Source organism: Rhamphochromis longiceps, linkage group LG3 (genome assembly GCF_057381845.1).
Source record: "Rhamphochromis longiceps isolate RC_006_pf linkage group LG3, R_longiceps_female_GT1.1, whole genome shotgun sequence".
In the NCBI taxonomy this organism is placed as follows: Eukaryota; Metazoa; Chordata; class Actinopteri; order Cichliformes; family Cichlidae; genus Rhamphochromis; species Rhamphochromis longiceps.
In genome coordinates, this window is record NC_140559.1 from 27667648 (window position 1) to 27811826 (window position 144179).

At 40.5% G+C, this 144179-nt stretch overlaps 6 protein-coding genes, 1 long non-coding RNA gene and 1 other non-coding gene across 10 annotated transcripts; 2 read left to right on the forward strand and 6 right to left on the reverse strand.

Annotated features, from left to right (window-relative positions):
• Positions 1-9783: 9783 nt before the first annotated feature.
• On the reverse strand, positions 9784-12712 carry LOC146673768 (high affinity immunoglobulin gamma Fc receptor I-like). Its single transcript, XM_085401016.1, has 4 exons — positions 12682-12712; positions 10933-11199; positions 10405-10643; positions 9784-9843 (listed from the first exon to the last, which is right to left on the reverse strand). The coding sequence occupies exons 1-4, from the start codon at positions 12710-12712 to the stop codon at positions 9784-9786; spliced, it is 597 nt and encodes a 198-aa protein (XP_085257142.1).
• Positions 12713-19968: 7256 nt separating this feature from the next.
• trnap-ugg (transfer RNA proline (anticodon UGG)) lies at positions 19969-20050 on the reverse strand. The gene has a single exon. It is a non-coding gene; the product is annotated as a tRNA-Pro (tRNA).
• A 6774-nt stretch (positions 20051-26824) lies between these two features.
• LOC146673770 (ladderlectin-like) lies at positions 26825-29310 on the forward strand. Its single transcript, XM_085402332.1, has 5 exons — positions 26825-26879; positions 28288-28397; positions 28500-28634; positions 28994-29105; positions 29243-29310. The coding sequence occupies exons 1-5, from the start codon at positions 26825-26827 to the stop codon at positions 29308-29310; spliced, it is 480 nt and encodes a 159-aa protein (XP_085258458.1).
• A 3923-nt stretch (positions 29311-33233) lies between these two features.
• Positions 33234-77941, forward strand: LOC146673771 (uncharacterized). 2 transcript variants are annotated; one of them, XR_014908789.1, is made up of 6 exons: positions 33234-33511; positions 45193-45293; positions 60647-60865; positions 61738-67097; positions 70208-70308; positions 76161-77941. It is a non-coding gene; the product is annotated as an uncharacterized LOC146673771 (long non-coding RNA). The 2 variants fall into 2 exon arrangements; XR_014908786.1 differs by having other exon boundaries at positions 60647-67097.
• LOC146673772 (ladderlectin-like) lies at positions 44767-51723 on the reverse strand. 2 transcript variants are annotated; one of them, XM_085391450.1, is made up of 4 exons: positions 51143-51723; positions 46745-48683; positions 45821-45955; positions 44767-45548 (listed from the first exon to the last, which is right to left on the reverse strand). In XM_085391450.1, the coding sequence occupies exons 2-4, from the start codon at positions 46964-46966 to the stop codon at positions 45423-45425; spliced, it is 483 nt and encodes a 160-aa protein (XP_085247576.1). In that variant the 5' UTR covers positions 46967-48683; positions 51143-51723; the 3' UTR covers positions 44767-45422. The 2 variants fall into 2 exon arrangements, with proteins under 2 accessions (XP_085247576.1, XP_085247570.1); XM_085391444.1 differs by lacking the exon at positions 51143-51723 and having other exon boundaries at positions 46745-48723.
• LOC146673773 (ladderlectin-like) lies at positions 68910-72207 on the reverse strand. Its single transcript, XM_085391463.1, has 5 exons — positions 72147-72207; positions 71761-71873; positions 70833-70967; positions 70452-70560; positions 68910-70306 (listed from the first exon to the last, which is right to left on the reverse strand). The coding sequence occupies exons 1-5, from the start codon at positions 72205-72207 to the stop codon at positions 70239-70241; spliced, it is 486 nt and encodes a 161-aa protein (XP_085247589.1). The 3' UTR covers positions 68910-70238.
• A 10934-nt stretch (positions 77942-88875) lies between the features above and the next one.
• LOC146673774 (type-2 ice-structuring protein-like) lies at positions 88876-93115 on the reverse strand. The gene is made up of 5 exons (XM_085391489.1): positions 92778-93115; positions 92398-92504; positions 91546-91680; positions 89556-89664; positions 88876-89412 (listed from the first exon to the last, which is right to left on the reverse strand). Exons 1-5 carry the CDS (start codon positions 92920-92922, stop codon positions 89330-89332), a joined length of 579 nt encoding a protein of 192 aa, XP_085247615.1. The 5' UTR covers positions 92923-93115; the 3' UTR covers positions 88876-89329.
• Positions 93116-111242: 18127 nt separating this feature from the next.
• LOC146673775 (ladderlectin-like) lies at positions 111243-114253 on the reverse strand. The gene is made up of 5 exons (XM_085401017.1): positions 114232-114253; positions 113849-113958; positions 112918-113052; positions 112535-112643; positions 111243-112391 (listed from the first exon to the last, which is right to left on the reverse strand). Exons 1-5 carry the CDS (start codon positions 114251-114253, stop codon positions 112324-112326), a joined length of 444 nt encoding a protein of 147 aa, XP_085257143.1. The 3' UTR covers positions 111243-112323.
• Positions 114254-144179: the final 29926 nt, after the last annotated feature.

Here is a 144179-nt window from a genome sequence, read left to right on the forward strand (position 1 = left end):
GCAGACTGACAGAAGCGAGGCTGCCCTCTGGCCAACACCAGTAGACAGTAGGTGAAGTGTGTTGCCCAAGGACACAATGACCAAGACAGACAGAGCTGGGGATCTAATCGGTAACCTTCTGGTTACAAGATGAGCTTCGTAACCCCATGAACCCCGGTCGCCCATAAAGACTGAGACACGACCGACTGGAAAGACACTGGGAATATGGAGGTAAGCGTGAATAGATGAGGAACACGAGAAAGGCAAAAAAACAGAAACCAAAATCCTAGAACTAAAAATATAACACAAGCAGGACACCTATCATTCTACAGCAATGAAATTGGAATGTTATTTACAGTGGAGAAGTGTAGTTAGACTGTAACAAAGAGAGGGAAAGTATTCAGAACTGAGGGGACTGCACAACAAGAAGGTAACATTGCAGCCATTGAGGACAGTTACAAGTACCTGGTAATCCCAAAGGTAAATGGGAAGCATGAAGAAGTCGATACGAAATATGCAACCAGTCCTGAAGAGTCTGCTGAATGGGAAGAACAAAATCCAGGCAATTAACACCTACTGGTCATCAGATACCCTGCCGCGATAATATATAGTACTAGTCGTAACCACAGTTACCTCAAGGTACTTTGGAGGTGGATCCAACAATGATCTATATAGGAAGAGAAACAGAGCAGAGATAGTCTTGAAGGAAGACTAAGTGTTATGGAGGTGAAGAGAGTGGGGTAATATTGATTCCTGTCACTACATATACGCTGCAGGCTGGATGTCAGTTAAAAGAGAAAGAGGAATTCTTTTATACAATAGATGATGTTAGTCTTGTCAAAACATTATAATTATATAATGTTATATTTAAAAAGTGCAATGATCCATGTCTGAGTAAACTGTCAACAACAATGTTAATAATAAGCATTAGACATAAACATAAAAATAAAGAAAATAAATTCTTCTCTGTTGTTTGCTTTCTTATTTTGTATTTTGAGATTGTATCTTCATATTGAAATCTAGAACTATGATTCCAGTTACTATTTTTTTGGAAGCCAGCTGTTTATTGATTTTTCTTTTTTAGTTTGGATATAGAAGGCAAGCCAAGTTTATTTATATAGCACAATTCAACAACAAGGTGATTCAAAGTGCTTTACAGAGACATTAAAAACAAAAACAAATAAAAAAGCATGATTTAAAATTGATTAAAAAAAACAGTAGATACAGTAGTTAAAATGTAAGTTTTGAAATTTAAGCTTAAAAGAGTGGATTTGGTGTTTTATTCAAATGCAGCTGAGAACAGGTGAGTCTTCAACCTGGATTTAAATAAACTGAGTGTTTCAGCTGATCTGAGGCTTTCTGGGAGTTTGTTCCAGATATATGGAGCATAAAAGCTGAATGCAGCTTCTCCGTGTCTGGTTCTCATCGTGGACTACAGGAGGAATGCTGACCCACATCCACCCATCCACATTAAGGGGACGGCTGTGAGCAGCTTCAAGTTCCTGGGAGTCCACATCTCCGAGGATCTCACCTGGACGACCAACTGCTCCAAGCTGGTCAAGAAGGCTCACCAGCGCCTCTTCTTCTTGAGGACTCTGAGGAAGAACCACCTGTCCTCAGACATCCTGGTGAACTTCTATCGTTGCACCATCGAGAGCATCCTGACCAACTGTATAACAGTCTGGTACGGGAACTGCTCTGCCTCGGACCGGAAGGCGTTGCAGAGGGTCGTGAAAACTGCCCAGCGCATCGCTGGAGCACCACTTCCTGCCATAAAAGACATCTACAGGAAGCGGTGTCTGAAAAGGGCTGGGAAAATCATCAAAGACCCCAGTCACCCATCACATGGACTCTTCACCCTCCTGCCCTCTGGGAGGCGCTACAGGAGCCTCCGGACTAAGACCACCAGGTACCGGAACAGCTTCTTCCCCACAGCTGTCAGACTCCTGAACTCTGCCTCCTGACATCTGACCCACGTTAACACATGGACTGAACATACACACACCCACAATGGACAACTGTACCCTCAAACACACAATAATAACATAGACTGAACCACCACTCACAACCACCAGCACTTTATATAGCCTCTGTAGAAACTATCTACACCCTCACTTATCTTAACTGCACTACTGTATAGCTCTGTGTAAATAATCATTCTGTACATTCGATAATCTTTAATCCTACAACTTGCATAGTTCCCATTTCTGTATAGCTGTATATCTCAGATTCTGTAAAGTTTTTCATATTTATATCCTGTTCATAGCCTGTACATAGCTTGTACTCACTACAGCCTGTACATACTTAAAGTTATAGAATATTCACAACATACTTCATACCGTGTACATTATAACATACCATAATAGACCCATTTCTGTAATATACTCACATATCTATACTATTGCTAATATATATTGTAATATACATATATCACTAAAGCACTTCTGGATGGATGCAAACTGCATTTCGTTGCCCTGTACCTGTGCATGTGCAATGACAATAAAGTTTAATTCTATTCTATTCTATTCTGACTCTGGGAACTGATAAAAAACTGGATCCAGATGACCTGAGGGATCTGGAAGGTTCATACTGGGTCAGGAGGTCACTGATGTATTTTGGTCCTAAACCATTCAGAGCTTTATAGACCAGCATCAGGACTTTAAAGTCTATCCTCTGACGGACAGGCTGTCATGGCCCTGGGTCGTCGACCCAGTGTTTTGAGTTTATTGTTATTATTTTCCAGTGTCTGCTGTTTTGTATTTGTTCTTATGGTTTGAGTCGTGTGTTTAGTGTTTCTATCATCCCTACCTGTGTCCTTCCTCTGTGTTCTGTTCGTGTCTCCGAGTTGGTATTGTGAAACAGTCTGTGAGTTTCCTATTTTACTTTGTAGGTTTGTGTCTCGTTATGCCCATTAGTTCCAGCTGTGCCATTTCCTAATTACCTGGTGTGTGTATTTATACTGCGAGTCTGCCTGTGCTCCTCGTCGCGTCGTCTGCATTTCTCGGTATCATTTTGGTATAGCGCCGTGTCTCTCTGTTCCTCGCTTTGTGGCCTCTGTTTGTGTTAGTTTTCCCAGTTTAGGTTTATGTTTAAATCTCCACCTGCATCTCCACTGCCATCTGCATCTTGGGTCCTCTTTCATTCCACCACACGACTGCTGCCCAGCCGTGACACAGGCAGCCAGTGTAAAGACCTCAGAGCTGGACTGATGTGGTCCACATTTTTGGTCTTATTGAGGACTCGAGCAGCAGAGTTCTGAATGAGCTGTAGTTGTCTGACTGATTTTTTAGGTAGACCTGTAAAGATGCTGTTACAGTAATCAAGCCTACTAAAGATGAATGCATGGACTAGTTTTTCCAGGTCCTGTTGAGACATTAGATCTTTTATCCTTGAAATATTCTTGAGGTGATAGTAAGCTGACTTTGTTATTGTCTTTGTTGTGATATTTTGATACCATGGTAGCATTTGCTGAGTATTGTTTTTGATGATATTATACAAAGGACCCTGTCTCTGCAATGCCCTTTGTTTGAACCTCATCTCCTCTTGCTGTGTCAACTGAAGATTTTATGGTGTGAAAGTAGATACTAAGGTTTGAGGGAACACACCAACAAATCACTCTTTTACTTATCATTCCCTTGCAGAAGATGTTTATGTGAAGACCATCTGGGTTGTGTCAGAACTCACGGATGTAGGAGACCTCTGTATAAGATTTATAGGCCTTGTGAATGCATCTTTATTGCCCTTGCTGAACAAAGGATTCCAACTGTCGAAGGACACCACCCCACCCAGTGGGCAGGGTTTGAACTGAAACTTGTTGTCTGCCTATAAAAACTGCTGCACAAAGAATAAACTTTGAGTTAGTTTGGGATGACAATTTAGAACAGTCTCCGCGTCTTTTTGTTCTTCCAAACTGCTCCCGGTACTCCGGCCGGTGCTGTAATTAACCGTTGATCATACTTGAGAATAGTTTAATTGTTATACAGTGGGGCAAAAAAGTATTTAGTCAGCCACCGATTGTGCAAGTTCCCCCACTTAAAATGATGACAGAGGTCAGTAATTTGCACCAGAGGTACACTTCAACTGTGAGAGACAGAATGTGAAAGAAAAATCCATGAATCCACATGGTAGGATTTGTAAAGAATTTATTCGTAAATCAGGGTGGAAAATAAGTATTTGGTCAATAACAAAAATACAACTCAATACTTTGTAACATAACCTTTGTTGGCAATAACAGCGGTCAAACGTTTACTATAGGTCTTTACCAGGTTTGCACACACAGTAGCTGGTATTTTGGCCCATTCCTCCATGCAGATCTTCTCGAGAGCAGTGATGTTTTGGGGCTGTCGCCGAGCAACACGGACTTTCAACTCCCACCACAGATTTTCTATGGGGTTGAGGTCTGGAGACTGGCTAGGCCACTCCAGGACGTTCAAATGCTTCTTATGGAGCCACTCCTTTGTTGCCCGGGCGGTGTGTTTTGGATCATTGTCATGTTGGAAGACCCAGCCTCGTTTCATCTTCAAAGTTCTCACTGATGGAAGGAGGTTTTGGCTCAAAATCTCACGATACATGGCCCCATTCATTCTGTCCTTAACACGGATCAGTCGTCCTGTCCCCTTGGCAGAAAAACAGCCCCATAGCATGATGTTTCCACCCCCATGCTTCACAGTAGGTATGGTGTTCTTGGGATGCAACTCGGTATTCTTCTTCCTCCAAACACGATGAGTTGAGTTTATACCAAAAAGTTCTACTTTGGTTTCATCTGACCACATCACATTCTCCCAATCCTCTGCTGTATCATCCATGTGCTCTCTGGCAAACTTCAGACGGGCCTGGACATGCACTGGCTTCAGCAGCGGAACACATCTGGCACTGCGGGATTTGATTCCCTGCCGTTGTAGTGTGTTACTGATGGTGACCTTTGTTACTTTGGTCCCAGCTCTCTGCAGGTCATTCACCAGGTCCCCCCGTGTGGTTCTGGGATCTTTGCTCACCGTTCTCATGATCATTTTGACCCCACGGGATGAGATCTTGCGTGGAGCCCCAGATCGAAGGAGATTATCAGTGGTCTTGTATGTCTTCCATTTTCTGATGATTGCTCCCACAGTTGATTTTTTCACACCAAGCTGCTTGCCTATTGTAGATTCACTCTTCCCAGTCTGGTGCAGGTCTACAATACTTTTCCTGGTGTCCTTCGAAAGCTCTTTGGTCTTGGCCATGGCGGAGTTTGGAGTCTGACTGTTTGAGGCTGTGGACAGGTGTCTTTTATACAGATGATGAGTTCAAACAGGTGCCATTCATACAGGTAACGAGTGGGGGACAGAAAAGCTTCTTACAGAAGACGTTACAGGTCTGTGAGAGCCAGAGATTTTCCTTGTTTGAGGTGACCAAATACTTATTTTCCACCCTAATTTACGAATAAATTCTTTACAAATCCTACCATGTGGATTCATGGATTTTTTTTTCACATTCTGTCTCTCACAGTTGAAGTGTACCTCTGGTGCAAATTACTGACCTCTGTCATCATTTTAAGTGGGGGAACTTGCACAATCGGTGGCTGACTAAATACTTTTTTGCCCCACTGTAGGTTAAAGGATGAACTCTGATGATGAAAGCCCACGCCTCAGAGAAACCCGGAATGGAGTTTCTTACAGTCTTACTCTGTTTTTCTAAGTTTAGGTCTGCATCCATCACTATACCCAAATTTCTTGCCTGGTTTGTGGTTTTTAGGTGTATAGATTGAAGTTCTCTGTTGACCTGTAATCATTTTTCTTTGGCTCCAAAGACTATTACTTCAGTTTTATTTTTGTTTAGCTGGAGAAAATTGTAGTAAAATAACACAACGTCTTATTCCATTCAACTTCTTTCTTAATATCAAGCTTTTACTACTACACTAGTAAGTACTAAATAGAAAGTTACTAATTAATGATGATGGACTTTAGAGCCAGTATATAGCTTTAATTCTTACATGTTTTTAAATAATGTAATTTAATGCAATCAGACATTACAAACACACCACCAACTGAATAAATACACAAAATGTGATAAGTATGATTTAACCCTTGGATGCACAACCTACCAGTACCTACACTCTGCCACGAGTGGGGTCAAAAATGACCCCAAATAGAAACAATGCATTTTTCTATAAACTCTGTTGTTATTCTTCAAAATCTTTAAAACAAAGAGTTGTTATATTTTCATATTTGAGGTATTCCTCATAAAACATGTTTGTGACATGAGGCCCTTTGCATTTTTATTTATTTTTTCATTAATTTTAAGAAATTGCAGTTTTTGTATCACTTGTATCACGTTTGTATGCTTGCTCGGTATATACTGCAGAAGCTGGGCCTTCCTTCTGAAAGGCACAAGTTGTTCATCCACTGTAACATAATCACTGAGGATGAATTTCTGCCTGCAGTTGACCAGCAACAGGCCCCATATGTAGCTGAAAGCTGCCATGTGGTTTGTTTTCAGTCCATAGGCTCTGGTCCTCTTGTCATCAAAGTGCAAGAAACTGTGAATATCTTTAAATCTTTGAATTGACATAGTGGCCTTGTACCATGGGTTATGCAGAGGACTCCCAAAAAACATAAATGCACATAAATGGTCCACAGGTGCGCATTTGCTGTCAAAATAAAAGACGCGCACCAGATAAGAAGTTGGGACGCTCGTATGCGTACATTAGATGTTCTGGAGGAGGACAGACATTTGTTCAGAACTCTTAAAGATGTTGAAGAAGCAAGCTCCGTAAGCAATTACTTTGGTGTTCCTCCACCGCAAAAGAAGCGCCTATTCTCTGAATTTCCGGGAATACTTTTATTTTGACAGCGAATGCACACTTGCGAACCAATTATGTGCAGCCCTGACTATAAATCATGTATGTTACTGTGTAAAAATTAATTCTAAATCCATCATAAGTGTAAGTGGGACAGTCAGAGTTGCTAAGAATGAAAGTTCCAAAAAAAAAATTCCATAGGAACTGCTTGGGTTCATTTTTGACCCCACTTGTGGAAGAGTGGGGTAGTGATACAAAAACTGCATTTTTTTTAATTAATGAAAAAATTAACAAAAATGCAAATGGCCTCATGTTACAAACATATTTTATGAGGAATACCTGGAATATGAATATATTACAACTTTGCATTTTAAAGATTTTGAAGAAAAACAACCCCTGGGGTCATTTTTGACCCCACGTGTGCATCTAAGGGTTAATTGTGATTCTAACGTATTGTGTTTATTTATTTCATTTAATGTGTTCTATCTGCAAAACAAGTGATCCAGGAACAAAATAAAAGGAAATTGACTCTTTATAACCTACTTTGACACCATCATTTCAAAGTATATAAATGTTTAAAATGAGGTGACTGTATGAAACAGGTAAGCTGAAACAACACTTTTTATTTTATTATAAAATTAATGATATGAAAATGAATATTTACACTAACTACTCTGCATCACCTCTCCAAACGTTTTAATCTGGTAGTTAGTTGTACACCTGAGTGAGGCGAGTGAATGATGGCCGACAGTCAACATATTACACAGCTTGAATACTTATGTTATATTATGATGTAACTGAAGAACAAGAAAAAGCAGGTCACAGAAATACTGAAAGCTTTACTTGAAGTTGGTCAAGATGATAATTAAAAAGAAAAAAAAGTCACAATAGACACAAAACAAAAAGTGCATATTGTACAAAATCTTAACTGATTTCATTTTACCTACTACAGAGAGTAGATTACAAGACATTTTAAGTGTGACATTTCTGAAAGCCATATTTCTTAATTTAAGAGCACATTGTGTAGAATAAAATGTATCCAGTTGATTTTATTTTTAATTAGTTATTTTCTCATTGGAACAACAACTGTGTATTAATGTAATATTTTAAAATGATATTTTAATATTGTGTTATAGGATACCATAACACGTTACTGTCTAATTGTTCTAGTTCCATTGATTTGTAGAGCTTTGTTTGCCATTCCTTCTATGTCCACTAGTTTACTTAATTTGCCAACTACTAACTAACTAACTTTTACTAACTATTATTATGCTGTAATAATATGCTATAATTTTTAGAGGAAAATGTTACTGATTCTGTTGTTATTAGGCTGTGTGGCAGGCCGGACAAAATATGCAGATCAAAAATAAGGAAACTAAACTGCAAATTTTCTACCACAAAACTGGGAGGAGCACAGCTATAAGGGAGAACACAACAATTTTCATAGCGGAATGCAGATGTCATACAAGTATTTTCCTCATTTGTGTCTGTAGACTGTAGAATCAAAGCAATCCACTTCCTCTTCTCCTATAAATGGGCTGGTCGCTCCGGAGAACACACTGACCAGCTGGCTGCTCTTGATTCTATTATGGAGACAATTTAAATTTAAATTCTAAATTAAGTATGCTGCAGCAGTATATTAAAATTGCAAATAGAAGGTCACCTTTTTCTTATAATCAAGCACAAACATTGTTCATTTGTTGATTATATGTATGTTTTCGTTTAACCTAATTACAACTGAAAATCTCTAAAAAAAAAAAAATTAACGAACTCATGCAGCTTTGTGAAGTAAACCAAAGCAGGTCGAGTGACTCATTGAAATATGGAAGCCTATATAGAAACTGTATGTAAGGGGGGGAAAGTACAATTCTAATAAGTTTGAAATCCACTTTTTCAAATTCAAAGAGATTTCAAAGCTGTTCCTGGCTGATGATCCAACACTACTTTATCAGTGGTCACAGTGATGTGGTCATAGAGGCCAGCTCGTTGTGACAGTTGTTTTTTAGTTGTTGTTGTTTTGTGTATTTGTTTAAATTTATATTGTCTTTTCAAATCCAGCTTGTGTTTACTGCAATGACAGTGTGTTTGTGTGTTTGAGACCACTGTCATGCTGAAAAAAGAAAGAAAAGAAAAAATAATAATTATTTTCCAATCAAATTCACACACAGAAAACACTTTTTGTTTGTTTGTTTGTTTTATTCTTTACTGGCCAAGCTAATTTTTGACAGATTATGATATAAATGAATACATGTCTCAAAATTATTTTTTTAAACACTGATTGTCTGTCTGCATTTTACACTACACTTTCATTACACTTCATCATTAATGTAATTCACTTGATACTTGAGACAATACTTAATTTTTATTTAGCATATATTTGAAGAAAATAATAATTTAAAAACTGTTCTGCTCTAACATATTTTGGTGCATCTAGAAGAACAAGTTGTGGGAAAAAATAAGCTGCTAGATTTAAAATAGATTTAAAATTATAGTATGTACAAAATAGTAACCAATGTGGCTGGCCCACCTTGGTTACTTTTAAAATTCACTACTCATATGTCAACACTTCTCTTATTACAAATAAATCAAGTGTGCACATTTAGTCTTTTTATATTTATTTGTGACCTGCAAACCACCTTTAGAAACGTCACTGCGGCGACTCACATATTTGTTTCTGTCTGTGGGTTTCTCATGTGGTTTTTATCTAAGATGTCGAGAAAGCTCAATGTGTGATCAGCATCACACCAATGCACTGTTTAAAGAGTAACTTTCAAGGTTCCATAAATATCAAAATGCAAAAGTCAGTGGTTTCTTTTTTTTTCTAACCTAGTTAACTCTTTGAGTAGTCCTTAACTGAACTCCTAACCTTAGCCCTCTTCAATAATAATAGAAGATGTTTAGCTCAGGTTTATTATTCTTCAAAGTTTTGGCACTAGCAAGTTGTCAAAGCTTTTTCTTACTATAGCTTTTTAAGCAGTTAAGGGTGTTAGATCTTTTGTGTTTGTCAATGATGGGTAAATTACCTTTCATCATTCTTGGTTTTGTGATGACAGCATATGTCGCCTGGGTTGACTCCACCTCACTGGCCTCTGCAGACATTAAAACATAGAGCCGAAAAACATAGACAGAAAATTGTTATGGAAAATGTGCTTGTCACAATATTAATTATTTTGATGAGTTTTTATAAGGCTAACTATTGCATTTACTGGTCATTACAGGACAAGGTCAGATTTCAAATATTACAAAATACAAAAACAAACAGATGAGAACAGTTCATACCTACATATACTTAGTATTTGTCCTTACCTGTGTGTGGGGACGAGGAAGACTGGAGGTTAACAGTTTTATATATATATATATATATATATATATATATATATATATATATATATATATATATATATATATATATATATATATATATACCAGACTAACTGGTTATTACTGGTATGAATATTTAGTCAAAACTACTTAAGCTTACTTTGCGTCAGTGGCATTTCTTCAGTGTGACCTAGGATTTTTTGTTGATATTTCAGCCAATAAAGGAGGCCTGCCAGTAGCAGCAGTAGAACCATCATAGAAACACCGACACCAAGGTATAGGTGAAAATAACTGTCTTCAGTTTGAGCACGAGTTTCCAGGCTTCTAACAATTAGCCAGCTCTCTGCTGATTCTCCAGTAACAGAGATGCTACATTTGTAGACTCCTTCATCAGATTTGGAAACAGTGGGGTTCATCATGCTTCCTGTTGGACTATGACCAATGGAGATGCCACTTTTATAGAAATCAGCAGTGAAGTTAGATTTTTTGTCCTTTTTTCTACAGTGTAAGGCCATGTTATCTCCCTCCGTTACAGGATTCACAGGGCTGTCCAGGATCACAGGACCACCTAAATGGCACATGATTTGTTAACATATAAAAGTTTCACCTACTACAGACAGTAGATTATTTATCATTTTGATTAAATTGTTGTGTAAAACATATCACATGTACCCGAATCAGAGTGCACAGAAATTTGTGTCGTTATGCTGTGTTTATAATGAGGACGTTTTTGTTTGTTTTTTCTATCAGGAAAAAATATCATATTACGTGCTTGGCTAAATGTGCAATTTCAAAACATATTGACTTACAAAGTCTGCGAAGTTTAAATGAGAAGGTGTAATTCCCTCTTTACATACCAGTTACAGTGATGTTGACTGTGTTGGTTGTTTGTATTCCTGCTATTTCACACCAGTATTCTCCACTGTCACTTGATGGATATGCATTACTAATATTGCAAGGTCCAGTAGATGTTTCCCAGGTAGACGCACATGGTCTAACATGTCCCTTTGTCTTTTTCATCACTCTCCATCCAGTCAGTCCATTCAGTCCTTCACAGCTAATTGAAATTGACTCTAGTTCAAAGAATTGCTGTCTATTTGGAACAACCTGAGGAAAAGCTGAATCTAAGACAGAAATCAAAGGATAAATTGAAGATGATGAAAAAAATTACCATGACAAACATTTTTGAATTTGAGAAAATATAGCTGGAGGAAAATTTGGGAAAAGTTTGTTAGGTTAACTGGCAAAAGGTCAGTGACATGTTTGGGTATTTAGAAAAGAAAATTTTGGAGAGACAACGTTTCTCAGAAGTACAGATGGGTAGGCGTTCACCAATCTATGAAAAAAAATGTTCCTACACAAATTGTGGAACAAATTAATAATGTTACTCAGTGTAAAATTATGAAGACTTTGAATATGTTACCATCTACTGTACATAATATAATCAAAAGAGTCAAAGAATGTGGAGAAATTTCTGTGTCCAAAGTACAAGGTGAAAAATGAATACTGGATCCCTGTCATCTTTAAGCATGACCTGTTCCTAAAATCACCGTTCAAAGAATAAGACATATGTGAACATGATTGACAAACATATCCATCTTTTTTCAACAAAGGCTGATTTAAAATCACCTCAGAGTATAAAACCAGTCTGTGGTCTGACAAATTTAAATTAGAAATCATTTTTTTAAAACCTGGATGGCACATCCTTTAAGCTAAAGAAAAGAGGAACCAGCCAGCTTGCTATCAGCATTCAGTTTAAAATCCTGCACCTTTGATGGTATGGGGCTGCATTAGTGCCTACAAACTGCCACCTTGCACATCTGAAAAGGCACCATCAGTGCTGAAATGTATATACTGCTTTTACATGACTATATGCTCCCATCCAAAAAATGTCTTTTACAGGGAAGGTGTTGCATATTTGGGTAAGATAATAATAAAACTGCATCCTGCATCTTTTGCAACAGCATGGCTTCAAAATAGAAGATTTTAGGTTGTGAATAGACCTGCCTTCAATTAAGATCTTTCATCATCTGAAAACATTTGGTACATCATGAAATGGAAAATATACAGATACATATCAGATAAGAATAAGAAATATTCTTCTGTCAAAAGTCCAGTAACGGATCTCCTCAGTTCCCAGACATTAAGACATTATTAGACTATTGTTAATAAGAAAGGGGATGCTACACAGTCGGGAACATCTATTTTGAAATGGATTGTTGATGTCAAATTTACAATGAGTTAATGTTTTCCTTTGGTTTAATCATTTGAAAGGCTATGCGTATAATATGTTAGTATGAGAATTTATTATTTTTTCCTTAGAAATAAGGCTGTACTATATTTTTGCTGTGAATACATCTCCGCAAGCATTTAACTACGTACCATGTCTTTGAAAATCTCCAAAGTCAACTGTTGTCACCAGCAGCAACAGCATATTCATCACTGCAAAAATGAAGAAACATAATGATTTGCATAGATGTTATATTTTTAATATTTTCTTTTAATTTGTTTTAAATATATACATATTTTTCTCATTACTCCCATGCACATGTTTTCGGAATGACTGACTAAATAACTTATTGTAGACAGAGAAACTCAGTACTCACACAGTCTGATGCCTTGAGTTCTGACCTCCATGTTGTTTTGTTGCTGACTGTGTGAGTGTCAGAGTGAAAGAAAGTCTTTTGTTCATAGGAACTTCCTCTTCCTGTGTTTCTTGTGGTGATTGAGAGAGCAACAGGTCTTCCTTTCCGAGAAACCCTTCTAACAGATATATATTCCTAATTATATAATATAAGTAAAAAAATAAGGTTTGTGTGTGTGTGTGTGTGTGTGTGTGTGTGTGTGTGTGTGTGTGTGTGTGTGTGTGTGTGTGTGTGTGTGTGTGTGTGTGTGTGTGTGTAAGATATAGGCATACAGAAGACAGCAGATCTTTTGTATATACACACACACACACACCACACACACATACAGGGAGTGCAGAATTATTAGGCAAATGAGTATTTTGTCCACATCATCCTCTTCATGCATGTTGTCTTACTCCAAGCTGTATAGGCTCGAAAGCCTACTACCAGTTAAACATATTAGGTGATGTGCATCTCTGTAATGAGAAAGGGTGTGGTCTAATGACATCAACACCCTATATCAGGTGTGCATAATTATTAGGCAACGTCCTTTCCTTTGGCAAAATGGGTCAAAAGAAGGACTTGACAGGCTCAGAAAAGTCAAAAATAGTGAGATATCTTGCAGAGGGATGCAGCAGTCTCAAAATTGCAAAGCTTCTGAAGCGTGATCATCGAATAATCAAGCGTTTCATTCAAAATAGTCAACAGGGTCGCAAGAAGCGTGTGGAAAAACCAAGGCGCCAAATAACTGGCCATGAACTGAGAAAAGTCAAGCGTGCAGCTGCCAAGATGCCACTTGCCACCAGTTTGGCCATATTTCAGAGCTGCAACATCACTGGAGTGCCCAAAAGCACAAGGTGTGCAATACTCAGAGACATGGCCAAAGTAAGAAAGGCTGAAAGACGACCACCACTGAACAAGACACAAAAGCTGAAACGTCAAGACTGGGCCAAGAAATATCTCAAGACTGGTTTTTCTAAGGTTTTATGGACTGATGAAATAAGAGTGAGTCTTGATGGGCCAGATGGATGGACCCGTGGCTGGATTGGTAAAGGGCAGAGAGCTCCAGTCCGACTCAGACGCCAGCAAGGTGGAGGTGGAGTACTGGTTTGGGCTGGTATCATCAAAGATGAGCTTGTGGGGCCTTTTCAGGTTGAGGATGGAGTCAAGCTCAACTCCCAGTCCTACTGCCAGTTTCTGGAAGACACCTTCTTCAAGCAGTGGTACAGGAAGAAGTCTGCATCCTTCAAGAAAAACATGATTTTCATGCAGGACAATGCTCCATCACACGCGTCCAAGTACTCCACAGCGTGGCTGGCAAGAAAGAGTATAAAAGAAGAAAAACTAATGACATGGCCTCCTTGTTCACCTGATCTGAGCCCCATTGAGAACCTGTGGTCCATCATCAAATGTGAGATTTACAAGGAGGGAAAACAGTACACCTCTCTGAACAGTGTCTGGGAGGCTGTGGTTGCTGCTGCACGCAATGTTGATGGTGAACAGATCAAAACACTGACAGAATCCATGGATGGCAGGCTTTTGAGTGTCCTTGCAAAGAAAGGTGGCTATATTGGTCGCTGATTTGTTTTTGTTTTGTTTTTGAATGTCAGAAATGTATATTTGTGAATGTGGAGATGTTATATTGGTTTCACTGGTAGAAATAAATAATTGAAATGGGTATATATTTGTTTTTTGTTAAGTTGCCTAATAATTATGCACAGTAATAGTCACCTGCACACACAGATATCCCCCTAAAATAGCTAAAACTAAAAACAAACTAAAAACTACTTCCAAAAACATTCAGCTTTGATATTAATGAGTTTTTTGGGTTCATTGAGAACATGGTTGTTGTTCAATAATAAAATTATTCCTCAAAAATACAACTTGCCTAATAATTCTGCACTCCCTGTATATATATTTATATATATATATATATATAAAGAAGATTTATGAATGTCAGCAGGTAATCCATTCCTAAAAAGAACAGGCAGAAGAGGAAGGGCAAGAAAAGGTGAACTTGTAAGAATAATATCTGAATGTTAAGAGAGAAATCTCATCTTACTAGTGGTGTTGTGTCTTCCTAAAGTTAATAGGATGTCACCAGACTAATTGCCAACTGCTACACTTTGTTGATGTGCCAAAGAGGAGCAGGACTGCTTGGAATTTAGCTTGATGGTATACAAACACATCATTTAGTGCTACATCATTTAGTGCTACTACTAAAATTAGATTATATTTTTAAACACACTCCAAATGTACCCCATGAATATTTCAATCCAAAGAAGAAATATTTAGTATTTAACAAAACAATACACACTGTATAGTGAGAGTATAAAACATGACCTATAAGAAAAAAAAATTTATAAATATTAATTATTATTTTTAATAAGCAAAAGTGAATGATTTTATGTAAAATAAGGAACAGTAATAATCAACTTTTCAGCAGAGGTGTTCTGCGTTGCTCTTTCTCTTGAGTTTTTAGACTTATCAAGTGCCTGTCACCATGATCAAGTTTAAATATGAAACATGAAAAAGGAACACATGTTTACAAAGATTTACTTTGAGGTTTATTATCAAGTTTATTAATATTACACAATGAATATGCATGCAAAAATTGATGCACCACAACCTACAACGTTAAAAATTGATTTAATTATCAAGTTTCACACCCAAAGCAAATCTAGTCAACATGTTATTTGTAGAATGTATTTATTACAACAAATATGTAGAGCTGCCTTTTACTGAGGACTGGCTTCCATATGGTCAGTCACACACCATTTACACACGTTGGTTGAGTGCTGCAGAAATGGTTGTTCTTCTGGATTGTGCTCAACAGATCAATGTTGGATGTCTGTCATAGTCACCTTTGGGTTCTTAGTCTACAGCAATTGCTCTAATTTGCTGGGTGACAAGCTCTGGGAAGAGTGTCATGGTCCCCATGTATTTCTGGCTGTCTCACACTGGCTACCATTTTTGTTTTTGTTTTTCTCTTCCTCTATGCCTCTCCTTCACTCCTCTCTGTCTGGGCGGAGCTCATTACAGGTTCTCGCTCTTGGCCCACACACCTGTGTGAGTGTCACCACCTGCTGCTGATCTTTCCCCAGCTGTTATTCAAGGCAGTGGCACAGAGCAGTTCACCACTGGAACGTTGAATCTCCTGAGTTCGAGCTCTGAGCTTCATCTGAGATCTCCCTCTGTATATTCGCCTAACTATTGTATTCTGTGTGTAGATATCCCCCTCATGGACCGGATTACGGACCCTTAATGTGTGCGGCAGCGTGAGTAGAGTTATGTACCAAATGCGGCTGAAGTGTGTGGATTACCCCTCTCCCTGGAGCCCTGGACCCACCTCCCAAATCAGGATTTGTAAAGAATTTATTCGTAAATCAGGGTGGAAAATAAGTATTTGGTCAATAACAAAAATACAACTCAATACTTTGTAACATAACCTTTGTTGGCAATAACAGAGGTCAAACGTTTACTATAGGTCTTTACCAGGTTTGCACACACAGTAGCTGGTATTTTGGCCCATTCCTTCATGCAGATCTTCTCGAGAGCAGTGATGTTTTGGGGCTGTCGCCGAGCAACACGGACTTTCAACTCCCGCCACAGATTTTCTATGGGGTTGAGGTCTGGAGACTGGCTAGGCCACTCCAGGACTTTCAAATGCTTCTTACGGAGCCACTCCTTTGTTGCCCGGGCGGTGTGTTTTGGATCATTGTCATGTTGGAAGACCCAGCCTCGTTTCATCTTCAAAGTTCTCACTGATGGAAGGAGGTTTTGGCTCAAAATCTCACGATACATGGCCCCATTCATTCTGTCCTTAACACGGATCAGTCGTCCTGTCCCCTTGGCAGAAAAACAGCCCCATAGCATGATGTTTCCACCCCCATGCTTTACAGTAGGTATGGTGTTCTTGGGATGCAACTCAGTATTCTTCTTCCTCCAAACACGACAAGTTGAGTTTATACCAAAAAGTTCTACTTTGGTTTCATCTGACCACATGACATTCTCCCAATCCTCTGCTGTATCATCCATGTGCTCTCTGGCAAACTTCAGACGGGCCTGGAAATGCACTGGCTTCAGCAGCGGAACACGTCTGGCACTGCGGGATTTGATTCCCTGCCGTTGTAGTGTGTTACTGATGGTGACCTTTGTTACTTTGGTCCCAGCTCTCTGCAGGTCATTCACCAGGTCCCCCCGTGTGGTTCTGGGATCTTTGCTCACCGTTCTCATGATCATTTTGACCCCACGGGATGAGATCTTGCGTGGAGCCCCAGATCGAGGGAGATTATCAGTGGTCTTGTATGTCTTCCATTTTCTGATGATTGCTCCCACAGTTGATTTTTTCACACCAAGCTGCTTGCCTATTGTTGATTCACTCTTCCCAGTCTGGTGCAGGTCTACAATACTTTTCCTGGTGTCCTTCGAAAGCTCTTTGGTCGTGGCCATGGCGGAGTTTGGAGTCTGACTGTTTGAGGCTGTGGACAGGTGTCTTTTATACAGATGATGAGTTCAAACAGGTGCCATTCATACAGGTAACGAGTGGGGGACAGAAAAGCTTCTTACAGAAGATGTTACAGGTCTGTGAGAGCCAGAGATTTTCCTTGTTTGAGGTGACCAAATACTTATTTTCCACCCTGATTTACGAATAAATTCTTTACAAATCCTACCATGTGGATTCATGGATTTTTTTTTCACATTCTGTCTCTCACAGTTGAAGTGTACCTCTGGTGCAAATTACTGACCTCTGTCATCATTTTAAGTGGGGGAACTTGCACAATCGGTGGCTGACTAAATACTTTTTTGCCCCACTGTATATAGCATTGAGCTCTTCCCCGTTGTTAATAAGCTGTGTTCTTTTATTGTCAAAGAACTCTGTCTGTGCATGAGTCTGTCTGGTAGCCATGACAAGAGTCCAGGTGGTTCAAAATGTTTTCCACTTATGAATGATGGAGACCACTGTGCACTGTGAAACTTTAAATGCGCTGAAATTTTCTGTACCCGTCCCCAGACCTGTGCCTTGATACACTCCGGTCTACAGTTATGTCCTTGGACTTGATGTGTCCTCTGCACTGCCAATGATGGGATCTTGTATAGACAAGTGTGTATGCCTTTCCAAATAATCTCCAATCAACTGAATTTACCAAACATGTTGTAGAAACCTTTGACAGACAATCAGTGGAGAACAATGCATTTGAGCTCAATTGAGCTCAATTGTTAATACTCTCTATAAATTGTTACCTTTTGTGTAATCTTAAGTTGTTCATAAAAACTGCAGCCGACATAGTCCTTTGTATTCCATTTTGCATAATGGAATACAAATACAATACTTTATGTAAAAAATGGTTTGATCAAAATGGACAAAAATGACAAAATGACAAATGACAAAATGACAAACTTCTAAAGATCTGGATGAGTATTACAAATAAACATGCTTGAAAAGCTAATTGTGTCATTTTTCATTTGTGAATTTCTGTGAAAATTGCAGTGGGGGAAGTTTAGCAGGATATGTCATACACATTTTGTGAATATCCATGTCATTTACATCAAATCTAATATATTTTCAGCTTGAACATCATCTATTTGTGCTTTTTTTTCTGAGAACTTATTTAACACATTTCCAAAAGTTGATTCTGTTCATCTGGACGTAGCGTTTTGTAAACGTTTTGTCACTCATCCAAGTGACTTCTTCAGTCTCAACTAACTGCAGGTTTCCCCAATCTTATAAACAGTACATTTGCATAATGACTGAAACCAGCCCACTGAAGGAACAATGGGCAGGGAGGTGAGTTCCTTAATCATAATTAAACAAATTCTCATGACCATTGATCAACAACCACTGACCAAAACCCACTGATCAAAGAGCACTGATCAATGGCCTTGAGTACAATTCACAGAGAGTTGGGGAATGGCTGCAATCACAGCATTGTAAGATGATGACAGATGTACCCTTAGGCCGAGGATGCCAACGTTCACATTTTGGACAGAGATGACAGATGGTTTTAAAGAGGAGTGAAAGAAGCCATCTATGTCCACTGTGAGAGACCATCTTTGAACAGAGGCGGTGGTTTACGACACCAACTCTCTGCCATCTATAATCCAGTTTTGAGATCCCTTCCCAGACGCCTTAACGCCCACTCACATCCTGGGCCTTCTGACCTCAGGAATTCGCATGATAAGGTGGGGCCAGGTTTCACAATGAGCTCACCCAAAACCATGGCTGATTGGGACCCACACCCGCTTTCACACCTTGGCTCATGTGATTAGGTAGAGGATCATCAGGGGGTCCTTCGTCCCTCTTTGGGGGGAAACTCCCACTGGGTTTATATCTGGGACTCCCCACCATTTGACCCTTAGAACTGAAGAAGCTTCCCGGATGAGAGGTGAAACGTCTTCAAGCAACTTAAAGAAGTCCAGACGCTTTTCTTTCCAAGCTCCTTACGATGACCTGGATGACTGAGAACCTTCACAGACCTTAGGCCGCCTCCTCGATTCAGAGATGGTCTTTCCCTTTAAATGACCTCCTTGACTCCACGCTCAAACCAGCGCCACTGGCCTGTAGGTGTAAATAGACTGCAGAGTCCTGGCCTGACGAGGTAGCTCTTCTGTGTTGTGCCATCCGCTTCGCCAGAGGTTGTTTGGTTTCCCCGATGTATATATCCTGGCAATCCTCCTGGCACGGAGGAGGTGGGGTTTATGACCTATACTGCAGCCAGACATCAGGGGGCGACAGAGACGTTTTGGCTTCATCTTTGGGGAGCTGTCGCACCATCCAGGTTTTCTACAGTCATTGTATAAAACCAATGACAACCCTACCCTAATGTTGTATTTTTGAAAAGGGCAGAAAGGATCCCTTAAAAAAACAACTTTCTTTCTTTAGGACAGTCTCAGAGGTTTAAGATAATATAACAATGCATAATACAATTCTTCTTTTACTCAAATTCTATTCTTAGTCATTAGTTGAAAAAAAAAGAAATCTACCTAGAAGTCTTGTGGAAATTTGTGCAACTTCTCATTTATTTCACAGTGCAAATGCATTTCCTCATTCAGTATGTTTGTGTGCACAATTCTTTCAATAGTTTTTGTGCTTCCTCCATGTCTATGAGACAGGGAGCTAAAATAGGCTGAGAAATGTAATTCAGAATTAACATTTCGATATAACATAGAGATTAGATTAAAAAAAATCAGATAAAGCTTCATGAATCCCTCAAGTGGGTTCCTTTGGGAAACTCACTAATACTTAATCTGTTCAGAGAAAGCCACTACTGCTGTGAGCAGGATTTGAACCTGCACAGGGAATCCCCTTTGGATTCCAAGTACAATGCCGTAACTACTCAGCCATCACAGCTTTAAGGTGTTATAAGGAGTGCATCTCAAAAATTGTTAAGACAAATTAAATTTTACTCAATTTAATTTTTAATTTTTAATTTTTTTTATATTTTTGCCACTGTATAACGCAACACTGAATTTAGATAAAACCATTAGGATGTTGTCAAGGTTGATGTTTGTAAGACTGTCATTTGTGCTAATATATATATATATATAATCATTGCTATAAAGTCCTAAAACGGTTGTCAATGTGTGCTAATAAAATGTTTTTTCACCAATTAAAATGCAGCCTTGTGCAGATATGAGCTACATTGCACATTTAGAAAACACAAGGTTCTGCTCTTCTAAGGTGCACGACTTCACACCTTTAAAGGTTCACTTGAGATATGACTTTTTTCAAGTTCCTGGTTTTATAGTTTAGCGATACGCTCACTTCTGCTTTTCAGCATACCTCATATACATGTTAAGTTCATTGAAAAGTTGCACCCTGTTTGTTGCAACTGGAAAGGTTGATAAGGAAGTATGTCTATGTATGGTATGGCTGAAAACACACACACAGAATACAGACGCTGATTTTGATCAGATATGCCTGCCTAAGACTGTCACGTGTATTTGTAATTGTATATTCATGTATGATTGTTTGTTGTCAATAAAAGAGGCAGTGATGAGGAAGTCAGTCGAGGTTGGCTGGGTTCAAGTGAGGGGAGCAGTTCTTGGCCTTGGCCAGCTTCCCTCATGAGTCAAAGGACAAAGAGCTCTGTCTTGTGTTTTGTCTGTCTTGTGTCTTGCCGTGCAGTTGGTTGTCTTTGTTCCAGTGGGCTTTGTGCCTTAAAAAACCCAAAAGATGTAACTGAAGTTATTTTTTTCTTTAATATGAAAAAATGGAAGATAGGAAAGGAACTCGTCTGTGACTTGAAGATAAACTATCTTGATTTCATCAGTTAGCCAGCAGCTTTGGTAACATTTTGAAGAAGTTTGAGCTTTTAAAACCACCCTTCAAAACTGAAGTTGCGACATGTTACAAGAGTTTTGGTTTTATCTTTACCACATCATTTTGAACTGTGCTGACAATGGGTACATAAATGTTTGTGAATTTTGTTTTAATATGTTTTAAAATCCCTGATAATTTAATATGAAGCACTTGTGATCATACTGCATCTAACGCATACTGAATATCACTGGGGAAATAGTTGCATTTATTATCTCTGTTGATTAACGTCAGTTTCAAAATGTTTACATACTGCATAAACAGCCATGATGATCTTTGGCTTTCTTAAAAACACTAGGTGCTTCACCTAAAGCAATTATGTTATATAACTGTAGTTTTGTTTTGGTTTTGTTTGGGGTTTTTTTGTTTGTTTTTTTTATTCAGAAACCCCTAAGTTATAATGACTATTTTTAACATTTTTACATCTGGTATAAAACCACATGGCAGCTCTAAAAAGCTCTTTAATCATTCTTTTAGAGGAAGTGGAAATGAAGACTGTTTGTATTGTAATGTATGTAGCATTACAGAAAAAAAACTAACTCATTAAAGCAGACAAATCAATCTGAACACTCTTAATGCTTAGTTTATATTTTAAAATGTCTTTTAAAGGTTGTGGTTTTCCCATTCAAATCAAATCAAATCACTTTTATTGTCACATCACATGTGCAGGTACATTGGTACAGCACATGTGAGTGAAATTCTTGTGTGCGAGCTTCACAAGCAACAGAGTTGTGCAAAATACAATAATGTAAACAAGCAAAATACAAGAATGGCTACATCTGAAACTAATAAATATATGTACAATATATAATAGTATATGCATTTCTGGATGTGTATACTAAATATTTTTCTACGTGTGTGTGTGTGTGTGTACACATATTTTACAAATTAAATAGAGTAAACAATAAATAAAATATATAAAATAAAATATACAGAGTGAGACGTGCAAAACAGTGGCGTTACTGTACAGTATGGAGTGCATAATGTTAAAGTTCTAGTAGTGAAGCTGAGGTGTCTATGAAGTGTTCAGCAGTCTGATGGCCTGATGGAAAAAGCTGTCTCTCAGTCTGCTGGTACGGGACCGGATGCTGCAGAACCTCCTTCCTGATGGAAGTAGTCTGAACAGTTTATGGCTGGGGTGACTGGAGTCCTTGATGATCCTCCCCGCTTTCCTCAGGCACCGCTTCCTGTAGATGTCTTGGAGGGAGGGAAGCTCACCTCCAATTATCCGTTCAGAGCACCGCACTACTCGCTGGAGAGCTTTGCAGTTGTAGGCGGTGCTGTTGCCATACCAGGTGGTGATGCATCCAGTGAGGATGCTCTCAATGGCACAGTGATAGAAGGTCCTGAGGATGCGGGGGCTCATGCCGAATCTTTTCAGTCTCCTGAGAAAGAAGAGGCGCTGCTGCGCCTTCTTCACTGTTTTGTTTGTGTGTACTGACCACGTAAGATCCTCAGCCAGATGTACTCCAAGGAACCGGAAGCTGCTCACTCTCTCCACAGCAGCGCCGCTGATGGTGATGGGGGTGTGTACTTCTCTGCACCTCCGGAAGTCCACTATCAACTCCTTTGTCTTTGCAACGTTGAGGGTGAGATGGTTGTCTTGACACCAGTGGGTCAGGGCGCTGACCTCCTCCCTGTAAGCTGTCTCATCACTGTTGGTGATAAGACCCACCACTGTAGTGTCGTCCGCAAACTTCACAATGATGTTGGAGTTGTTAGTGGCCGTGCAGTCGTAGGTGTAGAGTGAGTACAGGAGAGGGCTCAGTACACACCCCTGTGGAGCACCAGTGTTCAGTGTGACGGGGGATGAGGTGATGCTGCCCAGTCTGACCACTTGGCGTCTGTCAGACAGGAAGCTAAGGATCCAGCTGCAGAGGGAGCTGCTCAGTCCTAGATCCTGCAGTTTCCTGTCCAGCTTCGAGGGAACGATGGTATTGAATGCTGAGCTGTAATCTACAAACAGCATTCTCACATACAGTGGGGCAAAAAAGTATTTAGTCAGTCACCGATTGTGCAAGTTCCCCCACTTAAAATGATGACAGAGGTCAGTAATTTGCACCAGAGGTACACTTCAACTGTGAGAGACAGAATGTGAAAAAAAAAATCCATGAATCCACATGGTAGGATTTGTAAAGAATTTATTCGTAAATCAGGGTGGAAAATAAGTATTTGGTCACCTCAAACAAGGAAAATCTCTGGCTCTCACAGACCTGTAACGTCTTCTGTAAGAAGCTTTTCCGTCCCCCACTCGTTACCTGTATGAATGGCACCTGTTTGAACTCATCATCTGTATAAAAGACACCTGTCCACAGCCTCAAACAGTCAGACTCCAAACGCCGCCATGGTCAAGACCAAAGAGCTTTCGAAGGACACCAGGAACAGTATTGTAGACCTGCACCAGACTGGGAAGAGTGAATCTACAATAGGCAAGCAGCTTGGTGTGAAAAACTCAACTGTGGGAGCAATCATCAGAAAATGGAAGACATACAAGACCACTGATAATCTCCCTCGATCTGGGGCTCCACGCAAGATCTCATCCCGTGGGGTCAAAATGATCATGAGAACGGTGAGCAAAGATCCCAGAACCACACGGGGGGACCTGGTGAATGACCTGCAGAGAGCTGGGACCAAAGTAACAAAGGTCACCATCAGTAACACACTACAACGGCAGGGAATCAAATCCCGCAGTGCCAGACGTGTTCCGCTGCTGAAGCCAGTGCATGTCCAGGCCCGTCTGAAGTTTGCCAGAGAGCACATGGATGATACAGCAGAGGATTGGGAGAATGTCATGTGGTCAGATGAAACCAAAGTAGAACTTTTTGGTATAAACTCAACTCGTCGTGTTTGGAGGAAGAAGAATACTGAGTTGCATCCCAAGAACACCATACCTACTGTGAAGCATGGGGGTGGAAACATCATGCTATGGGGCTGTTTTTCTGCCAAGGGGACAGGACGACTGATCCGTGTTAAGGACAGAATGAATGGGGCCATGTATCGTGAGATTTTGAGCCAAAACCTCCTTCCATCAGTGAGAACTTTGAAGATGAAACGAGGCTGGGTCTTCCAACATGACAATGATCCAAAACACACCGCCCGGGCAACAAAGGAGTGGCTCCATAAGAAGCATTTGAAAGTCCTGGAGTGGCCTAGCCAGTCTCCAGACCTCAACCCCATAGAAAATCTGTGGCGGGAGTTGAAAGTCCGTGTTGCTCGGCGACAGCCCCAAAACATCACTGCTCTCGAGAAGATCTGCATGGAGGAATGGGCCAAAATACCAGCTACTGTGTGTGCAAACCTGGTAAAGACCTATAGTAAACGTTTGACCTCTGTTATTGCCAACAAAGGTTATGTTACAAAGTATTGAGTTGTATTTTTGTTATGACTAAATACTTATTTTCCACCCTGATTTACGAATAAATTCTTTACAAATCCTACCATGTGAATTCATGGATTTTTTTTTCACATTCTGTCTCTCACAGTTGAAGTGTACCTCTGGTGCAAATTACTGACCTCTGTCATCATTTTAAGTGGGGGAACTTGCACAATCGGTGGCTGACTAAATACTTTTTTGCCCCACTGTACGTGTCTCTCTTCTCCAGGTGTGACAGGGCAGTGTGTAGTGTCAGGGCTATGGCATCATATGGCATCATTCCCATAAAATATTATATGGACACAGGAAAAAAAAGACGTATCTGTATACAGAGCTGTACAAGTCACAAAACATTAACAAAATGCAAAATATGTTAAACTTAAAACACAATGTCCACTCACAGTGTAGACTTTAACATTAGCTTTCTTTTATTCACACTTTCAAACAGGCTCCAAGGAAGCAGACTGTATGAGGACACTGCAGATAGACCCACATCCCAGCACCAGCATGAAGTATACACTGTAAAATCGAATTAGTTCCCAGAATTAAAAAAAAAAAATCTAAGTAAACCTTACTTAAGATACCTAAGCACAGAAGGACCTTTACGGTGCCCATTGTGCATGTGCAGGAGGCCCACAGCATGCTCACACTCTATGTGAGGGCTTCACACAAGCAGGAATTCAGCTAAAAGACATCTTAACTGTTAAAATACTAATGTTAATTTTAAATATTTGGTGGCATACTATTACAGTACCTTGCTCAAATTCAGTGGGCTCTTTAAAATGATTCATTCGCTTACTTAAAAATATTTGTAAAGGCGGACTACACGGCTAGGTGCTTCTTTTTAACCCTACGGTTGTTTTCACCCCCAGAGCACTAACGTAAGGGGTTACTTTAGTGCTCTTAAATTAACATAAGAAACATTTTTCATTACCGAATTCAGTTCAGTGGGTGGGTCAATGGGTCGTTCAGTGGTCATTGAGTGGGACATTCAGTGGGTCAGAGGCCAAAGAGGGGCTGGGGGGTTCTATTCATTATCTATGGCAGTCACTTTTGACGGCGGGAACACCACAGATGTAACAAAGTTGATTGAAACACTCAAAATTCGACGAAAGAGGTGTTCATCACTTTTATATGTTCATCTGCATAGTGTCGAGGATGTCATAAGGCCTCGAGGCAATCGGATGTAGATAATTATTTGAATGCAGTACAAAAGCGTCACGCTGTCCACATATATTACCATTGTGGACTGAGTTTCCTTTTCCTTTAATTGGTTTTGCATTCCAGGGCTGTCTCATCAGCCTTAATAAAGTTGTTGTTTTTATTTTTATTTTGGGTCCCTTTTGGTTGCAATTTTAGGACATTGTCTTTTAGATCTTCACCTACATCAGCATGCTCGGCTATTAAGCGTTCTTATATTGACCAAATATTATGATCCCATCATGTTTCCTAGCAAACAACTATCAATGGCCTAAAGCACCCATTGTTTAGCACTGTATCTTTGTTATTTCAGAACAACAATATCCAATTTATACCCACATCAATTAATATAATAGTATCTACTATAAATATCAAGTGCATAAGTTTGCCAATAACATGAAAAGACCAAAGAGTACTCTGTTATTACATCATGATTATTTTTTTTCTTTTATATTACTAGAGGCCATCCTTCCATTCGCTTATCCGTTTCAGGGGCGCAGGGGGCGCAGGAGCCTATCCCAGCTGTCATAGAGCGAGAGGCAGGGTACAGCCTGGACAGGTCGCCAGTCTGTCACAGGGCTAACACACAGGGACAGACAACCATTCGCACTCACATTCACTCCTACGGGCAATTTGGATAATCCAAAATAACTAATCAACCTATCCCCATAAACAGCATGTCTTTGGACAGCGGCGGGAAGCCGGAGTACCCGGAGAGAACCCACACAAACACAGGGAGAACAGAAAGCCCCCGGCTTGATGGGGGAATTGAACTCAGGATCTGCTTGCTGTGTGGCAACAGTGCTAACCACCATGCCACCGTGCTGCCTTACTAGAGGCCATTTCCACCATAAATGCATTCATAAAAAGGGTAAAGTGATACATAAAAATTCACCACAATGCAGGGGAATGCCACAAGTCCCATAAAAACAAACAAACAACAAAAAAAAGAAAAAAAAATTGGTGTTGATTAATAACTAGCTCGATCAAACATTCAAAGCTACAATCTTGCTTCATTTAAAATGCTTTTTCTTTGTGTGTTTGGCTGTGTCACTTCCTCATTTTATGATAGATGATGAGATAAAAACCTGTATATAATATATGTGATTTCCCTTCAAAGTTTGTAGCTACAGGCTGATACTAAGAAAGAAGAAGCGGTCATTCTGCATCCCCTCTGCCACACTCTTTCTGAAGTTTTATAACTTTGCTGTATCATCTGTATAACCGTGAAGATGTTTCCTGTGTGTGTGTTTGTTTGTGCTGTGATGATTCTGACCCATGCTGCTGGTGAGTATTGTGAGTACAGTTTTATTTGTAAATGGTGGCAAAAAGTTCATTAAGTGTCCTTTTTTCAGTTCTCCCCAAAGGAGGGAGTGGAACCAATCAAACAGGTCAGTAAGCATACTGCAACATTTTTCCAAAAATGTGCCCCTTAAGTTTTTGTCTAATTATATTATCATCTGCAGTTGCATAACATGATTTGAAATTAATTTCCTGTTTGTTTTCTATTTACATGTGGCCAAATGGCTTAATGATTTAACATCAAAACATGTTATTTCTAAGTCACTTTATTGGGTTAATAAGAAAGAAAGTTATACATGAATAAATAAATAATATTTAGATTATAAGATGTAGATTAGTGTCATAAATTAATGAGAAAAACAAACATAAGAAGGGCAAATTCATGAGAAAAATGAAAAAACTGTGTAAACTAAATAGTGTAAATTACTGCAGTTCACCTTTCAAGCTGAAAAGAAGTTTGAACACTTGTGATCGCAGACTACAAGATAAATAATTTAGTGTAGTTGCCTTGGCTCTCTGGCTTAGCTTTGAGATCAATGTGAATGGCACTTACCATTCTGGAACATTTAAATTTACAATGATGGACTACAAATAAAATAAAGGCAACTAATGTCTGTCTTAAATTGGCACAAGGAAATCATTCCCCTGCTACACGCATTTTAGATCCTAGATTCTGATGACAATACATTTTTCACATATTTGTTTTTTCTTGTTAACTTTTCATTGTTTCATGTAACTTGGTATTTGTTTTCTCGAGAAAAAAAACAAAACAAAACATTAGCTTAATGTTATTTAATCAGCAGTGTTTTGTGAAATGTTATTTTTTATACACCTCAGCACTGTAATTATGTGCTCTGCCACTTTCTGGTTGAGTAAACACTTGCAGCTGATTTGTTTGGGAGCAACTATAAGGGAAGAGATTTAATGAACTGGCTTCTTGCAAAGGTGGCATCGTATTACTGTATCATACCTGACATCAGTGAGGTCTTTAGATTGAGCCATCCTTTTACAAATGTTTGTAAAGGCAGAGTGCAGCATTGCTGATAGAGATATGGACAAAAATCCAAACATACAGTTTGTATTTAAAAGATACTGAGCTGAGTTGAAAACAGTTCAGGTCATGGTAGTTTAGAGAATTTGAAAAAAGAATGCAACTGGACTTCTTTAAGTCTGTGAAGACATTTCATCTCTCATCCAAGAGGCTTCTTCAGTTCACCTAGACTTCTTCACAAACCTAAAGGGCTCTGCAGTTTTGTTCATTTTTCATACTCTCTTTTATTATTGTAATGGTCACTTTAAACCCACATCTGGGTGTGAATTAAAGCTACAGAGTGTAAATGTTGATCTCTCTCGGAAAAGTGTACAAAAGTGTACAAGTCATAATTTCCCCCAGCCAAAAGTCACCTGGTCAAGAGGTCCTCTGATTGTCCTGGTGGTTGGACTCTGTTGAGTGGTCGCTGTTTCCTCTACATTCCAAGACGCACGACATGGGCTAAAGCAGAGGTAGGTTTATTCCATTTGTATTGTCATCCAAAATGGATTAATCCATATCCTTTTACTGTAACTGAATCCAGATGTTGCTCCCTGCTTTCATCTCCATTGAAGAAAAACTGCTTGGTCATGGGGGCCAACCTTGCATCTGTGCACAGCAGCACAGAGTATCATGGGATTCAGCACCTGATAGTGACTGCCAGTCATGACTACCAAGAAACTTGGATTGGAGGAAGTGATGCACAGGAGGTACTTTGTTTAGCCTGTTTCTATTTATCTATGTCTGAATGAATCAGAAATAGAGCCTTCCTGCTGTGCTAATAGAATATACGTAAAGCCGACAACGGGGAGAGTATTTACAATGAAACAAACAATGATAATAGATTAAATCAGAAACAGCATGAAAGACGCCTGAGCTGGAGGTAGGTAGAGAATGCAGAAACAGTAGAGTTGCTAAAGCAGCTTTAATAGTGTATCTGTGAGTTTTAACAAGTGAAGTAGATATGATCTGGGCTTGCATCAATGTTAGCTCATCTGCTGGGACAGTGGCTAAGCTTGACTATTTGGTGTGAATAAAATCGGTGCTATGCACGATTTCTCTCATCTAGAACAAGGCCTGGTTATGGACTGATGGAAAGCCTTTCGACTATTCAAACTGGTGCCCAGGAGAGCCCAATAATTTCTGGCGCAACCAGCACTGTCTGCAAATCAATCATAGCGGTAAACCAGAACACAACATTTCACATGGTTAATAAATGTGTAAATTATTTTAAGTGATAACAAGTAAAAGTCAAAAGGATTGTCTCAGGTTTTGATTTGTGTTGTACTTTGCTGATTTTTGCTTTTGGATCTTACAGGTTCCAAGTGCTGGGATGATATAGCATGCAGCAAAAGTCGACCTTCTGTTTGTGTCAAGAAAATGTGAAATTTCTGTCAAAATACACACTGTTTGGTGTGCAGTGGCTTTTGTTTTACATTCTTCATTTGGCTTTACAATTTCTGTTTCATCTTTTGTCTCTAGCATAAAAATTTTGCAACAAAATAAAAAGTCTATGTCATGAATAGTGGCAATCCCAACCCTAGTTCTTAACCCTAGCCTAAACTGTGGAAAAGTAGTTTTTCCGTAAAAAGTATTGCTCATCTTTGCCTTTTATCTGTAAACTCTTCTTCCTATGCAATAATAAAACTCTCAAGCATGGCTGTGTGTTGCCTCACTTGTGTTTTAGTGGTGTGTGTGTGTGTGTGTGTGTGTGTGTGTGTGTGTGTGTGTGTGTGTGTGTGTGTGTGTGTGTGTGTGTGTGTGTGTGTGTGTGTGTGTGTGTGTGTGTGTGCGTAAAGTCACTTGTGTCTACATATAAAATGAAAAACTCAAAATTTGGTTTTTTTATATACATTGAAGTAAAACTATGTATCTGCCAGGGGAAACCTTGCATTTGTGCACAACATCAAAGAGTATCATAATATTTAGAATCTGATAATGACTGCTACACATTTATACAATGCAATGCAACCGGGATTGGAGGAACTGATGCACATGAGGTGCGGTCAAAAATGTTTGAGTTAAATATAAAATTATTGCAGGACTGCAGTGGTCCTGCATTAACTGCAGTAACTTATATTTGGTGGTATGAATCGATCAGAGACATACCTGTGCTTCCATGTGCATATTTGGAAAGTCACAGATGGGGGAAAAGGAAATCCATGCAGAACAGAACAGGCATTGGCGACATCGGTCATCTGATCTGCTGCTTGATTTTGTGGCCTGCCTGAAAAAAGCATTGCCCTATCCTAACTTCTAGAATAATGTTTGGGTTTTGAGTGAACATTTAATTTTTGCAAAATTAAATGTTTCAAGCAGCTTCTCCATGATTGTGCTTTTCGATACTCTTCGATACTAATATAATATTCAGTATATTGACCCATTAAGAAAGCACTTATACTATAGAGACAACCAGACTGACTAGCATTAACTGCTCTTAAGGACATTCTGATAAGCTATTCAAACTTCTAGATCTGCCCATTAATTTATTCACAGACAAACTCAGTTGCTCCATGTGCTGCATATGTCTGTGCAGCATTTCTTTATGTTGCTCCAACAACAGGGTTCTCTCTTTGACCTACTGGTACCAGTCCTTCAAACAACAAACTGTCATTCTAAAAGTGCTGTATCATCAATTCGCAGACAGTATTAGTAACATTTTGCAGAAGTAACACACCTCAAAACTGAAGCTGATACTGTTTCATAAGAGTTGTTGTTTAATCTTTAACACGTTTTTTTTTAATTTTGGCAGTGTGAACAAACATTCTATGCCTAATCATTACTGAACTCTGCCATTTAGTGACAAAATGGCTCGGAAAACAGCAGTAGTTCTATCTGATGAAATAATGTGCACAAACATTCTTTGAAAGATAAATATTTAAGCAGTTTTGTTAAGCATAAAGCATGATGGCAGCTATTTTGAATCCATACCGCAAAAACATTTTTTTTAAATTACATTTAAAAATCCCTTACATTAAAAAAAGAAAGAACTGAAAAAAACACTAGGGTCTTGATACAATGTAAAAGCATACAAATTTAAAAATTACTCAAGATAGGGTTAGGGAAAATGGGGACGTTTTCTTCTGAAAGAAGAATCACTGAACTGTTTCTATAGCAGGGATTGACAATTGGCTTCCTGAATTACCTTTGTCCATTACATCATTATTGTTTAGTAAATAGTACAAGGGACTGTGGTAATTGGAGGGTGCAGACTAACACTAATACTAAACACACTTTGCATGGCATATTAGTAAAAGACAGACATTTTTCTGGAAGCCTTGTGGTTTACTACCTAGTTGCTGCTTCCGTGTTTTTTTAGAGAAGAGGATTTGTAATGGCAACTCTTCCAAACAAGCCATACTTGTTCAGTCTTTTTATAGGTGTTCTTTCATGTGCTTCGCCATTTTATATGTTAAACTAGGCTTGTAGATGTACCTTTTGGGTTTTTGCTGTTTCTCTGAGCATTGCACTATCTGTGCCGATGCCATGTATAGAGAACTCAGAGTAGCATAATCAGGTGTGGGAACTTGGAGTGGTGACCAGTGACACAGACAGAGAAGGAAAGAGAGAGCAGAGTGAGAAAGAGAGCAAAAGAAGTGAAGGCATCTTGGCAGGTCAGGCTTACCTATCCTATCACCAAAAAGAAAGAAAGAAATCAATCAATAAAATAAATTCAAGTGGCTTAACATCCTGACTAAAATGAAGAGAAATGTATTTCCACCCCTATGGTTATCAGGATTGCTGTGTAAAATTATTTGCAATATGTGAAAAGTTGCTAATCTGGCTCTTGTAGGCAGAAAAAAAGCATTACACTGCCATCTGTGTGTGAAAGAACAGTCTATTTGATAGTCTGAAAGAAGGTGGAGCTCAACCAGCTGAGTCAAACCCCAGTTCAGAGGAGGTGGCCTTCATCCAATGCTCTGCTGCGACATACAGCTTACATATACAAGACACAAAACACAAACAACAGCACCACCCTCATGTGGTGAGAAACTAAAATGATATTCACATGCTTAACCCTTTAAGACCTACCATAGAACCAAGTCCACCAGAGCTTATATTATATTTTTACATGTTGTAGAGCCATTTTTGGGAGCATTTCAAGTTGCTATACATCAATACAACCACTATAGCCTAAATTTTAATAATATGTATTCATTAAGTGCATAGTAATTACATAAATTGCACAAAAGATCAATAAACTACAAAAAAATTTAAAATCGTTTTTGTTTTTTTTAACATATATGTCTAGTTAGAGAAATTTAAGAGGCTTATCCCTCAAAACTGTAAATACAAAAAAGTTGCACAAAATAGTTTCCCACCACAGGAAATTTATTTTGAGTGTCTTCATAGTTTTATTTTTGAAATACACCAATTTCTATACACTGTAGGAAAAACGAAAATAAATATTATACTGCAAATTTGCAAAAAAGCAGCATATGCATCAAAATAAACTTTTTCCAGCAGTGCAATATGAGTCCTAAGCATTATTAATAGAATTAATATCAGATAGAAACCTTTTGATGACTCAGTAGCCAGAGGTGGGTAGTAAGGAGTTACATTTACTCCATTACATTTACTTGAGTAAGTTTTTGAAAAAAAATTACTTTTAATGTACCTTTTTGGCACGATACTTTTTACTTTTACTTGAGTACATTTGTGAAGAAGAAACGGTACTTTTACTCCGCTACATTTGCAAAATTCGACTCGTTACTTTTTAAAAAATAATTAGTTTAACACATTAGATAACATGCCGCCAGTGGAGTTTCCAGTAACTTTTTTTACCAATCAGTTTGAAACTGGTCATGCCAGAGCGGCCCAAGCGCAGTGTTGCCAAATTAGCGACTTTGTCGCTATATTTAGCTAGTTTTCAGACCCCTAATAAAAGACGTGAAAGCGCGTATTGCTTTTAGTCTCAACAAGCAGCGGGTGCTGTAACGCAGTCAGTTCTTCTTTTACTCTTATGCTGTTTTGTGGATCACAAGGTTTAAAACTACTTATAAACACACACACACACAAAGTAACTCCACCAGAGCGCCTATTTCGGGTCACTTTTGCCGGTCCAAGCCCGGGTAAAGGAGCAGGGTTGGAATTGTGACATTAAAAAAAAACAATAATTGCTAAAAGAAATTTAATTTGTAGTTCTAAATAAACTCTAAATGCATTTAGGACGTTTTTTACGCACGTTATGTCTCTTCCACGGTGTTATTTCTCTCTCCAACAACATAGGTTACAATTAGATTAGCATGACCAATTATGCAAATTAGGCGATGACATCATTTAGCGACTTCTAGCGACTTTTAGGACAACCAATAGCATTTTCCTTACTGAGGAGTTGGCAACACTGCCCAAGCGTTTCAAAGTAGCGGACACATGGAAAGAAGAAATACATGAAGACATGGCAGAGCCAGTCGTCTACGCTAGAGCTGAAGAGGATGAGCACCCCTGTCCTCATATACAAAGAATGTTTCGCTTAAAAGCAGTACAAAAGAACAGCTATGTCTTCAGTGTCGGTGTCTTCAGTGAGAGCCAAAACAAACAAACTTTTCAGCATGAAACGACTCAACTCGTGTAACCTGACAAAATGGTAAGTTTTCTCTAAATATCTTTTTAGCTGTGGTTAGCTGGATGTCAGTCTTATGTTACAGCATAGTGAGACAAGTTTGTGGGTGTTTTGTGCAGCTTCGGCTGTCTTTTTAACTGCTCGCTGGTTAGCTAGCGTGAGCTAGAAGCTCACAGCTAGCCTGGTAATGACGCTGGACTTCCACGCACATATAAACAGCTCGTCTCTACTGCTTTAACAGAAACAGAAGGCAGGGTTTATTATGTGAAACAGCAGCTTGTAAACAGTCTGCATTAAGTTGGGTAAACACTGCGATATTTTTCAGTCGCGTTATTCAGCTCCTGCTCAAACTGTACAATTGAATCTCAGGGGTTAGAAGTTCATAGGTCACGATGCAGGGTCTCACACTGTACGGCCTGATGCTCTGATGCGATTTGAGTGCTCAAACTGTGCGTCCATACTATGAAGCTTATCATACAAAATCTGTCTCTCGTCCTCCACCTCTGTCTTTCATACACACACCACCACCATCAACTTTGCAAAATTACTAATGAAAAACATTGAGCAGGCAGCTGTGATTGAGCAGCAATGTCCATCCAACTCTTTTCATGATTGTTGTAAGTCGTGATAATTTTGTGAGGCCACATTGAAAAGCCTCAGATATGGAAGCGTAGAGCTGCCACCCAGGCAAAAGAAAAACAGAGCTATATCACGTTAAAATGTGAAAAGTATATTAATAGAACAATAAAGTTTACATTATTGTATTTTGCACAACTCTGTTGCTTGTGAAGCTCGCACACAAGAATTTCACTCACATGTGCTGTACCAATGTACCTGTACATGTGATGTGACAATAAAAGTGATTTGATTTGATTTGAAATATTTCACGTTATTACGTGACATAGCTCTATTTTTCTTTTGCCTGGGTGGCAGCTCTACGCTTCCGTACTCGGATGAGCTTGCCAGTTGTGCCTCCAGGGGCGAAAGGATTTCAAACAGGTTTGATTTTCTTGCAACCATACGATTGATGTTTGGGAGCTGGGGCCTGTTCTTCGTACCGCGCTAAGTGAGTTAGCTGGATGAGATTGTTGACGATTTCGCGTGATCCTGGATCGTTCGGTTCCCCGAAGCCCATCCGGGACTTGCTGTCATAGCAACAGAGCCGTAAGCGTAAACCTGCTGGGGAGCAGGTTTACTTTATGTAAACAGGATTAGATCGCGGCCACGCAGGTATGCCCGCATCATTCATACGAAAGCAACAGCGATATTCCACCACTGTTTCACCATAAATAAATAACATCAATGTAACTAAAGACAATGCAGCACTTGATCCATTTATTGATTTCACACAGATAGATACAGGTCATTTCCTTAAAAAGGGAAATGTACTATTAACATTCTATTACATGTATGTGATTATTACAGATGTAATTCATATTTCAGAGTAGTAATTGCAAATTACTTTGTGTAATCAAGATGAGAGACCACGGCTATAAAAGCGAAGGTGGATTTGGGAAGCCTGTCGCAGCCATGTCCTGTCCGTATACGCGAGCCACCCATTGCGGAAGGTGCAAGATTGATAAGGAGAGTTTTCAGAATTCAGCGTATATTGCGGGACAGACAGGATCCTTTAGCTCAGCGCGACAGTGTGCTCATAGAGAGATATCGATTTTCCCGTGAGGATATTATTTACTTAACCAACTTGTTGACGAGGGGGTGCAGGACCACCACCTGTCTTTTTTTTGCTCTGCCCTTTTCTTGGTTGCTGTTATAAACAAACAGATTATTTCAGGGTCTCTTTCCAAGAGACGAAAAGCAATATAAGTGATAAATATTACCATTCTGTAGAATATTCTTATATTTCACTTTTACCTGTTCCCATGTTCTAGTGGGTCCTGTTGTGGCTCTAATGTGAAAGGGGATATAATATAACATATTATAATATAATATAATGTAATATAATATTGGATAATATAGTGTAATATAATAAATCTACCCTACCGCCTACTGGTGTTGGCCAGAGGGGCCGATGGCGCGATATGGCAGCCTGGCTTCTGTCAGTCTGCCCCAGGGCAGCTGTGGCTACAACTGTAGCTGCCTCCACCAGTGTGTGAATGTGAGAGTGACTGAATAGTGGCATTGTAAAGCGCTTTGGGTGCCTTGAAAAGCGCTATATAAACCCACTCCATTATTATTGTTATTATTAAATTACTTACGAGTTTAATTTGTCAGCAACTTTCTGCCAGCCCTCGCTCCTTGCTTTTGCAGCCTTTGCAGTGTTCCCTTGCGTTCTGATTAAACTCTGAAACTCCTGAAATCCCTCACTCAAGAGTTCTTGCTCTGCTGCCGAAAAATACCGAGCCGAGCGCGCTCCGTCGACATTTTCGCCGACCAATCAGAGGGTTGCCGATCAATGTTTCCACTATCAATGCGTAGCCCCTTTTACGACACCCAGTGATGTCACATTACTGCGTCCAGCTGTACTAATCGTCAACAGCAGGTGTGTTCGGGGAACTGGATTAGCGCGCTCACGGTTAGCGCGATGGTTTGGTCTTGGATGTTTCATTTGATCTTGGATGTAGTAAGCGACGTACGAAGCACAGGGCCCCTGGTCATGAGGTGTTAATCACTTTTTGTTACTCCATGTATACAACACGAGGATCGACACACAATTAAGAAACAATCCCCAAAACGGTTGCGCGACCGAAAATCGGCTCAAAATGGGCCAAAAATTGCACAGTGTATGCCCAGCGTTTGGAGGCTAGCTTCATCTAACTCCCTGCCCTGTGGTTGGAAGGGGTGTGTTTCATCTTTTTGCAGCCACACAGACTGAGGTGTTTGCCTTCTCAGGACAGCCATGGATAGATTAGAGGCTACATCCCAGCTCCAGTCACGGCTTCTATCACTGTCTTTCTCGTCTTTTCCTAGACTAACCGCCAAATATTGCAAGGAGGATCTATTGGCAAGCACTAGGGATGGGTATCGTTTAAGTTTTATCCAATACCAGTGCCAAACCGGCACTTTTTTGAAATGGTGCCGGTGCTTTAACGGTGCTCGAACCGGTGCTTAAAGAATGAAGAACACAAACTTTGTCCAAAAACCTCTCATGTTTAGTTGTTTTTTTGTAAAAAGATAACAATGTTAACCTTTTCTGCAGCTATAGGGCATATATGGTATCACTCTTTTCTGGAAACATTGCTTAAACCAGACCTTCCCAAAGTGTGGGGCCCGCCCCCTGGGGGGGGTGGGGGGGTGGGGGGCGCAGAGCCATTGCAGGGGGGGCGCGGTATGTAAAGGGGGGGGGGGGGGGGGACAAAACGCTTGGACACTCCTAGCACGGGGCGCCCACAGAAACGCAAAGCAAGAGATGAAGCATCGCTGAATATGTTTCCAAACCAACTTCATTCTAAGCCAAAGAAAATATGGTGAAGCATATCTTCCCTTTGGGTTCACCTGCACAAGTGCCAAGGTAGGCCTGCAGAATTGGTGCAGGGGAGACCTGGGCTCTCCAAATCACAGACAAGGAGACCAGGCCCCTATTTCAGGAAGCCGGTTTAGAAAACTCAGAGTGAAAAACGATACTCAGGGTTGAGTAACCCCGAACTGTCCAACTCGGAATATTCGGTTTCAGAAAGGCTGATAACAATTAGTTCAGTCAACGCGGAGTTGCTCTAACCCCAAGTTAAACGCGCGCACGAGGATACATAAAGCCCTGATTAGTGGAGCACAGATTAAGCGAGTCACCATGGAGACGGAGGGAAAGAAGGCGCGGTCAATGTATTTTACAGCGCTTGAGGCCGAAATTCTGATGGCAGCATATGCTGATAACATGCAAATTCCGCGGAAAAAAGTAACACAGCCTCAGCTGCAAAAGAAAGAGAGCATGCATGGCAAAACATAGCCGACAGAGTCAATGCGTGAGTGTTAATTTAAACATTGATCTAGGGATTTCCACCCATTTAAAACGTTATTTTATTATATTTCATTTTATTTTCTATTTCATACATTTTATTTTGTGATGTGAGCGCAGGTGCAACTCAACAGGCCCCAAACGTTCCTGGCAGCAAGTAAAAATGAAATATAAAAATATAGTCCAAACAGGTAAGGTGTAATTGTATTATGAGCCATAGTGCTTGGTCTGTTTGTCCGATGTAAATCAATTGCAGTTAGAGGCTACATTAATTTCCCCTCTGTATTGAAATTATCTGAGCACATTACAAGTACATATTTGCTTACTCTGTATGCTCAAATGTGACCCGTTATGGCCACTAGAAAAAAAGCGGAGGCCTGAAAAACAGGTGGGGGTCCTCCACCACCACCACTCACAGAGGCTGAGCAGTTGGCTTCCACATTTGTGATAATGTTGGCAGCATCACATATGATCTTCACAGTGCAGAGAACACAAATTAGCAGCCATTACTATAATGAAATAATTTGTTAGTTTGAAATGCTACAGGGAGCTATGTACCTGTACATTAATGCTGTGGAAAGACTTCCTGTTCACATAGTCTCCTTCATTTACTGAAGGAGCAATGATTGGAATGTGAGTGCCATCTATACAGCCAATCACGCCTGGGAACCGTGAGAATAAATGTAAAATTTAAGTAGTAGTTCAAGTATCACCACATCATGAATTAAGTTTTGTTCATCCTGATACCTGCAATTTTGTGGCATCCCTCTTTGATAAATCTTGTGGGTCTATGACCGGGGAACACAAACGAGTACAGGAGACGTTTCAGTGCAACTGTAACATTCCTGACTGCCCGACAGACGGTAGCCTTGGAAACGAGCTCAGCGTCACCAATATTATACAGAAAGCTCCTGTTTGCAAAAAACCGAAGTGCAATACAAATAATATGTACAGAACTGAGAGAATGTCCGCGATGTGTCACATGAGCAATATTAGGCCTGAGGATGTTATTCAAATAAATTATAGATTGTGCTGAAAAACGGTAACGTTCACACAGAAAATCATCAGGAAATGATAAAATGTCCGAACGCGCTCTAATCACTCTCTCCCGGCGGAGAGCTCTGCGGAGAATTTGGGCTTCAACATCTACTGGCTCTTCAAGGAAGGGACACGCCATGTCTGACACTTCCTACAGTCAGGTTTCCGACAAAGAGGCGGAGAAAGTCAGGGATAGTTGAAGTAACCCTGCTAGGGGGCAGGTTAGCTTCACGGAGTGTGTCGTCATAGTAACTCACTCAGAATTAATCTAAACTCGCTTTGTGAAACCGAAAACCCAGAGTTTTCGTTAACTCAGGGTATACTTACTCAGAGTTTGCACTAAACCGGCTTCCTGAAATAGGGCCCTGGTCCCTGTCTAGTGTTGGTCTAGTCAACCCTGTCTCTGTTTCCTCTGTTTCCAAATCAGGCATGTCTCTGCCTGAAGTCTGTGTCTGTGCAAGTTTAATATCTGTGTTTCCTTTTTAACTTAAACTAAGCATTATGAGTGTTCAAATTGATTTGTCTGCTTTAATCATTTAGTATTTTTCCTGTAATACTACATATAATACAATACAAAGAGATATTGTGAGCCTTCATTTCCATTTTCTCTAAGAGAGTGATTAAGAGCTTTTACTTAGGACTCAAATTGCACTGCTGGAAATAGTTTATTTTGATGCATATGCTGCTTTTTTGCAAATTTGCATTATAATATTTATTGTCGTTTTTCCTATAGAATATAAAAATTGGTGTATTTCAAAAATAAAAAAAATATGAAGACACTCAAAATAAATTTCCTGTGGTGGGAAACTATTTTGTGCAACTTTTTTGTATTTACAGTTTTGAGGGATAAGCCTCTTAAAGTTCTCTAACTACAAATATATGTTAAAAAAATAAAAAGGATTTTCAATTTTTTTGGTAGTTTATTGCACTTTTTTGCAATGTATGTAATTACTATACACGTAATGCATACATATTATTGAAATTTGGGCTATAATGGTTGTATTGATGTATATCAACTTGAAATGCTCCCAGAAATAGCACTGCAGCATGTAAAAATATAATATAAGCTCTGGCGGACTTGGTTCTATGGTAGGTCTTAAAGGGTTAATGTAACATAAGTCAAGGGTTTATGATGTCATTAGTGTGCGCCACTGCCCTCTCTGTGGCTGTGTCCCAATTAAGAGACCGCACGCTTGAAGTACGCGTACTATGTACGGTGCATACTATAAGTACGAGAAGTGCAGAAGTGAGAGGCTTGTGAAATGGGACAGTCTAGCCTTCGTCGTGCTGTTCAGGTTGCCTAGCAACCATGATACTAACCGCGAGAAACGTTTCATACAGCTTTGTGTGACAGAAATGAAGGAGAAAAAATGTTTTGTTGGTTGTTCATTTTTGTCATGACATCACTTTGATTAGTTCAGTATCTGAGGCTGAGACCACAGGACTGTAATACATGATTGTTGGGCTTCATTTCTGTGCTGAACAGTCATTTCATTCATTTCATCTCACTGTGGTATATTACAGGATATATTACAGCAGTGAGCTTGAACTCTGGTTCAAAGATTCAAGTTGCACTTGTTTATATTTCCTATCACCTTAAATCTTCACTCAAAGACAGGTATCTTTGACAGTGTATATACAGATGTATTATATATAAGAGACAAATATTGTTCGTTTAATATGTTGGGATTACATTTGCCTCAATGCTTACATATATGTGTAAAAAGAAAATGTACGAGCTGTGAAAACTGTTTCTGATAGAATGAAGAGTAGACTGATATATTAGCTGCTAAATGGGTCAAACTGGGCAGAAAGTATACAAACACATAACATCCTTATAGAATATGATGTAACACTATAGATCAACTTACCTCAGAATATATAAAGCATATAAACAATTACAGCAATATGACACAACAAACACAGCAGTGCTACTAATCCAAAATACTCAAAGCTTCATAGAACTGAAACAAACATTTATTTTTAGCTCCATTCTGCTGCTGATACATACTTTAGGTTTCTGAATATTAAACTTGTTGCTGCCTTTCATAGTGTGTAACTTGAAGGCCCTGAGTACTTTCTCCCACACTGAAAACACTGGGATGATAAAATTATTTGAACATTACCTAATAAGACTGATTCAGGACAGACAATTAGTTATGTTAAACTTAAAAAAAAAAAAATATGTTAAACTTTTCTAGCAGTCCTTCACGAACAGGGAACAGTCTGTCTATTCTCTCCATCTGTCAGCTGCTGCTGGCTCTTCCTCCTCCTCTTCCTCACACACTGCTGAGTTTGTCCTGGTGGATCATCAGGGGTGCAAAGCCTCACAGATGATGTGCAGCAGTGGGTCCCTCAGTCTGTCCTCACTCTGGACCCTTGCACTTGTCACACATGCGGTCTCTTAATTGGGACACAGCCTGTGACTTATGGGAGCAACATGCTTGCATGCAAATACATGGAGAGAGACGGCTTTATATGTTTTACTCCTCCAGAAACCCTTTGCATTGTTACGGGTTGTATGAACACTGTCTGTCATGTTTGATAAGCAGCAGCTGTTCAACCGGGCCTTGTATGGTTGATGAAGAGAATACGCATTAAAGGATACGCTGTGGAATTCCCAGTACTAGTGTGATCGTGTGTCCTTCCTACTATCCTGCTAAGGTTTCTACCGCCTCTTCTCAACCATTGAACACAACCCAACATTACAAGTGGCAAGAGGGACTCTCCCACAGATAATTTCATACACCTTAATGAGCAACATTTTATGCTTCCATCATAGCTAAATGAGCCCTCGTTAATTTGGTCATATTTGATTCATGTCCTGAGATTCATCTATTCAACAAAAGATGCAAAACCAAAAAATGTTCTAGATGTAGTAATCTCTAAATAATTTGTCAAACAGAGCAATCTCAGCCTCATTTCAAATAATAAGTTTAAAAGACATTATCGAGCATTTTTAAGTAGAAATAACCAGTGTTGGGATTAACGCCTTATTAAGTAACGCGTTACAGTAACTACGTTATTATTGTGGTAACGAGCACGGTAACTAGTTATTATGCCAAAATCAGGAACGTGTTAATCGTTACTGGATTTAGATAGGGTCGTTACTCGTTACTTCGGTGGTGGCTATCGCGGAGCTTCAGAGATTCAGTACCATTAGCAAGTGGTGGAGGCCAACAGGTGGATGAGGGAAAGGGGAGGCAGGAGGAAGAGAGACCTGAGGCGGCCGCCGGTCCGAGTGTCAGGTGAACTGAACTTCAGGTAAGATGTTATGACCTGCAGTCTATCTGGGTCAGATCTATACCAAGTTTAGGTGGAGTTTATTTTCATTATGCTGACTTTTTCGTACAGCGTATTAGCTAGCATGACGGAGTGTCACGGCCTGGGGGTTCAGCTGGTCACTGATCAGCTGTCTCTCCCTCTTTCTCTCTAGTCCTCTCTCTCTCACCAGGGCTGAACTCATTATGAGTTCAAAGCTGGAGTTATTCTTTCTTTGCTGCACAGCTGCCTCTTCTTCTCTCATTCTCTCTGCCTCTCTCTCCTGTTGCTACTTCAATCATGAAACTTATCAATGATCAGCTGATCGGCTTTTCACTTGTTTGTTTATTGCCCACTTTGCGCCAGAAAGAAGAAACCAGCGGAGGTCGCGCTAAAATACAGCAGCATGTTTAAGCTTGATCAGCTGTTGTTGATATTATTTCTAGTGTCAGCTGATGTTTGCTGGAGCCGCAGCTGTAAAAGCTGCTGGTCATGATGTCGGTTTGGATATGTGGTGAGAGGGAAACATGTAGATGAAACCAGGAGATGTCCTTACTGAATCATCAGAGCTGAACAGGTGATGGAGAAACAGGTTTACCTTTTAGGTGACATGAATGAGTTGAAGGGAAGTTATGAACTGTTTCTGAGAAACAAATGACACCAGGATCATTTTTTTTATGTAGCTCACAGCTGGTAACTGTGCAGGGGCAGGTCTAGCAAAGTTTTGCCAGTGGGCCAGGTAGGGCATTAACAGGGAGAGGTGGGCACAAAGAAATAATTTTCTTTCTTTCTGCAAAAGTTGATTCTGTTCATCTGGACGTAGCGTTTTGTGGGAGAAACGTTTTGTCACTTATCCAAGTGATTTCTTCAGTCTCAGCTGACTGAAGGAACAATGGGCTGGGAGGTCAGTTCCTTAATCTTAGTTATGCAAATTCTCATGACCATTGATCAACAACCACTGACCAAAATCCACTGATACACCCATTGATCATTGGGCTTTGGTCATTCGTGGGATTTCTCTCGTGGAAATCTGCACATTATTTTTTCCTTTCTATTGGTAGGTGACACAGTGCACTTGTGGCAAGTAAGCAAGCTAGGAGACTGGCAATCTTGCTGGGTATCCAGTTACGGAAGCAACACATTAACAAGAGAATTCCGAGTAAAACCAAAGTTACTTTCCCTAGTAACTAGTTACTTGGAAAGTAACGAGTAACTTAAAGTAACTGAGTTATTTTTTGATAGAAGTAACTAGTAATGTAATTAAGTTACTAATTTAAAGTAACTTACCCAACACTGGAAATAACTTTATCTTTCTTCATCACAAGCTAGCTGTTGTTGACTGTAAAAAGGCCTTTAATCAGTAGGTAAAGTTCTAGAATAAGCCAGTAAAGTGTAATTATCAAAAATAACCCAGTGATTTTTAGAGTGTTGGAATTCACTTTTTGCTTACCATGTTTTATTTCATAGTAGAGGTGAAATCAGTGATATCTGATCAGGTCACAGTCTAGTTGAAAATGGCAGTTTCAGAAGAATAATGTGGCTTCTTCTGAAGCGTATCTTCTACACAAACAATTGGGTAAAATCTTGGCCTAATATTTGATCAAAGCTAGTGAACCTATGACCCAATAGAATTATTCAAGCTAGGGAGTTAATTAAAGAACCCAGCACATCGCCAACCCAACTCTTGAGTCACGACTTTTAAACCAACATTTAAACTAATAACCTACGACTTTTACCCAGAAGTTGTTATAAAAGTAACCTAGCATGGTTTTATTATGTATTTGCAGAGGTTTTGTGAAAAAAAGTTCAGTTTGTGTTTAGAGGTTTGTGAAAAGGGTGCAAGGTTGTATCTTAACAATTACACTGCAGACTTCTCCCACAATTCCACCCAGTGCTTCTCTGATGACTCTGCAATAGTCGGCCTCATCACTGATGGGGACGACAAGGAGTACAGAGGACTGACTCAAGACTTTGTGGACTGGTGCCAGCTGAACTACCTCCAGATCAATGCCAGTAAAACCAAGGAGCTGGTGGTAGACTTCCGCAGGCACAAGCATTCTCCACTGCAACCACTGAACATCCAGGGTATGGACATTGAGGCTGTGGACAGCTACAGGTACCTTGGTGTTCATCTGAACAACAGACTGGACTGGACTCATAACTCAGACGCCCTCTACAGGAAAGGGCAGAGCAGGCTGTACCTGCTGCGGAGACTCAGGTCGTTTGGGGTGGAGGGCCCACTCCTGAAGACCTTCTATGACTCTGTGGTGGCTTCTGCTATCTTTTATGGTGTGGTCTGCTGGGGCGGCAGCATCTCTGCTGGGGACAGGAAGAGACTGAACAAGCTGATCCGAAGGGCCAGCTCTGTTCTAGGATGCCCTCTGGACCCAGTGGAGGTGGTGAGTGACAGGAGAATGGCGGCTAAGCTGTCATCCCTGTTGGACAACGTCTCCCACCCCATGCAGCAGACTGTGACAGCACTGAGCAGCTCCTTCAGTGGGAGACTGCGGCACCCACGGTGTGGGACGGAGAGATTTCGCAGGTCTTTCCTCCCCACTGCTGTCAGACTCCACAACAAAGACTTTAACTGAACAAACACACACATCCACACATGTGCAATAACACTAAGTGCAATAATCCTTTCTGGCATCGTTGTATTTTTACTCAGTTGTATATAGCATTCATATTCTATTTTTATCTTATTGTATATTTTTATTCTATTTTATTCTACTGTATATAGTATATTGTTTTATTCTATTCTGTACAGCTGTGTACTGTATTTATTCTTATTGTATTCTAATTTTTGCGTCATAACTTTTGCACTGTCCACTTCCTGCTGTGACAAAACAAATTTCCCACGTGTGGGACTAATAAAGGTTATCTTATCTTATCTTATTATGACAATGTACAAAAGCTTTAGCAAAATATTTGGTTATTTCTGAAATTTAGCACTATTAGGTGAAATTAAAATTTTGGGACGAGGGAAGCAAAGGAGGGGAGACTTATTTAAAGAGAGACCTCATCGTGTGTGTGTGTGTGTGTGTGTCTAATTGCATGCTCATGTGTGCTCATGCCATCAAAAGCAAGAATTAGATGGAGGACACAGAAGCAAACAGATTAAAAAGATTAAAGTAATTTCAAGAGAAATTGGTGTAGTTTCAAGCAGATTTATACGTGGGTTAATCTGTCAGTCAATTAATCTAATCAGTGAGTGTTTAAAAACTGAACTGAAAGCAACACAGATACTCACAGACCAGTTTGATTCAATGCTTAATAGTTTAATGATGCAGAAGAGAAAAAAAGCTTTGTTTTTAAGTTTTTGCTAAAAGCATTCTTTCCATTACACATTTCAATTGCTCCTTTTAAAAGACACAATCACACTATTTTGTGTCACTTGTCACTTCATTCCTTATGCATCGTTACAGCAAAAGAAAAAGGTAAAGATGTGAAAACAGATATTTTGAGTGATATATGAGAAGATTTCTTTCTTTTTCAGATGACGTGCCTTCATCTCAGCGCAGGAATCATCACTTACTCTTAATGCAGACAGAAGGGAATCGGTCCTGGCAAGACTGATCATTCATACACAGATCTCCTGTAAGCACCAAAAATCAACTTTAACCGAAATTTTTGTTGCATGGACACAAAAATATAGAATATATGAGAAAAATGTTTTGGTTTTTTTTTGGTTTTATGTATAATGACAATAGCACTTGTATATATTATTTACAATTTTATACCTGGAAAATTCATTTCCATGCATTGCTCATTGCCCCCCATGTTGTTAGGCTCCCCCCGACACCAGTTTGTGTATTGGAAACGTGTTCCATCGATCCAAAACCAATAACCCTCCTACAGAACAGAAAAAAGTTAAAAATAAGAAATCGTTTTTTAACTAAACTACATTTTAACATTATACATCGACTACCAAGTTTGGACACACCTTCTCATTTATTGGTTTGTCTTTACTTTCACTACTACCGACATTGTAGATGGAAACTGAAGATATCAAATATATGAAACAAGATATATGGAATTATATGGCAATGAAAAAAAGATAACAGTGAAAAATAAGTAAAATATCCAATGGATAGATTTATGTTTTAACTGGCAGACTGGCATACCTGTTGACCATCAGAACCACCAATCCATGTTCGTCCATTAGCTCTACTCCCATCAGATATCACCCTCTGAATCAGCTGGTATTCCCCAAGGCTCTGTACAGATGCAAGGTTTGCACTCATGGTCTGACAGTTTCTCTACAGTAAACAAAAAGACAGAAGAGTTACAGAAGATTTATAAAACAACCTTCATGATTACACCACCACAAACATACAAATAATAATAAAACATACTAAGAAATATTTACATTGACTGACAAAATTATTGATTTTAATTATCTGACCTTTTATTAATAGCTTACCATTCAACAAGTAATAAAAAATAACGTTTTTAAAAAATTATTATATTGAAAGGACTAATGATTAATACATTTACAATCATTTATCATTCAGAATTATTTCATGCAGTTAATGTTGGTGGCTTAAACCATTTACTGCAATAATTTGCATTATTTTTATAAATTAAAAAAATAATATTTGCTATTATAAGCTTGGATGCATATTTCACAATACATATAAGAACTGGTTTTAATTGAAGCAAAAATTGACAGGTGATTTATCCATGGCATAAATTGTAGGAACGTGAAACTGGAGACTTTAGTTTGTTTGCTTCTTCTTTGTTTGTATTTCTTGTTTACTAATATATTGTTACTGTTTACTTGTTAAAAAGTAAAGCCATATATGACATATATACATATTAGAACAAATGATAGCATTATTAATATTCAATAAATGATAACATTAATAATGATCAATACATACTATTATCATTTTAGACAAATTTTAACAGTACATTGGCTTTGATAACATTTTACTAATTGTCAATATAAATTTCTTTAATATAATATTAAAAAATATTATTATAAGGTCTTATCCAAATATTAAAGAAACACAGTCACAGTAACCGGTGAGTCCTGATGTTATTACCTGAGCATCACCCCAGGGTAAGGGTGTAGAAACATAGAAGTAACATTTGTTGTTGTACTCAGTCCAATCACAGGGACATGATGAGGACTTCTTGAGAACATAGCACTCATCTGAAGACAAAGCATACATATTGTGTGACACACAATATTGTGTGACAAAATGCTGACCCAATTCCCCCTTTACTGGAATAATTATAATTATGATCATTAACTTGTGTTTCATTGGCAATAGTTTTACTTTTCAACAAATTTCAACTGGAAAATGTGTCATTTTCTTCCTTTAGATTTCTATTTTTAAAAACATGTATTTAAAAATAGATCTTATTATTTGGACAGCTATATATAGCCCATTGACATGCACAACATTCAGTATGATACTAGTAGGGGAGTCCGGGGATAGTTGTAACGTGGGTCAGTTTTAACACTTCCAATTTCTCCAATCAGGGCTAAGTTTCAAATGATGTAACTCATCCTGTGCATGCCCAATTCAGTTTAAGTTTTTCTACTTTATTTCAATTTCTAATAGCATTATCTGCTTTTCAGTTAAACTCATCAAACTTAAATTATGTTATTTGTACGTCTATGGGGATATACTCTGTGTAGGTCTTTAGTGCTAATGTTTTAGCCGTTGGCTGTAATGTTAGCTAGTTCATGGCTATAGGAGTCTGGGTCAGTTGTAACAGCAACAGTCTGGGTTAGTTGTAACAATAATGCAGATGTTACGACTTACCACACTATTACTTTAACTTATATTAAACAAGTTGGGGCAACGACATCAGCAGAGAGAGGTTCACTGGTCGCTTTTGTATATGCGGTTAATGCCTGGACTGCGCTGTGCACATTGAAGAGAACGGCAAACTCAACATCGAAGTTTACCGGAAGCCCACACACACGGACCAGTACCTCCTTTTTGACTCCCATCACCCTCTGGAACACAAACTTGGAGTAATTAGGACCCTACACCACCGGGCAGAACATGTTCCCTCTAAGCCTGAAGGAAAAAAGAAGGAACACACACATGTAAAGGAAGCACTCAAAACGTGCGGCTATCCTAAATGGGCGTTCTTAAAGTCAGCAAAGAGGCACAGAAAAGAAGACCAGACACCAGCGAAGGAGGATAAGAAGGACAGACGCAACAACATTGTCATCCCCTATGTAGCCGGTGTATCAGAAAAACTCAGGAGAGTTTTCTCCAAGCATGACATCCCAGTGTATTTCAGACCCAGCAACACGCTCAGAAAGAAACTGGTTCACCCGAAAGACAAAACGCCAAAACACAAACTTAACAATGTGGTGTATGCTGTACAGTGCAGCGAGGAATGCTTAGACCTCTACATTGGAGAGACCAAACAGCCACTTCACAAGCGCATGGCACAACACAGAAGAGCCACCTCCACAGGACAAGACTCAGCAGTCCATCTGCATCTTAAGGATAAAGGACACTCTTTCGAGGATGCCAATGTTCACATTTTGGACAGAGAGGACAGATGGTTTGAAAGAGGAGTGAAAGAAGCCATCTATGTCCACTGTGAGCGACCATCTTTGAACAGAGGCGGGGGTTTACGACACCAACTCTCTGCCATCTATAATCCAGTTTTGAGATCCCTTCCCAGACGCCTTAACGCCCACTCACATCCTGGGCCATCTGACCTCAGGAATTCGCATGATAAGGTGGGGCCAGGTTTCACAATGAACACACTCGAAACTCTGGCTGATTGGGTCCCACACCCAATTTCACACCTTTGCTCAGGCGATTAGAGGATCATCAGGGTGTCCTTTTGTCCCTCTGTGGGGGGTCACTCCCACTAGGTTTATATCTGGGACTCTCCACCATTTGACCTTAGAACTGAAGAAGCTTCTCGGATGAGAGGTGAAACGTCTTCAAGCAACTTAAAGAAGTCCAGACGCTTTTCTTTGCAAGCTCCTTTGACTACGATGACCTGGATGACTGAGAACCTTCACAGAAATACCAGTAGGAAGTACTGGGCCCTGTTTCAGGAAGCCGGTTTAGTGGAAAAACTGAGTAAGTATACCCTGAGTTAACGAAAACTCTGGGTTTTCGGTTTCACAAAGCGAGTTCAGCTGCAGCCTGAGTGAGTCACTATGACGACACACTCCGTGAAGCTAACCTGCCCCCTAGCAGGTTTACTACAACTAACCCTGACTGTCTCCGCCCCTTTGTCGGAAACCTGACAGTAGGAAGTGTCGGACATGGCGTGCCACTTCCTTGAAGAGCCAGTAGATCGTGAAGCCCAAATTCTCCGCAGAGCTCTCCGCCGGGAGAGAGTGATCAGAGCGCGTTTGGACATTTTATCATTTCCTGATGATTTTCTGTGTGAACGTTACCGTTTCTCAGCACAATCTATAAGTTATTTGGATAACATCCTCAGGCCATATATTACGCATGTGACACATCGCGGACATGCTCTCAGTTCATTACATATTATTTGTATTGCACTTCGGTTTCTTGCAAACGGGAGCTTTCTGTATAATATTGGTGACGCTGAGCACGTTTCCAAGGCTACCGTCTGTCGGGCAGTCAGGAATGTTACAGTTGCACTGAAACGTCTCCTGTACTCGTCTGTGGTGTTCCCCGGTCACAGACCCACAAGATTTATCAAAGAGGGATGCCACAAAATTGCAGGTATCAGGATGACCAAAACTTAATGTATGATGTGGTGATACTTGGACTACTACTTAAATTGCACATTTATTTTCAGGGTTCCCAGGCGTGATTGGCTGTACAGATGGCACTCACATTCCAATCATTGCTCCTTCAGTAAATGAAGGAGACTATGTGAACAGGAAGTCTTTCCACAGCATTAATGTACAGGTACATAGTTCCCTGTAGCATGTCAAACTAACAAATTATTTCATTATAGTAATGGATGCTAATTTGTGTTCTCTGCACTGTGAAGATCATATGTGATGCTGCCAACATTATCACAAATGTGGAAGCCAAGTGGCCAGGCTCTGTCCATGACTCACAAATATTCCGTGAATGTACACTGAGCACAAAATTTGGACATGGTGAGTTGAGAATACTTTAAAATATATAAAGACCAATTGCTTCAGGGACATTTGAACTGAAGTGTATCCTTCTGTCTTAGGAGAGTTCACTGGCTACTTGCTTGGTGATAGGGGGTATCCATGTTTACCCTATTTGCTTACCCCTTACCCTGACCCTGAACCGGGCCCACAGCAGCGATATAATCTGGCTAATTGCAGGACAAGAGCCAGAATTGAAATGACTATCGGAATGCTTAAGGCCCGGTTCCAGTGCCTGCAAAGACTCAGGGTCACCCCAGAAAGGGCATGTGACATTATTGTGGCATGTGTGATTCTTCACAACATTGCCACAATTAGAGGAGAACACTGTCCTTCTGAACCAAACATCAGCAGTGATCCAAACCATGAACATCCTGACCCTCCCACGGACATACAAGATGGAAGCGCAGTCAGAGACACCATATGTCACAATCATTTCCTTTGACCCATCACCTCAACATGTTGAAAGAAGAATAAACAGATTTTTTGTTCAACTGGCTTTATTGGTCGCCTGTATTTCCTGTACACAAAGTATTAAAAGATGTAAACCTCATAAAGTGTCTCTGTTGCTTCCTCCTCTGTAACAGCTGTCAATGTTTCTTCATTATTTTCCTGTAGTAAAGAAATAGACAACATTGCTGTTCTACTGTAAACTCATATAATCTGTGGAGTATTACTCACAACTGCATGTTGGTCTGGCTCAACAGGAGGCTGCACCAGATGCAGTACACCACCACCATCAACTGATAGAATATGAGGTTTATACAGGTCACTTATAACTTACAAGGGACCAAATGGCAATTAACAAACATACCAAGCACCTTACACTTCATTGTCATTATGCTCTCAAAGACAACCAAGGCTGAGGGAAGGCAAAATCAGTCGGAAAATAACTTCACTACAAAATAATTCATTATGGTAAAGAGTTTATCAAATGAATGTGTCGCACTGCAAAGGTGACTGTGAAGAAAGGATGTATGCACATCATGTATTATTTTGAATTTACCCCTTATGTAGGCACTTGTGTCTTGCGGGGTTATTGACTCAGAGGATGTCCCCGCAGAGATGCCTTCGGCCACAGGGCGCCCACTGTTTTGGCTGAGGGCCAACTGCTCAGCCTCTGTGAGTGGTGGTGGTGGTGGAGGACCCCCACCTGTTTTTCGGGCCTCCGCTTTTTTTCTGTTGGCTATAACGGGCCACATTTGAGCATACAGAGTAAGCAAATATGTACTTGTAATGTGCTCAGATAATTTCAATAAGTGCTTACAGAAAGAAAATTAATGTAGCCTCTAACTGCAATTGATTTACATGGGACAAACAGACCAAGCACTATGGCTCATAATACAATTACACCTTACCTGTTTGGACTATATTTTTATATTTCATTTTTACTTGCTGCCAGGCACGTTTGGGGCCTGTTGGGTTGCACCTGCGCTCACATCACATCACAAAATAAAATGTATAAAATAACAAATAAAATAACATATGATAAAATAACGTGTTAAATGGGTGGAAATCCCTAGATCAATGTTTATATTAACACTCATGCATTGACTCTGTCGGCTATGTTTTGCCATGCATGCTCCCTTTCTTTTGCAGCTGAGGCTGTGTTACTTTTTTCCGCGGAATTTGCATGTTATCGGCATATGCTGCCATCAGAATTTCGGCCTCAAGCGCTGTGAAATACATTGACCGCGCCTTCTTTCCCTCCGTCTCCATGGTGACTCGCTTAATCTGTGCTCCGCTTATCAGGGCTTTATGTATCCTCGTCCGCGCGCTTCACTTGGGGTTAAAGCAACTCCGCGTTGACTGAACTAATTGTTATCAGCCTTTCTGAAACGGAATATTCCGAGTTGGACAGTTCGGGGTTACTCAACCGTGAGTGTCGTTTTTCACTCTGAGTTTTCCAAACCGGCTTCCTGAAACAGGGCCCAGGTAGTGGAAATAAATCAGGATGGGTGCAAGAAACAGATTTCCTCATCTTTCTGAAGCACTTTGCAAACCACACAAAGGTAAGCCATGATAAAAAGTAATGGTGAACAACTACATTTTTTCAGCTTCATTGTTATGTTCAAAATTGGTGCAATAGTTGTAGGTTATAATGCCCACTGAGCCAATGAGGCCAAACTCAAGGAAGACCAACCAAAATTAATGAAATATTCAGTTGCAAAAATTCCATAATTTGTCTTTTTTGGGGGGTAGGTATATGTTCAAAAGCTAGATTTCTGCATTCTGTCACACACACACACTGCTACATAAATGGCTCTAAGTGCATTCATGTGTTGAATAAACAAAGATTACATGTTAATGTTTTGTTAGTACCCTTATTTCATTGTGTTACATTTTACCCCAGGATATGTTACAACTAACCAAGACTATGGGGTTAATTGTAACATTTCACTCTTTGTGTTTGAGACCATACCATGCAATGGGTAATTGTGCTGCAGAGAAAATAGCTGCACTATTTAATAGCAGAGACATGTAAATACTTTGCATTACATTTTGAATCCACTACCTTAAAAGAGCTCCAATTTACAGACAGAAATGTCAAAAATGTTACAACTATCCCCGGTCTCCCCTAACATACTTTTATACTTACCCTGAGCAGCGGTCAGAGCCATCATTGCACAGAGAAGTGCAGATGCAGTCAGCAGCTTCATGATGATATTTAGTGTCTCTGTAAGAAACACATTAACAAAAGTGATTAGCAGTTTGATAAAGAAAGGATAGAAGATCCTCAGCATATTTGTAATATACCTGTCTGTAGAATGTCTTCTCCTCTTTCAAGTGTCAGCCTGTAGCTTCACCCCTCATGTAGAGATGAGCACTTATATATACTTTCTTATATTTACATTTCAATACCAGGAAGAGATGCACTAAAAATACTTAAGCGTGTTTTGACTCCATGCTTCACTACCCCTGTCTTTACCAACCTCACGCAATTCTCTCCACCCAGCTTGAATGTTTAATTTCATTTATTGACTGCTGGTCAACAAGGATGTCACGCTCCTGGGTCTTTGGCCCAGTGTAAATGTGTCTGGACTTTTGATTCTGGGTTGTTTAATGTTCTATGGTTAAGGTTCTGTTCCTCGTTTTGGTTTACAGTTGTGATCCCTCTGTTTATATTTGTTTTCTTAGGTCTTCTTAGTTTTGTTTTCTAGTCTGTAGGTTTCTGTTATCATGGAGCACGGAACAGGGGAGTTTCCATGCCCCATGTTTAGTCAGCCTTATCCTTTCCATTTAGTCTTGTCTCTGCATTCGGTGTTCTCTTTCTCCCCGTCAGTCTTGTTCCCATGTATGTTTCCCCACTGGTCTCAGTGTCACACCCAAGTGCTTCATGGTGATTTCGGAGTATTTCTATAAAAAACAAAATACCTAAAATGGGTAACAGATCAATAAAGAATAGCCATAAAATAGACAGTTTAAAAAAAAGGAAACAAACACTTTGAAAGCAAATCAGATTTGATATGATTTGATTTGACAAAGTTTCATTCAACTCAACTCAAAGAAAAGCATCATTTACACATAGCATAACATGGCTTGGTCATTGTGATGCACCAAGCAAGTTTGGATTGAATGATTTTAACGTCAACTGCAAAAACTGAAAACGTGTTTGTATTTGTAAATATTTGTAAGTCCATACAAGAAGCTGATCGTGAGAAAATGTATCATTTATCCTACTACAGTTTACACCTTAAAGAGAAAGCTCATGAATGTGCCAGCTCTGGAGACCATCTTCCCCCTTATGGGAAAATAGTTAGTTGTAGATGGCAAGTTGTCATGAGAGAAGTATCATTATAATATTTGCTGTACACTCAGAAAAATTATGGTTCTTAAATGGTTCTTCAGATGTCTTCATGGTTCTTTAACCCTTTAAGACCTACCATAGAACCAAGTTCGCCAGAGCTTATATTATATTTTTACATGCTGTGGAGCCATTTTTGGGAGCATTTCAAGTTGCTATACATCAATACAACCATTATAGCCCAAACTTTAATAATATGTCTGCATTAGGTGCATAGTAATTACATAAATTGCAAAAAAGTGCAATAAACTACAAAAAAATTGAAAATCGTTTTTGTTTTTTTAACATATATTTCTAATTAGAGAAATTTAAGAGGCTCATCCCTCAAACCTGTAAATACAAAAAAGTTACACAAACTAGTTTCCCACCACAGGAAATTTATTTTGAGTGTCTTCATGGTTTTATTTTTGAAATACACCAATTTTTATATACTGCAGGAAAAACGAAAATAAATATTATAGTGCAAATTTGCAAAATAACAGCATATGCATCAAAATAAACTATTTCCAGCAGTGCAATATGAGTCCTAAGCATCCCAGAAACGACACAGAAAGTCATAAACTCAAACATAACTTTTTAAAACACATAACAAGTAAAACACAAGCTCATAAGGCCCCGATCGTAAAAAAACTACATTTCCGCAAAATGACGTCACTTCCGGTTTCGGGCAGGTCATGCGGTCATGTGATAGTTCGCGCTGATGGATGTAGGAAGTGTTACAAACAGCTGATGGATCGGCGAAGCGTGTTTCTGGAATATCATGTTTTTGTTGCTGCAAGTGATTTTTATGCAGTTTTTGCAAAGCTATATGTGGAAGGAAACTGTGACCTAGGACAAGCTGATGGCATAAGATGTAAGTACAACTCCTCCAGTTTCATATGCAAAAAAAATTATTGCGCTAGCTTACGTGGTTGCAGAGCTACCGGGATTTAAAAATAGTTACGCAAAACAGAGCGTGCCCGCTCCGATCGGCTGTAAAGGGTTAAAGAACCATCATACGTCAAAGAACCTTTTTATTTTGTGGATGGTTCTTCAGCTATTACAAATGGTTCTTTAAAGAACAAAAGGTTCTTCATCCTTAGCAATCTAAGTTTGATGGTGTAAGTGGCATAAATATTTATTCACTATAACGAGGCTGTGAATTATACTGTGTGTTTTCTTCGTGTGCATGTGTGTGCGAAGGGGGGGTTACCTGGCAATTACCCTTTAAGAGAAGATGGTAGGAAACTGAATATTCAAATAAAAGTTTGAAAGAAATAAAAGAAATATTTGCAAACAGTAGACACAATACACACATTCAAATACTGTACTTTCTACTCCAAGGCATTACGTTTTGAGATTATTATATTGTTACACCCCAGCCCAGGGAAAACCGGCGTGCGACAATTTTGAAAATATAGCATAATGATAATACTAGTTATTGTAAACGTTACAATATTATTGTAAAGTCAAATTATAAAATACAAGTAAATAACAATTGCAGAACAGAATGTCAGTGTAATGAACACACACTTCGTTTTGACAAAGCGCACTGCTTAGGTAAATGATCTGAGTAGTTGTTCATCACTGAGCAATTTGTTAATATGTGTTTCGAGCCAAATAAATACAGGGAGAGAGAGAGTGACGTCAGAACACGTCATACTATAACCTCCCGGGAGCGGACAGAGGGGGTCAGTCGTTGCGCAGACAGAGTGTGCGAGCGGCGGGCCTTGACCTTTTGGGAAAAAAACTCACGGACGGTGACAGCGAGGCGGATAACAGTCTTCAGTACCTGCTGGACTTTGAAGCTGTGGATTCTGGGACTGTTAGAAAAGGTAAAACATTTTCATTAAAACCTTATTACTGTTTTGATTTTGTTACTCGTCATTGTAGCTTGCTGTTAATGTGCTAACAGTAGCGATTAGCTAGATACGTTAGCTGTTGAGGTCAGCGCAATTTAGTATCCAACTGTTTTCCTAACAAAACCACTGTTATAATTAATCGAAGCTGCTCCCAGCTATTTTGAACCTTTGGCTTCTAAAATATGTGGTTCAATTGCGTGCTGCGTACATAACCTAATGTCAGCTAGACCGAAATTAAAATTTAATATATTGTTAAAGTCACTAAAATGGCGCCTGAAGCTTGTTGTGGCGTGAGCTCTGTGTCTGCTCTAGAAACTCTGAAATTCTGTAGATCTGAGCCGTACATTAAATACTCACATGAACCTGTACTTTGAATTCTGTAAGAGCTGTATAAAATACAGCTATGCATAAGAGTTTTGAATGAATAATTAGATTAGATAACTCTTTATTGTCTAATCGAATTATATAGAAATGAATAGAAATGTGACATGAGAAGGTGTGTCTTTGACTGTTCCTGCATAACTTAGTTTCGGACTAGTTGACAAGTTATGCTCCGGTCATTTGATGTTTCCAAGATAGATGTTCTTTTGTAATATAGTTACAGGTCGCGGGGGCAGCAGCCTAAGCAAAGAGGCCCAGACCTCCCTCTCCCCAGCCACCTCCTCCAGCTTATCCGGGGGAATACCAAGGCGTTCCCAGGCCAGCCGAGAGATATAATCTCTCCAGCGTGTCCTGGGTCTGCCCCGGGGCCTCCTCCCGGTGGGACATGCCTGGAACACCTCACCCAGGAGGCGCCCAGGGGGCATCCTTGTCAGATGCCCGAACCACCTCAGCTGGCTCCTTTCGATGTGGAGCAGCAGCTGCTTTACTTTGAGCCCCTCCCGGATGGCCGAACTTCTCACCCTATCTCTAAGGGAGAGGCCAGCCACCCTTCGGAGGAAGCTCATTTCTGCCGCTTGTATCCGCGATCTCGTTCTTTCGGTCACTACCCACAGCTCGTGGCCATAGGTGAGGGTAGGGACGTAGATCGACCGGTAAATTGAGAGCTTCGCTTTTACACTCAGCTCCCTCTTCACCACGACGGACCGGTGCAACGTCCGCATTACTGCAGCTGCAGCCCCAATCCGTCTGTCGATCTCCGGCTCCCTTCTCCCATCACTCGCGAACAAGACCCCGAGATACTTGAACTCCTCCACTTGGGGCAGGAACTCATCCCCGACCCGGAGTGGGCACTCCACCCTTTTCCGGCTGAGAACCATGGCCTCAGATTTGGAGGTGCTGATCCTCATTCCCGCTGCTTCACACTCGGCTGCGAACCGTTCCAGTGCGAGCTGGAGGCCCTCACCCGATGAAGCCAACAGAACCACATCATCTGCAAAAATCAGAGATGAGATTCTGAGGCCACCAAAGCGAAAGCCCTCCGCCACTTGGCTGCGCCTAGAAATCCTGTCCATAAAAATTATGAACAGAACCGGAGACAAAGGGCAGCCCTGGCGAAGCCCATCACCCACCGGGAACGAGTCCGACTTATTGCCGGCAATGCGAACCAAGCTCTTGCAACGGTTGTATAGGGATCGAATGGCCCGTAGCAATGGGCCAGACACCCCATATTCTCGCAACACCTCCCACAGGACACCCCGAGGGACACGGTCGAATGCCTTCTCCAAGTCCACAAAACACATGTAGACTGGTTGGGCAAACTCCCATGCACCCTCAAGTATCCTGGAGAGGATAAAGAGCTGGTCCAGTGTTCCGCGACCAGGACGAAAACCGCATTGTCCCTCCTGTATCAGAGGTTCGACTAACGGACGAACTCTCCTTTCCAGCACCCTGGCATAGACTTTCCCAGGGAGGCTGAGGAGTGTGATCCCCCTGTAGTTAGAACACACCCTCCGGTCCCCTTTCTTAAAGATGGGGACCACCACCCCGGTCTGCCAGTCCACAGGTACTGCCCCTGATCTCCACGCAACATTGCAGAGGCGTGTCAACCAGGACAGCCCTACAACGTCCAGAGCCTTCAGGAACTTGGGGCGGACCTCATCAACACCAGGGGCTCTGCCACCAAGGAGTTGTTTAACTGCCTCAGTGACCTCGCCCCCGGAAATTGGCGGGTCATTCCCCTCATCCCCAGACTCTGCTTCCTCCTCGGAAGACGTGTCAGTGGGATTAAGGAGGTCCTTGAAGTATTCCTTCCACCGCCCGACAATTTTCTCAGTCGACGTCAGCAGCGCTCCGCCAGCACTATACACAGTGCAGGTAGAGCACCGCTTTCCCCTCCTGAGACGTCTGACGGTTTGCCAGAATCTCTTCAAGGTTCAAGGTTCTTTATTTGTCACATGCATAGTTATACAAGTATAACACACAGTGAAATGTAGCCTGACACGCTCCTCGACATGTGCAAAAATTTGGGGGGGGTGTAGAGGAAGAACATTTTATATATATATATATATATATATATATATATATATATATATATATATATACAGACATATAGTATATACTGCCACTCGGCGCATAAGCGCAGATGACAGTCAGGACCCGTTCCCCGACCCTAAGGCGCAGGGAACAAACCCTCTCGTCCACCGGGAAAAACCCCAACGTACTGGCAGCAAGCCGAGGGGATATTAGGATACCCACCCCAGCCCGCCGCCTCTCACCAGGGGCAACTCCAGACTGAGACAGAGTCCAGCCCCTCTCCAGGAGACTGGTTCCAGAGCCCAAGCCATGTGTAGAGGTGAGCCCGACTATATCTAGCCGGTACCTCTCAACCTCACGCACTAACTCAGGCTCCTTCCCCACCAGAGAGGTGACATTCCATGTCCCTATTGCCAGTCTTGGCAGCCGGGGGTCAGTCCGCCAGGGCCTCCGCTCCTGGCCGCCACCCGACACACAATGCACCCGACCCCTATGGCGCCTCCTGCGGGTGGTGGGCCTGCGGAAGGATGGGCCCATGTCTCCTCTTCGGGCTGTGCCCGGCCGGGCCCCATGGACTAAGGCCCGGCCACCAGACGCTCGCCCTCGGGCACCCTCCCCGGGCCTGGCTCCAGGGTGGGGCCCCGGTAACCCTATCCCGGGCAGGGTAAACTGTTCCCTCGGTGTCCTTTTCATAAGACCCTTATGAAAAGGACATATAATTGTAACTCTAAGGCCTTTTTAATGTTTTATTTAAGGAACGTTTCAACAATCTTCAATAAATTAATTTGCAGATTTAGCATTACGACCAGGTGAAGTGAAGTACAGGCAGGGAGTGAACCCTTAATTTATTTGCAAAGTAAACCACAGCATGCTTTATAAATAAAGCAAATAAAAAGAAAAAATACAGCAGTAGCCAAATGAGGTATCTATTGGCTAGGAAAAGTTCTTCAATGAACCACTGAAAGAAATGGTTCTTCAAAGAACCATTGTTTGAAAGGTTCTTTGTGGCACCAAAAAAGGTTCTTCTATGGCATCAGTCTAAAGAACCACTTTTGGTTCCAGTTGGCACCTTTATTTTTCTGAGTGTAATGTGAGAGTGTTTACAAAGTCACTGTATCAGCCACGGACTCACTTCCTCATGTGCTACTGTACCAACTCCCATTAAAAAAACACTGTTGGCACCATCAGTCACACATGAAACTGTTGTTTCTTTAGAGATGGGTGGATGCTCAGTCAACACCCTCATCAAATACCACTAAAATTCAACAGGGTCTTTTTTTTTTTTACAGTTTTCTTATGCTTATTTTTGTTTGTAGCATTTTCAAGTTTTTATTTGATTTGTCTCTTTTTTTGTTTTGTCTGCAATAATGAATGAAGTGATGCTTCCATAAATAATGGAGAGCAGAAAAAAGTTTCACTAGGTAGCTACAGCTTCTGTCCTTTTGTGATAGCTTTCACTCTCTCAAAACAAGTGTAATGTTTGTGAAATGCTGACTGTTCCTTATTGAAATATCAGATTTTTTTTTCTGTTACTAGGTCATACTTTGTATTTATTGAGGGTGTAAAATAATATTGGATATATATGGACTACGTGATGTTAGGAAATAATGGATGTCACGTAGTTTGAAGAAAACCAACAATTTTTGGGAAAAGCCTAAAAATCATTGTCAAAAAATGATGCAACAGGAAAGTTCATTTTGGAAAGGTTAACATAAAATAATGTTGATAACCAAACAGTTGCTGTTCCCCATTGACATAGTGTCAATGGAAAATTGTACTTACTAATCAGTATAATCTTTTAACGATATAAGTTTGCATATGGTAGAATACTGCATGTAATCATTTTTGTTTAGAAGTATATAGTTGGTGGCATATTGAAAGAATGTCTCATCCTAGAAGGTCTGTAACATTCCAGGGTGTTCTGGCGTTCACCCCCACATCCTGGGAGGATGGGAAAGGTTGTACCTTGTCTTATTGTTTTACGGTAGGATTAACGTAGTTATATCTGTTCTAGTCTAAGTGCTTTTTGTTTAGATGAACTGCTGGACTGGAGTCCAGCAGGTTTAGGGGAGTTGTTTATGGGACACACACACACACACACAAGCACCCACTGAAGTATAAATAAAGACCGGGGCAGTCTCTCATTTGCGAGTCTCAGTTCTGGAGGCTGCCCTTGCTAACTGGAAATTCTGTGTGTTTCTCTTCTGATTCTCTACTGAAGAAGTGTTTTAGAATATATCTCTTAACACATAGTAAGATAAGATAAGATAAGATAGAACTTTATTAATGCCTCGGGTGGGTTCCTCTGGGAAATTCGATTTCCAAAAAAGCACAGCACCGACAGAAGTTACAGAGTTATACACACACACATATATATAAATACAGAGACAATATAAATAAAATATACGAAGGGGATAAATAGAATAAATAGGAATAAAAATAAAAATACAAGTGAATTGCACATTTCAAGTATTGAGTCTATTGCACCGTTGACTATTTACAAAAGTATTGCACAAAAGGTATTGCACAGTGAGGTGAAGAGGCACTACAGCTTAGTTGTTCCCTCCTTTGTCCTCCTGTTTCCCCTCCCTCTCCCCTCCAGAGAGGAGTTAAACAGTCTGATGGCGTGTGGGACAAAGGAGTTTTTAAGTCTGTTAGTTCTTGTCTTTGGGAGAAGCAACCTGTCACTGAACAGACTCTTCTGGTTGTTAATGGCCGTGTGCAGAGGATGCCTGGCATTGTCCATAATGTCCATCAGTTTCTTTAATGTCCTTTTCTCTGCCACTGTCACCAGAGTGTCCAGCTTCATGCCGACCACAGAGCTAGCCCTCCTGATCAGTTTCTCCAGCCTGGATGAGTCCTTCTTTGCTGTGCTGCTCCCCCAGCACACCACAGCATAGAAAAGTACTCCAGCAACCACCGACTGGTAAAACATCCTCAGGAGCTTCCTGCAGATGTTAAAAGACCTCAGCCTCCTGAGGAAGTACAGTCGGCTTTGGGCTTTTTTATACAGGTACTCTGTGTTGCATGACCAGTCCAGTTTATTGTCCACCCACAGCCCGAGGTACTTGTACTTGTTGACCACCTCCACCTCCTCCCCCTGGACATAGTATAAAATAACAATACTATGGAAGTCAGTAGGGACAAGAAACTGGTTACCAACATTCTTGAAAATATCTTCTTTTGTGTTCAACAGAACAAAGAAACAGGTTTAGAACAACTTGAGGGTGATGATTACCAAAATAAAGTTTTATTCCTTTTATCTTATTATCCATTTTATCTTATCCCTTTGCATTTAATTACTTCAGTTATACCAAATAATAAATGACCATCTTATTGGTCTCTTTTTAAGGTTAGTGTTGGAATACAAACATTTTGGGTTAACTGTAATGAAAACACATTTAATGCATAAACCTAAATTCAATTTATTATGAATATAGGAATATAGATTTGTCGAAATAAGTACACAAGAGTTAATTGAATTTTCAAGTCAAGAAATGAAATCAAAAAGATCATGACATTTCTAAACGTATTATTTTTTAAAGAATATTCATGTATTAGTGCATTGAACAAGAAAAAAATAAAACAAGTAATCATTCTAATTATGATTTTTACAGTAATTCCTACTTTCTACTGCAATCATATATTCTTACAGAATTTATCATGAAAGAAAGCACTAAGCATTCATTTTGAGAGTTAATCTTGGACAGCCAGAGCACACTTAGATTTTGGCAAGACTGAATGGACATGTCAAATAGTGCACAGTTAGTGAATAAGGCCAATTTCAAATGTCTGCTGTAATCTACTAGACTAATGCTCTTACACTGAAGATTTATAATGTGATGTTTACCGGACCCATAATTCTCTCCTTCTTCTCTTTTCAAGGAAATCCCAGACACCCTTCCAGAAGACAGAACTCTGCTGATGACTAATGATGAAGAGTGCACTGCAGGTCCTGTTCAGATAGAGGTCCCAGTGGATTCAGGTCAAACTAAAGAGCAAAACCAACTACTATTTCTGGCACTCAAGCTCAAACACAGTTTGACCAATGACTGTCTTGAAGATATCATGAAAATCCTTAATGTTGTTGGTGGCAGTGATTCAGCATGCAGGACAAAATATTCATTTTACAAAGCTTTTGATGATACAAAAGACATCATGAAAATCTGTTATGTGTGTGAACAGGGTAGTAATATAATGTCAGCTGAGCTGGACCAAGTTCATTGTGTTCAATGCAACATCACCTATGACAAAGCAAGTAGGTTTACCAATAACTTTTTCATATACCTCTCCTTGGAAGATCAAATCAAAAGTGTCTTGAGAATGCCAGGAATTACAGATGAATTAATTGCTTCCATTGATGAGTGTGTGGACCTACAGGACAGTGGTTTCACATGGGAAAATGACAAAGGAGTTTCTGTCAATACAAAAGTAATCCCTCTAATTCTAATGAGTGATTCAGTTGCCAGACCTCTGGTCCAGAATTTTAAACAGTTTAATGGTGAACATGGATGCTCCTACTGCCTTCATGAAGGAAAGGAAGTTGAAAAAGGCAGAGGATCCACTCGTGTATATCCTTTTCAGAAGGACATTCAGTCCACTGTACCATCTGGGAACTCTTCTTGTTTAGCACTCGTAATAACACAAACACTAAATCCTGCTTCTCTGGTGCTGTTTTGTAGCAGTGTATACACCTGAGACTGTCACCTGTCTGTCTGTCCTGCACTCTCTCTCTGTTTCTTTCTCTCTGATTGTGGAATAAAAGTATGAACATGTATTTATAACTTGTGTTTGAATCCTGCAGCTTATCACACATTTGATTTCCATGTGTGACGACTGCAAGTGTCCAGAGTGAGGACAGACTGAGGGACCCACTGCTGCACATCATCTGTGAGGCTTTGCACCCCTGATGATCCACCAAGTCAAGTCAAGTCAAGTCAAGTCAAGTTGGCTTTATTGTCACTTCAACCATATACAGCTTAACAGTACACAGTGAGGCGAAACAAAGTTCCTCCAGGAACCAAGGTGCTACATGCAACATAAATTTACAACATATAAAAAAAAAAAAAAAAAAAAAAAAAAAAAAAAAAAAAATTCCCCCATCCAAAAAAAGAAAAGAAAAACTAACTATCTAAGGAAGCCTTTTTTTTTTTTGTTATCAGACAGCAGACAACAAAGTGCACGTGCAATTGTGCAAACAAGAGCAGCAAAGTGACAGAACGATAGAAAAACACAACGTAACATAGTAATAAGGTTTTTTGATGATGAGTTGAGGTAGTGGAGGAACGGTAAACATTCCTTAGTGTGGCAGCAAAAATTAGGAAGTACAGAAGTGCAAAAGAGCATTTACAGGTTGGTGTGTATGATGGTTTGGTGGTGTAGGTCAGTGTGTTTGTGCTTGTGTTGATTAGTCAGTCCAGTCTCAATGTTTTGAGGTAGCTGAGTAAACCTGAGTGATTGTGTGTGTGTGTGTGTGTGTGTGTGTGTGTGTGTGTGTGCGTGTGTTTATCAGTCAGTCCCTTTTTGCTGAGGCAATTCGGCAATGCGTTCAAAAAGGGAGAAAAAGGCATCTGGCTCTCTTTCATCAAATTTCGGCACCAAGCGCAAATTACGCACGACATCAAAAGTTTCAACTCCTTGTGGAGAAGACTCTTTAGCCTCAACACCACCTGATAACTTGCCCGCCTTGATTAGGTCTAGCCGATACTGCCCTAGCTCCAACTTTTCCTTTTCTAAAGAATGCTTTACACGTTCTTTCTCAATGCTCAGCTTGTCTCTTTCCATTTGTAAGAGTAACAACTCCTTTTGCTGCTCAAAAGACAAAGCAACGGCAGTTGAGACCACAGACTGATCAACCTCAGCCACTAAGGTCTGCATTTTACGTGGCAACACGCCTTTCTTTACTAATCCAACAATCATGTTTTACAGTCCTGTGGTCTCAGCCTCAGATACTTATTATATCACACAAAGCTCATGTAGAAACAAATGTACAAAATATGTTCTCCTTCATTTCTGTCAAACAAAACTGTATGAAATGTTTCCAGCTGTTAGCATCATGGTTGCTAGGCAACCTAGGCAGCGTGACGGAGGCTAGACCGTCCCATTTCACAAGCCTACAAGCATCGCACTTCTGGCCTTAGCGGTCTTTGAGTACGCGGCCCTTGAGGACCGTTAAGCCTGCGTACTTTAAGGCTGCAGAACCTGAATTGCGATACAGCCTTTGTTCATTGTATTTAGTTTCACTTCCCCTACCCTGCCATTATGTTCATGTCAGTCAGCTGCTTCCCCATGTGTTCCCACTTCCCGTGATCACCTCCTGTTTATATTTAAGTTCTCTATTTCTGCGTTTCATTGTCAGGTCATCTGTTAACCTCACCGTAGTATGTCATAGTGTTTCATAGTGGTCACAATTGTCACAGTTTATTCACAGTTTCTCATAGTTGTTTCATTGTGTTTCTTAGTTTTCATGTCTACATGTAAAAACTCTTAACATTAAAAACAGATGACTGCATAATTTTTAAGTACTTAACATACTTCAACACTTAGGAAAAGTGTGTAACAGTCACAATGGTGTGGTGTCTCTTTAATGTAACATAAGTCGAGGGTTTATGATGTCATTAGTGTGCGCCACTGCCCTCTCTGTTGCTGTGTCCGAATTCAGGGGAAGGATGCTCATAAGGACACTACCTACCTACGTCACAAGGTAGTGTCCGTAGACGGACGGGTAGTCAAGAAGTGAGCGGCTGTGGACAGCCCCATTTTTTTTCTCCATAGAAACTTTATTGAACAAACAATGAGTATCCAACATAACAGATGGGCTGTGGACAGCCTTCTATCCTTCAACCCCGCCCTTACTTGCGTGTTTTTCCGTCGCTAGTGCCACAGCGCAAATATTTTAAAATGGACCCAGAAATGTCACTCCGTTGTTTGGACAATTTTAATTCTCGAGGAGCTAGAAAACCTTATCGTCGCCGCCCGCATGTTTTGTACCTTAGGCTCATCAGAGACAATCATATCCAGGTAAAATAATTTCCTTTAATCTACACGCATTTAGGAATTACTTAGCTAATTACACAGATAATTGAATTATTGCCAGTGTTGTGCCAAAAAGTGTTCGCCTGCCAAAACTGATTTCCAATGTTTCCGTGTGTAATATGTGTAATATCTTTATGTATGTTGGTAAATAGACTTCGGTGAACATGGTTTACAAGGGGGTTTTATACATACAATAATTACCTGTTGTTCAAGTATCCTTATAACTCTGGTTATAATGTAGGTTCAATTGATATATTTGTTGCGCTGTCTGCTGTCCTCTTGACCAGATTACTCTTAAAAAATAAATTTGTAATGTCAACAAGATTGTTTGTGAACTGGATAAATAAAGGATATAGAAAAGTCACTGCCAAAAACTGATTGCAGCTTCTACCTTGTTACAGGAATGTTGCTGGTGGCTCAAGGTGACTTGATATCGTTAATGAGGGAAAGATTTGACATATGACAACATCGGTCATTCTTACACATGTACTGTATCATATAAAATATATAAACTAAATATCTTTGAAACGTATAGAATCTAATCTTTTGTTTGTTTTTTTACATAGCACTTTGTCAAACTGTTGTCTGCTACAGAGTTACAATTATTATACTAATAATATAGCATCCACTAAGAAACGGTCCAGGAACAGGTCACTCAGATTATTCCTGTATGAACAACTGTAAATACTGTTTTTTCATCTTTACATACTGTGTATTTGAAATATTCTTGTTTAAGAATCAGTGTGTGCACTTCCCAACACTGATTACTGATCACTGGACATACCTCACTATAAAATATGTCTAAGCTGCTCAGTATATATAAAAGTGTATGGCTCCGTGGCTTGCCTTGCTGTAGCACTGTTTTTGTTTTCGTCTTTTAATTGAGTTTAGTTTGCTTACCAAATTTGCCACATGGCTTAAACAAAAGAGCAATCAGTCCAGCTGCAGCTAAGAGAAACCCAGCTGTTCCTCCAATGGTGATGACAACCATTTGAAGATCAGATTTCATACAGCCAGCTAAAATGACATAACACTGTGCGGTTTTATAAATAACTTGGGATATTTTGAAAATGTAAAATACTCTAAAACATAAACCTCACATAGATGAAAAATGCAAATAAAACATGATTTTAGGTGTTAGGATGTACATATGTCACAGTGAAGTCCCTGCATACCTGGTATGAGGATTGTTGTTTCCCTTGTCTGGTTAATTGTTATTGTTATTTACTTTATTGCTATCAAATAAATATCCATGTAATATTGTTCAAAGTTAGCGTTATGTTCATACATGTTAAAAATGCCTGTAAATCAAATTGAGTTCAGTGACAATTACTGTTTGTTTGAATCAATTTATTAATAACATAAAACCTTTAAACTAATGCAACACATATTAACAGTGTAACAAATATATTCAAATAAATAAATTTCTCAATACGTAACTCATTTGGGAACTAATCTTTCTAGAAGTGAACACAGTCTGTCCATCCTCTCCCTGCTCTCCTCTCCTCAGCCTCTCTTTGCTGCCTCATGTCCTCTCTGATGAGGTCTAGCAGCTCATCATCCCGGTCTCTTTTCCTCGTTCTCCCTGTCGTTGGTGGCTGACTTGCTTCGTCATTGCTGTTGTTTTGGTCACCCACTGCTGCACTTGGCCCTGGAGTGTCCTCAGGGAGAGAGGACATTAGGACAGGAGGCTTAATGGAAGGCATCTGTCCTGTCACCTCATCCATGAGGGCAAACCAGGGCCAAGTAGCAGCAGTGGGCTTCCCACTGACCCCCTCTCCTGAGCCTGGATACTTGCAATCCTAAAGGCAGAGGAAATCACAAATGACAGTAGGCAAATAAAAACACCACAACAACTCTTAGTAATTGCACATTTATTAACTTGTGTTCTTAAGAAATTTCTTCTTGATAACACACATACGTACTTTGTATTCTTTAAAGTTATCTCATGTCTTCTGGCCTGCAAGGGGGTGACTTTCCCCTGCAGGCCCATCTTCTCCAGAATTGTCCTTGTTCCGCTCTTAATTTATTCCAATATAGGCGCTCTTTGCAATGAGCTAATTTTATTTTGAAATATGTTTTATTTTGAAAACCAGTTTCAGGAAGTGACAGGATGTCAGCCATGTTTGTTTAGTTCCTAGCGGATAACATGTGGGGAAATTTGATCCAGCGACATCTGCCTTTTGTTTGTGCCATCGACACCACCGTCTGTAAGTTTTCATTTGTATTGAATTGTAGGATTGTATTTTATGTATATTTTGTGGAAATATTTGCTGTAGAGGAATACTTTAGTAGTTGTGTGCTAACGCTAATGGATGTGTATTGGAATCTAATTTTGTTGTGCTAATGATGCTAGGTTAATTTTAGCTTTGTTATTTGTATTTCAGTTTTACTCTATGAGGAAATACTCACTAATTAAAAGGAGTTGGACGCTACATCCTGACTTCGTGCGTTTTTTCAAGTGGAGTTAGGCTACTGCTGAATTGTGTAGCGTACACACACAAGGAGAGCAGGATAGTCCTGATCATACACAACAAATAAGAGAAGAAAGGAAACCATGACAACTATGTTAATCCCTAAACCCAAAAGTTTTCACAGCAGAACACCAGAGGAACACCGTCTGGACATCACAGGTTCTGTACAGCAGCGGTTCGTGAGTCGTTTGGCCACGAAAGTTGAGGCTCCGCTGTGAAATTTATGGTTTTCGGGGTTTTTATCGTTAGCTCGGTTTCCCTGGGTCTTTCCCGTGTTGTAGTTGTGTGTCTTATTTTGAAAGAAATATTTACATTACCATAGTGACCAGAGAGCATTAGTCTGTGTCTGACATAAACCGGTCTGTGGCGCAAAAAGGTTGGGGACCGCTGCTGTACAGCATGAAAGTTAATAGGACCGTACTCATATGAATATGATGTGTAAATTGATTGATTCTTGTACCTCCACGCCGCCCAATTCTTCACCCCAGTGAAGAGGTGATCGTTTTCTCCTTGTTTTAATAAATTAAGCCGTTTGGTCTTTGTTCCCCACAACATATCACCAATTCGAAAAAAATCTAAATTATCTGTATGTAAGCGGCAATACATGAAAAACCATGGGACAAGCTGGTTTACGGTTATTTTAATAAAAGAAACATGTTTATGCAGATGCCCAAAGCTTAACAACATGACTGCTATAACAATTAAATTTTTGTAGAACCAGATTTTCATATACTTACATTTGAAAGTGTTTTCTTCTCCTGCTTCGACCACCATCGTTATCCGAAACAAATCTCCTCTATGACCCGCAATGAAGCCTGGGATACAGTAGGACACGAAGGATACATCAGACCAATCCTTAAAATTTGGGGCAAAGTAGGACGCATTTGTCGCCACATTTTGAGTGCTCTTTGAATTCGGACAGCCCTTGTCACGTCGCTGGGACGTCATTTCATCCAAATACGGCATTTTAAGCATCCTTCCCCTGAATTCGGACACAGCCTGTGACTTATGGGAGCAACATGCTTGCACACAAATACATGGAGAGAGACGGCTTTATATTTTTTTACTCCTCCAGAAACCCTTTGCAACGTTACAGGTTGTATGAACACTGTCATGTTTGATAAGCAGCAGCCGTTCAACCAGGCCTTGTATGTTTTGTTTTTTTCCCCCCTGTCCCGTTTGGCTCTTTTGCCATCAGAATTATTGTCTAAAGGCGAAGAAAGATGCCCAACGGATTTACTTTACCAAATGGACCATCCCAGCCTTGCCGTAATGGCCTATTTGATTCACCTTTTATTGTTTATTTTATTTTATTTTCACTTGTTAAATACGGGATGGACTTGACTGGGGAAAAGAAAGGGACCCCACCCCCAAAGTGGCCCAAGTGAGCCCCAGGCTCCAGGCCCCGACAAGCAGCCACCAAGGAGTGAGCCGGTGGCTACCTGGACGCCCATCCCTGGACATAGAGAACCACCAGCGCACCGATGTCTGAGGGCGTCTGCCACTGGCAGGGGAAGTGGGGGGGGGGGCAACAAAAGATGCAAAACCAAAAAATTTTCTAGATGTAGTAATCTCTAAATAATTTGTCAAACAGGGCAACCTCAGCCTCATTTCAAATAATAAGTTTAAAAGACATTATCCAGCATTTTTAAGTAGAAATAACTTTATCTTTCTTCATCACAAGCTAGCTGTTGTTGTCTGTAAAAAGGCCTTTAATCAAAGTTCTAGAATAAACCAGTAAAGTGTAATTATCAAAAATAACCCAGTGATTTTTAGAGTGTTTGAATTCACTTTTTGCTTACCATGTTTTATTTCATAGTAGAGGAGAAATCAGTGATATCTGATCAGGTCACAGTCTAGTTGAAAATGGCAGTTTCAGAAGAATAATGTGGCTTCTTCTGAAGCGTATCTTCTACACAAACAATTGGGTAAAATTTTGGCCCAATATTTGATCAAAGCTAGCGAACCTATGACCCAATAGAATTATTCAAGCCAGGGAGTTAATTAAAGAACCCAGCACATCGCCAACCCAACTCTTGAGTCACGACTTTTAAACCAACATTTAAACTTACAAACCTACGGCTTTTAACCATAAGTTGTTATAAAAGTAACCTAGCATGGTTTTATTATGTATTTGCAGAGATTTTGTGAAAAAAAGTTCAGTTTGTGTTTAGAGGTTTGTGAAAAGGGTGCAAAGTTGTATCTTAACAGTTATGACAATGTACAAAAGCTTTAGCAAAATATTTGGTTATTTCTGAAATTTAGCACTATTAGGTGAAACTAAAATTTTGGGAAGAGTGAAACAAAGGAGGGGAGACTTATTTAAAGTGAGACCTCATCATGTGTGTGTTGTGTGTGTGTGTGTGTGTGTCTAATTGTATGCTCGTGTGTGCTGATGCCATCAAAAGCAGAAATTAGATGGAGGACACAGAAGCAAACAGCATCAGATTAAGAAGATTAAAGTAATTTCAAGAGAAATTGGTGTAGTTTCAAGCAGATTTATACGTGGGTTAATCTATCAGTGAGTTAATCTAATCAGTGAGTGTTTAAAAACTGAACTGAAAGCTTACATAATGTTACACGAAAACACAGATACTCACAGACCAGTTTGATTCAATGCTTAATAGTTTAATGATGCAGAAGAGAAAAAAAGTTTTGTTTTTAAGTTTTTGCTAAAAGCATTCTTTCCATTACACATTTCAATTGCTCCTTTTAAAAGACACAATCACACTATTTTGTGTCACTTGTCGCTTCATTCCTTATGCATCGTTACAGCAAAAGAAAAAGGTAAAGATGTGAAAACAGATATTTTGAGTGAGATATGAGAAGATTTCTTTCTTTTTCAGATGACGTGTCTTCATGTCAGCCCAGGAATCATCACTTACTCTTAATGCAGACAGAAGGGAATCGGGACTGGCAAGACTGATCATTCATACACAGGTCTCCTGTAAGCACCAAAAATCAACTTTGACCGACATTTTTGTTGCATGAACACAAAAATATAGAATATATGAGAAAAATGTTTTGGTTTTTTTTTGGTTTTATGTATAATGACAATAGCACTTGTATATATTATGTACAATATTATACCTGAAAAATTCATTTCCATGCATTGCTCGCTGCCCGCGTTGTTAGGCTCCCCCCGACACCAGTTTGTGTATTGGAAACGTGTTCCATCGATCCAAAACCAATAACCCTCCTACAGAACAGAAAAAAGTTAAAAATAAGAAATCGTTTTTTAACGAAACTACACTTTAACATTATACATCGACTACCAAGTTTGGACACACCTTCTCATTTATTGGTTTGTCTTTACTTTCACTACTACCGACATTATAGATGGAAACTGAAGATATCAAATATATGAAACAAGATATATGGAATTATATGGCAATGAAAAAAAGATAACAGTGAAAAATAAGTAAAATATCCAATGGATAGATTTATGTTTTAACTGGCAGACTGGCATACCTGTTGACCATCAGAACCACCAATCCATGTTCGTCCATCAGCTCTACTCCCATCAGATATCACCCTCTGAATCAGCTGGTATTCCCCAAGGCTCTGTACAGATGCAAGGTTTGCACTCATGGTCTGACAGTTTCTCTACAGTAAACAAAAAGACAGAAGAGTTACAGAAGATTTATAAAACAACCTTCATGATTACACCACCACAAACATACAAACAATAATAAAACATACTAAGAAATATTTACATTGACTGACAAAATTATTGATTTTAATTATCTGACCTTTTTATTAATAGCTTACCATTCAACAAGTAATAAAAAATAACGTTTTTTAAAAATTATTATATCAAAAGGACTAATGATTAATACATTTACAATCATTTATCATTCAGAATTATTTCATGCAGTTAATGTTGGTGGCTTAAACCATTTACTGCAATAATTAGCATTATTTTTATAAATTAAAAAAAAAATAATATTTGCTATTATAAGCTTGGATGCATATTTCACAGTACATATAAGAACTGGTTTTAATCGAAGCAAAAATTGACAGGTGATTTATCCATGGCATAAATTGTAGGAACGTGAAACTGGAGACTTTAGTTTGTTTGCTTCTTTGTTTGCATTTCTTGTTTACTAATATATTGTTACTGTTTACTTGTTAAAAAGTAAAGCCATATATGACATACATACATATTAGAACAAATGATAGCATTATTAAAATTCAATAAATGATAACATTAACAATGATCAATACATACTATTATAATTTTAGACAAATTTTAACAGTACATTGGCTTTGATAACATTTTAATAATTGTCAATATAAAAATGTTTAATATAATATTAAAAAAATATTATTATAAGGTCTTATCCAAATATTAAAGAATCAAAGAAACACAGTCACAGTAACTGGTGAGTCCTGATGCGTCCTGAGCATCACCCCAGGGTAAGGGTGTAGAAACATAGAAGTAACATTTGTTGTTGGACTCAGTCCAACCAGCGGGACATGATGAGGACTTCTTGAGAACATAGCACTCATCTGAAGACAAAGCAAACATATTGTGTGACAAAATGCTGACCCAATTCCCCCTTTACTGGAATAATTATAATTATGGTCATTAACTTGTGTTTTATTGACAATAGTTTTACTTTTCAACAAATTTCAACTGGAAAATGTGTCATTTTCTTCCTTTAGATTTCTATTTTTAAAAACATGTATTTAAAAATAGATCTTATTATTTGGACAGCTGTATATAGCCCATTGACATGCACAACATTCAGTATGATACTAGTAACATACTTTTATACTTACCCTGAGCAGCGATCAGAGCCATCATTGCACAGAGAAGTGCAGATGCAGTCAGCAGCTTCATGATGATATTTAGTGTCTCTGTAAGAAACACATTAACAAAAGTGATTAGCAGTTTGATAAAGAAAGGATAGAAGATCCTCAGCATATTTGTAACATACCTGTCTGTAGAATGTCTTCTCTTTCAAGTGTCAGCCTGTAGCTTCACCCCTCAAGTAGAGATGAGCACTTATATACACTTTCTTATATTTACATTTCAATACCAGGAAGAGATGCACTAAAAATACTTAAGTATGTTTTGATTCCATGCTTCACTACCCCTGTCTTTACCAACCTTACGCAATTCTCTCCACCCAGCTTGAATTTCATGGATGTTTAATTTCATTTATTGACTGCTGGTCAACAAGGATGTCACGCTCCTGGGTCTTTGGCCCAGTGTAAATGTGTCTGGACTGTTGATTCTGGGTAGTTTAATGTTCTATGGTTAAGGTTCTGTTCCTCGTTTTGGTTTACAGTTGTGATCCCTCTGTTTATATTTGTTTTCTTAGGTCTTCTTAGTTTTGTTTTCTTGTCTGTAGGTTTCTGTTATCATGGAGCACGGAACAGGGGAATTTCCATGCCCCATGTTTAGTCAGCCTTATCCTTTCCATTTAGTCTTGTCTCTGCATTTGGTGTTCTCTTTCTATCTCCCCGTCAGTCTTGTTCCCATGTATGTTTCTCCACTGGTCTCAGTGTCACACCCAAGTGCTTCAAGATGATTTCGGAGTATTTCTATAAAAAACAAAATACCGTATTTTCACGACCATAAGGCGCACTTAAAAGTCTTAGATTTTCTTCAAAAAGTACGGCGCGCCCTATAGCGCAGTGCGCCCTGTGTATTGTAATGAGGACGTAGTAGAGAACAAAATGAAAACGCTAAAGGGTGAAGTGTGGCAGAGTTGGAGGAAAGACTCGAGCGGTGGATCATCGAGCAAAGAACGAGCGGGAGAAGCGTTTCGACGGTCACCATTCGGCTAAAAGCAGTTTCACTTTCACTTTTTATGAAACGGTGCCATTTTTCCATCCGGACCAGGACTACGGTAGCGCAGCAACTTCCAGCGGATTATAAGGAAAAGCTGGCCATCTTCCGCTCCTACTGCAGCAAACACATCGGCGACAAAAACATCCAGCCCAGCCACATCACTAACATGGACGAGGTCCCGCTCACTTTTGACATCCCGGTGAGTCACACTGTGGAGAAGAAGGGGACCAGCACGGTAGCAATACGCACAACGGGGTATGAAAAGTCGTCTTTTACTGTTGTGCTTGGCTGCCATGCTAATGGACAGAAACTGCCGCCTATGGTGCTTTTTAAGAGAAAGACTTTGCCTAAAGAGAAGTTTCCAGCAGAAATCATCATTAAGGCAAATGAAAAGGGCTGGATGGATGAGGAAATGATGAAAGAGTGGCTGAGGGAGGTTTATGTAAGGAGACCAGGTGTTTTTTTTCCACGCATCACCATCGCTCTTAATCTGTGACTCTATGCGTGCCCATCTCACAGCCGATGTGAAAAAACTAGTGAAACAAATGAACTGTGAGCTTGCTGTCATTCCGGGAGGCCTGACAAAGGAACTCCAACCGCTGGACATCGGTGTGAACCGCCCATTCAAAGTAAGGCTGCGAGCGGCCTGGGAGCGATGGATGACCGATGGAGACAACAGTTTCACCAAGAGTGGAAGGCAGCGCCGGGCGAGTTACGCCACAATTTGCGAATGGATTGTAGATACTTGGGCTAACATGTCTGCTGGCACTGTTGTTCGAGCTTTCGCAAAAGCCGGCATCATTTCCGAGGAGCCGCACGGCACGGAAAGTGACTCTGACGGTGAAGAAAGTGAACCTGGAATGTTTGATGGAGATTTAGCGCAGCTGTTCAATTCAGACACAGAGGATGAGGACTTCGATGGGTTTGATTGATGATAAAAATGTGAGTACCAAACTCAGTTTTGCTCCCGCTTTATTTTTAAATATGCGCACTTGTATGCTTGTGTGTTGTTGATGATGACGATTACCGGTAATAGAAATGTGAGTAAGGTACCGAACTCAGGTTTGCTCCCGCTTTATTTTTAAATACGCATACGGTACTTGTATGCGCCCTATGATCCAGTGCGCCTTATGTGTGTGTTAAATGCAGTAATGGCACACATAACTGAGACTGCGCCTTTTAGTACAGTGCGTCTTATGGTCGTGAAAATACGGTACCTAAAATGGGTAACAGATCAATAAAGAATAGCCATAAAATAGACAGTTTAAAAAAAAGGAAACGAACACTTTGAAAGCAAATCAGATTTGATACGATTTGATTTGACAAAGTTTCATTGCAGCAACTCAAAGAAACGCATCATTTACACATAGCATAACATGGCTTGGTCATTGTGATGCACCAAGCAAGTTACAGCTTGGATTGAATGATTTTAACATCAACTGCAAAAACTGAAAACGTGTTTGTATTTGTAAATATTTGTAAGTCCATACAAGAAGCTGATTGTGAGAAAATGTATCATTTATCCTACTACAGTTTACACCTTAAAGAGAAAGCTCATGAATGTGCCAGCTCTGGAGACCATCTTCCCCCTTATGGGAAAATAGTTAGTTCTAGATGGCAAGTTGTCATGAGAGAAGTATCATTATAATATTTGCTGTAATGTGAGAGTGTTTACAAAGTCACTGTATCAGCCACAGACTCACTTCCTCATATGCTACTGTACCAACTCCCATTAAAAAAACACTGTTGGCACCATCAGTCACACATGAAACTGTTGTTTCTTTAGAGATGGGTGGATGCTCAGTCAACACCCTCATCAAATACCACTAAAATTCAACAGGTTTTTTTTTCTTACAGTTTTCTTATGCTTATTTTTGTTTGTAGCATTTTGAAGTTTTTATTTGATTTGTCTCTTTTTTGTTTTGTCTGCAATAATGAATGAAGTGATGCTTCCATAAATAATGGAGAGCAGAAAAAAGTTTCACTAGGTAGCTACAGCTTCTGTCCTTTTGTGATAGCTTTCACTCTCTCAAAACAAGCGTAATGTTTGATATTTCAACAAGGAACAGTCAGCATTTCACAGATTTTTTTTCTGTTACTAGGTCATACTTTGTATTTATTGAGGGTGTAAAATCATATTGGATATATATGGAAAGGTTAACATAAAATAATGTTGATAACCAAACAGTTGCTGGTCCCCATTGACATAGTATGGACATAGTATAAAATAACAATCCTATGGAAGTCAGTAGGGACAAGAAACTGGTTACCAACATTCTTGAAAATATCTTCTTTTGTGTTCAACAGAACAAAGAAACAGGTTCAGAAAAACGTGGGGGTGATGATTACCAAAATAAAGTTTTATTCCTTTTATCTTATTATCCATTTTATCTTATCCCTTAGCATTTAATTACTTCAGTTATACCAAATAATAAATGACCATCTTATTGGTCTCTTTTTAAGGTTAGTGTTGGAATACAAACATTTTGGGTTAACTGTAATGAAAACACATTTAATGCATAAACCTAAATTGAATTTATTATGAATATAGGACTATAGATTTGTCGAAATAAGTACACAATAGTTAGTTGAATTTTCAAGTCAAGAAATGAAATCAAAAAGATCATGACATTTCTAAACGTATTATTTTTTAAAGAATATTCATGTATTAGTGCATTGAACAAGAAAAAAATAAAACAAGTAATCATTCTAATTATGATTTTTACAGTAATTCCTACTTTCTACTGCAATCATATATTCTTACAGAATTTATCATGAAAGAAAGCACTAAGCATTCATTTTGAGAGTTAATCTTGGACAGCCAGAGCACACTTAGATTTTGGCAAGACTGAATGGATATGTCAAATAGTGCACAGTTAGTGAATAAGGCCAATTTCAAATGTCTGCTGTAATCCACTAGGCTAATGCTCTTACACTGAAGATTTATAATGTGATGTTTACAGGACCCATAATTCTCTCCTTCTTCTCCTTTCAAGGAAATCCCAGACACCCTTCCAGAAGACAGAACTCTGCTGATGACTAATGAAGAAGAGTGCACTGCAGGTTCTGTTCAGATAGAGGTCCCAGTGGATTCAGGTCAAACTAAAGAGCAAAACCAACTTGTCACGGTTCTGGGTCCGTTGGACCCAGTATTTTGAGTTTATGTTTTGGTTTATTTTTGCATTATGGATTGTTTTCTGATGTTCTGGTGCTTTGTTTATTATTATCATTATAGATCTGTTTCTGTTATTCTTGGTGAGGGATCAGTTCTTAGGTTTTGGGTTCTCATGTGTGTTGCAGTTTCTGTTCAGTGTCTAGTCTGTCTCTCAGTGTCATGTCTGCATCTAGTTTAGTAATTCTTGTTTCCTGTCTTATTGTGAAAGTCTTTGTCTTATGTTAGAGTGTGCAGCTTAGCTCCCCCGTCTCGTTGGCCCTGATCTCCCCCCAGCTGTGTCTCCCTTCTGTTGCCCATTCCCTCATTACTACCCTGTGTATTTAAGCCCTGTGTTTTCCCATGCCTGGTGTCATGTTGTACCATCAGATTATGCCTGTGTTTTTCTGTTCTCCATATTCCGTGTTCACTTCATGTTTTGTTTTCGTACCAGCAATAAAGCTGAGGTTTTTGAGTTTCAAGTTAGTGTCAGAGTTCTGCGTTTGGATCCTCCTCTCCGCTTGCCTGCACACAGAGCCCTGACACAACTACTATTTCTGGCACTCAAGCTCAAACACAGTTTGACCAATGACTGTCTTGAAGATATCATGAAAATCCTTAATGTTGTTGTTGGCAGTGTTTCAGCAAATATTCATTTTACAAAGCTTTTGATGATACAAAAGACATCATGAAACCACCAGAGGAACACCGTCTGGACATCACAGGTTCTGTAAAGCAGCGGTCCGTGAGTCGTTTGGTACCGGGCCACGAAAGTTGAGGCTCTGCTGTGAAATTTATGGTTTTAACTTTTGTAGAACCAGATTTTCATATACTTACATTTGAAAGTGTTTTCCTCTCCTGCTTCGACCACCATCGTTATCAGAAACAAATCTCCTCTATGACCCGCAATGAATCCTGGGATATAGTAGGACACGAAGGATACAGTGCACTTTGAATTCGGACAGCCCTTGTCACGTCATTTCATCCAAATATGGCATTTTAAGCATCCTTCCCCTGAATTCGGACACAGCCTGTGACTTATGGGAGCAACATGCTTGCACTCAAATGCATGGAGAGAGACGGCTTTATATGTTTTACTCCTCCAGAAACCCTTTGCATTGTTACGGGTTGTATGAACACTGTCTGTCATGTTTGATAAGCAGCAGCCGTTCAACCAGGCCTTGTATGGTTGAAGTCTCACCCGAAATCGGATGCATCATCCAACTTTTCTGCAAAGTTGGCCCTCCTTTACAATGATCCCTACCATATCTCTAAGAGGATGTCTGATGTGAATCTCTCTCACCACAGTGGTAACTGGAGAGAAAGTTGGAGTTTTTCATGTTGCAAACCTGCAACCATTCTACACCTGGGCCACAGCTTTATCTGGCAAACATGAAAGCTAAAGGCTGCAGCAGCTTTGGATCTCAATCCCCCAGACAGCAGCTTGTCTCCTGCTCTTCCAGACCCAGGCCACAATGACTGTGACGCTATTGAAACAACCCCCATTGTCTCTAGCGACACCGCTGCTGAGACTGACTTTGACCGTACTGACACTGTCTGTCACGGACACGGCTCTGGGGACTTGGGGTCCGTGGGCAGTGGGGACTATGACTGTTATTGTTATTATTATTATTATTATTACTATTTGGTGTGTTGTCTGCACTGCCCCTGTGCACATCTGTAGGTAGGCAGGTATGTGTGTGTGTATTGCCTTTCTGCTGTGGCCAAGTTAAAGGCACCTTCAGCCCTGGGGGCGTGGCCTAACTTGAGGGCTGGCCACACCCGAAGTCCTGGCCGCACACCTGCTCCTCATCTGGGCTCGTCGGGGGAGCTATTTAGATGAGCGATGGAGTTTCCACCGACGCTGGATTATTGCGTTTGACTACACGTCAGTCTTCTAGCACAGTCAAGTGTGAGTGTATGCCTGCTGGGACAAGTGTGTAACGGCTGCCTCTATTGTTTTCCCCTCAGGAGGAGTGTGGGACGAGAAGGAGCAGTGAGCACGGGGAGTGCAGGGACACTGGGGCAGAGAGCACTACACAGGGACTTTTGGGAAGAAGACACTACACGGGAGTCTGGGAAACTGGGGATTTATTGTTGTTTACTTCACCACCTTGTAAATAAACACTGTTGCACTGAAGAGTCCGGCGTTTGGGTGCTATTTCCCCATCTCCCCACGGTCTGCCAGCCAGACCGTGACAGAATAATCCAGCCATTATGGGCCCAGTGGACTCAAGGACCGTCTCACAGGAGGAATTGCTCGCCCAGCTCTGGAATTACCGTCGGAGCATTATCCAGGCGGCAGATCCACATCAGAGACAAATACAGGTCATATTTTTTGATACTTTCCTGTCTTTAACCACGTTTTCTGTGAGCTTTTTGGACATTAAGAGATTAATTTCGATAATAACCATACTGAGGGCAAATTCCAGCTTTGAGCTTTTTGGTTTGGGCTGTCCGGGTGAGGCGGATGTGGCGACCTCCCTGGGAGCCCTTGCTGCCTGTTTCTTTTTTCATAGGCAGATAGCTTCCCCATCTTCGCTTGTTGGACCCTCCATTGCGGGGGAAACAGTTCCCACGCTCTCTGCACCTCACCACATCTCTACTCACCCCGCGGCTTCTGCTTAGTCAGCAGACGAAGGACCGGCAGCTCGAAACCACACAGCTGCTGTTCTGCCCAGCCGGCTGGTGGAACCTCAGTCAGACATGCCGGCCCCGGCATCGTTTAGGAAGCGACATTCGCGCCGCCGGCGTGCCTCACCACCGCCAGGTTCCCTGACTTTTCCTCAGCCGATTGTGTCGGAGGTCGATACACCGGCTTTGACCCACTCCACCAGCGTCACATCAGTGTGCAACGAGCGCAGCACTCTCGCCTTCACTATCCACATCACCTACTTTACCATCATCTCCACCGCCTGCCGTATCACCATCTTCGCCACCGGCTCAACCATCCGTAGCTGCAGTACAGCCGGAGGAGCTCAGTGAGCGGGAGGAGCCCGCGTCGCTTGCAGAGGAGCTCAGCGAGCGGGAGGGGCTCGCGCTGCCCAAGCAGGAGCTCAGCGAGCGGGAGGGGCTCGCGCTGCCCGAGCAGGAGCTCAGCGAGCGGGAGGAGCCCACGCCGCCTGCAGAGGAGCTCGGTGAGCGGGAGGAGCCCACGCCGCCTGCAGAGGAGCTCGGTGAGCGGGAGGAGCCCGCGCCGCCTGCAGAGGAGCTCGGCGAGCCGCAGCGGGAGAGAGCGCTGGAGCTCGGCGAGCCGCAGCAGGAGAGAGCGCCGGAGCTGAAGGAGGGGCCTGCGCCCCAACTGTGGAGCTCAGTGAGCGGGAGGGGCTCGCGCTGCCCGAACAGGAGCTCAGCGAGCAGGAGGGGCTCGCGCTGCCCGAGCAGGAGCTCAGCGAGCGGGTGGAGCCCGCGCCACAGCCGGAGGCGGCGAGCCGCAGCGGGAGCCCGCACCGCCTGATGAGGAGCTCTGTGAGCCGGAGCGGGAGCTCAGCGTGCGGGAGGAGCTCTGTGAGCCGGAGCGGGAGCTCAGCGTGCGGGAGGAGCGCCCACCATCAAGAGAGCGGCTTGGCGTGCCGGAGGGACCCGCTCAGCCACAGCCGGAGATCGGCGTGCCGGAGGGACCCACTCAGCCTTAGCAGGGGGTCAGTGTGCAGGATGCGCGTCCACGCCCTCCACACCGCCCACACCGTCAACGTCCAGCACGTCGGGGATTATGGGCCATTCTACTCCGCCGCCTGCCGGAGCTGTTGCGACGCCGCTGCCACCGGGCCCGTGGCCGGCCGCCGGAGCTGCAACGCCGCTGCCACTGGGCCCGTGGCCGGCCGCCGGAGCTGTCACATTGCTGCCACCGGATCCGTGGCCGCCCGCCGGAGCTGTTGCGACGCCGCCGCCACCGGACCCGTGGCAGGCCGCCTGAAGTATTCTGTTGCTATCACGGGACCCGAGGTAGGCCACCTGAACTCTTGTGTTATAGTTACTGGCTGCCTGAACTGTTTTTCTCCCGCCACGGTTTTGGGGGGTTATTGAACTGTTTTGTGCCTCCGCTGGAGTCGCGGTTGAGCCTCTGGAACTTTTGAGATGGACTATTTGGTCATTTGGGGGTTGGTTCCTGGATTGTTGGAGATAGGCCTCCATACCTTGGAGGGCCTCAGATGTCCCTGGAGGGGTGGGGTCTGATACCTGACCTGACATATAGGCACACACAGATACAAAGATCCATTCCCACCCTCATGCTCTCATATGCAATTACTCAGGAGTTTTTCCTTCCCACTGTCGCCAAAGTGCTTGCTCATAGGGGTTCATATGATTGTTGGGTTTTTCTCTGTATCTATGAAGCGCCTTGAGGCGACTTTTGTTGTGATTTGGCGCTTTATAAATAAAATTGAATTAAATTGAACTCAACACTCACCCAACGTGGAGACAGACATAAAGAGACACTGTACACACAATCACACTCACCAAGCGTACTCTAAGCCCTGGGTCTAGGTACCCTTGCTACCCAGACCCAGGTAGTGTTACCCTTTTCCCTGGGGTGGAGAGAAGCAGACCCCCCCAGTTCGGCAGCAGCAGTGAGGCCCCACTTTCCAGACCCCGATCAGGCGGCCATTTCCTCCTCCTAGTCCCCCTGCTCCAACAGGCCGTAGAGAACGGGGGTGTGTGAAGACTCCAAACCTCCCTCCACCCGCTCATATGTAGTGGTGATGCATGTGTGTTCTAAGGTGCATTTAAAACCCAGGAGGGGATGAAGCTACCTGCCAGAGAGCAGCAGGTAAACGCATAGCCCTTCCTGATAGCCCTCAATGTCTACATGTATTTAAAATTGAGCGGGCAACAACACCAGGGGTGAGGTTGTACACCCTGATGGTCTTTTGGGTACCGTGTAGCGTGCCCACCCCCAAGATCGTATATGTATGTGTAACATATGTGTAATGAGAGTGTGAGTAATGTGAATGTCTAAGTTGTGGGATAAAATTGAGGGATAGGCAGCCAGAAGGGGACAGGGAGGAGGGGGCGGGGGTAGCCTCCCCTGCACCCTGGTGACATATTTCATTCATGTCTATTCAACAAAAGATGCAAAACCAAAAAATGTTCCAGATGTAGTAATCTTTAAATAATCTGTCAAACAGAGCAACCTCAGCCTCATTTCAAATAATAAGTTTAAAAGACATTATCAAGCATTTTTAAGTAGAAATAACTTTATCTTTCTTCATCACAAGCTAGCTGGTGTTGTCTGTAAAAAGGCCTTTAATCAGTAGGTAAATTTCAGGAATAAACCAGTAAAATATAATTATCAAAAATAACCCAGTGATTTTTAGGGTGTTGGAATTCACTTTTTGCTCACCATGTTTTATTTCATAGTAGAGGAGAAATCAGTGATATCTGATCAGGTCACAGTCTAGTTGAAAATGCCAGTTTCAGAAGAATAGTGTGGCTTCTTCTGAAGCGTATCTTCTACACAAACAATTGGGTAAAATCTTGGCCCAATATTTGATCAAAGCTAGCGAACCTGTGACCTAATAGAATTATTCAAGCCAGGGAGTTAATTAAAGAACCCAGCACATCGCCAACCCAACTCTTGAGTCACGACTTTTAAACCAACATTTAAACTAATAACCTACGGCTTTTACCCAGAAGTTGTTATAAAAGTAACCTAGCATGGTTTTATTATGTATTTGCAGAGGTTTTGTGAAAAAAAGTTCAGTTTGTGTTTAGAGGTTTGTGAAAAGGGTGCAAAGTTGTATCTTAACAGTTATGACAATGTACAAAAGCAAAATATTTGGTTATTTATGAAATTAAAATTTTGGGAAGAGGGAAGCAAAGGAGGGGAGACTTATTTAAAGAGAGACCTCATCATCATGTGTGTGTTTTTGTGTGTGTGTCTAATTGTATGCTCGTGTGTGCTGATTCCATCAAAAGCAGAAATTAGATGGAGGACACAGAAGCAAACAGATTAAAAATATTAAAGTAATTTCAAGAGAAATTAGTATAATTTCAAGCAGATTTATACATGGGTTAATCTATCAGTGAGTTAAGCTAATCAGTGAGTGTTTTAAAAACTGAACTGAAAGTATTCTGCCCCTCTGTTGTTGCTTTGTTGGGTTTCTTTGGCTGGCGCATTTCTCAGGTTTCCCAATAGTGGGCAGTATTACCCCTTCAGTTTGTGGCTTCTTCTTTGGTTATTTGGTGTGCACTACACTGCCCCCTTTGGTGATGTGTTGTAAGCAGCAGGCAAAGTTCACGCAGGCAGTGGGAGAAAATGCATGGAGCAGAAAACAAGCTGCAAAACTTTAAGCCCAGTGTACATCGTTGGGGAGTTTGTTGAGCCATAATCTGTAAGTAAGCAATGTCTAACTTCATTTTCTGTAAGATTTGCTACTTTCATGTTACTTAAAACGTTATTTGAACGTATAAGGAAAGATGTTAATGATGAATGTAAAACATAAGGAAAGCTATGTTGCTAACTTCTGCTTTGTTTACAAAATATGTTGATACTGATGCTTACGTATTATTTTACTGTATGTTCACAGTCTTACAAATTAAAAGAGGATTAAAAAGGTCTTGTCCTGTTGTTCCTGGAACCATCTCCCCTTATGTTAAGCTCGCTGCATAGGGTGAATAGCCATACATTTGTGATAGATTGATTATTTGTTGAAGTTCATAATGGAGTAAAAAGTTGTGGTTAAAAGTTACCCAATATATTATTCAATTTATTTCAAATATGTAAATGTATAAACAAGGGTAAAAGAAGTCCCATTAAGAGACGTAATGTAACACAGGCTAAAATAGTTAAAAGAGTTCATGACTATGTTCAACCGGATAATAATCCTTAATGTACGGTGGCCCCTAGAGACAAAGCACGTACAAACTCCAAAACACTTACAAATTCCAAATAGCACGCACAAACTCCAAAACACGTACAAAATCCAAAACACATGAAAACTCCAAAACACGTACAAACTCCAAAACACGTACAAACTCCAAAACACTTACAAAATACAAAACACATGCAAAATACAAAACACATGCAAAATACAAAACACGTACAAACTCCAAAACACGTACAAACTCCAAAACACGTGCAAACTCCAAAACACTTACAAACTCCAAAACACTTACAAACTCCAAAACACGTACAAAATCCAAAACACATGCAAAATCCAAAACACATACAAAATCCAAAACACGTGCAAACTCCAAAACACGTACAAAATCCAAAACACATGCAAACTCCAAAACACTTGCAAAATACAAAACACATGCAAATTCCAAAACACAACGGAAGTGCTCCAGGACGCTAGGGGCAGTGTTGAGCTTTTGTTACCTAGTAACTACACAAGCCAGGAAGTACCAATGACCGGATTTGGGGTCTGCAGCCTTTTTTTTTTTTCTCCTTTTTTTTCTTCAAATATTAAACTTTATTAAGAAACAGTATACAGAACATGTATACAATCAGAACAAAATTAACATATGCCAGGGGTTGTAATACAAAGAATTACAAACATTCAAATAATTTGTAATTACTACAAATAGTAATAGTTTTCATAGCCTTTTTGTTAAGTGATCCACTAATCAATTTTATGTAACATAAAACATCATTATAGTAATGTTTAAAATTAGGTTTTTTGTTACTGTATTTGCATTTGTGAAAATAAAATTTAGCTAAGATAACTAACAAGTTTATTATAAAGTAAACATCTTTTTTTTGCCTTCGAAAGAAACAAAATACAACATTTTCCCATTTCACAGTAAAGTCTTTATAGAGATGTCCAGCAATGAATCTACTGAAGTCTTTCCAAAATGTTCTAGCGTATGAAGAGATCCAGAAGAGGTGTTGCACAGTCTCAGGATGGCTTCCACAAAATCCACAGTTCACATTTATGTCCCTTTTGAACTTCGTGATGTTTGCAGATAATCAGACCTAAATATGTTGCTTCATTTTTAACTGTTATATTACAAATACTCTGAACATTACACTCTTTGACAGGTAATAATTGACATTTATTTAAGTTTAGAACCAATCCAGACCCTTTTGAGAAATCCTCTATTACACGTAAAGCAATTGGCACTTGGCTGGCATTTTTAAGAAAAATTGTGGTATCATCTGCCAATTGACTGATGACAATCTCTCTGTCTGCTATGTTTATGCCCTTCACAGGGCTATTTGAAATATGAGAGGCAAGAATTTGGGTGCAAAGTAAAAAAAGATAAGGGCTAATCGGGCAACCTTGGCGTACACCTCAATTAAGACTAAAATGAGAAGTGGTGCCATTTTTCATTCTAATAGAACTATTAGCATTGGAATACAGAGTTTTGATAGCTCTGCAGAAGATATCACCAAAACCAAATTTCTGAAGTGTAAGAAATATAAATTCATGCTCAATTGAGTCAAAGGCTTTATAGAAGTCCAGGAGAAGGATAAATGAGTCATCAGATATTAATGCTGAGTAGTCCAGAATATCCAAGACGAGTCTAATATTATTGGAGATGTGCCTGTTTGTCATAAAACCAATATCGTCTACAATATCGTCCAAAATATATTTAATTCTTCTAGCTAGCAATAGAGCTAATATTTTATAATCATTATTTAGGAGGCTTATTGGTCTCCAGTTGTTTATAAAAAGTAGGTCCTTCTTAGGTTTGGGAATTAAAGTAATACGTCCTTGAGTAAGGCTGGGAGGAAGAGTGCCCCTTTCAATACTTTCATTATAAACCTGCAACAAAAAGGGTGCAAGCTGACAAGAAAATGATTTATAGAATTCAGCCACCAGCCCATCTGTGCCTGGAGATTTGTTGTTTTTAAGAAATTCAATAGATGTCAATATCTCTTTTTCAGTAATTGGACTGTCACATAAAAGCCTATCAGCACTTTTAATCATTTCAACATTGTTTACAGAGTCAATAAATTGGGTAGCGACCTTTGCGTTATAATTGGATTCATACAACTTTGAGTAGAAATTACAAAAAAATTGAGAGATAATTTTTGCATCATCACTGACCGTACCATTTATATTCAATTTATGAATAGTATTGGTTTTAGATCTATGGGTCTGCAGCCTTAAAGGCCGCATTATAAGGCCGATTACGTCACAGCGACACGACGAAGGCTGTGTCCTAATTAAGAGACTGCACGCTTGAACTACGCGCACTACGCGTACTACGCACGAGAAGTGCGGAAGTGAGAGGCTTGTGAAATGGGACGGTATACGCTTCGTCTCGCTGTACAGGTTGCCTAGCAACCATGATACTAACCGCGAGACACGTTACATACAGCATTGTTTGACAGAAATGAAGGAGAAAAATGTTTTGTTAGTCATTCATTTTTGTCATGACATAACAGATGGAGAGAATAGACAGACTGTTCCCTGTTTGTGAAGGACTGCTAGGAAAGTTTAAAATAACTAATTGTCTGTCCTGAATCAGTCTTATTAGGTAATGTTCAAATAATTTGATCATTCCAGTGTTTTCAGGGTGGGAGAAAGTACTCAGGGCCTTCAAGTTACACACTATGAAAGGAAGCAACAAGTTTAATGTTCAGAAAAATAAAGTTTGTATCAGCAGCAGAATGGAACTAAAAATAAATGTTTGTTTCGGTTCTATGAAGCTTTGAGTATTTTGGATCAGTAGTACTGCTGTGTTTGTTGCATCATATTGCTGTAATTGTTTATATGCTTTATATATTCTGAGCTAAGTTGATCTATAGTGTTACATCATATTCTATAAGGATGTTATGTGTTTGGACACTTCGTGCCCAGTTTGACCCATTTAGCAGAAGTCAGCCTGTTTAAGGCTCTGATGTCTATTCTGTATGACTTAAAGCAGTTATGACATGGTCTGATTTTCTCACCCAATAAAGGAATGTTTAATATATCAGTCTACCCTTCATTCTATCAGAAACAGTTATCACAGCTTGTACATTTTCTTTTTACACATGTATGTAAGCACTGAGCCAAATTTAGTAATGCCAACATACTGAAGGAACAACATTTGTCTCTTATATGTGATACACCTATATATGCACTGTCAATATACATTTTGAACCAGCTGCAGATGTCAGAGTAACAACTGACTGACCCCCACATAAAGTGTGTTACAGTAGTCCACAGGGGAAGAAATAAAAGCATGGATCACGGTTTCAAAGTGCTGCCTAGGAAGAAAAGATTTCACTCTTGCCAGTCGCCTTAAGATAAAAATTGACTGGTTCAACTTAAAACCAAGGGCAGTAACAACAGGTTTAAAATAAACTTCCAGGGGTTCCAAATGAAAAGAAGAGGACTCACAGGGGCCACTGGGTCCAAACACCAACAAATCTGTTTTCTTTTCATTCAAAGTTAAAAAGTTTAGAGCCAACCAAGCTTTAATGTCATCTAGGCATGTCAAGAGAGGTTTTATTCAGATGCCATCCTTCTGCTTCAGTGGCAAATAAATTTGGCAGTCATTCCTATATACTTGTCTTTGAGTGAAGATTTAAGGTGGTAAGACATGTAAATAACTGCAACTTGAATCTGTACTGAAGCTCAGTATTTGACACAGAGTTCATGTTCACTGCTGTAATAGCTAATAATGACTAATATAATAACCATAATATTGGCCATATTATATTTACATTACCAAAGTGATATGACTTTAGTCTCATGAACAACATTAGCTAATTGTTATTTACTAGCTAATCTTAAATGACTGTTCAGTACAGAAATGAAGCCCAAAAATCATGTTTTACTGTCCTGTGGTCTCAGCCTCAGATACTTATCAAATCACACAAAGCTCTTGTAGAAACAAACAAACAAATGAAAAAAATATGTTCTCCTTCATTTCTGTCAAACAAAGTTGTATGACACGTTTCCAGCTGTTAGTATCATGGTTGCTAGGCAACCTGGGAAGCGCGACGGAGACTTGAGCCCATGTATTTGCAACAAACTTGCCGTTTATTTTGCAAATCGAGCTCAACTCTGCCCCTAGCGTCCTGGAGCACTTCCGTTGTGATTTGGAGTTTGCATGTGTTTTGGATTTTGCATGTGTTTTGGAGTTTGCATGTGTTTTGGATTTTGCATGTGTTTTGAATTTTGTACATGTTTTGGATTTTGCATGTGTTTTGGCTTTTGTAACTGTTTTGGATTTTGCACGTGTCTTGGTGTTTGCATGTGTTTTGGATTTTGTACGTGTTTTGGATTTTGCTTGTGTTTTGGATTTTGCTTGTGTTTTGGATTTTGTACGTGTTTTGGAGTTTGTGCGTGCTATTTCGAATTTGTAAGTGTTTTGGAGTTTGTACATGCTTTGTCTCTATGGGCCACCGTATTAATGTGACTACAACCTGTGTAACATTCAATCTGTGATCTACTTGTCGAGCCTGGGGAATAATCCATGTGATTTAGTGATCGTGATTGATTAGTTATGCCTGCCGTTGCCGGAAGGGGGAGCTCTGGCCACGATGCCTCATTCGCAATGAAGCTGCTGAAAGAGAAGCATCGTGTCTGAGCGTCGTCATTGACTTATCCCCTTTTCAGGTAATAATTGTGCAATTCTGCTGTTGGACTTTACAAATATGTATGTTGAGTTGTACTGACCGTGTTTCCAAATGTACCAAGAGGATACTAGGAATACTTAGATGACCTGTGTTAACTGTGATGTTAGGATAAGCTATAAGCAGCAAGCTAAGCTAAGCGCTCTGTTGGTGGCTAGCATGAAGCATTATCGTGTCAGACTGTGTATGAAACATACATTGTGTGCATTTTGCATTTGCTCTGGACAAAGAACATGTTTATTTTGTGTGAAGGGACAAATGCCTATTAGTATTTTTATATGAATATTTTGTTTATTTTCTGTACATTTCAGTTTAATGGTCTAAGTTTGTTTATTGATTCATAAGCTGTTTTTGTAAATTTTTACATTCAATTTAATCTGTAACTTAAAGGAAAGGAAAGAAAACAGTCTTGAGATATATTGTCTTACAACTAACAGAGACTGTACATCGTTGTTAGGATGTTTAATACTTTTGTATGTATGTTTATATTTCTGAATCATTCGAAATGAAGCTGCTGAAAGAGAAGCATCGTGTCTGAGCGTCGTCATTGACTTATCCCCTTTTCAGCCCCTTTTCAGGGTGTAACATTTTGGAGGCACCGCTGGGATGAATGTGATGAGGGCCCGCTGTCCCAGATAGACGCCCCAGTCATCATTCAACCCCTCACATCAAATACCACGGTGGGAGATACAGTGTGCTGGTTTCGACAGTTACGCAGAGGGACCTGCATGCAACCTGAGGTTAACTACTGGTGCCAGGGAAGCTGCACTGACTCTTCTGCAAAGAGGTCTTACATCACACTAATCATTTCCACAAGCCACAGACTGAAATGGAGTCTTCAGGGCTAGAGGACCTGAAGTTAGAAGTTGCTGGTACATTGTATACAGTGACAAGAGACATTTTGATCGGAGTTTGTGATTTCCTAAATATTGCTGGTTCAAAACTTGAAAGGGTATCGGGTAAAAGTCGTTCCTCTCTCATTTCCTATATAATACATCACTTAGAAAGAGAGGAGCTGGATGAGCTTGAAGATGAGGGAATGTCTGAGCTACTGATTTTGAAAGACAAAATTTTTGAGTTGCAACAGGCTGCTCAGAACGGTACATCGGGACACAAAACCTCAGATACTAACCAGACAGATTTTTTTTTTCAGCCCCTTTTCAGGGTGTAACACATTCACCTGAGGTCAGCAGAGAAAGCTTACATAATGTTACACAAAAACACAGATACTCACAGACCAGTTTGATTCAATGCTTAATAGTTTAATGATGCAGAAGAGAAAAAAAGTTTTGTTTTTAAGTTTTTGCTAAAAGCATTCTTTCCATTACACATTTCAATTGCTTCTTTTAAAACACACAATCACACTATTTTATGTCACTTGTCGCTTCATTCCTTATGCATCGTTACAGCAAAAGAAAAAGGTAAAGATGTGAAAACAGATATTTTGAGTGATATATGAGAAGATTTCTTTCTTTTTCAGATGACGTGCCTTCATGTCAGCCCAGGAAGTATGACTTATTCGTAATGCAGACAGAAGGGAATCGGGACTGGCAAGACTGATCATTCATACACAGGTCTCCTGTAAGCACCAAAAATCAACTTTAACCGAAATTTTTGTTGCATGAACACAAAAGTATAGAATATATGAGAAAAATGTTTTGGTTTTTTTGGTTTTATGTATAATGACAATAGCACTTGTATATATTATTTACAATTTTATACCTGAAAAATTCATTTCCATGCATTGCTCGCTGCCCGCGTTGTTAGGCTCCCCCCGACACCAGTTTGTGTATTGGAAACGTGTTCCATCGATCCAAAACCAATAACCCTCCTACAGAACAGAAAAAAGTTAAAAATAAGAAATCGTTTTTTAACGAAACTACACTTTAACATTATACATCGACTACCAAGTTTGGACACACCTTCTCATTTATTGGTTTGTCTTTACTTTCACTACTACCGACATTGTAGATGGAAACTGAAGATATCAAATATATGAAACAAGGTACAGCGGGGAAAATAAGTATTTGACACATCAGCATTTTTATCAGTAAGGGGATTTCCAAGTGGACCATTGACACAACATTTCCACCAGATGTTGCCATCAAGCCAAATATTGACGTCATACAAACAAATCAGAACATATAAGTATACAAGTTAAACCACAATAAATAAAGTGAAATGACACAGGGAATAAGTATTGAATACATGGAGATAACAAGGGGCAAAATGACATAGAAAGCCAGGAGATCACCTGAAATCTGTCAGTATTGATAGAGAAATCCTGTCCCCTATCAGTACTAATTGATATCAGCTGCTTTAGTCCTAATTGATGGCCTATAAAGGCTCCTCATTACCCAGAAGGCACACAGGAAAGACTTCATGATGGGTAAAAGCAAAGAACTCTCTCAAGATCTTCGTAATCTTATCGTTGAAAAGCATTTTGATGGGAATGGTTATAGGTGCATTTCCAGAATGCTGAATGTTCCTGTGAGCACTGTGGGGGCCATTATCCGGAAATGGAAAGTGCATCAGTTCACCATAAACCTGCCACGATCAGGTGCTCCACGCAAGATCCCTGTCCGAGGAGTCCAAAGAATAATCAGGAGGGTTCTCCAAGAGCCAAGAACCACTCGGACAGAACTTCAGGAAGACCTTGCATCAGCAGGTACTGTTGTTTCAAAGAAAACTATAAGCAATGCACTGAACCGCCATGGCATCCATGCACGCTCACCACGCAAGACTCCATTGCTGAACAAAAAGCATGTCAAGGCTCGGTTAAAATTTGCGCAACAGCATTTGGAGAAGCCTGTGGATTATTGGACGACTATAGTATGGTCAGATGAAAGCAAAATTGAACTTTTTGGCAGTCATTCTACACACCATGTTTGGAGAAGAAATGGCACTGCTCACCACCCCAAGAACACCATACCAACAGTCAAGTTTGGGGGTGGAAGCATCATGGTTTGGGGCTGCTTTTCAGCAAGGGGTACTGGCAGACTTCATATTATTGAAGGCAGGATGAATGGAGAGATGTACCGGGACATTCTGGATAAAAATCTGCTGCCATCTACCAGGAAGCTAAAAATGAAAAGAGGGTGGACATTTCAGCAAGACAATGATCCCAAACACAAGGCCAAGGAAACAATGAAGTGGTTTCAAAGAAAGAAAATCAAGTTGCTTGAATGGCCCAGTCAATCACCTGACCTAAATCCCATAGAAAATCTATGGAGAGAACTGAAGATTAAAGTTCATAAAAGAGGCCCAAGGAACCTTCAAGATTTAAAGACCGTTTGTGTGGAAGAATGGGCCAGAATCACTCCTGAGCAATGCAGACGACTGGTCTATCCATACAAGAGGCGTCTAGAAGCTGTAATCACCAACAAAGGCTTTTCTACAAAGTATTGAATAAAGTGTGTTCAATACTTATTCCCTGTGTCATTTCACTTTATTTATTATGGTTTAACTTGTATACTTATATGTTCTGATTTGATTGTATGACTTCAATATTTGGCTTGATGGCAACATCTGGTGGAAATGTTGTGTCAATAGTCCACTTGGAAATCCCCTTACTGATAAAAATGCTGATGTGTCAAATACTTATTTTCCCCGCTGTATATGGAATTATATGGCAATGAAAAAAAGATAACAGTGAAAAATAAGTAAAATATCCAATGGATAGATTTATGTTTTAACTGGCAGACTGGCATACCTGTTGACCATCAGAACCACCAATCCATGTTCGTCCATTAGCTCTACTCCCATCAGATATCACCCTCTGAATCAGCTGGTATTCCCCAAGGCTCTGTACAGATGCAAGGTTTGCACTCATGGACTGACAGTTTCTCTACAGTAAACAAAAAGACAGAAGAGTTACAGAAGATTTATAAAACAACCTTCATGATTACACCACCAGAAACATACAAATAATAATAAAACATACTAAGAAATATTTACATTGACTGACAAAATTATTGATTTTAATTATCTGACCTTGTATTAATAGCTTACAATTCAACAAGTAATAAAAAGTAACGTTTTTTAATAATTATTATATTGAAAGGACTAATGATTAATACATTTACAATCATTCAGAATTATTTCATGCAGTTAATGTTGGTGGCTTAAGCTTGGATGCATATTTCACAGTACAGCTGGTGTTAATCGAAGCATAAATTGACAGGTGATTTATCCATGGCATAAATTGTAGGAACGCGAAACTGGAGCCTTTAGTGTGTTTGCTTCTTTGTTTGCATTTCTTGTTTACTAATATATTGTTACTGTTTACTTGTTAAAAAGTAAAGCCATATATGGCATACATACATATTAGAATAAATGATAGCATTATTAAAATTCAATAAATGATAACATTAACAATGATCAATACATACTATCATAATTTTAGACAAATTTTAACAGTACATTGGCTTTGATAACATTTTAATAATTGTCAATATAAAAATGTTTAATATAATATTAAAAAATATTATTATAAGGTCTTATCCAAATATTAAAGAATCAAAGAAACACAGTCACAGTAACTGGTGAGTACTGATGCTATTACCTGAGCATCACCCCAGGGTAAGGGTGTAGAAACATAGAAGTAACATTTCTTGTTGTACTCAGTCCAACCAGCGGGACATGAGGGCTTCTTGGGAACATAGCACTCATCTAAAGACAAAGCAAACATATTGTGTGACAAAATGCTGACTCAATTCCCCCTTTGCTGGAATAATTATAATCATGGTCATTAACTTGTGTTTTATTGACAATAGTTTTACTTTTCAACAAATTTCAACTGGAAAATGTGTCATTTTCTTCCTTTAGATTTCTATTTTTAAAAACATGTATTTAAAAATGGATCTTATTATTTGGACAGCTGTATATAGACCATTGACATGCACAACATTCAGTATGATACTAGTTACATACTTTTATACTTACCCTGAGCAGCGGTCAGAGCCATCATTGCACAGAGAAGTGCAGATGCAGTCAGCAGCTTCATGATGATATTTAGTGTCTCTGTAAGAAACACATTAACAAAAGTGATTAGCAGTTTGTTAAAGAAAGGATAGAAGATCCTCAGCATATTTGTAACATACCTGTCTGTAGAATGTCTTCTCCTCTTTCAAGTGTCAGCCTGTAGCTTCACCCCTCAAGTAGAGATGAGCACTTATATACACTTTCTTATATTTACATTTCAATACCAGGAAGAGATGCACTAAAAATACTTAAGTATGTTTTGATTCCATGCTTCACTACCCCTGTCTTTACCAACCTTACGCAATTCTCTCCACCCAGCTTGAATTTCATGGATGTTTAATTTCATTTATTGACTGCTGGTCAACAAAGATGTCACGCTCCTGGGTCTTTGGCCCAGTGTAAATGTGTCTGGACTTTTGATTCTGGGTTGTTATTGTTCTATGGTTAAGGTTCTGTTCCTCGTTTTGGTTTACAGTTGTGATCCCTCTGTTTATATTTGTTTTCTTAGGTCTTCTTAGTTTTGTTTTCTAGTCTGTAGGTTTCTGTTATCATGGAGCACGGAACAGGGGAGTTTCCATGCCCCATGTTTAGTCAGCCTTATCCTTTCCATTTAGTCTTGTCTCTGCATTCGGTGTTCTCTTTCTATCTCCCCGTCAGTCTTGTTCCCATGTATGTTTCTCCACTGGTCTCAGTGTCACACCCAAGTGCTTCATGATGATTTCGGAGTATTTCTATAAAAAACAAAATACCTAAAATGAGTAACAGATCAATAAAGAATAGCCATAAAATAGACAGTTTAAAAAAAGGAAACGAACACTTTGAAAGCAAATCAGATTTGATACGATTTGATTTGACAAAGTTTCATTGCAGCAACTCAAAGAAAAGCATCATTTACACATAGCATAACATGGCTTGGTCATTGTGATGCACCAAGCAAGTTACAGCTTGGATTGAATGATTTTAACATCAACTGCAAAAACTGAAAACGTGTTTGTATTTGTAAATATTTGTAAGTCCATACAAGAAGCTGATTGTGAGAAAATGTATCATTTATCCTACTACAGTTTACACCTTAAAGAGAAAGCTCATGAATGTGCCAGCTCTGGAGACCATCTTCCCCCTTATGGGAAAATAGTTAGTTCTAGATGGCAAGTTGTCATGAGAGAAGTATCATTATAATATTTGCTGTAATGTGAGAGTGTTTACAAAGTCACTGTATCAGCCTCACTTCCTCATGTGCTACTGTTGGCACCATCAGTCACACATGAAACAGTTGTTTCTTTAGAGATGGGTGGATGTTCAGTCAACACCCTCATCAAATACCACTAAAATTCAACAGGTTTTTTTTTTTTTTTACAGTTTTCTTATGCTTATTTTTGTTTGTAGCATTTTGAAGATTTTATTTGATTTGTCTCTTTTTTGTTTTGTCTGCAATAATGAATGAAGTGATGCTTCCATAAATAATGGAGAGCAGAAAAAAGTTTCACTAGGTAGCTACAGCTTCTGTCCTTTTGTGATAGCTTTCACTCTCTCAAAACAAGTGTAATGTTTGTGAAATTCTGACTGTTCCTTATTGAAATATCAGATTTTTTTTCTGTTACTAGGTCATACTTTGTATTTATTGAGGGTGTAAAATCATATTGGATATATATGGACTACGTAATGTTAGGAAATAATGGATGTCACGTAGTTTGAAGAAAACCAACGATTTTTGGGAAAAGCCTAAAAATCATTTTTTAAAGAATATTCATGTATTAGTGCATTGAACAAGAAAAAAATAAAACAAGTAATCATTGTTCTAATTATGATTTTTACGGTAATTCCTACTTTCTACTGCAATCATATATTCTTACAGAATTTATCATGAAAGAAAGCACTAAGCATTCATTTTGAGAGTTAATCTTGGACAGCCAGAGCATACTTAGATTTTGGCAAGACTGAATGGATATGTCAAATAGTGCACAGTTAGTGAATAAGGCCAATTTCAAATGTCTGCTGTAATCCACTAGGCTAATGCTCTTACACTGAAAATTTATAATGTGATGTTTACAGGACCCATAATTCTCTCCTTCTTCTCTTTTCAAGGAAATCCCAGACACCCTTCCAGAAGACAGAACTCTGCTGATGACTAATGAAGGAGAGTGCACTGCAGGTCCTGTTCAGATAGAGGTCCCAGTGGATTCAGGTCAAACTAAAGAGCAAAACCAACTTGTCACGGTTTTGGGTCCGTTGGACCCAGTATTTTGAGTTTATGTTTTGGTTTATTTTTGCATTATGGATTGTTTTCTGATGTTCTAGTGCTTTGTTTATTATTATCATTATAGATCTGTTTCTGTTATTCTTGGTGAGGGATCAGTTCTTAGGTTTTGGGTTCTCATGTGTGTTGCAGTTTCTGTTCAGTGTCTAGTCTGTCTCTCAGTGTCATGTCTGCATCTGGTTTAGTAATTCTTGTTTCCTGTCTCATTGTCTGTGAAGGTTCTCAGTCATCCAGGTCATCGTAGTCAAAGGAGCTTGCAAAGAAAAGTTTACCGGAAGCCCACACACACGGACCAGTACCTCCTCTTTGACTCCCATCACCCTCTGGAACACAAACTTGGAGTAATTAGGACCTTACACCACCGGGCAGAACATGTTCCCTCTAAGCCTGAAGGAAAAAAGGAACACACACATGTAAAGGAAGCACTCAAAACGTGCGGCTATCCTAAATGGGCGTTCTTAAAGTCAGCAAAGAGGCACAGAAAAGAAGACCAGACACCAGCGAGGGAGGATAAGAAAGACAGACGCAACAACATTGTCATCCCCTATGTAGCCGGTGTATCAGAGAAACTCAGGAGAGTTTTCTCCAAGCATGACATCCCAGTGCATTTCAGACCCAGCAACACGCTCAGACAAAAACTGATTCACCCAAAAGACAAAACTCCAAAACACAGACTTAACAATGTGGTGTATGCTGTACAGTGCAGCGAGGAATGCCCAGACCTCTACATTGGAGAGACCAAACAGCCACTTCACAAGCGCATGGCACAACACAGAAGAGCCACCTCCACAGGACATGACTCAGCAGTCCATCTGCATCTTAAGGATAAAGGACACTCTTTCGAGGATACCAATGTTCACATTTTGGACAGAGAGGACAGATGGTTTAAAAGAGGAGTGAAAGAAGCCATCTATGTCCACTGTGAGCGACCATCTTTGAACAGAGGCGAGGGTTTACGACACCAACTCTCTGCCATCTATAATCCAGTTTTGAGATCCCTTCCCAGACGCCTTAACGCCCACTCACATCCTGGGCCATCTGATCTCAGGAATTCGCATGATAAGGTGGGGCCAGGTTTCACAATGAACTCACCCGAAACTCTGGCTGATTGGGACCCACACCCAGTTTCACACCTTGGCTCAGGCGATTAGAGGATCATCAGGGTGTCCTTTTGTCCCTCTGTGGGGGGTTACTCCCACTAGGTTTATATCTGGGACTCTCCACCATTTGACCTTAGAACTGAAGAAGCTTCTCGGATGAGAGGTGAAACGTCTTCAAGTAACTTAAAGAAGTCCAGACGCTTTTCTTTGCAAGCTCCTTTGACTTCCTGTCTTATTGTGAAAGTCTTTGTCTTATGTTAGAGTGTGCAGCTTAGCTCCCCCGTCTCGTTAGCCCTGATCTCCCCCAGCTGTGTCTCCCTTCTGTTGCCCATTCCCTCATTACTACCCTGTGTATTTAAGCCCTGTGTTTTCCCATGCTCGGTGTCGCGTCGTACCATCAGATTATGCCTGTGTGTTTCTGTTCTCCATATTCCGTGTTCACTTCATGTTTTGTTTTCGTACCAGCAATAAAGCTGAGGTTTTTGAGTTTCAAGTTAGTGACAGAGTCCTGCATTTGGATCCTCCTCTCCGCCTGCCCGCACACAGAGCCCTGACACAACTACTATTTCTGGCACTCAAGCTCAAACACAGTTTGACCAATGACTGTCTTGAAGATATCATGAAAATCCTTAATGTTGTTGGTGGCAGTGTTTCAGCATGCAGGACAAAATATTCATTTTACAAAGCTTTTGATGATACAAAAGACATCATGAAAATCTGTTATGTGTGTGAACAGGGTAGTAATATAATGTCAGCTGAGCTGGACCAAGTTCATTGTGTTCAATGCAACATCACCTATGACAAAGCAAGTAGGTTTACCAATAACTTTTTCATATACCTCTCCTTGGAAGATCAAATCAGAAGTGTCTTGAGAATGCCAGGAATTACAGATGAATTAATTGCTTCCATTGATGAGTTTGTGGACCTACAGGACAGTGGTTTCACATGGGAAAATGACAAAGGAGTTTCTGTCAATACAAAAGTAATCCCTCTAATTCTAATGAGTGACTCAGTTGCCAGACCTCTGGTCCAGAATTTTAAACAGTTTAATGGTGAACATGGATGCTCCTACTGCCTTCATGAAGGAAAGGAAGTTGAAAAAGGCAGAGGTTCCACTCGTGTATATCCTTTTCAGAAGGACATTCAATCCACTGTACCATCTGGGAACTCTTCTTGTTTCGTAATAACACAAACACTAAATCCTCCTTCTCTTGTGCGGTTTTGTAGCAGTGTATACTGTATACTCTCTCTCTGTTTCTTTGTCTGATTGTGGAATAAAAGTATGAACATGTGTTTATAACTTGTGTTTGAATCCTGCAGCTTATCACACATTTGATTTCCATGTGTGACGACTGCAAGTGTCAAGAGTGAGGACAGACTGAGGGACCCACTGCTGCACATCAGCTGTGAGGCTTTGCACCCCTGATGATCCACCAGGACAAACTCAGCAGTGTGTGAGGAAGAGGAGGAAGAGCCAGCAACAGCTGACAGATGGAGAGAATAGACAGACTGTTCCCTGTTTGTGAAGGACTGCTAGAAAAGTTTAACATAATTAATTGTCTGTCCTGAATCAGTCTTATTAGGTAATGTTCAAATCATTTTATCATTCCAGTGTTTTCAGTGTGGGAGAAAGTACTCAGGGCCTTCAAGTTACACACTATGAAAGGCAGAGACAAGTTTAATATTCAGAAACCTAAAGTATGTATCAGCAGCAGAATGGACCTAAAAATAAATATTTGTTTCAGTTCTGCGAAGCTTTGAGTATTTTGGATTAGTAGCACTGCTGTGTTTGTTGCATCATATTGCTGTAATTGTTTATATGCTTTATATATTCTGAGGTAAGTTGATCTATAGTGTTACATCATATTCTATAAGGATGTTATGTGTTTGTATACTTTCTGCCCAGTTTGACCCATTTAGCAGAAGTCAGCCTGTTTAAGGCTCTGATATCTATTCTGTATGACTTAAAGCAGTTATGACATGGTCTGATTTTCTCACCCAATAAAGGAATATTTCATATATCAGTCTACTCTTCATTCTATCAGAAATAGTTATCACAGCTCGTACATTTGCTTTTTATACATATATATAAGCATCGAGCCAAATTTAGTAATGCCAACATACTGAAAGAACAATATTTGTCTCTTATATATAATACATCTATAGATACACTGTCAAAGATACTTGAGTGTCTTTGAGTGAAGATTTAAGGTGATAGGAAATATAAATAACTGTAACTTGGATCTGTACTGAAGCTCAGTATTTGACACAGAGTTCAAGTTCACTGCTGTAATGACTAATAATGATTAATATAATAACTTTAATATTGGCCACTGTAGAAACACTGTTGCTGTCGGTGAAACAGGAGCTGTTCTGTTGTCTTGATGGTTTCATCTGTTTTACGTAGCTGTTCATTTGTTATTTGTTTAGTTTCTGTTTTGCCAAAGTGAGATGACTTTAAACTCATGAACAACATTAGCTAATTGTTATTTACTAGCTAATCTTAAATGACTGTTCAGCACAGAAATGAAGCCCAACAATCATGTTTTACAGTCCTGTGGTCTCAGCCTCAGATACTTATTATATCACACAAAGCTCATGGAGAAACAAATGTACAAAATAGGTTCTCCTTCATTTCTGTCAAACAAAGCTGTATGAAACGTTTCCAGCTTTTAGTATCATGGTTGCTAGGCAACCTGGGCAGCGTGACGGAGGCTAGACCGTCCCATTTCACAAGCCAACAAGCATCGCACTTCTGGCCTTAGCGGTCTTTGAGTACGCGGCCCTTGTGCCATTATGTTCATGTCAGTCAGCTGCTTCCCCATGTGTTCCCACTTCCCGTGATCACCTCCTGTTTATATTTAAGTTCTCTATTTCTGCGTTTCATTGTCAGGTCATCTGTTAACCTCACCGTAGTATGTCATAGTGTTTCATAGTGGTCACAATTGTCACAGTTTATTCACAGTTTCTCATAGTTGTTTCATTGTGTTTCTTAGTTTTCATGTCTACATGTAAAAACTCTTAACATTAAAAACAGATGACTGCATAATTTTTAAGTACTTAACATACTTCAACACTTAGGAAAAGTGTGTAACAGTCACAATGGTGTGGTGTCTCTTTAATGTAACATAAGTCGAGGGTTTATGATGTCATTAGTGTGCGCCACTGCCCTCTCTGTTGCTGTGTCCGAATTCAGGGGAAGGATGCTCATAAGGACACTACCTACCTACGTCACAAGGTAGTGTCCGTAGACGGACGGGTAGTCAAGAAGTGAGCGGCTGTGGACAGCCCCATTTTTTTTCTCCATAGAAACTTTATTGAACAAACAATGAGTATCCAACATAACAGATGGGCTGTGGACAGCCTTCTATCCTTCAACCCCGCCCTTACTTCCGTGTTTTTCCGTCGCTAGTGCCACAGCGCGAATATTTTAAAATGGACCCAGAAATGTTGCTCAGTTGTTTGGACAATTTTAATTCTCGAGGAGCTAGAAAACCTTATCGTCATCGCCCGCATGTTTTGTACCTTAGGCTCATCAGAGACAATCATATCCAGGTAAAATAATTTCCTTTAATATACACGCATTTAGGAATTACTTAGCTAATTACACAGATAATTGAATTATTGCCAGCGTTGTGCCAAAAAGTGTTCGCCTGCCAAAACTGATTTCCAATTGTAATCGATCCCTTAATTGATTAACTTAGGGACATGGATATTCTAGGTACTTTCAATGAGGAGAAGAGGAACAAGAAAACTAGAACACCTCCTTATGCTGTCTTATAGAGAACACTCTATGGCATTTATTACAACACAACACATAACAGTCTCATCAGCAACTTCAATAATATGCAGAATGTTAACAACACTTATGAGACAAAACCCCAATACAATCCCCCCTTCAATCAGTCAGTTCAGTTTCCATAGTAGTAGCAGTCCATTTATGTCTCTTGTCACAGCTCTACCTCCACCAACCACTCTGGTTGGTGAGGAAAGGAAAAAAAGTAAAATATGGTGTTGAAGTAAAAAATAATAATAAAATAAATTCAGAGCTCTGAGAAAAAACTTTGTCAATCTACCCGGGTAGTGTGTGTGTGTGTGTGTGTGTGTGTGTGTGTGTGTGTGGATAAGCCCAGTGCTTATCTGCAAAGATGAGTAAAATCCTCGTTCGCCGTCCTTCTAGGCGGAGCGATGCGTCTCTGGAAAAAGCCCCACTGGATTCGCCTTCCAATCGCCGATCGAGTATCCAGCAACTGTCTCTTGCACTATGTCCCAACAAAGTAAAAAACAACTGGAAAAAGGGATGCGTGGTAAGCAAATTCTAATAGTCTGTAACTATAAAAACCTTAACACTTAGAAAAAAGGTTCTTATTCTCTTCGGTACTCCATGCGCTGTGTGCGTTCTTCTTCTAGCTTGCTGGCTCCGCTGCAGCTCTTCTTCTTGCCGCATAATGCAGGACAGGACAACTATAGCAGTGCTGCCAACTCCTCAGTAAGGAAAATCGCTATTGGTTGTCATAAAAGTCGCTAGAAGTCGCTAAATGACGTCACCGCCTAATTTGCATAATTGATCATGCTAATCTAATTGTAACCTATGTTGTTGGAGAGAGAAATAACATCGTGGAAGAGACATAAAGTGAGTAAAAAACGTCCTAAATGCATTTAGAGTTTATTTAGAACTACAAATTAAATTTATTTTAGCAATTATTGTTTTTTTTTAATGTCACAATTCCAACCCTGCTCCTTTACCCGGGCTTGGACCGGCAAGTGACCCGAAATAGGCACTCTGGTGGAGTTACTTTGTGTGTGTGTGTTTATAAGTAGTTTAAACCTTGTGATCAACAAAACAGCATAAGAGTAAAAGAGTAAAAGAAGAACTGACTGCGTTACAGCACCCGCTGCTTGTTGAGAGTAAAAGCGATACGCGCTTTCACGTCTTTTTTTAGCGACTTTCTTTAGAAAAAAAGTCGCTAAATATAGGGACAAAGTCGCTAATTTAGCAACACTGAACTATAGCGCCATCACTGCCCTCTGTTGGATAGAATTAGTACTGCATACATTAAACATTAAATCACTGGCTTGAACAGCAGTGGATAACCTTGAGAGGGTTACACAATGTTTCCGTGTGTAATATCTTTATTTATGTTGGTAAATAGACTTCGGTGAACATGGTTTACAAAGGGGTTTTATACATATAATAATTACCTGTTGTTCAAGTATCCTTATAACTCTGGTTATAATGTAGGTTCAATTGATATATTTGTTGCGCTGCATCAATAATTGGGTCAGCTCCACCTACCTGCAAGAAAAAGGTAAAAGAAAAACACAAGGCCAGCCCACTGGCCGTCACACTAATAATATAGCATCCACCATCTCCTGCTTGCATATTTCTGAAAATGCAGTGGACAATGGGAGGAAGCATCCTAAAGCTCTCTTTGCAGACCACCCTGTGTGATTCTCCACTCGCCAACCAGAAAAAACAAACTGCAGGTCTCAGTTGCAGCACCGCATCCTTGTTGATCTTGCTCGGGCAGATTCAGCAACACTGCCAGAGACTTCCTGTAATCTATTACAGTTGTTCAAGAAACGGTCCAGGAACAGGTCACTCAGATTATTCCTGTATGAACAACTGTAAATATTGTTTTTTCATCTTTACATACTGTGTATTTGAAATATTCTTGTTTAAGAATCAGTGTGTGCACTTCCCAACACTGATTACTGATCACTGGACATACCTCACTATAAAATATGTCTAAGCTGCTCAGTATATATAAAAGTATATGGCTCCGTGGCTTGCCTTGCTGTAGCACTGTTTTTGTTTTCGTCTTTTAGTTGAGAACTGTTACTTACCAAATTTGCCACATGGCTTAAACAAAAGAGCAATCAGTCCAGCTGCAGCTAAGAGAAACCCAGCTGTTCCTCAAATGGTGATGACAACCATTTGAAGATCAGATTTCATACAGCCAGCTAAAATGACATAACACTGTGCGGTTTTATAAATAACTTGGAATATTTTGAAAATGTAAAATACTCTAAAACATAAACCTCACATAGATGAAAAATGCAAATAAAACATGATTTTAGGTGTTAGGATGTACACATGTCACAGTGAAGTCCCTGCATACCTGGTATGAGGATTGTTGTTTCCCTTGTCTGGTTAATTGTTATCGTTATTTACTTTATTGCTATCAAATAAATATCCATGTAATATTGTTCAAAGCTAGCGTTATGTTCATACATGTTAAAAATGCCTGTAAATCAAATTGAGTTCAGTGACAATTACTGTTTGTTTGAATCAATTTATTAATAACATAAAACCTTTAAACTAATGCAACACATATTAACAGTGTAACAAATATATTCAAATAAATAAATTTCTCAATACGTAACTCATTTGGGAACTAATCTTTCTAGAAGTGAACACAGTGTGTCCATCCTCTCCCTGCTCTCCTCTCCTCAGCCTCTCTTTGCTGCCTCATGTCCTCTCTGATGAGGTCTAGCAGCTCATCATCCCGGTCTCTTTTCCTCTTTCTCCCTGTCATAGGTGGCTGACTTCCTTCTTCATTGCTGTCGTTTTGGTCACCCACTGCTGTGCTTGGCCCTGGAGTGTCCTCAGGGAGAGAGGACATTAGGACAGGAGGCTTAATGGAAGGCATCTGTCCTATCACCTCATCCATGAGGGCAAACCAGGGCCAAGTAGCCGCAGTGGGCTTCCCACTGACCCCCTCTCCTGAGCCTGGATACTTGCAATCCTAAAGGCAGAGGAAATCAAAAATGACAGTAGGCAAATAAAAACACCACAACAACTCTTAGTAATTGCACATTTATTAACTTGTGTTCTTAAGAAATATCTTCTTGATAACACACATACGTACTTTGTATTCTTTGAAGTTATCTCATGTCTTCTGGCCTGCAAGGGGGTGACTTTCCCCTGCAGGCCCATCTTCTCCAGAATTGTCCTGATCATACACAACAAATAAGAGAAGAAAGGAAACCATGACAACTATGTTAATCCCTAAACCCAAAAGTTTTCACAGCAGAACACCAGAGGAACACCGCCTGGACATCACAGGTTCTGTACAGCAGCGGTTCGTGAGTCGTTTGGCCACGAAAGTTGAGGCGCCGCTGTGAAATTTATGGTTTTCGGGGTTTTCATCGTTAACTCGGTTTCCCTGGGTCTTTCCCGTGTTGTAGTTGTGTGTCTTATTTTGAAAGAAATATTTACGTTACCATAGCGACCAGAGAGCATTAAGCGGCAGAGAGGAGGATGTTGCTCTAAGTGTTGGCACATTTTCAGGAGGACGCTGCTAATAACGTTACATTCACCTTTATTATTATATTTACAAAATACCACAGTTTTTGTCTTGGTCGGATCATTTTATGTGGTATTTATCTTAAAGGCCGGTCCGTGTCTGACATAAACCGGTCTGTGGCGCAAAAAGGTTGGGGACCGCTGCTGTACAGCATGAAGGTTAATAGGACCGTACTCATATGAATATGATGTGTAAATTGATTGATTCTTGTACCTCCACGCCGTAGCGGCCCAATTCTTCACCCCAGTGAAGAGGTGACCGTTTTCTCCTTGTTTTAATAAATTAAGCCGTTTGGTCTTTGTTCCCCACAACGGGGGTGGAGAGAAGCAGACCGCCCCAGCTCGGCAGCAGCAGTGAGGCCCCACTTTCCAGACCCCGATCGGGCGGCCATCTCCTCCTCCTAGTCCACCTGCTCCAACAGGCCGTAGAGAACGGGGGTGTGTGAAGACTCCAAACCTCCCTCCGCCTGTCAAAAACATAAATTATCATTCACCGAAGAAAATGAAACAGCATTCTACTGCTGTGACAAAATAAATACATAAATCCATAAATAACAAAGACAACTAATTAATGCCATGTTTCATACAACAATCAATAAACCATCATCTCTTATAATGAATTTCATTCAAAATACTATTATAGAAAACCATTCTCATGGGTCCCATCAAAGTATATCAGCAATAAAGCTAATAAACATTATCCAAAGTTAATCAAATATATTTGCAAAACTCATTTAATCACAGGTGTTGCGCAACAGATTCAATAATCTCAATGGAATTTAACTCTATGCAAAATCTCATAGGCCGTTTTGGCATTTCATCAGAAAAGTAACAAAAAACATCCAAAACGGACAAAACTAGAAAATTCAAATCACTCCTTCAACTCTAGATACGTTAAGTCAACATTTGGCCATAATGGAATAAACAAAAACAACAATATTCGGGGCCTGGAGCCTGGGGCTCGCTCGGGCCACTTCGGAGGTGGGGTGCCACCGGCCTCTCGGCCTGGGGCTCGGTCACTCAGGCACGGCTGGCTGCCGGCGGAGCTCACGGGCGCGTCACTGCAACTCCCCCTGGCTTCTGCTCCGCGGCTGCTGAGTGAGCCCTCATCTGGGACTCTCCTCAGCTCTTTCTGGGACAGTGGCGCGGCTGCCCCTCTGTTGGTCTTCCTTGGTCTCTTGTGTTCTGGGGGCCTCTGGATGTCTGGAGTTTTGATCTCCTCCATACCTGCTTCATGCCCTGGAGGACGGGGCTGTGGCCCCCCCACACCCTCTAGCAGATCATTACATGAAGGAACCTTTTAAAAAAAAAAACAAGCGCGTCCATAGGGATGGGTATCGTTTAGGTTTTATCCGATACCGGTGCCAAATCGGTACTTTTGAAACGGTGCCGGTGCTCAAACGGTGCTCAAACCGGTGCTTAAAGAATGGAGAACACAAACTTTGTCCAAAAACCTCTCATGTTCAGCTGTTTTTTTTGTAAAAAGATAACAATGTTAGCCTTTTCTGCAGCTATGGGGCATATATGGTATCACTCATGGCTGGAAGCAGTGCTTAAACAATGGAAAAAACACAAACTTTGTCCAAAAACCTCTCATGTTTAACTGTTTTCCACTTCTTCTTTGGTCATTTTAGCCTTTTTGGCCAGGGTGAAGGGAGTATCTGCCATCAAACAAGAAGACAGCCGCATGTAGCTATGATGATGTTTGCTAGTTCACCTTACATGCATTAATGTAATAACGTGGTTAGCCTACTCAACGTAAATCACACAAGAACAACATTAAGCTACTCACGCAGAGAAGAACGGCTGCTGCTGCCATCAAATACGGCGCATTTCTCGGCTTTTAAAAAAACGCTATGCGTCGCCAGGTGTTTCATGAGATTCGAGGTGTTACCTCCTTTGACAGTATCACAGTATCAGCTTAAAGCACTTGTTGCTGCTGAGTTTGCATATTTTGCTGTGAAGTACAGCCAGACTTTTAACCGCTTCGCCTTGGACATTTTTAATCTGTAGCTCTGCTCTAACAGAACGTACGTACTTGGCCCCGCCTACTAGGGCTGGGCCATATTATACCGTTCACGGTAATACCGGTATAATGTTAGGCAACGATAGGAAAATGAAATATTGCGATAGAATATGAGTAAAACGCGCATGCGCAGTGCCTTTGTTTTCATACGCACATGGCCGATTGTTGAGTGAAACAGATGAACCAGAATTGGTTTGTAAAAATGGTGCAACTTCAGTGATGTGGAACTGGGTTGGTGTTTGTCCGTCAGATACACGGCAAAGCACATTTTTTTGCAGAACATGGAAGCGGCCGTCGTTATTGTCATATTTGTCGGACTAAGATGCTCTTAAATCTGGGAGTAATCTGGGTCCTAAACTCCGTATGATTCAAGTCAAACGAACACTGCAGCATCACTGAGCGTTAAAAACTGTCTAAATTCTTTCATCTTTAATAAAACGATCAGCATTGCTGCTTTACCAGGTGTAACTATGAAGTTTAACTTCCAGGCATCCATTAAAACAAAATTTATTACATTTAACAGAGTTAGAAGTTAGCAGGAAGCTAGCGGAAGTTAGCTCGCTAGTTTCGCTAGTTACCTAAGCATGATATAGCATGTTCTGACTGAGAGATTTCTGAAAAAATTCAAATGTACAGCTCTGCTATCACTTCCAACATAAATGAAGACAGGAAACTAAACAGCAGTGACGTTTGTAGGGTTACTGAAGTTGGGCTAGCTGGTATATAATGATGTGCTACGTAATCGCTAGCGACACAGCTATGTTAGCATAACATAAACGGTGAAGCTGGAGGATGAACACTAACACTTTTCCACTTATAAATGTTAACGTTAAGGTTCCTGATAGTTGGAGACAAATGCAATCGCATGGCAGGATGCTGTAAACGGACCAAACTTCAGTCAGGAGAACAACTGAGATAATCCATCCACAATACGAGGTTAGTCATTAATATAAGATAAGATAAGATAAGATAACCTTTATTAGTCCCACACGTGGGAAATTTGTTTTGTCACAGCAGGAAGTGGACAGTGCAAAAGTTATGAGGCAAAAATTAGAATACAATAAGAATAAATACAGTACACAACTGTACAGAATAGAATAAAATAAAATACTATATACAGTAGAATAAAATAAAATAAATATACAATAAGATAAAAATAGAATACAAATACAAATACTATATACAACTGAGTAAAAATACAACGATGACAGAAAGGATTATTGCACTTAGTATTATTGCATATGTATGGATGTGTGTGCTTGATCAGTTAAAGTCTTTATTATGGAGTCTGACAGCAGTGGGGAAGAAAGACCTGCGAAATCTCTCCGTCCCACACCGTGGGTGCCGCAGTCTCCCACTGAAGGAGCTGCTCAGTGCTGTCACAGTCTGCTGCATGGGGTGGGAGATGTTGTCCAACAGGGATGACAGCTTAGCCGCCGTTCTCCTGTCACTCACCACCTCCACTGGGTCCAGAGGGCATCCTAGAACAGAGCTGGCCCTTCGGATCACCCTGTTCAGTCTCTTCCTGTCCCCAGCAGAGATGCTGCCTCCCCAGCAGACCACGCCATAAAAGATAGCAGAAGCCACAACAGAGTCATAGAATTTCTTCAGGAGTGGGCCCTCCACTCCAAACGACCTGAGTCTCCGCAGCAGGTACAGCCTGCTCTGCCCTTTCCTGTAGAGGGCGTCTGAGTTATGAGTCCAGTCCAGTCTATTGTTCAGATGAACACCAAGGTACCTGTAGCTGTCCACAGCCTCAATGTCCATACCTTGGATGTTCAGTGGTTGCAGTGGAGAATGCTTGTGCCTGCGGAAGTCTACCACCAGTTCCTTGGTTTTACTGGCGTTGATCTGGAGGTAGTTCAGCTGGCACCAGTCCACAAAGTCTTGGGTCAGACCTCTGTACTCCTTGTCGTCCCCTGCATACTGCAACAACATGGGAATAGAGCAGCTGCCAGAGAATTCAACATTAATGAATCAATGGTACAGAAGTGGAGGAAGCAAGAAGAATGAGTTTAATAAAGTTTGATTTATCTGACTGCTTTGTTTCGCTTAATGTGCCTTATAATCCCGTGCACCTTATGGTCCGAAAAACACGTACTGCACACTGCAGTTTAATGTTGCAAAGCACCTCTTTTTAACTTCAGTGGATATTATACATGGTTATGCTCAGGATATGTCAGCCCATTTCTACTGGAAATGCCTTTTGGTTAAACTCTCAGCAAGGAATTTGCATTTGCACTGTTACATTTTTATAAAGCTTTAATGTACATAAAAACCAGCTTCTTGTTTAAGTGAAAATAAATGGAAGGTTGTCTTTTTGCGCTAGTAATGTTGTGGAGTTGTATTTTGTCTCGCATCAATTATATCGTCAGTTATATCGTTATCGCAAATTTTCAAATATATATCGTGATAAATATTTTTGGCCATATCGCCCTGCTCTACCGCCTACTATCCTCGGAAACGTAAAACGATTTGCTAAAAGTGTATCACAGCTCAGGGAAAAAAAGCACCGAAATAAAGCACCGAAATGTGCGCTGCTTTTCGGTCTGGTTACTACCGTTTATGTCAGAACCGGTGCCATCATGGCACCGGACACCGGTACCCATCCCTACGCGTCCATGCTCACAGGTGTACACACGGGTGATCACACCCACAAACTACACCCTTTTTGGCTCCTACCTCAAAGCACACTGTGTTCTGTTGATCTTATGTGCTGCACAATAATGTTTAATATTTAGTATTTATTCTATTACTCTTGTTCTCTTCTGCTTGTTTTCTTTTTTCTTTCTCAGCAGGTGATCCAGGTGATCGATAGATGCATTTTTTTTCTTTTTTTTCCTGCTCATTCTGTTGGTTTTTGTCTTTTGCACTTCTCCCCCGTCCCTCTTCTCAGCTGTTTCTCTTTCCCTCTTTCTTTCTCCCCTTCTTTCCCCCAGTCAAGTCTGTCCCGTATTCAGTAAGTGAAAATAAAATAAACAATAAAAGGTGAATCAAATGGACCATTACGGCAAGGCTGGGATGGTCAATTTGGTAAAGTAAATCCGTTGGGCATCTTTCTTTGCCTTTAGACAACAATTCTGATGGCAAAAGAGTCAAACGGGACAGGCAAAAAAAAACAAACAAAAAAAACCAATATTCAATAAATAAAACTAGTAATTGCACTTACTGTCGCTAGCCTAGCATTAGCTTGCTGGCGTTTTACGGGCTCCGCATTTTCATTAATTGTGACAAAACAAACAACTAACTCACCTTTGACTCGATTGTGAGGTAGTGTAAAGATGCATGAATCGGCCGGGTTATTGCACGCTGTCAACTGGTCTGTAGTGTTTGTCGATATCTGACAAGTACGCCAACCACAGGGACAACAACAGCCAGAGGAGCAGGGAACATGCAGCTGATTGACCCGGAACTTATGCAGGGTTCATTCCCGCCACAATAAAGGGACTGGCGGAAGTGGGGTCAGAAGTTACCGTGGTTACATATGTGTAATGCGAGTGTGAGTAAGGTGAATGTCTAAGTTGTGGGATAAAATTGAGGCACAGGCAGCCAGAAGGGGGGATGCCTCCCCTGCACCCTGGTGACACACCTTTACCCCAAGGCCCTGAATGTGTGGGTGATTGTGGTGGAGCGGGAAGAGGGAGGCAGCTGGAGATGGGGAGGTAAGGAAGGGAGGGGCAAGTGACCCCTCCCTGGGGCCAGCTCCCCCGCTGACCCCAGTAGGCACCCCCATACTCTGCAGCCCGCCAGGGAAAGGGGGGCCCTAGTTCAGCAGCGCCGCCTGGCCTTGCAGAGCCCAGGACAGCCCACCCGACCCCACCACAGAGAAAACTGCACCCACCCCGTCATCCACTCATCTTCCAGACTACACAAGACAATAGAGATTGACAGACCACGTGACTTTCGCGCATTGCATGCCGGTAACTCGTGGCAAAACAATCCAAGTACCGCATCAAATGCAAGCATTTGCAGCACCGCAAAGCATTCATTCTTCGGTTCCAATAAATTCTTGCTTTTTCTTTGCCCCCCAAAAAGGTATGTACAAAACGAAGGAGAACAATGCCGGTCCGTACAAAGACAGACATGATGAAAAGTCAAAGAAAAGATACGAGGAAAAAAATCAAAGCAGTGAAAGTGTTAAATCCTTACGAGCACACAGAGGGACAAAATACGTTAGCGTGCTGCCCAACTTCACCATGCTCATATTTATAATTATACAGTTCTTGGAGTGAGTGCATACACTCATGAAGTTTAGTAACTTCAGGTCACTGCAACAAGCCCAGGTACAGTTTACCGACGGATGGGTACAGGACCTTGAAATGCACCGTGTAGAACGAAAGACCATCGTACGTATCATAAGTTTACCAGTCTCACAAATCGTCTTCATAAATACACATTCGTTAACCGTTTATTAATAGGACCTTTGAGCTCAACGGTAATTAATTAGTAGTGGAAATAATTTCTGGTAGCATCACAGAAATGTAGCAGTGACAATAATATTGTATGCTGTAATCGTACTGGGCAATTAGTGATACAAAAAACTTGTTTTATCCTGTGAATAAAAGTATATGTTTTTGTCAGTGTACCATAATAACAGAAGCGAAACACAATATTCTGTCAGGACAATTTACTATTTATGCACAATAAATAAAGGAGCATAGCGCGACAATTTCTGTTCAGCGCCAGACTTGCTTGTAACCTATATCACCAATTATGTTATGAAAATGATGTATTAACTACAACAGCAGACTGACCTTTGTGGAAATGCTTGGAGCAGACTAACCTGTGAGCTGGAGTGTTCTGGGACGTTATATTTGGTCTTTGAATGGCTGCAATCCAGTCGCCTCTTTGTTACTTCGGAAACATGGCTCGAACAATTTCTCTTCAACGACGTAATCCGATAACAACCGATCTCTTTACCCGTCGGCTTCCCGTGGCTGTCATGCGACCGGCTATTGCAGTTAATAGCACAACAGCTTCTTGCCATTTTTTGTGTTTCTTTTTATCGCTGTATAACTGATTTCAATTGAAAGCCTGCGTGCGCTAGTACCTCTTGCCACGAGTTCCCAGAATTCTTTGCGGTTTTACCCCTGAGTGACGTCACATTTTCAATCTCTATAGACGCCCAGGCTGAGATCTTCCTCCACCTCTCTTGTAGCTCCCCCTCCTGCAGAGTAAGTTCCTGAAGAGAGGAGACCTCCTGCAAGGCCTTGTGTGGTTGATGAAGAGAATGTGCATTAAAGGATACGCTGTGGAATTCCCAGTACCAGTATGATCGTGTATCCTTCCTACTATCCTGCTAAGGTTTCTACCGACTATTCTCAACCACTGAACACAACCCAACATTACAAGTGGCAAGAGGGACTCTCCCTCTCAGATCATTTCATACACCTTAATGAGGAACATTTTATGCTTCCATCATAGCTAAATGAGCCCTCGTTAATTTGGTCATATTTGATTCATGTCCTGAGATTCATCTATTCAACAAAAGATGCAAAACCAAAATATTTTCTAGATGTAGTAATCTCTAAATAATTTGTCAAACAGAGCAACCTCAGCCTCATTTCAAATAATAAGTTTAAAAGACATTATCGAGCATTTTTAAGTAGAAATAACTTTATCTTTCTTCATCACAAGCTAGCTGTTGTCTGTAAAAAGGCCTTTAATCAAAGTTCTAGAATAAACCAGTAAAGTGTAATTATCAAAAATAACCCAGTGATTTTTAGAGTGTTGGAATTCACTTTTTGCTTACCATGTTTTATTTCATAGTAGAGGAGAAATCAGTGATATCTGATCAGGTCACAGTCTAGTTGAAAATGCGTTTCAGAAGAATAATGTGGCTTCTTCTGAAGCGTATCTTCTACACAAACAATTGGGTAAAATTTTGGCCCAATATTTGATCAAAGCTAGCGAACCTATGACCCAATAGAATTATTCAAGCCAGGGAGTTAATTAAAGAACCCAGCACATCGCCAACCCAACTCTTGAGTCACGACTTTTAAACCAACATTTAAACTAATAACCTACGGCTTTTACCCAGAAGTTGTTATAAAAGTAACCTAACATGGTTTTATTATGTATTTGCAGAGGTTTTGTGAAAAAAAGTTCAGTTTGTGTTTAGAGGTTTGTGAAAAGGGTGCAAGGTTGTATCTTAACAAGTATGACAATGTACAAAAGCTTTAGCAAAATATTTAGTTATTTCTGAAATTTAGCACTATTAGGTGAAATTAAAATTTTGGGGAGAGGGAAGCAAAGGAGGGGAGACTTATTTAAAGAGAGACCTCATCATGTGTGTGTTTTGTGTGTGTGTGTGTGTCTAATTGTATGCTCGTGTGTGCTCATGCCATCAAAAGCAGAAACAGGACGCAGAAGCAAATAGCATCGGATTAAAAAGATTCAAGTAATTTCAAGAGAAATTGGTGTAGTTTCAAGCAGATTTATACGTGGGTTAATCTATCAGTGAGTTAATCTAATCAGTGAGTGTTTAAAAACTGAACTGAAAGCTTACATAATGTTACACAAAAACACAGATACTCACAGACCAGTTTGATTCAATGCTTAATAGTTTAATGATGCAGAAGAGAAAAAAAGTTTTGTTTTTAAGTTTTTGCTAAAAGCATTCTTTCCATTACACATTTCAATTGCTCCTTTTAAAAGACACAATCACACTATTTTATGTCACTTGTCGCTTCGTTCCTTATGCATCGTTACAGCAAAAGAAAAAGGTAAAGATGTGAAAACAGATATTTTGAGTGATATATGAGAAGATTTCTTTCTTTTTCAGATGACGTGCCTTCATGTCAGCCCAGGAATCATCACTTACTCTTAATGCAGACAGAAGGGAATCGGGACTGGCAAGAGATATCATTCATACACAGGTCTCCTGTAAGCACCAAAAATCAACTTTAACTGAAATTTTTGTTGCATGGACACAAAAATATAGAATATATGAGAAAAATATTTTGTTTTTTTTGGTTTCATGTATAATGACAATAGCACTTGTATATATTATGTACAATATTATACCTGAAGAATTCATTTCCATGCAATGCTCGCTGCCCAAGTTGTTAGGCTCCCTCTGACACCAGTTTGTGTATTGGAAACGTGTTCCATCGATCCAAAACCAATAACCCTCCTACAGAACAGAAAAAAGTTAAAAATAAGAAATCGTTTTTTAACGAAACTGCACTTTAACATTATACATCGACTACCAAGTTTGGACACACCTTCTCATTTATTGGTTTGTCTTTACTTTCACTACTACCGACATTGTAGATAGAAACTGAAGATATCAAATATATGAAACAAGATATATGGAATTATATGGCAATGAAAAAAAAAGATAAGAATGAGAAATAAGTAAAATATCCAATGGATAGATTTATGTTTTAACTGGCAGACTGGCATACCTGTTGACCATCAGAACCACCAATCCATGTTCGTCCATTAGCTCTACTCCCATCAGATATCACCCTCTGAATCAGCTGGTATTCCCCAAGGCTCTGTACAGATGCAAGGTTTGCACTCATGGTCTGACAGTTTCTCTACAGTAAACAAAAAGACAGAAGAGTTACAGAAGATTTATAAAACAACCTTCATGATTACACCACCACAAACATACAAATAATAATAAAACATACCAAGAAATATTTACATTGAGTGACAAAATTATTGATTTTAATTATCTGACCTTTTATTAATAGCTTACAATTCAACAAGTAATAAAAAGTAACGTTTTTTTAAAAATTATTATATTGAAAGGACTAATGATTAATACATTTAAAATCATTTATCATTCAGAATTATTTCATGCAGTTAATGTTGGTGGCTTAAACCATTTACTGCAATAATTAGCATTATTTTTATAAATTAAAAAAATCATATTTGCTATTATAAGCTTGGATGCATATTTCACAGTACATATAAGAACTGGTTTTAATCGAAGCAAAAATTGACAGGTGATTTATCCATGGCATAAATTGTAGGAACGTGAAACTGGAGACTTTAGTTTGTTTGCTTCTTTGTTTGTATTTCTTGTTTACTAATATATTGTTACTGTTTACTTGTTAAAAAGTAAAGCCATATATGACATACATACATATTAGAACAAATGATAGCATTATTAAAATTCAATAAATGATAACATTAACAATGATCAATACATACTATTATAATTTTAAACAAATTTTAACAGTACATTGGCTTTGATAACATTTTAATAATTGTCAATATAAAAATGTTTAATATAATATTAAAAAAATATTATTATAAGGTCTTATCCAAATATTAAAGAATCAAAGAAACACAGTCACAGTAACCGGTGAGTCCTGATGTTATTACCTGAGCATCACCCCAGGGTAAGGGTGTAGAAACATAGAAGTAACATTTGTTGTTGGACTCAGTCCAACCAGTGGGACATGATGAGGACTTCTTGAGAACATAGCACTCATCTAAAGACAAAGCAAACATATTGTGTGACAAAATGCTGACTCAATTCCCCCTTTGCTGGAATAATTATAATCATGGTCATTAACTTGTGTTTTATTGACAATAGTTTTACTTTTCAACAAATTTCAACTGGAAAATGTGTCATTTTCTTCCTTTAGATTTCTATTTTTAAAAACATGTATTTAAAAATAGATCTTATTATTTGGACAGCTGTATATAGACCATTGACATGCACAACATTCAGTATGATACTAGTTACATACTTTTATACTTACCCTGAGCAGCGGTCAGAGCCATCATTGCACAGAGAAGTGCAGATGCAGTCAGCAGCTTCATGATGATATTTAGTGTCTCTGTAAGAAACACATTAACAAAAGTGATTAGCAGTTTGATAAAGAAAGGATAGAAGATCCTCAGCATATTTGTAACATACCTGTCTGTAGAATGTCTTCTCCTCTTTCAAGTGTCAGCCTGTAGCTTCACCCCTCAAGTAGAGATGAGCACTTATATACACTTTCTTATATTTACATTTCAATACCAGGAAGAGATGCACTAAAAATACTTAAGTATGTTTTGATTCCATGCTTCACTACCCCTGTCTTTACCAACCTTACGCAATTCTCTCCACCCAGCTTGAATTTCATGGATGTTTAATTTCATTTATTGACTGCTGGTCAACAAAGATGTCACGCTCCTGGGCCTTTGGCCCAGTGTAAATGTGTTTGGACTTTTGATTCTGGGTTGTTTAATGGTCTATGGTTAAGGTTCTGTTCCTCGTTTTGGTGTACAGTTGTGATCCCTCTGTTTATATTTGTTTTCTTAGGTCTTCTTAGTTTTGTTTTCTAGTCTGTAGGTTTCTGTTATCATGGAGCACGGAACAGGGGAGTTTCCATGCCCCATGTTTAGTCAGCCTTATCCTTTCCATTTAGTCTTGTCTCTGCATTCGGTGTTCTCTTTCTTTCTCCCCGTCAGTCTTGTTCCCATGTATGTTTCTCCACTGGTCTCAGTGTCACACCCAAGTGCTTCATGATGATTTCGGAGTATTTCTATAAAAAACAAAATACCTAAAATGGGTAACAGATCAATAAAGAACTTTGGACAGCCATAAAATAGACAGTTTAAAAAAAAGGAAACAAACACTTTGAAAGCAAATCAGATTTGATATGATTTGATTTGACAAAGTTTCATTGCAGCAACTCAAAGAAAAGCATCATTTACACATAGCATAACATGGCTTGGTCATTGTGATGCACCAAGCAAGTTACAGCTTGGATTGAATGATTTTAACATCAACTGCAAAAACTGAAAACGTGTTTGTATTTGTAAATATTTGTAAGTCCATACAAGAAGCTGATTGTGAGAAAATGTATCATTTATCCTACTACAGTTTACACCTTAAAGAGAAAGCTCATGAATGTGCCAGCCCTGCAGACCATCTTCACCTTTATGGGAAAATAGTTAGTTGTAGATGGCAAGTTGTCATGAGAGAAGTATCATTATAATATTTGCTGTAATGTGAGAGTGTTTACAAAGTCACTGTATCAGCCTCACTTCCTCATATGCTACTGTACCAACTCCCATTAAAAAAACACTGTTGGCACCATCAGTCACACATGAAACTGTTGTTTCTTTAGAGATGGGTGGATGCTCAGTCAACACCCTCATCAAATACCACTAAAATTCAACAGGTTTTTTTTTTTTTTACAGTTTTCTTATGCTTATTTTTGTTTGTAGCATTTTGAAGTTTTTATTTGATTTGTCTCTTTTTTGTTTTGTCTGCAATAATGAATGAAGTGATGCTTCCATAAATAATGGAGAGCAGAAAAAAGTTTCACTAGGTAGCTACAGCTTCTGTCCTTTTGTGATAGCTTTCACTCTCTCAAAACAAGTGTAATGTTTGTGAAATGCTGACTGTTCCTTATTGAAATATCAGATTTTTTTTTCTGTTACTAGGTCATACTTTGTATTTATTGAGGGTGTAAAATAATATTGGATATATATGGACTACGTAATGTTAGGAAATAATGGATGTCACGTAGTTTGAAGAAAACCAACGATTTTTGGGAAAAGACTAAAAATCATTGTCAAAAAATGATGCAACAGAAAAGTCAATTTTGGAAAGGTTAACATAAAATAATGTTGATAACCAAACAGTTGCTGGTCCCCATTGACATAGTATGGACATAGTATAAAATAACAATACTATGGAAGTCAGTAGGGACAAGAAACTGGTTACCAACATTCTTGAAAATATCTTCTTTTGTGTTCAACAGAACAAAGAAACAGGTTCAGAACAACTTGAGGGTGATGATTACCAAAATAAAGTTTTATTCCTTTTATCTTATTATCCATTTTATCTTATCCCTTAGCATTTAATTACTTCAGTTATACCAAATAATAAATGACCATCTTATTGGTCTCTTTTTAAGGTTAGTGTTGGAATACAAACATTTTGGGCTAACTGTAATAAAAACACATTTAATGCATAAACCTAAATTGAATTTATTATGAATATAGGACTATAGATTTGTCGAAATAAGTACACAAGAGTTAGTTGAATTTTCAAGTCAAGAAATGAAATCAAAAAGATCATGACATTTCTAAACATATTAATTTTTTAATGAATATTCATGTATTAGTGCATTGAACAAGAAAAAAATAAAACAAGTAATCATTGTTCTAATTATGATTTTTACGGTAATTCCTACTTTCTACTGCAATCATATATTCTTACAGAATTTATCATGAAAGAAAGCACTAAGCATTCATTTAGAGAGTTAATCTTGGTCAGCCAAAGCACACTTAGATTTTGGCAAGACTGAATGGACATGTCAAATAGTGCACAGTTAGTGAATAAGGCCAATTTCAAATGTCTGCTGTAATCCACTAGGCTAATGCTCTTACACTGAAGATTTATAATGTGATGTTTACAGGACCCATAATTCTCTCCTTCTTCTCTTTTCAAGGAAATCCCAGACATCCTTCCAGAAGACAGAACTCTGCTGATGACTAATGAAGAAGAGTGCACTGCAGGTCCTGTTCAGGTAGAGGTCCCAGTGGATTCAGGTCAAACTAAAGAGCAAAACCAACTACTATTTCTGGCACTCAAGCTCAAAAACAGTTTGACCAATGACTGTCTTGAAGATATCATGAGTTTGTACGTGTTTTGTCTCTAGGGGCCACCGCATATATTTATATATAAACATATATAAATAAAACCACTTTTTTTTTTTTACGTTAGTAATTCCTTTTGTGCATAATTTTATAGTATTGTTAATAATAAATTAATTAAAGCAACAAAACAACCTGAAGAGCCGGTTCGGAGCCAAAAGAACCGGCTCTTTTTAGTGAGCCGAACCGAAAGTACCGGATCTCTAAAAAGAGTTGGAAATCCCATCACTACCAAGAAGTGTAGTTAACTGGGGGCCATTGTGTTTGAGTCTTACAATGCTAAACTACTAGACATGATCAAAAGCACTCAAGGGGTTGCGCTACAGATTGTAAAATGTTCTGGCTACAGAAGGCCTTACCATTTTATGGCCAGACTTTACTGAAAGATGCCTCAAATGAATGCAAGGAGATATTTGAATCTCTAACAAGACCTAAACAGTTAAAACATGTAACTCACACACATGGTATCACTGCACTTAATCATCCTAAAGTGCGATTAATTAGGAGGGATGACTATATGGCACTGAGTCATTATGGGGTACAAAGGAGCAGAGTAAAGTACTTTCAACGAATCATTACAGATGGCGAGGTGTTTCACTCCGAAGATTACAGTCGTGTACTCAAACGTCATTCATTCACTGTTATGTTGAATGATGATGATCAAAATTTCTTTAACTTTAAACGATTTGTAATATATCAAAATGAAAGTGGAGAGACGTGTTATGCTATTGGAAGATTCTATGAATGAGCAAAGCATAGTCTCTGTGCCTCAAATCCAAGTTATTTTGAACCAGTATCAAAACGTCTTGGACATCTTACAGGCAGGCACGTGCAGAGGGGGGGGGGGGCTAGAGGGGCTTGAGCACCCGCCCCTTTCCTGATGGGTGCCCAAAGTGCCCTTTTGTTGAGGCAACTTTTTAAAAAAAATTATTATTATTTTTTTTTAATGTGTGTGTGCGTGCGAGTCCTGTCTGTGCCCCTCAACAATAACATTTAACTATTAATCACAGTTTTGCTAAATAAAAGGATCTCGCTTGCATCAGTCACATGTTCACATTTAACCAATGAGCGCCCTTGACCGCAAAACGCGCTGGTTATGAGCCGGGAACGAGCTCACAAAGAGCACGCGCATTTTTTCCGGTCCGGAGCTGTAGGAGAAACACAAGTTAACTCAGAGACACAGACTGATGCCACAAAACCAGTAAGTAGGTGTACAGCACTGTAGTGTATAGCACACAGGAGTATTGGCTTATTACGTACACGTTGGTAAGCTGTCTTGTTGCAACTGACGAACTAAAACAAACGAGCGTGCTGTGTGTGCAACAGCGCGACTAACATTACCTGTCCTTTTATTAACTGCACAAGTAGTGCTGGTCATAGCTGCTGGCTACCTGTGTAACGGTGTGTTCACACCGAACGCGATGGACGCGAATAAAACGCCCCAAACGCCCCTGATTTGACGCGTGCACATTCGCGTCTCAACGCGTGTCCAAGAAAAATCCATCGCGCGTCAAAATATCATATTTTGACGCGTGTGAACCGGAAATGTGGGAGGAATGTGGGAGGGAGTTGTGCCAGACCGGTATCTTTGCAAGATGGCAGCTGTCGAGCTAGCGCTTGAAGAGAGAGTCTCCCTTTTCTATGTACTGTGGAGAGCAGAGCAGCGGCGTAAAAGACGTCCTCGCCGTACCTGGGTCCATCAGGTCCTCCAGAGGCGTGAGCAGTTTGGTGAGTTTCACCATATGCTCCAGGAGCCGCGCCTGGATGACGGCCGATTCCAGCGCTATCACCGTCGGCCAGTTTGAGGACCTGCTTCCCCTCGTCGGTCCCAGCATCGCCCGCCTAGACACCAACTACAGGCACTCAATCCCACCTGCAGAGCGCCTGTCCGTCTGCCTGAGGTTAGTAAAAGTATTTAATACGGTAGTCCTTTATTGATACCTGTGCTAATATATGCTAAACCATCCAGTTATACACTGCTAACATGGATGTGCTATGCTAACAGTGAATGCTGTCGGTGTTTACTGAAAGGAAACTGTGGTATGGAGACTGTTTATAATATTTCTAGTGATACTCAGAAGGTCTCATCAAGTCCCGATTTAATTCGATTTATGCTGTTATCAGTGTTTGCAATGATAGCATGGCTGTGGTGTCACATCAATGTATGCGCTGGTGTTTGCTGATATCAAACTGTAGCATTAGGACCACTGAGTTAACCTTTGTAGTGATGCTCACTCCTTTTTATTTAGACCTGGTTTAATTCTGGGATAGTTGAATATTTGTATATAATCCCTGCAGCTGTCAGACTCTATAGCAGGGGTCACCAGCCTTTATTAAAACAGAGTTAGATAAAACTGTGAACAGTTTGGTTCATCTTTAGTTACATGGTTCTATCTTGATAAGTTATGTCTTATCACAGATTAATTTTTTTTTTTTCGCCTGTCCCATTTGGTTCTTTAGCCATCAGAATTGTTGTCTGAAGACCAACAAGGATACCCAATGGATTTACTTTGCCAAATGGATCATCGTGGCATTGCCGTATTGGTTCATTTGGTCGATCTTTGTTTTTATTATTTATTATATTTTATTTTCAGATGTTACAGACGGGACAGACATGAGTGAGGGATAGGAAAGGGAGAAAGAAAGAGGAAGGAAAGGAAAAACAGAAGGGGAGAGGGACAGTGAGAAAGGGGGGGAGAAAAAAAAATAAAAATCTCCTGGATCACCTGTTGAGAGAAGAATAGAAAACAAGCAAAAAAAGACAAAAAAAACAAACAAAGCAACATACTAAACACAACACCATCGCATTAATCTAGCTAAGTGTAAACAGCAGTAAATACTAAATATTCAATGTTGTTGTGCAGCACGCAGGACAGATGTGCTTCGAAGTAGCAGCCAAGAAAGGTGTAATTTGGGTCTACGAGCAGTGAACACCCGTGTGCATACCTGTGTGGATCAGCGCGCTTGTATTCCAAAGGTTTCTCCATGTAACGATCTGCTAGGGAGTGTGGGGGGCCACAGCCCCGTCCTCCAGGGTGTGAAGCAGGTATGGAGGAGATCAAAACTCCAGACATCCAGAGGCCCCCAGAACACAAGAGACCATGGAAGACCAACAGAGGGGCAGCCGCGCCACTGTTCCAGTAAGAGCTGAGGAGAGTCCCAGATGAGGGTTCACTCAGCAGCCGCGGAGCAGAAGCCAGGGGGAGTTGCAGTGACGCGCCCATGAGCTCCGCCGGCAGCCAGCTGCGCCTGAGTGACCGAGCCCCAGGCCGAGAGGCCGGGGGCACCCCACCCCCGAAGGGGCCCGAGCGAGCCCCAGGCTCCAGGCCCCGATAAGCGGCCGCCAAGGAGTGAGCCGGTGTGTACCTGGACGCCCACCCCCAGACACAAAGAACCACAAACGCACCGACACCTGAGGGAGTCCGCCACCGGCAGGGGAAGTGGTGGTAGGTGGAGATAGGCCTCCAAACCTTGGAGGGCCTGAGGTGTCCCCAGAGAGGTGGCGTCTGATACCCAGCCTGACATATAGACACAGACATACAGGCACACACAGACACAAACATCCATTCCCCCCCTCATGCTCTCATATGCAATCACTCCACACTCAACCAACGTGAAGACAGACATAAAGAGACGCTGTACACACGATCACACTCCCCAAGCGTACTCTACAAACCGGGTCTAGGTACCCTTGCCCCTGGAGGGGGGAACTGCACCCAGACCCAGGTGGTGTTACCCTTTTCCCTGCGGTGGGGAGAGGCAGACCACCCCGACTCCGTAGCAGCAGGGAGGCCCCACACTCCAGACCGCAGTCGGACGGCCAACTCCACCTAGCCCTCCCGCTCCAGCAGGCCGCAGAGAATGGGGGTTGGAGAAGACTCCAAACCTCCCTCCACCCGCTCATTGTAGTGTTGATGCATGTGTGTTCTAAGGTGCAATTAAAACCCAGGAGGGCATGGAGCTACCTGCCAAGGAGCAGCAGGTAAGCGCATAGTCCCTCCTGATAGCCCTCAATGTCTAAGTGTATTTAAAATTGAGAGGTGGGCAACGACGCCAGGGGTGAGGTGTACACCCTGATGGTAATTTGGACTCCGTGATTGTGCCCACCCCCAAGATCCTATATGTATGTGTAATGAGAGTGTGAGTAATGTGAATGTCTAAGTTGTGGGATAAAATTGAGGCAGAGGCAGCCAGAAGGGGACGGAGGGGGGGGGGGGGGGGGGGGGGGGTAGCCTCCTCTGCACCCTGGTGACATACCCCTACTCCAAGGCCCTGCATGTGTGGGTGGTTGTGGTGGAGCGGGAAGAGGGAGGACGCTGGAGATGGGGAGGGACGGAAGGGAGGGGCAGGTAACCCCTCCCTGGGGCCAGCTCCCCCGCTGACCTCAGTAGGCACTCCCACACTCCGCGACCCGCCAGGGAAAGGGGGCCCAGGCCCATCCAGACCGGGGCCCAGTGCAGCAGCGCCTCCCGGCCCCACAGAGCCCGGGACAGTCCACCCAACCCCACCACAGAGAAAACTGCACCCACCCCACCATCCACTCATCTTCCAGACTACATAAGACGGTAAACGCCCAGGCTGAGATCTTCCTCCACCTCTCCTGTATCTCCCCCTCCTGCAGAGAGAGTTCCTGAAGAGAGGAAAGCTCCTGCAAGATGTGACCATCTCCCCCACCAGTTGAAGAGCCCCCCAGGTGGTTCGACGCACCGGCGGCACCCTGCTCCAGGGCCGGGCCCCCATGCACCCACCCGCCCACAACCCCGGCAACACACCAACCAGGATCCAAGCCCACGAGGCCCGGCCCGGGCCCCAGCCCAGAGACGGAGCGCCCCCAGAACCTCACGCCCATCCCGGACCCACCCAGGGCCAGCCAGGCTACCAGGTCAGTAACCCACGTCCGTCAGCACAGACCCTCCCCTAGCCCCGCTGCACGCAGCCGCGAGGAAACAGTCACCTGAGAGCCAACAGAGCCCCCAACCGGACATGACCGCTACCCCGGGTTGAGCCCCCCAAGGAAGATGCCTCCGGGGAACCCCCCGACGCCCTAAGCCTGTCCCTACCCCCACACCAATCACAACAGTGAAGGCGGGACCAAACTATGACCCCCCACCCCCACTAGGTGATGGAGCTGATAAAAGGAGTCCAGAGCAATTGATCTGATGTGGTGGCAGAGGCTGTGTCAAGACTAATGTAATCTAATAGATAATTTCTATATTGGTTAGAATTAAGATTATTTTTATTTTTCCAGTTCATGAGGACTGTTTTCTTGGCTATGCATAGGGCAGTGAAAATCATATGGGCTATATTCTTTTCTGAAGTGACATTATCTAAGCTGCCCAGTAAACACACTAAGGGGGAAGTTGGAATGTTACATTTCAGACACTTTGATAAGTCTTCACATATCTCGCGCCAAAACTTTTGCACTGGTGGACAGAACCAAAGAGCGTGGATGTAATTGTCTGGTGTATAGCCTTGACAGTGTGAGCAGTTGTTGGAAGATGTAAAGCCCATCTTGAACATCCGATGACCTGTATAGTGCACTCTATGTAGTATTTTGTATTGTATTAATTGCAGACTGGGATTTTTAATTAATTTAAAGGTTTTTAAGCAAATCTGAGACCAGAAGTTTTGGTCTAAGCTGACTGATAAATCTGCTTCCCACTTTGCAATAGGAAGGGATATTGATTCATCTAATTTAGAAAGTGTTCTGTATATTTTAGATAATAATTTGGGGGATTTAAGAGTAAGAAAATGTGCCGCACTTAGTGGTGTTTGTAATTCAACTTGACTGAGGTTAAATTTCTTTTTTACTATGGATTTAATTTGTTGATATTCTAAAAATCTTGTCTTGTTGATCCCATATTGTGCAACTAGTCTGTCAAATGGAATAAATTCTGTTCCCTCTAATATATGTTCTAAGTATTTAATTCCTTTACAACTCCATTCTGGGAAATTAATCATATTATTGTTTTGTAATATGTCAGGGTTATTCCAGATAGGTGTACGTTTGCATGGGATTAATGAAGACTCCGTTATTTTTAGAAACTCCCACCATGCTGTCAGAGAAAAGCTGATGTTGATACTTTTAAAGCATTCATGTCTTTTGATGTTTGAGCTAATAAATGGTAGGTCTGAAATCTCTAGATCCTTCCATAGTGCCTGTTCAACATCTAGCCAGGGCTCAACTAAGAAGGTATGTTTTAACCATTCTGAGACGAACTGAAGCCTGTTGGCTAAGAAGTATTGGTGAAAATTAGGCAGATCTAATCCTCCTCTATCCTTGGTTCTTTGTAGCGTTTTTAAGCTGATACGCGGGGGTTTATCTTTCCAAAGGAATTTGGAAATACAGTGGGGCAAAAAAGTATTTAGTCAGCCACCGATTGTGCAAGTTTCCCCACTTAAAATGATGACAGAGGTCAGTAATTTGCACCAGAGGTACACTTCAACTGTGAGAGACAGAATGTGAAAAAAAAAATCCATGAATCCACATGGTAGGATTTGTAAAGAATTTATTCGTAAATCAGGGTGGAAAATAAGTATTTGGTCAATAACAAAAATACAACTCAATACTTTGTAACATAACCTTTGTTGGCAATAACAGAGGTCAAACGTTTACTATAGGTCTTTACCAGGTTTGCACACACAGTAGCTGGTATTTTGGCCCATTCCTCCATGCAGATCTTCTCGAGAGCAGTGATGTTTTGGGGCTGTCGCCGAGCAACACGGACTTTCAACTCCCGCCACAGATTTTCTATGGGGTTGAGGTCTGGAGACTGGCTAGGCCACTCCAGGACTTTCAAATGCTTCTTATGGAGCCACTCCTTTGTTGCCCGGGCGGTGTGTTTTGGATCATTGTCATGTTGGAAGACCCAGCCTCGTTTCATCTTCAAAGTTCTCACTGATGGAAGGAGGTTTTGGCTCAAAATCTCACGATACATGGCCCCATTCATTCTGTCCTTAACACGGATCAGTCGTCCTGTCCCCTTGGCAGAAAAACAGCCCCATAGCATGATGTTTCCACCCCCATGCTTCACAGTAGGTATGGTGTTCTTGGGATGCAACTCACTATTCTTCTTCCTCCAAACACGACGAGTTGAGTTTATACCAAAAAGTTCTACTTTGGTTTCATCTGACCACATGACATTCTCCCAATCCTCTGCTGTATCATCCATGTGCTCTCTGGCAAACTTCAGATGGGCCTGGACATGCACTGGCTTCAGCAGCGGAACACGTCTGGCACTGCGGGATTTGATTCCCTGCCGTTGTAGTGTGTTAGTGATGGTGACCTTTGTTACTTTGGTCCCAGCTCTCTGCAGGTCATTCACCAGGTCCCCCCGTGTGGTTCTGGGATCTTTGCTCACCGTTCTCATGATCATTTTGACCCCACGGGATGAGGTCTTGCGTGGAGCCCCAGATCGAGGGAGATTATCAGTGGTCTTGTATGTCTTCCATTTTCTGATGATTGCTCCCACAGTTGATTTTTTCACACCAAGCTGCTTGCCTATTGTATATTCACTCTTCCCAGTCTGGTGCAGGTCTACAATACTTTTCCTGGTGTCCTTTGAAAGCTCTTTGGTCTTGGCCATGGCGGAGTTTGGAGTCTGACTGTTTGAGGCTGTGGACAGGTGTCTTTTATACAGATGATGAGTTCAAACAGGTGCCATTCATACAGGTAACGAGTGGGGGACAGAAAAGCTTCTTACAGAAGACGTTACAGGTCTGTGAGAGCCAGAGATTTTCCTTGTTTGAGGTGACAAAATACTTATTTTCCACCCTAATTTACGAATAAATTCTTTACAAATCCTACCATGTGAATTCATGGATTTTTTTTTCACATTCTGTCTCTCACAGTTGAAGTGTACCTCTGGTGCAAATTACTGACCTCTGTCATCATTTTAAGTGGGGGAACTTGCACAATCGGTGGCTGACTAAATACTTTTTTGCCCCACTGTATATGAATCCAGAGATCTGAACCAATCTTGTGATGGTTTGTTAGGGATCATCAAAAATAAGTAATTTATTTTTGGCAAGATCATCATTTTTATAGTGGCGACCCTTCCCATGAGTGATATGGGTAAAGATTTCCATCTAGTCAGATCGCCTTCTACTTTCTTTAGAAGTGGGATGTGGTTTAATTTAGTTAAGTCTGAAAGCTTAGGAGAGACATTAATACCTAAATATTTAATATTTCCGGATTGCAGTGGGGCAGAGGAAGAATTATGGAAGGAGCAGTTAATGGGGAGAACTGTAGATTTTGGCCAGTTAATTGAATAATCTGAAACTCTTGAAAACCAGTTTATTAAAGTAATTACCTCAGAGAGGTTGGTTTGTGTGTTTTGCAGAAAAAGCAACACATCATCCGCATAGAGACTGATTTTATGTTCTATGTTCTTACATTTTATGCCCTTAATTGTTGTAGCCTGTCTAAATGCTGCTGCTAGAGGTTCGATAAAAATTGCAAAAAGTGAAGGGGAGAGTGGGCATCCCTGTCTGTGTCATGGTCTGGGTCTGATGACCCAGAGCTCATGTATTTCTTGTATATGTTTTTCCATATGTTATGGTGGTTTTCTCTCCCTTTTTGTCCTTTCTCCCTGGGTGCTCCCGGATGTTTTGGGGTCGCTGAGGGGACTGCGACCCGGAAGTGTTCCCGCACTGGGGACTGCCGCACCTGCCGCCCATTAGCCCTCACCAGCTGCAGCTGATGGCTTCATGAGGGGCGCCTTATTTAAGAAGGTGGCGGAGCCCCAGTCGGCGCGGGATTATACTAAGTCGAACCTGTTAAGTACCTCCGTAGATTAGTGTGTTGTGATCGGCTTCGCTACTAAAGGCTGCCTGCTGAGCTGTGTGTGTTTTTGTGTCACCAGGAGTCGGGAGTCAGGAACGTCGTCACGAGGGGAAATCACAGAGTGGAATCGGGTTTTTGGAGTTGTCACCTTTTCACTGCTATGGACACGTGCACTGTGTGGGATTCTTGGAGGAATCGCCACAGGAGTCACAGTGCTTGAATTGTATATAGTTGTCGTTTCTGTCCACTCGCCATAAATAAATCCACTGTCCTTCACTTGAGTCTCGCGTTTGGGCCCTACTTTCTCTACAACTCCACGGTCTGCCGTCGCAGCCCGTGACAGTCTGGTGCCCCTCAGGAGATAGAAGCTGGAGGATGTCTGGTCATTTGTTCTGATACGAGCTGTTGGGGAATTGTATAATATTCTTATCCAGTTTATGAAAGAGTTTCCAAAACCAAATTTGTGTAAAGTTGCGAATAAAAATTTCCAGTTAACTCTGTCAAATGCTTTTTCTGCATCTAGAGATAATATTATGGTTTCGATGTTTTTATCGTATGAGTAGTCTATTAAATTAAGTAATCTACGAGTGTTTGTTGAGGAGTGCCGACCTTTTATGAAACCAGTTTGGTCAGGATGAATTAAGAGGGGGGTCATTTTCTCTAATCTCTTTGAGAGAGCTTTGCAGATTATTTTAAGATTTTAAGATTAATTTTTCAAAAATATTAATGATTTAAGCAAGGAAAGGGCTACATGTCAACATACAACTCTTTATTTCTATTAATGTCTTACTTCATTCCTACCTGATTGACATGTTTAGGAATTATGAGTGATTGGCTCACTGTAGTGGCAAAAGTTGCTACCAATCAAATTATGATATGTTAAAGTTAAAACAAAACACAACTGTTTTAGATGTTATCTAATATACATTTTGTAATTATTCTTATAATTACAAAATGTTTTATGTAAGATTTAAGTTTTGTGATTTAAATCTGACATCACAAAAGTATTTTGGAATTTGAATAATGTATTTTGTAACTGCAGTACACATAATACTGATTTTGAACAATTTTGTCCAGGTTCCTTGTCACCGGGGACTCCTTCACGACCAAGCATTCAGTTTCAGAGTCGGTGTGTCCACGGTGAGCCAGATCACCCCCCAGGCAGCGACGGCCATCTAGGACTGTCTAGTGGACGACTTCATGGCTGCGCCTTCACCTGGAGACTGGCGGTCCATCACAGAGGGATTCCAGGAGCGCTGGAACTTTCCTCTGTGCTGTGCAGCTCTGGATGGGAAGCACGTCCAGACAAAGGCACCCTATATATCATATAGGAGACACACACATTGATATACACTAAATATTTATTTCATTTCTTTTTTGTGGTGCCCAAATTTATGCACCTGCTTGATTTTGTTTAAACAATTATTGCACACTTTCTGTAAATCCAGTAAACTTCTTTTCACTTCTCAAATATCACTGTGTGTGTCTCCTGTATGATATTTAACTGACATTTTTTATTGTAACAACCAAGGATTTATACAGGAAAATAATGTCTATTAACAAGGTTGCCCAAACTTTTGCATCCCACTGTATCAGTATATTTTGTCATTAGTATAACATGAAATAAATTCTACATGTGTCAAGTCGTGTGCCAACATTTGCTGTGTAGTAGAACTGAGACATTAGTCATTATAAAAATTTATTTGAAATATTAGAATTCTCAAACAGAAAAACATTAAACATAAATATATAAAATATAAGTATTTACAGAGAGACAGGAATAAAAAGGACCAGCTGCTCTCCAGAGCAGGAACAAGGCTGAGGAGGAAATGCTCCATTGGAGACTGGTGTGGCCTCTTCAGGGACACCAGGATGGCCAGCTCCACCGCCGATGGACCGTCCTGGGACCCGTCCCTCATCTGCCTCGGAGCCGTCCTCCCCCGTGGGCCTGTAAAACAGCACAAAACACAAAGAAATGAGAAGACTGCTACTAGATTTTAATTTCAACATTGAAAAAACAAAACAAAACAAAAACAGGATATAATCAGATTGGTTGTAGATATTTAGTAAAGGTGATCACATGGCAATCCCACCGACTAAAAAGGTATCAGTGCTTGCTGTAGATATCTGTGGGTGCAGCAGCAGGAGCTCAGGGACTGGGGATGCTCTGCTGCAGAATCAGTTGGTTCTATCAATACAATATTAAATGTTAACAGGTTGAATATAATAATCATAGAGTAGACAGTGGTCCCTCATTTATTGCAGCAGGAGTTCTCAGAATAACTAGCCCCTGGTCACGCACTTTATACACTGTTTTCCCCACACACATGAACATTGGTCACAGTTCTCACAATTGATTCTCAAAGTGCAAACCTTTGTAGATTGCAAAACGTAAAAGTATTATTATGCCGCGGTTTGTCTTCATCTGCCTGCCACTTTCGTGCGCCTTTTTCCCTCGCGGTGCAGGTGTCTATTTCCGAATGAGGCTCATAGTTATGGGTGTTTTTGTGCTGTTTTTTCCATTGGACGTGATGGTTATGAAAACCAAACGTGATAAATTTGGCAAGCGCAGGAGACACAGCACGGAGCAGATTTGTCAATCAGGCTGCAGAATGCAATGCTGTACGGTGCAATAAAAAATCAGCGAAAAAGCGAGGCAGTGACGGATGAACAGCGGGACCACTGTGTGCTGTTTATTAATAAACAATAAAATATATTCCTAAATGACAACATGCATAAAAGCAGAACGGTATTTGTACGTCAGTGGAAAAATAGCGGTGGCTTGCTAGCTTTAGCGCGGCTTCCCCGGGTCAGTAAAAACTTTCAAAAGAGAAATGAATGAACTTACCAGGTTGCCCGATCTCTTCACATATCTTCCTCCAAGCTCGGTCCTTTATATTCCTGTCTCGGTACAGAAAGCAGCTGTTGTACAGCTCCCAGTTGTTTGCTACCGCATTGATTAGCCTTCCCCTCCATTGAAGTATGAAAGGCTTTGGCTGGACCTGCCCCTTTGACCTAGGTAACAGCCACGTCACCAGGCTCCTGATTGGTTGTCGCGGCGCGATTTGACGCTGGAGTTCAGATTTTTCCAACTCGAGCGGTAGACGCGAAACGCGCGTATGCACAAAATGCAACACAAAAACTCACGCGCGTGGTTTTATTCGCGCGTCAAACGCGCCAGACGCGCTACACTGACACGCGTTTCACGTGTTTTGGCATTTTCGCGACGCAAATCTGCTTCCGAATTTTCGCGGGACCCGCAATCGTGTGAACACACTGTAAGGCTGTCATGGGTCTGTAGCTCTGTCACCGTTTTAGGGAACATATTTAGTCTTAAAGTAAGTTACAGGGCTTTTCCTGCCTTTCTGGAGGGATTATATTTCACTAAAAAACGATCTAATATGCATGTCCACATAATTATGATTTATTGTAATATATTAAAACACAAGCTGTATTTTAAAGAACATACATTAAGAAGCAGATTATATTAGATTTATATTTTAAATAAGACAAAATTTGGATTTTACAGCAGTAAAATCATTGTATCTCTACAGTTTAAAAATGTAATAAGCTTTGCCCCTGCACAGAGTGGATGGTGAAACAAATGGAATCATGATAAATACATTATTTCATATTTATTACTTCCCCCTCCTCATTGCTTTATTATTGTAGCTCTAGTAATAAATAATAATGTAAGGATTCTGGGTCAGCACCGTGATGCCCATAGTATATACAGTATTCTGAAGACGGTCTAAAATGTCACTGTGTGTGCGTGCATGTGTGTGTTTTATTTAGATGGATTTTTAAAAAAAATATTACTCATGATATAACATTGTCCAGACATGCCTGGTGAGGACATGAGGAGGAAACAGTAGGAGCTGTGTGAGGCTACTAAAGGCAGGGCTATAACATTTTTCTGTCATCATTTTATTTTAGATTAAGTGCAAGAGTTGTTAGGTGTGGATAATTAGATTATAGTTTATTGCAATAACAAGTTGTGCCTTGTTCTTAGATAGAAAGCAAGTGGAGAGTGATATATGAAATTATGGGATGGAAGGAAGAAGAGAAGCAAAGAGTGAATCACAGGCAGAGCCTAAATTATTTCTCAAAGTTTTTTGTTGCCTTATGGTTCCAAGCGCTGTCACCAATCTTTTCATTTTGTTATTATCTCATGACACTTGTTTAATCAGCTACCATCTCTCCTATGGACTTTTTAATGTCTACAGTCTCAGATCAACACAGCCCTGCCCTCCAGCACTATCCACAGCAACCCCTCAACAGCAACATTGTACCCATCAGGTAAAGCATCGGCTACGTTTGCTTTGCCTTGTTGCCCATATTAGATTCTTGATGAATGTGTGTTGTTGTTATTCAGCCTGGTTCAATGTGCCCCTTTTTAACTTTGAGCACCCGCCCCTTTAAACCTCTCTGCACAGCCCTGCTTACAGGTATTCTTGCTGCAGAGATCAAATGCAAATGTCTGATCATTCAAACTGGAAAACTAAAAGTTGATTACATTTTTAGAAGCATTAATCAGTGTGAATTCCTTAAATGAGGTTAAACATGAGAAAACATGATTTTCTTCAGTGCCATGTGGTATTTTTCTGAAGTGATTTTAAACCAGTTCATTAAAAAAAACATACATAATTAAACATTAAATGGCAAAACATCAGATATACATTACATTAAGTCATTAAGTGCAATATTATATTGCATCATTAAAGGAACACTGACCATTTTGGAATCCATACAGCCGATTTGTATGGTGATAACACTTTTAACATAACTTAGCATACATCATTGAATCTGAAGGGACCGTGAGGATCGCGTTGAAAAATGACCAAAGACTTAATGGTCAAACTCAACTTTTTAACTCTGAGGGAGATGGAGAATGAGCCTATTTCCAAAAAAAGTGGACTGTTTCTTTAAGTACTATATTGTATATATTGTCAAAAACTAAAGTGTATATAGCAGTTGTTGTATTTTGTGTATCACTGACAGATAAAAGTCAAGTGAATGCTAATATTGTGTAATGTGAAATACTGTAAGCAAATTAATAAATAACCTAATTCTTGCCAGACCTTTGACGCTGTTTTGTTTGAATCCAGCTGTTTTTGCAGATGCGATGAGATGCAGATGTTGTTACTTTCATTATTATTGCACTAAATAAATTTTAAATAAGGGATACTTTGATATACATTCAACTGTAAGGTTGGAAATGTATTTTCTTCAACGTAAATATCTTTTGAAATTGTGGGATTATAATATTATTTTATGCCATGTTATACCCCTAATTAAAGATTGTGAATTATTATGTAGTTTTAGTTTGCATTATTCTCCTGAATTAGAAGAAGGTGATAACTATTGCGTTTGTTAAACTGATTTGCGTTACATTAGACTGCTGATTTATTGTGAATGAATGATATTGTTTTATGATGCATTATACTGCTGAGTTATAAGAAATACTGTTCGCAGAAAGTCATCGCCTTATGTGTCTGATTAGGAGGGAACAGAACATACTGGAGTTTTCTGCTCCATCTCAGCAGGAGCAGATAAACAGGGAGCCAAGGTCGTAGGTTAGGCGCTGTGTGAGAGAAAGAATGTGAATGTTTAGGCTTTTATGATTAGGTGGGGGCCACTAGAGGCTATAAGAGGTTGATCAATGCTCCACCATTTTGAGATCTGATGCTGTCTGCGTACGGTGTCCATCTGTAGAGGAAAGTGTATATAATCATTGGTCTCCACTCTGGAAGTCAGAAGCTACAAGTTGATGCTTAAAAGAGGAGACAATATTCTACGACAGGTGTGTTACACATACAGGGAGTGCAGAATTATTAGGCAAATGAGTATTTTGTCCACATCATCCTCTTCATGCATGTTGTCTTACTCCAAGCTGTATAGGCTCGAAAGCCTACTACCAATTAAGCATATTAGGTGATGTGCATCTCTGTAATGAGAAGGGGTGTGGTCTAATGACGTCAACACCCTATATCAGGTGTGCATAATTTTTTTTTTTTTTTTTTTTTTGGCCTGTCCCGTTTGGCTCTTTTGCCATCAGAATTGTTGTCTAAAGGCAAAGAAAGATGCCCAACGGATTTACTTTACCAAACTGACCATCCCAGCCTTGCCGTAATGGTCCATTTGATTCACCTTTTATTGTTTATTTTATTTTCACTTACTGAATACGGGACAGACTTGACTGGGGGAAAGAAGGGGAGAAAGAAAGAGGGAAAGAGAAACAGCTGAGAAGAAGGACGGGGGAGAAGGGCAAAAGACAAAAACCAACAGAACGGGCAGAGAAAAAAAAATGCATATATCAATCACCTGGATCACCTGCTGAGAAAGAAAAAAGAAAGCAAGCAGAAGAGAACAAGAGTAATAGAATAAACAACATCACAATGATATATGGGAATATGACAGTAAATACTAAATGTTAAACATTATTGTGCAGCACATAAGATCAACAGAACACAGTGTGCTTTGAGGTAGGAGCCAAAAAGGGTGTAGTTTGTGGGTGTGATCACCCGTGTGTACACCTGTGAGCATGGACGCGCTTGTTTTTTGTTTTTTTAAAAGGTTCCTTCATGTAATAATCTGCTAGAGGTGTGGGGGGGCCACAGCCCCGTCCTCCAGGGCGTGAAGCAGGTGTGGAGGAGATCAAAACTCCAGACATCCAGAGGCCCCCAGAACACAAGAGACCAAGGAAGACCAACAGAGGGGCAGCTGCGCCACTGTCCCGGAAAGAGCTGAGGAGAGTCCCAGATGAGGGCTCACTCAGCAGCCGCGGAGCAGAAGCCAGGGGGAGTTGCAGTGACGCGCCCGTGAGCTCCGCCGGCAGCCAGCTGCGCCTGAGTGACCGAGCCCCAGGCCGAGAGGCCGGGGGCACCCCACCTCCGAAGTGGCCCGAGCAAGCCCCAGGCTCCAGGCCCCGATAAGCGGCCGCCAAGGAGTGAGCCGGTGTGTACCTGGACGCCCATCCCCGGACACAAAGAACCACCAACGCACCGATGTCTGAGGGGGTCCGCCACTGGCAGGGGAAGTGGTGGTAGGGGGAGATAGGCCTCCAAACCTTGGAGGGCCTGAGATGTCCCCAGAGAGGTGGCGCCTGACACCCAACCTGACATATAGACACAGACATACAGGCACACACAGATACAAACATCCATTCCCACCCTCATGCTCTCATATGCACTTACTCCACACTCAACCAACGTGGAGACAGACATAAAGAGACGTTGTACACACGATCACACTCCCCAAGCGTACTCTACAAACCGGGTCTAGGTGCCCCCGCCCCTGGAGGGGGGAACTGCACCCAGACCCAGGTGGTGTTTCCCTTTTCCCTGCGGTGGGGGGAGGCAGACCGCCCCGACTCCGCAGCAGCAGGAAGGCTCCACACTCCAGACCGCAGTCGGACGGCCAACTCCTCCTCCTAGTCCTAGCCCCCCTGCTCCAGCAGGTCGCAGAGAATGGGGGTGAGAGAAGACTCCAAACCTCCCTCCACCCGCTCATTGTAATGTTGATGCATGTGTGTTCTAAGGTGCATTTAAAACCCAGGAGGGCTTGGAGCTACCTGCCAGAGAGCAGCAGGTAAGCGCATGGTCCCTCCTGCTAGCCCTCAATGTCTACGTGTATTTAAAATTGAGAGGTGGGCAACGATGCCAGGGGTGGGGTGTACACCCTGATGGTACTATGGACTCCGTGTATCGTGCCCACCCCCAAGATCCTATATGTATGTGTAATGAGAGTGTGAGTAATGTGAATGTCTAAGTTGTGGGATAAAATTGAGGCAGAGGCAGCCAGAAGGGGACAGGGGGGGGGTAGCCTCCTCTGCACCCTGGTGACATACCCCTACTCCAAGGCCCTGCATGTGTGGGTGGTTGTGGTGGAGCGGGAAGAGGGAGGCAGCTGGAGATGGGGAGGGAAGGAAGGGAGGGGCAAGTGACCCCTCCCTGGGGCCAGCTCCCCCGCTGACCCCAGTAGGCACCCCCATACTCCGCGACCCGCCAGGGAAAGGGGGCCCAGGCCCATCCAGACCGGGCCCAGTGCAGCAGCGCCGCCCGGCCCCACAGAGCCCGGGACAGTCCACCCAACCCCACCACAGAGAAAACTGCACCCACCCCACCATCCACTCATCTTCCAGACTACATAAGACAATAAACACCCAGGCTGAGATCTTCCTCCACCTCTCCTGTATCTCCCCCTCCTGCAGGTGTGCATAATTATTAGGCAACGTCCTTTCCTTTGGCAAAATGGGTCAAAAGAAGGACTTGACAGGCTCAGAAAAGTCAAAAATAGTGAGATATCTTGCAGAGGGATGCAGCAGTCTCAAAATTGCAAAGCTTCTGAAGCGTGATCATCGAACAATCAAGCGTTTCATTCAAAATAGTCAACAGGGTCGCAAGAAGCGTGTGGAAAAACCAAGGCGCAAAATAACTGCCCATGAACTGAGAAAAGTCAAGCGTGCAGCAGCCAAGATGCCACTTGCCACCAGTTTGGCCATATTTCAGAGCTGCAACATCACTGGAGTGCCCAAAAGCACAAGGTGTGCAATACTCAGAGACATGGCCAAGGTAAGAAAGGCTGAAAGACGACCACCACTGAACAAGACACACAAGCTGAAACGTCAAGACTGGGCCAAGAAATATCTCAAGACTGATTTTTCTAAGGTTTTATGGACTGATGAAATGAGAGTGAGTCTTGATGGGCCAGATGGATGGGCCCGTGGCTGGATTGGTAAAGGGCAGAGAGCTCCAGTCCGACTCAGACGCCAGCAAGGTGGAGGTGGAGTACTGGTTTGGGCTGGTATCATCAAAGATGAGCTTGTGGGGCCTTTTCGGGTTGAGGATGGAGTCAAGCTCAACTCCCAGTCCTACTGCCAGTTTCTGGAAGACACCTTCTTCAAGCAGTGGTACAGGAAGAAGTCTGCATCCTTCAAGAAAAACATGATTTTCATGCAGGACAATGCTCCATCACACGCGTCCAAGTACTCCACAGCGTGGCTGGCAAGAAGGGGTATGAAAGAAGAAAAACTAATGGCATGGCCACCTTGTTCACCTGATCTGAACCCCATTGAGAACCTGTGGTCCATCATCAAATGTGAGATTTACAAGGAGGGAAAACAGTACACCTCTCTGAACAGTGTCTGGAAGGCTGTGGTTGCTGCTGCACGCAATGTTGATGGTGAACAGATCAAAACACTGACAGAATCCATGGATGGCAGGCTTTTGAGTGTCCTTGCAAAGACAGGTGGCTATATTGGTCGCTGATTTGTTTTTGTTTTGTTTTTGAATGTCAAAAATCTATATTTGTGAATGTGGAGATGTTATATTGGTTTCACTGGCGGAAATAAATAATTGAAATGGGTATATATATTTGTTTTTTTTGTTGAGTTGCCTAATAATTATGCACAGTAATAGTCACCTGCACACACAGATATCCCCCTAAAATAGCTAAAACTAAAAACAAACTAAAAACTACTTCCAAAAACATTCAGCTTTGATATTAATGAGTTTTTTGGGTTCATTGAGAGCATGGTTGTTGTTCAATAATAAAATTATTCCTCAAAAATACAACTTGCCTAATAATTCTGCACTCCCTGTATACTGAAGATCTTCTATTCTTTCAGCCACTAACTGCCAGTTACCTATTTCATCTGTTTCTTACAGAGATACTAAATATCATCATGAAGCTGCTGACTGCGTCTTCCTTGCTCTGTGCAATGATGGCACAGAGGGTGGTATTTGAGGCCACTAAAGCAAGTGAGCGAACTTGGATTGGCAGATATTTTAGTTTTTACTGTACAAAGTCTGACAGTTAAAAAGAATCTTCCCATGAATATTTACTTTGAGAAAATAGTTTGGACATACATCTGTTTATGATCTGGGAGTAAAAATCCATTTATTGTATTATTCTGTTTTTAAGGAGGGTTACTGGTTTTGGATCGAGCTGGTATCAGAAGGAGCCTAACAACTACAGGGACAATGAGCAATGCATGGGGATGAAGTTTTCAGGTACATTTTCTAATAAATTCTTCTGCCCTCAGCTGAATGTCTCTATCCCGCTTATGCAGAGAGCTAAATATTAAATGACTTGAGTAAACACTCAGGAGACTGTGTCGTATTCTTCAGAGCCTTACTGATTGGCATTTGTAAATACTTTCATTCTTTAGTAAAACTGTAATTACAGAAACAGAGTAAGGTGTGTTTAGTCTCCATGTAAATACACAAATGTTAGGGCCAGGCCATCAGACTGCTGAACACGTCATGGACACCTCACCTTCACTACTGGAACTCCAACATTATGCACTCCATACAGTAATGCCACTGTTTTGCACATGTCTCAACTCTGTATATTTTTATATATTTTATTTATTGTTTACTCTATTTAATTTGTAAAATATGTGTACACACACACACACACGTAGAAAAATATTTAGTATACACATCCAGAAATGCATATACTATTATATATTGTACATATATTTATTAGTTACAGATGTAGCCATATTTGTATTTTGCTTGTTTACATTATTGTATTTTGCACAACTCTTTGCTTGTGAAGCTCGCACACAAGAATTTCACTCACATGTACTGTACCAATGTACCTGCACATGTGATGTGACCATAAAAGTGATTTGATTTGATTTGATTATTCAATATTGTTGCCATGTGTAAACAACCAGTACAAGATCTCAACATCTCAATGAACTAATAAGTGAGATCAATCAATCATTTCGCCACGCTTACAGATTATGTCTTTTCAAGTGCAACAGATGCAGGAATTGTCAGAGAGACGGAGAAAAAAACCTTCCCTGTCGAGTGCTGGGAGAAAACCCCTGCTTGTGCTCTTGAGTGGCGCTTCCTCTGTCTACCCACTAGGCAGGCTTTGCCATGAGAAGATCATTGAAATGTGTATCCCATTACTTAGAGAAGAAATGACTATGACCCATCATATAACAAACTTATAAAAAACATACCTCAGAAATAACTAGTTGCTAGTATTCTTAAAGAAAACAATGTAAAATTAAAATGGTAGAATTTGCCATTGTATTTTTAGTGCAACAAATACTATTAAAAAACAGAAATTAATAAGGAATTAGTAGTATTCTGATTATGTAGTATAAATGCTATAATATTGGTATTACAGTTTTTTTTGTCATATTATGTTTTTGTCATATTATGTTAATTCTTATCAAAATTATGACAATTATTGTCATAATTTTGAGAAAAATATGTCCCTCAGGTCAGGGCTGGACTGGGGCAAAAAAATCGGCCCCTAACCCTAACCCATTAGGTATTAAAGGAAAAGCCATAAAGCATTTGAATGAAAACAAACGCTGTTGTCACAGTGATGTACACTGTCTTGTTGGTATATATGTATCAGTCTAATAAACTTAAACCTAAACCATCCTCCCAAATCTGGTATTCTAAACAAAAGACTGCTTGGTCGAGTTAACCTCCTGAACTATCTACAACACATGGTGGAAACCTGAAATTAAGACAGAGAAGACTAGAAGTGAGAGATGATCAATAATGAATGTTGTGGTGTATTGGAGAGCAGCTAGTTCTCTCCCATCATGCCTTGGGACATGTGCTGCTGTTTAAATGTTCTTGTTTTATTGTTTATGGTTAAGTTACTTTTAACTGTTGTGTTTATAATGCGGTAATAATAATAATAATGGACTGCATTTTATATAGCGCTGTACAAGTCCACTCTTCATTCACTCTCACATTCACACACAAGTGAAAGCAAACTACAAGCTGCCCTGGGGCAGACTAACAGATGCGAGGCTGCCATATTGCGCCATCGGCCGATCTGGCCATCACCAGTAGGCGGTAGGTGAAGTGTCTTGCCCAAGGACACAACGACCAAGACTGTCCAAGCCGGGACTCGAACCGGCAACCTTCTGATTACAAGGTGAACTCCCAACTCTTGAGCCACGTTCGCCCCAAGAAAAAAAAAAAATATTCTGACTTTCTTGCTAAGGACTGTTGTCCATATTTCTTCCATGGACTGCATTTCTCACCCTAGTATGAATTATACATGTGTCTCCAAACTACTAGACCTGTCCAATATACTCATTGCTAATCCTGTACCTTTTGGTCACTTTGATTGAATATCTTGGCATCTTTAACTCTGCTACTTCCAGCTCAGCCTCCTGTCTTTTTGCCAGTGCTACCCTATCCTAACCATGCATCGCAGCAGGACTCACTACCATCTTGTAAACCTTCCCTTTCAACTCTGCCTCACTGGCTTGTGCAAATATCAGTTACATTACATAATGAGCCACAAGACTGAGCACTTTGGAGTTGTGGTGTTTAACAACGGAGGTATGTGCTGTAATTGTGTCTAACTCCTGCCTCCTTGTGGTTACCACTATGTATCATAAATAAATCAGTGTTTAGTTTTTTTGCAAAATAATTAAATAAGATCCTTAAATTAAAATCTATTTAAAAAGTTTAAAGTTTTCTCAAAATAGTTACTGATTCAATTAAATCACATTGGACAGTAACAGTTGTGTTCAAAAATGGGAGTCATTGTTTCAGGAAAAAAATAAATAAAAGAAACAGTATTTGTAGTTTTAAGATAATTTTTTTTTACTCTTGATTCTCTCTCTCTCTCTCTCTCTCTCTCTCTCACACACACACACACACACACACACACACACACACACACACACGGTTTGTGCACGTGTGTGTGTTTGTGACAAAGACAAAGAAAGAGAGGTTCTGGGTTCACTAACATCCTTTCTAGCAGATAAAGACATTATTAATTACATAAAGAGTAATGAGTCCCTTCAGCAGCCCGATGGACTCCACCAGGTGGTCTGATGAGAGAGTGGAGAATGATGTGATGTATACAGAGGTCAGATGGCACCAACCTCACTAAAATAAAGAGAAAAAAGGACTCCCACCTGTTAGCTATCAGGCGTGCATTGTGAAGGTATTTACAAAATGTACTAAGTTCTTCTGGGCATCAAAACATGGCAGTACGCACACGGTCTGTTTGACAGGTGGAAAGAAGGTGGAGCCAAAACACAGAGTCGACTCCTAAATCCGTGGAGACATAATCAGTTTTTATCCAATTTAAGAAGGAAAACACAAGGTAGCATTAACACCATCGTCCTCGTGGAGGGAGGAACACAAATGATATTCCCACAATGCAAATTATGACCAAGGTCATACCACCGTTTTAATAAAGTACAAGCAAGTCTTCTGCCTCGAGAAATATGTGACCAAAGAGCCTACACAGGATAAACAATCTGGCAGTCGCTTCTGAAATGTTTAATCCAGCAAAAAAAAAAAAAAACCATCAGTCCCACAAAATAAGAAAGAACTTCCTGTACACAGTTTGTCACTGTTTCACATGTAGCTGCTGTTTGGTCACAGCAATAATACCAAAAACAGATATTTCCATAGGGAACAACAAACATTTCAGAAAGTTTAGACCTGATTTTAGACACGGAAAGAAATCACAAAGTGATGTCAGCTACACTCAGTGTGACCTACTAATGGCATCCATTGCTTATGGGATCATAATTATTATTTAACACTGCAGACAATTACAAAAGAAGTATTAAAACTGATCTTTGTCTTCATAAACACAGAAATCAGGGATCTAGGCATCAGTGTCACATGAAATAAATGATGAAGACAACACTTTAGACTTTAAACTATTCTTTAATATCAGTTTTTAGTTTTATTTATTCAGGCTGTTGGTTGAGCACATAACCTTAGAGCAACATCCTGATTCAGTTTCATGTGTGGCTGATGATGCAAACACAGTTTGTTTCTTTAACAAGAGTTGGTAACACATGTGATACTTTAGCTGATACAGTGGATCTGAAAACATTCTCATATTACAGTAAATATACTAACTGCAATTCTCCCACAATAGTTTTAATGTCTAAAGGGAAGGAAGGATGTAGATTTTTAAATTCATCACAGTTTACTCTGTGAACAACCTTTGAAACCTGACAGTGTACTCTTGCACCCTCAGCCTCATGCCATCCCAAAGATCTTTACAACAGAAACACTTTTTTGAGGTTACAGAATCTACAGCTTGCAGCACAATAATGTCAGACATTATTTCACCTGTAGCTGCAGTTTCCATGTTCAATAATATTACTCAATCAAAGATCCATCATTATCAAAGAATGACTTGAAAATACTGATGAAGTGAATAACTATAATAACAAGCTTCAAACCATTGTTTAATTTCTCTGATATTTATTCAGTGTGTTGACTGAGCACTCAACCCTTTTCTAAACATCCTTATTCAGTATCATGTGAGACTGATGGGGCCAAAAACACGTTTCTTTAATGGGAGTTGGAAGAACATTCTCATATTACAGAACAGAGTAAACATGTGTGTCTCATGCACGTCAAGCATTTTGTGAAGTGATGTGACATAAATAAAACTGAACTGAACTGAAAATTATAATGAATTCCTGCATCTCTGTGGTCAGTATGAAAAGCACATAAATCACTGATCAGAATATCATTAACTTCCTTTTCTCTTCAAGTCTTCAGAGATACTGGTTTCCTAAAATACTTTTGTTCTGGTTTCAATCATGGTCATGATTTTTCCATTACTGTTAATCCAGACTGTGTCTCACAAATTTTTAATTCTATTAAATTTAAAGAACATCGTAAATCATCTCAGGACAATTGGTTGCGTAGCAATAGCAATTGTATTCATATATTATATTTCCTTACGTGTAAGCTTAACGTGCTTAACACAGAAGACAAAAATATAAAAACGTGTATCTTTTGTTACATTTAATTTTGTAAGGTGCTGTTTTTAAAATCTGTTTTTAAATCTAAGTGTGGAAGGACAAATATGGATTGGTTACCCAAATGGAGATGACATATAAGATGACACTGCCGCAGACTGCCATTACTTCAACCTCTGCTCATCCCAACCAGCCACACCATTACCTGTGAAGCACCTCTGTAAATACCTTTAATGGTAGTTGCTACATCAAGGGGTTTGTAGGAGTAGACTGCCTTTTATTTGATCCTAGTTTCCTCCCATTTATCTTAGTTAGGAAGGTAAGTTATTGTCATCTGATTCATTTTGAATCCAGTCTTTAAGTGATGATGTGATGAATCCTGCTTCCGGGCCCAAACTACCCTGTGTTTAATAAGGCTGTTGTGTTTTAATGCTTTGTATCCGTTTCTATTTAATCTCAACAAGCCCCTAAAAACAGTCATTGATCACTGTCAGCCTCTCTTAGGTTTTATTACCGCTATTCATTTTAAAGCTCAGTTTTTAAAACCTTACAATGTAACTACAGCTCAGCCCATGCAGCAGTATATTAATAACTAACCTCGTATTGTGGATGGATTATCTCAGTTGTTCTCCTGGCTGTAGTTTGGTCCTTTTACAGCATCCTGCCATGCGATTGCATTTGTCGCTGACCTTCGGGAACCCTCACGTGAACTTTTATCGAGTGCAAAAAAGTTTGCGTTCATCCTCCAGCTTCACTGTTTATATTATGCTAACCATAGCTGAGTCGCTAGTGATCACGTAGAACATTTTTATATGCCAGCTACCCAAACTTCAGTAACCCTACAAATGTCACTGCTGTTTACTTTTCTGTCTTCATTTATGTCGGAAGTGATAGCACAGCTGTCCCTTTTAATTTGTTTCAGAAATCTCTCTATATAATGTTTAGGTGGAAACTAGTGAGCTAACTTCCTGCTAACTTCTAACTCAGTTAAATTTCATAAATTCAATTTTCATGGATGCCTGGATGTTAAACTTAATTGTTACACCTGGTAGAGCAGCCACACTGATCATTTTATTACAGATGAAAGAATTTAGACAGTTTTTCAACTATCAGTGATGCTGCAGTGATCGTTTGACTTTTGGACCTGCAGTGGAGTTTGGGCCCAGACATGGCTAACAGTGTTGGGGAGTAACGGAATACATGTACCGCCGTTACGTATTTAGAATACAAAATATGAGTAACTGTATTCCGTTACAGTTACCGTTTAAAAAGGTGGTATTCAGAATACAGTTACTTTGTTGAAATAAATGGAATACACTGGGGTACTTTCCTGTTTCATTTTGTCGCGGGTCAGGACTGTTTGGGTTTTGTTTGACAGCTACGATCTGTTGTTCCAGGCGGCAGCGTTACGGTTGCCATGGTTACAGGGCGACGCTCTCTCTCTCTGCGACTGTGTGTTTCCTGGGTGAGAGAGCGCCTTTTCGTTGTTGTTGTTGTTGTGCTAAGCTAACAGGCAGAATGCTACAAGCATAGCTCTAAAGAATGTAGCATCATGTTCAGTGTAGTCCGTGCTGCTGGGAGAATGGACTGCCATACACGTTATGTGTCTGTGAGCGCTAGGAGGGAGAAAAAGGGGAGTGGAAAGGTACGAGCAGTCATCGAGCAAAAACGGGAGCTGGAAGCATGTAAATATAATAATAACCACTGCAGCCAAGAAGAGTGCCTGACGAGCCCAGTTGTAAGTAAGCTATTAAGACTCGACTGTACACTGTGTTCGTGTTTTCCTCCGAAAACAACAAGTTCCGTTGGAGCAGCCTTTCAACGCCTCTCTCTGTCTGTCGCAAGAAAAGTTGACCCACACAACAAAGTAGAGCTATTTTTCGGCTACCAGCCGACAGGGACCCCGCCGTATTATGCTGGGCTTACAATGTGCAATTTTTTCAGTCGCGCGATTCAGCTCCTGCTCAAACTGTACGATTGACTCACAGGGGTTAGAAGTTCATAGGTCACGATGCAGGGTCTCACACTATACGGCCCGATGCTCTGATGCGACCTGAGTGCTCACACTGTGCATCCATAAAAATGAAGGTTATAACAGAAATTCTGTCGCTCGCTCTCCCTCTCCGTCTTTCACTCACACAGACACACCACCACCATCAACTTTGCTAAATTGCTAATGAAAAACATTGGTCAGGCAGCTGTGATTGAGCAGCAGTGTCGATCCAACTATTTTCACGGTTGTTGTGGTCGTGATAATTTTGTGAGGCCACATCGAAAGGGCTCGGATGGTTCTACAGGTTGTGCCTCCATCGCTTGTGTCCAGATCACACGCTGCACTGCCGTGCTACGCCGTCTTTTTCGCTGACATTTGTGTTTGCGCGTGCGCAGTGTGGCAAACTGCGGTGACACCCTCACGACCAAGCGATTGATGATCGGGAGCTGGTCGTGAGGTGTCAATTGCTTCTCGTTACCCCACGTATACTACACGATGCACGACGCACGATGAAGGCCAAAATCGGGCCGATCGCCAAAACGATCGCACGACTCAAAAATCGGCTCAAAATGGGCCAAAAATCGCACAGTGTGAGCCCAGCATTAGTCAGAGGTCCCTTTACTACAGTTCGGAGTCACGGACCTTCAGTAATAGTAATAAATCACACAGCAATAGTACATTCACGTTGTTGTAAAAAGCATGATAATATTGTAGTGGGTCAGGGCTGTTCGGGGTTCTGCTTGTACAGTTATGTTTTGTGTATGTTGCCATGGTGACGGGTGACGCCCTCTCGCTGCGACGGTGTGTCCTTCCAGGGTCAGAGGGCGCCCTATGTGTGTTGTGGTTGCCGCGCTGAGCAGTTAGCTAGTGGCAGTGTGTTCTTCTGCAAATGTAATAAACGGCTGTGCTCCCTGGCTAGCTCACGGGAAGCAAGACCAAACGATACCTCCGTCTCCTCCTTGTCTGAACTCGCCACAATATATTAAGTAATCCAAAGTATTCAGAATACGTTACTGTCATTGAGTAACGTAACGGAATAGGTTACAGAATACATTTTGGGGCATGTATTCTGTATTCTGTAATGGAATACATTTTAAAAGTAACCTTCCCAACACTGATGGCTAATGACGTCATACTTAAAAACTGGATAGGTAAGTTATAATATTTCAGATAGTTTCCTTTGGTCCACCCTGAAGTTGCATCCAGCTCCTTCTCTGTGTTAATCATTGTAAAATTGTACTAACTGTGTGCTGTGGCTCCTTGAGGTCTGACGAGAATGGATCACCTTTATGTTGTGGTCTGACCACCCCTAGACAGGCCATAACACTTTAAAATGCCTTGAAATAGTGAAAACAGCAAAAACAAAAGGGTCACATGCTACTCTCCGTGTGACAGCACAGCCTGGTTGAAACACTGTAGGAAGGTGGAGCTCAGTCTAATCAAGCCCCAGTAAAGAGGAAGAAGAGATTCATCTTCATGAAGAGAACAATTAAAACAATATAAACACACTCAATACACATTATGACCTGTGTAACTG

What these genes read in the sequence shown, in the direction of transcription:
- LOC146673768 (XM_085401016.1), bottom strand. Translation starts at nt 12,712, where the DNA reads ATGGAGGTCAGAACTCAAGGCATCAGACTGT. An exon ending in AACTCAAGGCATCAGACTGT is followed by an intron (nt 11,200 to 12,681) that starts GTGAGTACTGAG and finishes TTTCTGTCTTAG; the next exon opens with ATTCAGCTTTTCCTCAGGTT. An exon ending in AGTCAACATCACTGTAACTG is followed by an intron (nt 10,644 to 10,932) that starts GTATGTAAAGAG and finishes TGTGCCATTTAG; the next exon opens with GTGGTCCTGTGATCCTGGAC.
- LOC146673773 (XM_085391463.1), bottom strand. Translation starts at nt 72,207, where the DNA reads ATGAAGCTGCTGACTGCATCTGCACTTCTCTGTGCAATGATGGCTCTG. An exon ending in GGCTCTGATCGCTGCTCAGG is followed by an intron (nt 71,874 to 72,146) that starts GTAAGTATAAAA and finishes CTTTGTCTTCAG; the next exon opens with ATGAGTGCTATGTTCTCAAG. An exon ending in CCTGGGGTGATGCTCAGGAC is followed by an intron (nt 70,968 to 71,760) that starts GCATCAGGACTC and finishes TGTTTACTGTAG; the next exon opens with AGAAACTGTCAGACCATGAG.
- LOC146673775 (XM_085401017.1), bottom strand. Translation starts at nt 114,253, where the DNA reads ATGGCTCTGACCGCTGCTCAGG. An exon ending in GTGGTTCTGATGGTCAACAG is followed by an intron (nt 112,644 to 112,917) that starts GTATGCCAGTCT and finishes TCTGTTCTGTAG; the next exon opens with GAGGGTTATTGGTTTTGGAT. An exon ending in CATGGAAATGAATTCTTCAG is followed by an intron (nt 112,392 to 112,534) that starts GTATAATATTGT and finishes TGGTGCTTACAG; the next exon opens with GAGACCTGTGTATGAATGAT.
- LOC146673772 (XM_085391450.1), bottom strand. Translation starts at nt 46,966, where the DNA reads ATGAAACACAAGTTAATGATCATAATTATAATTATTCCAGTAAAGGGG. An exon ending in TACCCTGGGGTGATGCTCAG is followed by an intron (nt 45,956 to 46,744) that starts GTAATAACATCA and finishes TGTTTACTGTAG; the next exon opens with AGAAACTGTCAGACCATGAG. An exon ending in GTGGTTCTGATGGTCAACAG is followed by an intron (nt 45,549 to 45,820) that starts GTATGCCAGTCT and finishes TCTGTTCTGTAG; the next exon opens with GAGGGTTATTGGTTTTGGAT.
- LOC146673770 (XM_085402332.1), top strand. Translation starts at nt 26,825, where the DNA reads ATGTTTCCTGTGTGTGTGTTTGTTTGTGCTGTGATGATTCTGACCCAT. An exon ending in GATTCTGACCCATGCTGCTG is followed by an intron (nt 26,880 to 28,287) that starts GTGAGTATTGTG and finishes AATTTCCCCCAG; the next exon opens with CCAAAAGTCACCTGGTCAAG. An exon ending in GAGGAAGTGATGCACAGGAG is followed by an intron (nt 28,635 to 28,993) that starts GTACTTTGTTTA and finishes TCTCTCATCTAG; the next exon opens with AACAAGGCCTGGTTATGGAC.
- LOC146673774 (XM_085391489.1), bottom strand. Translation starts at nt 92,922, where the DNA reads ATGCTGAGGATCTTCTATCCTTTCTTTAACAAACTGCTAATCACTTTT. An exon ending in GGCTCTGACCGCTGCTCAGG is followed by an intron (nt 92,505 to 92,777) that starts GTAAGTATAAAA and finishes CTTTGTCTTTAG; the next exon opens with ATGAGTGCTATGTTCCCAAG. An exon ending in GTGGTTCTGATGGTCAACAG is followed by an intron (nt 89,665 to 91,545) that starts GTATGCCAGTCT and finishes TCTGTTCTGTAG; the next exon opens with GAGGGTTATTGGTTTTGGAT.